The sequence below is a fragment of the Podarcis vaucheri genome, assembly GCF_965113315.1.
Source record: "Podarcis vaucheri genome assembly, chromosome: 1".
In the NCBI taxonomy this organism is placed as follows: domain Eukaryota; kingdom Metazoa; phylum Chordata; class Lepidosauria; order Squamata; family Lacertidae; genus Podarcis; species Podarcis vaucheri.
In genome coordinates this window covers 216,049-353,543 of record NC_138759.1, presented here as the reverse complement: position 1 = coordinate 353,543, position 137,495 = coordinate 216,049, and the positions used below count along the sequence as shown (strand labels likewise).

At 52.8% G+C, this 137,495-nt stretch overlaps 7 protein-coding genes across 14 annotated transcripts in view; 4 read left to right on the top strand and 3 right to left on the bottom strand.

The window, feature by feature from the left end:
- Positions 1-61,688: 61,688 nt before the first annotated feature.
- CYB561 (cytochrome b561) lies at positions 61,689-69,146 on the bottom strand. Of its 3 annotated transcripts, XM_082230248.1 has the most exons (7): positions 68,656-68,841; positions 67,550-67,612; positions 64,801-65,031; positions 64,204-64,302; positions 63,638-63,741; positions 62,499-62,656; positions 61,689-62,074 (listed from the first exon to the last, which is right to left on the bottom strand). In XM_082230248.1, exons 1-7 carry the CDS (start codon positions 68,777-68,779, stop codon positions 61,879-61,881), a joined length of 975 nt encoding a protein of 324 aa, XP_082086374.1. In that variant the 5' UTR covers positions 68,780-68,841; the 3' UTR covers positions 61,689-61,878. The 3 variants fall into 3 exon arrangements, with proteins under 3 accessions (XP_082086374.1, XP_082086376.1, XP_082086375.1); XM_082230250.1 differs by lacking the exons at positions 67,550-67,612; positions 68,656-68,841 and adding an exon at positions 69,095-69,146; XM_082230249.1 differs by lacking the exon at positions 67,550-67,612 and having other exon boundaries at positions 68,656-68,837.
- Positions 69,147-70,272: 1,126 nt separating this feature from the next.
- Positions 70,273-73,064, bottom strand: ZNF511 (zinc finger protein 511). The gene is made up of 6 exons (XM_082230300.1): positions 72,906-73,064; positions 72,722-72,792; positions 72,394-72,610; positions 72,009-72,133; positions 71,340-71,537; positions 70,273-70,627 (listed from the first exon to the last, which is right to left on the bottom strand). The coding sequence occupies exons 1-6, from the start codon at positions 73,005-73,007 to the stop codon at positions 70,558-70,560; spliced, it is 783 nt and encodes a 260-aa protein (XP_082086426.1). The 5' UTR covers positions 73,008-73,064; the 3' UTR covers positions 70,273-70,557.
- A 5-nt stretch (positions 73,065-73,069) lies between these two features.
- TUBGCP2 (tubulin gamma complex component 2) lies at positions 73,070-85,660 on the top strand. Its single transcript, XM_082229890.1, has 17 exons — positions 73,070-73,283; positions 74,232-74,360; positions 74,783-74,974; positions 75,370-75,529; positions 76,160-76,367; positions 76,706-76,905; positions 78,291-78,480; positions 78,936-79,081; positions 79,671-79,851; positions 80,291-80,471; positions 82,604-82,776; positions 83,045-83,173; positions 83,692-83,812; positions 84,299-84,442; positions 84,546-84,674; positions 84,929-85,092; positions 85,335-85,660. The coding sequence occupies exons 1-17, from the start codon at positions 73,107-73,109 to the stop codon at positions 85,444-85,446; spliced, it is 2,736 nt and encodes a 911-aa protein (XP_082086016.1). The 5' UTR covers positions 73,070-73,106; the 3' UTR covers positions 85,447-85,660.
- A 520-nt stretch (positions 85,661-86,180) lies between these two features.
- On the bottom strand, positions 86,181-95,459 carry LOC309527701 (erlin-1-like; the record flags this gene model as incomplete). The annotated part of the gene is made up of 11 exons (XM_082214592.1): positions 86,181-87,293; positions 87,476-87,555; positions 88,202-88,291; positions 89,207-89,298; positions 90,362-90,420; positions 90,781-90,854; positions 92,651-92,776; positions 93,942-94,003; positions 94,901-94,947; positions 95,072-95,153; positions 95,251-95,459. 11 exons carry the CDS (start codon positions 95,457-95,459, stop codon positions 87,063-87,065), a joined length of 1,152 nt encoding a protein of 383 aa, XP_082070718.1. The 3' UTR covers positions 86,181-87,062.
- A 103-nt stretch (positions 95,460-95,562) lies between these two features.
- Positions 95,563-112,757, top strand: CWF19L1 (CWF19 like cell cycle control factor 1). Of its 3 annotated transcripts, none has more exons than XM_082230006.1 (14): positions 95,563-95,616; positions 95,754-95,838; positions 95,927-96,005; positions 97,179-97,280; positions 105,143-105,360; positions 106,193-106,311; positions 106,804-106,888; positions 107,018-107,158; positions 108,009-108,120; positions 109,304-109,365; positions 109,711-109,920; positions 110,404-110,523; positions 111,527-111,624; positions 111,981-112,757. In XM_082230006.1, exons 1-14 carry the CDS (start codon positions 95,591-95,593, stop codon positions 112,123-112,125), a joined length of 1,602 nt encoding a protein of 533 aa, XP_082086132.1. In that variant the 5' UTR covers positions 95,563-95,590; the 3' UTR covers positions 112,126-112,757. The 3 variants fall into 3 exon arrangements, with proteins under 3 accessions (XP_082086132.1, XP_082086131.1, XP_082086130.1); XM_082230005.1 differs by having other exon boundaries at positions 109,304-109,383; XM_082230004.1 differs by having other exon boundaries at positions 106,804-107,158; positions 109,304-109,383.
- Positions 112,758-118,016: 5,259 nt separating this feature from the next.
- On the top strand, positions 118,017-125,972 carry LOC309536175 (cytochrome P450 2H1-like). The gene is made up of 9 exons (XM_082230129.1): positions 118,017-119,140; positions 120,111-120,273; positions 120,886-121,029; positions 121,680-121,840; positions 123,039-123,215; positions 123,870-124,011; positions 124,183-124,370; positions 124,890-125,031; positions 125,317-125,972. The coding sequence occupies exons 1-9, from the start codon at positions 118,961-118,963 to the stop codon at positions 125,496-125,498; spliced, it is 1,479 nt and encodes a 492-aa protein (XP_082086255.1). The 5' UTR covers positions 118,017-118,960; the 3' UTR covers positions 125,499-125,972.
- An 8,106-nt stretch (positions 125,973-134,078) lies between these two features.
- LOC309536096 (uncharacterized protein) overlaps positions 134,079-137,495 on the top strand; it is an 11,578-nt gene continuing 8,161 nt past the window's right edge. For 2 of the 4 annotated variants that reach the window (XM_082229951.1, XM_082229949.1), the window contains exon 1: positions 136,595-137,122. The gene's annotated coding sequence lies outside the window, so the exon portion shown is untranslated. Of the gene's footprint in view, positions 134,102-136,594; positions 137,123-137,148 lie in introns of those variants that run through there. The other 2 variants (XM_082229950.1, XR_014221491.1) reach the window with 2 other exon arrangements.

Here is a 137,495-nt window from a genome sequence, read left to right as displayed (position 1 = left end):
AGGAAACAAATATCTGCAAAACTTCAAGCCTTTCAAAACAAAATTTTTAACTGCCCCATTCACATCAAGTGACTTGAAAAACAAAAACATCCCCTATTGACTGTTACAAATTGATTTCTTTTCTTTTCTTGTCCTTCCAAACATCCAATCGATACCAGAGACTAGAAAACAAGAAGATATTTACACACACAAAAGTACCTGGGAAGGTAGAATGGAGGACATTCAGACCCAGAACTTCTGCAAAATCAGAATAGGGCACAGTGTGATCTCCTTTCATTATACAGTGATTGTAGCTCACCCAACGCTGCGTTTTGGTCAAAACGCATTCAGGAAGCCTCCACTGCCTCTGTTTATAGTCTTTCTTTCCTCCTTTCCTTTCTCTTGCATATCCCACCCTTTCAGTTGCACCAGTGGGGAGGCCACTATCAGTCACCAGAAATCAGGCCACCAACCTAATTCCAGAAGAAATCACCTCCTCTAGTCACAGAGCCTAGCACAAAATCATATCAAGGCCTGGAAAGGGGAAGACTCCGTGCTCTGGCCCTGAGCCTGGCACACGAGGGAGGGAAGGGGGGTCTCTCCAGAAAGCAAACCTCTCCCAAGCTCATTCTCCAAAGAGGCCCTGGAGGGAGGTGGATGACAGTGATTATCAAAGGTCCTTTGGGTGGTGAAATCCTCAGAGCAGCAGGAGAATCCAGAGGTTCGAAATCCCATTGCTTCTGGCTTTATCTATGAAGGGAAAGGGGCCCAACCTATTTGCCACCTCATCTTTGCTCTATTGTTCTCCTGGTGGCTCAATGCCCCAGGCAATCACCTCAGAGGAAGCGAGCCTTGTTTTGCTCAAGTAGCTTTCAACACTTGCTGATTCCAAGGGATTGGCATTGTCTAGCACACAGTCTAATACACAGGGTCTCTTACTTCCGGGGTGGTGCCTCCGGTGATGGCGGACTCCCTCTGAACTGGAGGGACAAGCTCCGCAAGAAACGGGTCTTTTCCGCTGCGGCGTAGCGGGGACCCTTTTGAAAATCACAGGCGGATGAAGCCTGTGACCGTGGGACTCGGCGGGCAACTTTAGCGCCCCCCAACCCACTAAGGAACCCAGAAACGGGCTCCGAAGTGAAGAGGGGGAAGTGGCGCTGTGCTGTGAGTCAACTGCTTTTTCTGCGGAGCGAAGCCGCACAGCCATTGCCAGAGAGCACTGCCTTTTTCCTGGGACAATTTGGCATTGAAAATAACTAACCGTGAGTACTGGAACGCTAAATACCTGGATTTTAAACAAGCATTGGCAAAATAAAAGGAACTTGGACCCTAAAATTTACCCTAATTTGGTACTGAAATGGAAAGGGTTAAACAGGAAGTCACCCTTCCTTTTTCTTGTAGTAACAACAAAGCAAAGACAACGTAAACTAGAGCCTTAAAAATCACTTTTAAAGGATCGTCTTTCACCATTCACAATTGCGGAACCCCTCTTCGGAAGCAGGAGAAGAAGGGGGATTTTTATTGAGTTGTTTAAACCTGCGGAATTAAAGTTAAAGTAAAGTAACTTTCCACTGTCCTGACCCTGGAGCGGGGTGTCAGATTTGACGTTTGAAGCTCATTGACCAGAAATACAGTGGTGCCTCGCAAGACAAAATTAATTCGTTCCGCAAGTCTCTTCGTCTTGCGAGTTTTTCGTCTTGCGATGCACGGTTTCCCATAGGAATGCATTGAAAATCAATTAATGCGTTGCTAGGGAAACCGCCTTCAGACCAGGTCCGGGGACAATCTGTCCCCGGACCTCTTCTGAAGGCTGAGGGGGGGGACAAGGGCTTTTCTTCCCACCCCCAGCATTTTAAAAAACCCCGGGACAGCGGAGGACTTCTCCGCTGTCCGGGGCGATCTTAAAATGCTGGCGGGCGGCATTTTAAAATCGCCCCGGGACAGCGGAGGACTTCTCCGCTGTCCGGGGCGATTTAAAAGCCCCTGGGAAGGCAGGCAGGGGGGACAAAGACTTTCGCCCTCCGCCTGCCTTCAGAGGGTGTTCCCGCCCCGCCGCCCGGCTTCGGAGCAGCGTTCCAAAGCCCGGCGGCGGCGGGAGGAGGCGTTCCCGCCCCACCGCCCGGCTTCGGAGGAGGTCCGAGGACAGTGGGGAAGACGCGCTGCGCTTCCCCGCTGTCCCGGATATTTCCCTATGGGCTGTTGTCTTGCGAAGCAAGCCCATAGGGAAATTCGTCTTGCGAAGCGCCTCCAAAACGGAAAACCCTTTCGTCTAGCGGGTTTTCCGTCTTGCGAGGCGTTCGTCTTGCGAGGTACCACTGTAAATGCTTTGACAGATAGTTAAAAGGAGGGAAACATTGTGATTCCATTGTTTCCGTTCGCTTTTTAAAAAAGAACAAATACGGACAAAATATCTTAAAGAAGAAACACTGTTGCTATTGTTTTCAAGGAAAAGAACAATCAGAAGTTTCTCCCCCTAGAGGGGAGCTATGAAATTGTAACTAAATCCTGGGAACTTGCTGCTGTTTACTGATTACAACTGTGAGAAAGAGTTTTGTGACCTTGCAGGACAATGCCTTCAGAAGCACTGTTGGGTGCTTTCTGTAATATAAATGCCCTATTGGATCAGTTAAGTCAGAAGATGGACTTTATGACAAAAGCTGCCAGTGCCTTTGATCAGGTAGTGGAAAATTATATGGAGCCCACTCAGGAACTAAAACAGGAGTGTGTCACGACAGAACAACAGAAATCCCTGCTGAATTTGGGATGCCAAAAGGGATGGAGGGACTCTTGGCCCAGCAGGAAAGTGAGCTTTTGGATTTGATAAATGAACTTGGAAAAAACCAGACTTGGAAAGATAAAGTTTGGATTGAACTGGAAATGGGGGGTTGGATTGACCCCCCTATGCAGGGAGGTTTGGACTTTCCGAGTCTGGAAACGGGCCGCCAGAGGTTTGGAGCTGTTGGGACTCCCAATTTTGGAGTGAATCTGAAATATGTTTTAAAACACCACATGGAGCTTAGTCTAGACGATGAGAAAGCGGCTGATTTGCTGAAAAGGGTCAAAAACACTACAAAGCTGGAGTTCCCGCAAGTAAAAGGAAAATATGAAGAAGAGCTGTGAAAGGGACATGGAAGAGACTTGAAGGCCTCGGATATAAGGGCACCAGGTTAATGTGCCAGATTAAAAAGAAAAGAAAAGACTGACAACCCCGGGACCGGGGGGAGGGGACGCTGAAAGAAGATTGGATTGTTTTTATTTTATTGTACTTTTTTGTATTATTATTAATAGAAATGTTTTATGAATGTTGGGAAAATGTTGAAATGAAATTACTTGGCTCTTGTTAAAATGTTTAAAGAACTAGGCAAAAAGGTAATGGTTATGAGAAGTTGGTAAAAAAGATTTAAGCTTTAAGCTCTAAGGTTGTTTTTATAAGATAAAATGAGAATAGAGTAAGGTAACGTAATGATAAAATATTATGAGTTATGGAAAGGATTTGCTGCGATAATTATTAATCAAGATACAAGAGATGGGAGGAGGAGGAGGTCATGGAAAGAAGGTAATGGAATTTGGAGAATTTGATAAGGATGGTTTTATCTTTTCTTCTTTTTTTCTTATGATTGTGGTTTTTTTTTCTTTTTTGTAATTTTGTCTTTTTTGTGTGTGTATTTTTAAAAAAATTCTTTTGTTTCAATAAATATCATTTAAAAAAAATAATACACAGGGTCTTGCTTAATACACATTAGTCTGAGGCCCAGATTTAACACCTAGCCTTAATTAAATTCTAACTCCTACTAGACCCAGGAATTCAGGCTTTCTAGCATCCACAAACTCATAACACTATAGAAGAACTGTGGCTTTTGCCCACCTGGCTCAGAGCACGAGCACATTCTGGTTCAGAGAAGCAACCCAGGGCCGTCTTGGCTACTGGGGTGAGAGAACTTATCCAGGAGAAACACATGTGGTGGTGGCAGCGACTGAATGGCGCTTGCAGAGGGATGTAATTTATTAAAGCAATTACCAGAGGCCAGTCCCAGGCACTGCTGCCCAGGGAGGCCAGACCCATTTGTCTTGCTTTCTTCTCAGCAGGAGGGAGCTTAGAGTCTCTTTGTCCTCTTCTCTCCTGGAAGCTGCCTTGGACCCCAAGGGATAATGGTGGTCCATCAGGAAAGGCCACTCAGGGGGCTGCTGGGCCGCTGGGCCAGCTCAGACGACACTGCAGAAGCGGTGATGGCCGCTGCTCTGATTCCTGTGTGAAGCCGCCTGTAAATTCCAGCATTTCCTCTGTGGTCCAAAAGGGAAGAAGGAACGAGGGTCTCACTTTCTGCTGAGGGAAAAGGGCAGCTCCGCTCTCTTGCAGCTGCAGATTTAACTTTGCACTTGCTACCTGACGGTTCACTCCTTGCAGAGCAAAAGGCCCATTTTTAATAAACAACAGAAAAACACCACTTTTTGCACCCACTTTATCATGGGGTGGTGGTTTCTCTGCTACAGAGTAAGTGTCACCATGGAGAAGGGCCACCTCCCTCACTGAGAGTGGCAGTGTGGTGTAGTGGTTGGAGTACTGGACTGTGACCTGGGAGCCCAGGGTTCAAATCCCCCTCTAGGCCATGAAGTTCTCTGGGTGACCTTGTGGCCAGTTCCTGTCTCTCAGTCTAGCCAACCTCACAGAGTTGTTTGGGGGATTAAGTGAGGAGGGGGAGAAGAACCACGGATCTGGGAGCTCCCTGGAGAAAAAGGCAGGATATCAACGCAATAAACAAACAAACAAACAAACAAACCACAAATCTTCCTGCAAGGTCACAGCAGGGCAGGAGGAGACACCCAGCAAGTGTCTTTGAGGATAGGTATTATTTCAGGCAATCAATTATATATTTGAGCACAAAGCAGGTCATTTCATTCCTCCCCCTGCTTGGCTAAACTACATTTTCTTCAAGGTAAAAAGATATGTAATTAAGTTCTGAGCGTTTGCTCCCTGCTCTCAAAGTGATTGAAACCCGTTTCCTCCCATTAACACTGGCCTCTAATTAGCTAGGCGGTGCCAGGGAGTTGCTGCTCTATTGAAAAGAGGATTTCTTCCGAAAGGGGGGCAAAGCCGACTTTGATTCACGCTGGTCCTGTATGATGTAGGATCCTTCCTCAGCCATCCCAGGTGACCTGGGGAGCAAGGAGCTTACGCTGAAGCGACAGATACCAAGGCGGCTGTAAAATGACATGGCAAAAGAGCATGGTCAAAGAATGCACTGGGAAATTTAAACATGTCCCTTTCAATGAATGTTTTGGGTGGTGGGCAAGACTTTGTCCCATGCCGGGTGGGAAGGAGCTTGTGGAGCTTCTGCTCAGGTCCCTGGTTGGGGGAGGGGGGCGGCAGGGGCTTCTGGAGTCTGCAGGTGCAAGAGGCTTTCCCCTCCATTAAGTGTGCCGAGGACTCTACCCTTAAGAACTTCTTCTTTGTCAATCTTTCGTAGCGGAGTAAGATTGTCCTCCATGAACACAGTTTTAAAAGTGAGTCCGTAAGTGACTGTGGAGGCCAAGTCTGAATCCACACGTCCTTCCACAGTGCAGACATTGGTTTCCGGGCAGGAGTTGATCACGGTGTGGATTTGCCAAGCATGCCTTCTTCTTAGCACGTTTCTCCCTTGCGTCCTGAGTTTGGGTGTCTTCAAAGCCCATGACGCTTTTGGTAAAGGTTGTTCTCCAATTGTAATGCTTGCAGGCCAGTGTTTCCCAGTTGTCAGTGTTTATACTACATTTTTTAAGATTTGCCTTGAAAGCGTCTTTAAACCTCTTTTGTTGACCACCAGCATTACACTTTCCATTTTTAAGTTCAGAAAAGAGTAGTTGCTTTGGAAGACAACAATCAGGCATCCACACAACATGACCAGTCCAACAAAGTTGATGCTGAAGAATCATTGCTTCAACACTGTTGATCTTTGCGTCTTCCAGTACACTGATATTAGTTTGCCTGCCTTCCCAAGTGATGTGTAAAAATTTTCAGAGACACCGTTGATGGAATCTTTTGAGGAGTTGGTGATGGCGTTTATACCAGTAAATAGTCCATGTTTCACAAGCAGACAGTAAGGTTGGTAGTACAATAGCTTTGTAAACAATCATTTTGGTTTCCCTGCAAATGTCCCTCCAACACTCTGCACTTCAATTGTGAGGAAGCTGCCCTCGCAGAGCTCAGGCGATGCTGGATTTTTACATCAATGTCAGCCCTTGTGGAAAGATAACTGCCCAGGTAGGAGAAGTGATCGACATTTTCCAACGTTACACCATTAAGTTCAATTTGTGGCCCTATAGAGGGGTTGTTTTGTGCTTGTTGGTGCAGCACTTTGGTTTTCTGGATGTTGAGTGACAGGCCAAGCTTTTCGTAAGCTTCTGTGAAGATATTTAGGATGGTTTGGAGGTCATCCTCTGAGCGTGCGCACACTACGTTGTCCTCAGCATACTGAAGCTCTATGAGGGAAGTCATGGTCACCTTACTCTTTGCTTTCAGCCTGCTCAGATTAAAGAGCTTTCCATCTGTTTGATATATGATTTCTACTCTGGTGGGGAGTTTCCTTTCAACAAAGTGTAGGATCATGGCAATGAAAATAATAAATAGAGCTGGGGCAATAACACAACCCTGTTTAGCACCTGATCCCACTGTGAATGGTCCACTTTGAGAGCCATTTTTATCTGCAATTGTTGCTGTCATATTATCATGGAGGAGCCAAAGGATGTTCACAAATTTATCTGGGCAGCCGATTTTCAGAAGGACAGTCCTCGGGGCATTATGATTTACAATAAGGACATCAGAAGAGCCAGCTGGATCGGCCAGAAGCATCCTCTTTTCAGTGGCTGACCAGATGCCCCTTATGGGAAACTGCAACCCCACACACACACCAACACAATGCGCATGTCTAAGTAAGGACTCAATAGGGCTTAGCTCTGACTAGACCATGTAGAATTGGCCCGTTAATTGTCCCCTAATTTTCCCAGGTTCTCCCCAGCTTGTGTCCAGGGAAGCTTGTTCAGCGAAACAAAGAAAGATCTGAGGACCCTGTTAAGAAAGTCTAACCATTATCAAGAAACAAACTCTTTGAGTTAAACTGGTGTCACGACCTCCTGTTTGTGAAACGCCAGCAAAGTGCCATCATCTTTTCAAGCTGATACTAACAATGGACAGTTTACAGGAGGGACATAAAAGCAGAGGCCAGTTCAGAGGGAAGAAAGTGGAGTTCAAAAGCCTCTGTTAGCCTCATTCCCCGGCCAGATGAGCTGTGATTCCTACATTGCAGGGGGTTGGACTAGATGACCCTTGGGACCCCTTCCAAATCTAGGCGTCTATGCACTGAAGGGCAGCCAACCAGCTTAGAGGGAGCAGCACAGGGCATGTAGTACACAGAGCGCTCCTCCAACTGAGGGGAACTCTGCCCAAGGGTCACGCTGGCAAGTATTCCTACGCCCTGTGGCTCCTTTTCTCGCCAGCGCATCTCCAAGGCAGATCTTCCTATCCCAGAACTATGGGAAGAAAGGCGGGTTGCTCTGGAGCTGCCTGGTCCATTTGCCTTGAAGAGCAACCGCAGGGGCAACGGAGGTGAGCTGCTGGCGTGAGTCGCTTGGCAGAAGCCCACCCCAGTGCCCCTCCGCACCCCACGGAGTCTCCTGGCACACGCTGAGAAAACACATGTAGGACTTAACATTTAGCAGACAAGACACTGGTGACAAGACACATTAGTCTCAAACTTCCCCAAAATGCCGTTTCCGAGGCTGCGCATCACCTGGGTGGTCCCCCCCCCCAGTGACGCTCCTTCCATTCCTATTAGCTCTGCTGCCTCCTCAGCCCCACAAATATTGGCCAAGCTCATTTATGAAAATTGCTCAGAAGATTGTTAAAGTCAACAAGGAGCCAGTTGGTGGGTTTCTGCACGGATGGCTGATGGTCTGAGATGGTTCAGTAAAGGGAGGCAGAAATTGCTCAGGAACTGTGGAGATGGAACGGACCCCAAGGGTCATCCAGTCCAACCCCACACACTGCTGTGTCACCCCCCCAACTACTGGAAGAGGCCCCCTCAGTCCATCCCCACCCTTCAGTGTTTCCAGGGCCTGAGACTTGAGGCTTCCTGATGCCAGGAGCACCTAGGAAGGTCACACTGTGAACAAGAAGACTCACACTGCCTGGCATTTGGGCAAGCAGGAGACCCGGAGGTTCTGTTCTGTATGGATCCCACTGACCCCAAAGGATGTCAGCAACTGTGCAGAGAAAAAAAGAGACCCCTTTCCTCTGACTGACCCCACCACCACCATGCAGGGCACAAGTTAATATGCAGGATGAGACCCCCTTAAGATATTGGAAGACGGCTCTCCTCTCAGTCTCCTCTTCTCCAAGCTAAACCCACCAAACTCCCTCAACCTTTCCTCATCAGACTTGGTTTCCAGACCCCTCATTTGAGATGAAATGTTGCTTGTGGCTTATTTTGATATTGTTGGAATAAGTTATAAAGATCAGAAACTTATGGTTTGAGTACTTCCTCCTTCTTCCTCCTAGCTTGTCATCTCTGGACTGCAATTCCCTTTCTCCAAAGTTATCTCCACGGAAGGTAGCAAGTACATTATCATCAGCATATCCATCCACGGTCAGTAGCCTTGGATCTGATGGGGTTAGATCAAGACACTTTTGTGTCTTCTGAGGTCCTAGCTCCTCTGGCCCAGAATCAGTGTCCAAGGCGAGAGCATGAAGCGATTTTGCAACTCTGATGGCAAAGTGTGGTTTGTGACTGTCCTCCTTTTGTGCCTCACATTCCTTCAGAGGTTAGACTCTTGCAATGGGCAATCTTTCTCCACCCTGGGGGCACCCCATCTCTCTTGGTGCTCAGTCTCAGCCAACTTGGCTCTATCAAGTAACTCTGCACGTGGTCCTGTTACTTGAGGTGTGGCTAGGCAGGCCTCAAGTTGCTGCCCCTTCTCTTCCAGCAAGACAACCAGCAGGTCACTGCCTCAGCTCCCTTGCCCTCATGTCTCTGCTCCTATGCCCACCAAGAGACAGAACTCTGAGCCTCCCCCTTGAACTCCCCCACTAAACGCCCTCAAAAATGGATCTGCTCCCAGGATCTGCACTGAAAAGCTCCTTTTTGTTCTCAGTGGGGCCCAAGCAGATTGCGGGGCATGTCGTAAGTTCTATCTGTTCCAGAGCCATTAACATTAATTCTCGCCTAGTCTACCATGTCATATAAAAGGGAATTTGACAAATTCAGACACATTAATGTTGAAAATTGAATCTGTGAGATGAATCACAATGCCTCATCTTGCAAGGAGGACAGAGGCACCGCTTCATGGCAAACGTCTCTCACCTCGCAACTCTCAGGGTGATTAGTGCAAGCCTGGTTCATTAACCGGCTCTTTTCATCGCAGAAGGCCCCCATCCAGTGCTCTTAAAGTCTGCACTGAAAAGTCAGACAAGCTGGAAGTTACGGGTGTCAATGAATCGTTGTTGAAGGTGCAGGAGGAGGAGGAGGAGGAGGAGGAGGAGGAGTTCCTCAGTCCTTGGGAGGTCCAGGAGCAGAAGCACCAGGAGAAAGCAAGGGAAAGGGGCATCAGCCCAAGGAGGAGAGGGCAGGAGGGGAGGAAGGGGATTAGGAGAGGCAGGTGGAAAGGGCCCCATCCCCAAATATCTCTGGGAGTAAAGCAGAGGAAGCAGAAAGCAAAGAGCTCCTCTTTGAACAGAGGCAACCTGGAGTTTGGGTTCTTTGTCTTGGATATTTTTGTTCTTGGCTGCTCTTTCCTGGGGTATCTTCAAGTGGTTTCTCATCCCCAGTCTGACCCCCCCTCAAAGAAAAACCTTGCTCTGTGTGTGAGGGGTGGGTGGGGGTGGGCAAGGTCAGTCCAGAGCCATTCCCACCTTTCAGGTGACCATGGGAGGAGTCACCAGCAACACATAACTAAAGGTGCAAGGCCTGATCCTGGCCCCATCCCTGCTGCTGAGCAAAGGAAGGGTCCATGGCCTTAAAATGGACTGTAGGTGAGGGTGCTTAGGGCTGCAAATTAATCTTTATCACCCCAGCCATCTTTTTGGTTCAGGGTCTAGTTGCTAATACGGTTCAGAAACTTCAGCTGGTGCAGAGCTCAGCGGCCAGGCTGCTCACCAGAGCAAGACGGTTTGAGCATCTTACACTGATCCTGGACCGCCTGCACTGGCTGCCAATTAGTTTCCTGGGCCCATTCAAAGTGCTGGTTATGACCTACAAAGCCTTCAAGGGCTCCGGACTGCAATACCTCAAGGATCGCCTCTTTGCATGTGAACCTACCCAAGTTCATCTTCTTTGTGTGCCCCCTCCTCAAGAGGTCCAGAGGGTGGGAACATGAGAATGAGCCTTGAAAGAGCATCTCCACCCAAAGGAGCAAAAGGATCTTAGCAAACCCAGAAATCATGTTCCCAAAGCGAGTGCCGTCTCCTCTTACAGCCTGCAGATCTTCCTGCAAACAAGGAGTGTTCATCTCCATCCTAAGCTGCTCTCTTTGGGTTTAAAAAAGAATATTTTCCCAAGATATTTCTTGTTTAAGATGCTGCTTCCTTAGAATCTCTGGTTAAAAGTTCTGATGTACATTCTTTGTGTGAGAGAGAGAGAGGTTTCAGCAATAAAAAAAAGACTTAAAGTGCTCTCTCTCTCTCTCTCTCTCTCTCTCTCTCTCTCTTTAAAATAATTTCCCACACGTATTTCATTCAGCAGGACTGTCTTGAGATGTTCGGAGGTTGACCTCGGAGGGCTGAATCTGCGGCCAGATCCTGGCAAGCGATCCCAGGGAGGTCGATGAAGGAAGGCACCTGCCGCGTCTCCTTGGGGGGCTTCTCCATTCGCAGCTCTCCTGCTTCTGCCACCTTGCAAGGCTCTCCAGGCTTACCAGGATTTGCACTGGAAGGAGGAAGAGTTGGAAGGGACCACGTGGGTCATCTAGTCCAACCGCTTGCCATAGAGGCACCACAGCTCAAGCATCCATGACAGATGGCCATCCAACCTCTGCTTAAAAACCTCCAAGGAAGGTGAGTCCACCACCTGTTCCACAGTGGAAGACTCTCCCTTGGGAGATTGTGGACTCTCCTTAACTTGAGCTTGAGCTTGAGCTGAGATTCCTGCATTGAGGGGTTGGGATAGATGACGCTTGGGGTCCCTTCCAACTCTATGATTCTATGACCTTCCAAGGAGTCTGTTCCACTGACAAAGTGCTCTTACCCTCATAAAGTGATTCCTAAAGCTGGATTAGAACCTCCTCTATTGTATGAATCCACTGGTCTGTGATGACTATGTTGCTGGCTCCACAGCCGTTCCTTTGCCCCCACCTCCCTGGAACCACAGACGGTTCTATGAAACAGAGCTGGCCCAGACCCGAAGAACAAGGCAGCGGATCCAGCTATTTGCCCGCAGCACAGGGAAAATAAGAACAGGCCCCCGGCCCAGCCCTCCAAGCCCTCCTGCCTCCATCCTTGGAAGCAGAGGCCAGACAACCTCCATCGGAGATGCTGCAGCCGTTGGTTCCCTGTGCCAGCAGCGCAGGGGGGACACCTGGGTGACCCTCCTAACTTCACAACTCCAGCAGCCGTGGGCTTGTGATGCTGGGAGCCTGGTTGCCTCAGGGTCTCTGTGGTCCTTGCCAGCCGTCTTCTCTGGCTGCTGCCTCCGTCCTTGCAGGGGCAACGTGGGCAACCCGGAAGCTCAGGCACCAGCCCTGGGCCTGGCCGCCCTTGAGGGAGAGGCAGGGAGCAGCCCTGACAATGCGATTATGTGGCTGGCGCTCAGCTGAAGCTCTGGAGATGAGCAGCCGTGGCGAAGATGGAGGTTTGAGACAGGCCTCCGGAGCAGCTAGACAGGCAGATCTCACCTGGACGGCACCACGTCAGTGTGAGGAATGTCAGTCCCAATCAGTCCCATGTCCTCAGACTAATCGTGGGGAAATGATGGGCTCTTAGTCAACAGCTGGCCCCACTTGAGCTTTGGGTGTTTAAAAGATCTTTTCATATACCCATATTTTTCGCTCTATAAGACGCACCAGACCATAAGACGCACCTAGTTTTTGGAGGAGGAAAACAAGAAAAAAAATATTCTGAATCTCAGAAGCCAGAACAGCAAGAGAGATCGCTGTGCAGCGAAAGCAGCGATCCCTCTTGCTGTTCTGGCTTCTGAGATAGCTGCGCAGCCTGCATTCGCTCCATAAGACGCACACACATTTCCCCTTACTTTTTAGGAGGGAAAAAGTGAGTCTTATAAAGCAAAAAATACGGTATATGTATATATATGTATATATATATGTACCTCAGTTTATTCGGGGGGAGGCTACCCTCCCCAATGCCATCCCCCACCAAGCATCTCCTGCAAAAACATTCCAATGAAGCTGAATGTTGGGAGATTCAGGACAGATAATAGAAAGTCCTTCACGCATTGCAGTTAACCTGCGGAACTCGCTCTCGCAGGAGGCAGAGTTGGCCACCCACTTGGATGGCTTAAAAAGAACTTTAGATGAATCCATGCAGGAGGAGAGGGCTCTCGGTGGCTCCTGCCCAGGATGGCTCTGCTCTTCCTCCACTGCTGGAAGCAGCGATGCTCCTGAAGACCACTTGCTGGAAGCCACAAGAGGGGAGAGTTTCCTATTGAGCTACCTGGTTGGCCCTGTGAGAACAGGATGCTGGACTAGATGGGCTCCTGTGGCCTGATCCAGCAGACTCATCTTAAGTTCTCATGTTACTATTTTGTTGATTGCCATGGCAACAAGAAATCCAACCCTAACTTCTTCCATCATTTATTATTATTATTATTATTATTATTATTATTAGGGGTGGGCAACAGGTCTGAGACTATTTAGAGGTTTATATACCAACAATAACATCTCAAACTTGGCCCAGTAACAAATTGACAACCAGTCTCTGAGGAGAGGTGTCCTGTCAGCAACTGTGCTGCAGCGTTCTGCACCAACCACAGTTTCTGAGGAAGCCCCACAAAGAGCACCTTGCATTGATCCAGCTGTGAAGTCACCCGGGCCTGAACTGCTCTGGTCCAGCTCTTCCAGTCCAGGAACATGCATAGCTTCACACCAGGAGCAACTTGTAAAAGGCACATCTTCCACCAACAATGGCAATGGGGCTTGGCTCCCTCTTCTTCCCTCCCCTTTCCTTTCTCCTTTTGTGCTGTGTCTGTTGCAGTCTAAATCTGCAGGAAGGGACTGGCTTTGTTCTTTGAACAGCGTTTAGTAAAATTTAGGTGCTTTAGAAGGAAATCATCATCATATGTTCAACTTATGTTGATTCTTGCAAGATATTTTCCCAGTCGCTGCAATGTGCCAAAGAGAGATTTAGATAAAGAGGAGATCTGAAATTGTTTGACATTTCAACCTATATTACTGAGAGAAAGATCAGAACACATTTGATTTTGATTTTTTTTGCACTTCAATTTTATTCAAGTGTTGCCTCAGCTCATTTCTTCCGAGTTAATTTAATTTTGCTCAGTGTACACATCTCTCACTGCAATGGCTGCTCCCTTCATGTCCCACGGAGTCTGTTTCCCATCTGGGCTTTGTAGAAAAGGCCTTTCCTCCCGCTCCACTTGCGGGTAAAGGGTAAAGGTAGGTAACGCGGGAAGAACAAGACCCTCATCCCTTGGAGGAGCCCAAAGGAGGGGGCCAAATGCCAGCAGGCAGCTGTCACCCCAGGAAGACTCCCGCCCTGAGGGGCCGTCCCGGGGAAGATGAAGTCAGCTGAGGCCAGGACCCACACTGACAGATTCTACTCAGATTAAAACAAAGCTCGTTGGGGGAGATTTTCTGCCGTTGCTCTCAGGTGCTGCTTGTGGGGCTCCCCGTTGGGGCATCTGGCTGGCCCCTGTGAGAAGAGGGTGCTGCCCCCCCCCTTGGGCCTGATCCACCCTGTGCCAGTCTCTTCTGGTGCTGGCCTCAGAGGGCTCACCCGTCTCTGCCTCTTTTCATTCCCCTCCAGTTTCAAGCAACCCAGGAAGCTGCCTTATCCTGAGCCTGACCATTGGTCTGCCTAGCTCAGAACTGCCTACACTGACTGGCAGCCCTGACTCTCCACGGTCTCAGATTCCCAGCCTTCCCTGGGGCCTTCTGCTCACAGGGCAGACTCCTTCCCGCGGGGATGAGGCCCGTTCCCTCTGGGGACGTCAGCACACAACTCAAACACCCCGTCCCCGTTTCACAGTTCCAGATCCAGCTTTGGTTTGAATGGAGTAAGTTTTTCTTCTTCTGATTATTAGTCACGGAGGGTCAATTATTTATCATGCTGGCGTCTTGGCGCTCCGTGGCAGGGAAGCTTCCACGTCTTAATTAGTTTTCCCCCCGAGTAGCTTTGTTCAACTGCACCCCCTTCCTTCGCCAAGTTATTAAGCTCTTTAAATGCCATGTGAAATAATTTTATGACACGAGGAGTCTTCCTAACAAGAGGATTCAATTAGCTTTCTTAAACTGATAATATAAGCCGAGAGAGGCAGACGAGAAGTATCAATATGATACACATGAAGAAAAAAGCAGAATATCTGGAACAAAGGACATTGCAGAGAGCGAAGGGCTTCTTGGGTGCCTCTGTCTGGGCTGCTTAGCTGGAGTGAGAGAGGGATCAATGCTGCCAGGCTGAGACCCAGAGAAGGAGCTTTGCATGAACTATAGAGCATCAAATGCAGATCAGTTGCCTTGTAAATATTCCAAAGAGCAAAAAGGGACCATTCTTCTCTTCCTCTGATCTATTTTGCTTTAATTCTGCCACCAGAACATGATTGTCTCCAGTCTGAATCAGCGCCAGCCACAATTCCTAATAAATCTGGTATATATCAGTTTGAATTTTCCACACAGCAGTCTGGAAATCTGATAATTGGGAAGATTATGACTATAACAAAGCAAACAGCAAATTAATCTGCATAACTGTAATGTGAACGAGGAATGTTTTGAAAGGAATGGCAAATCGCTCTCTCTGTTTGTTTGCTTTGCTTTGGCAAGGCTAAAGCAGTGTCATTATAAATACCAATTATATGAAACGTGGTGCACAAGAAAGGTTGCCCTACAGGTTGGATAGTGATTAAGTTGTGAGCAACAGACATCATTATGGCGGCAATTAATGCATTTTTGTGAAGCCCAGGAGAGGCTGAGGCCGCTTTTGTCAAACGGTGTACAGGACGAGCACTTCTTTCCAAGAAAGAAAAGCTGGCAGTGAAAGGATTGCGCTGGGCAGGACTTCAGATCAAGGGGAGCAAAATCTCCAGGGACTTTGCTCTGTGGAAGATGCGGCATATGGGAGCCAGCTAAAGCCAGGGGCAGGAATATTTATTTTTTGCCTGGATATTTTGATAGCCATATACATTTTGAAGTCATGGTGGAAGAGGAGCAAAAGAGAAAAGACATGACGGGGGATAAAGAGGAAAAAAGCATTTTTAAAACAACTGTGGAGGTTTGATGAAAGCAGTGATGGAGCAACACTGAGAGGGGGGAAATGACAGTTTTAAATAATGGCTGGGGTTTGAGTAGAGTGAGCTGGAGTTGTGGGATGTGAAACACAAGAGCAGTCAAGTACAACATCCCTAGAGTGGACATAAAAGGGGATGTCTGGACCAGCCAGTCAAAACTTCCTGTTTCTCCTACGCTGGAACAGACTTCCTCTGCATGTGACTAGAGGTGGGTGTGACCTCACCTGTGCAGGTAACAAAAGCATAGGACTGGCCACCATGTCTCTCTCTCTGATTACTTTCGTCGAAGAAGCAACATCTGCTTAGCCTAAGATGCCCTCTTGGCTTGTAGCCAAGAGAGGACAATGGGACTGTCTCCTTATGGGATAGTTTCCAGGTGTATATGACTTTTGTAACTTAAGTCTGCCTTCTGGGATCCAATTGTGAACAGAATGTGTGAGTAAACTCTTTTAATACTTTTACAGAAGACTGTGTCATGTCTTCTCTTTATTATGAGGGACTAAAGGGGAAATTACAAATGAAACTTATTCTAGAGGCTTTAGCGAGCCTGAGCAAATGCATCCACTGTGAGTTTAAAAAGGGGAATGTTACTCTGCTAAATTGTGGAACTTGTTAACACAAGTTAGAAAGGATATAATCAAACAATATATCCTCTCCTGCATCCTGAACATTCCCACAGGGGTGACATGAGAGGGGGAAGAGGCTGTTTAAAATAAGGTTTGAGCACAGTGAGAAGAGAGTTTGGAAAGGTTCTGTTGTGTTAGATTTTTGGTGTGGACTTCTGTGTTGTACCCACCCCTCTATTTCTTCTTGTTAAAATAGATTTTCTTTAAGAAAAACAATTCCTCAGTGTCCCTCCATCCCTGCTTTACTCACACTTTTGCTGCTCTTTGACAGCAGTGAGAAGGGGAAAGCACTGAAAGGAACAAACTGGTTGCTTTCAACTCTCCACTCTTCCCTTCTTCAGCTGCCTCATGGGAGAGAGACGAAGGATGTGGAGCCCTCAACTCTTCCACACTGCTTTCCTACAATGTACTTCACTCCTGATACCATGTGTTGTCTTCAACCTGAAAATCCAGATTCAATGTAGTAATTGAGAAGATAAATTTTATTAATAAGCAACCCAACACTGATCAACCAAACTTAATATGCTCAATCTAACCGGATAGGTTAACTGACAGGCTTGATCTTCAGAGTCTGCTCATCTTAACAGAGAAAGTGGACAGAGAAAAGTTTTTCTCTTTCTCTCATTGCACCAGAACTCATGGGCATCCAATGAAGTAGAAGGCTAGAAGATTCAGAGCAGATAAAAGGAAGTTCTTCTTCATGCAAAACATAGTTAAACTGTGGAACTCCCTTCCTCAGCAGCGTCCCCATCAGAGAGAGAGAGAGAGAGAGCATTGAGTCTGTTCTGCCCTCTCCTTCAGCATTTTCATGTGGAGAAAGACAGATAGATGGACAGAATTCATTTGTCTCTAGAGAAGTCAGCTAATGGGCTGAGCCATTGTTCTCTTATCCAGGTGCAAATCTCTTCCCATCCATTCTGGAGGGATGCAGGTTGGTGAAAGGCAAAAGCTCAGGATCAGTCCTGGCACCCAGATTCACCAGCCCATCAGTTCCTTTCCACAATCCGTTATTCCCTTCTGCAAATGTGATTAGTCCCTGGGCTGAATGACTTTCTCCATAACAGCATCTGCATGGAAGTGTCACAAGGAATTTCCCACAAGGTGAAGCAGAGGCAGCGGAATCGAAGGTGAGTGGAGGGAAATTGCCTCTGGGCTCCCACCAGCCAAGGAGGCAGAGGCGTCACTGCCTCTTTCCAGAGGTGAACGCCTGGGAGACGCGAGGACAACCCTGTGCTGCCCATAAAAGGGTTGTGACTGTGGCAGACGTGGGCCTTCAGACTGAAGTGGCACCTTGAGCGAGGCCAGATTTCAGGGCCGCCTGTCTCTCACATTCTGTTCTAAGTCACTGTTGCAGCGACAGACATGGCAGCAGCCAGTGCTGGTGAAACAACCACACTCCCCTAAATCCACCTCTGGGTCGTGAGATGATTCTTGTCTGCTGAAGGCAGTAGCAAAAGGAGGCTGCTCAAATAGAAAATAAAGTGGCAGCAGGTGCCAGAGGAACTCTGAGAGCTGCTTTATGCAGAGAGTAGTGCTTCTTCAAACATCGCAGAGTTAACCCATGGAACTCACTCCTGCAGGAGGCAGGAATGGCCAACAACCTGGATGGCTTTAGAAGGGCTTCTGCACCTCACACCCACCTGCCATATGCTCTGCCCTTCCAGGTGTCCAGAAGGGAAGTCTTGTCCCCATCCAAATACGCATTTCATTCCTGTCCTTCCCAAGCCTCACGTGGAGGGTGAGCAGCCACACAAACGCACACCCTTCGCAGGAAGGGTTGCTCCCCCCCCCCCGCATCATGTCCCCATTTGGCCTCTGTATCTGCTGCCTCCTGCCAGAGTTACTTCACAAGGACTCGAAGGAGTTTGGGGAATTAATCTCGCCCTTCATTTTAAGGCTTCATTAGCACCGTCACTGCTAAGAGGCTTCCAGTGTCCTCCTTGTTGTAGCTGCTTCTTTTTTATTGTTGTCAGATAAATTAGTCTGGACCTCGTTAAGGGATGAATGGATTGCACTAGCGACAGAGTCATTTCGGGAAGCAGAGCCAGCCGGGAGAAAAACTCTGGGAGGGAGGCAAAGCAGGGCAGGAGGGAGACACACACACACACACACACACACACACACACACACACACCCCCGCTGGGCAGCTGGATCCCCTGTTCCAGGAACTCTTCCCTTCCAGGAGGAGAAGAGGGCTCTTGGTGGCTCCAAACCAGGATGGCTCGACTCTGCAGTTGGAGGCAGGAGAGGCTTCCTGTGCCAGTTACTGGAGAGGAGAACACTCCTGGGGTTGAATCCTGCCTGTGGGTTTCCCATAAAGGGTATACAGCCGGCAGGTGAGAACTGGATGCTGCAGCAGTCGAGCCACTGGCCTGACCCAGCAGGATCTTCATATTGTTGTGGGTTGGGGGGGCAGGGATCCCCTGGATCTCTGGGTGCCAGATTTAGCCCTCTTGCTCCTCGGAGGCTTTGAGAATTAAAGTGAGCTGGCAGGATGAGCTTGCAGTTCTGCTGGGCAGAGGGAGAGGAGGGACCTGCCATTAACCCAACACCAAAGCCATCCACAAGACAAAAGGCCCTGCCAGTAACCAAGGGGGCTGTTGCCAGGCAACGTGGACGTGATATCACACAGAAAAAAGTGGTCCTTTTACGCAGAGGTTTTTGGCAAGGTGTTCAGGGAACAAGAAGGAGAAAGTGGGGAGAACTCCATGGGGCGCAAGACTGGCTTCTTCCTGAAGTTATGAGAGGGGCAATGAGAGACATTCTAGGGGCAAACTATTCTGCACCCTCTCCGTTGAAGGCTGCAGGTGTAAATATGTGTAAAATAAACCATACTTCAGAAAGGCATTGGTTTGTGCTGGTGAGCATCTGGAACCCCTGGACTCTTGCTACGGCTCCCCGGGGATTGGGTGTGGCCTGTAGCACTTTGTCCTTATGAATGTTGCTCCCTTTCCCATGTGACAGCCCTTCAGATATTTGAAGATGGCTCTCCTATCTGGGGAAGATGGAGAAATGCTATTGGGTGAGAGAGAAAAGGCGGAACTGTTCAACATCTACTTTGCCTCTGTCTTCACCCAAAAGGAAAGGGATGCCCAACATGGTGATAACTGACGTTAGGAGGGAGCTGCAGCCCAGACAGGAAAAGAGGTAGTAAGGGAACACCTGGATACTTTAAATGAATTCAGATCTCCAGAGCCTGATGAGCTGCATCCAGGGGTACTAAACGATGTAATTTCAGAGTCTTTGTCTATGATCTTTGAGAATTCTTGGAAAACAGGGGAGGTCCCTACAGACGGCAGGTGGGCAAATGCTGTCCCCATCTTCAAAAGGGGGGGGAGGAAGACCCAGGTAACTACCAACCGGTGAGCTTGACACTGACACCAGGGAAGGTCCTAGAACAGATAATTCAACAGTCAGTCTGTGAGCATTTAGAAAAGGATGCTGTGATTACTAAGACCCAGCATGGGTCTCTCAAAAATAAGTCATGCCAGACCAATCTGATTTCCTTTTTTGATGGAACTGCAAACTTGGTGGATCGGGGAAATACTGTGGACATAGTGTCTCTTGATTTCATTTAGGCTTTTGACAAAGTCCCCCATGATATTCTTGTGAGGAAGCTGGTAAAATGTGGGTTGAAGGAGGTACCGGTAACTGTTAGGTGGATTTGTAGCTGGTTGACTGACCGAACCCAAAGAGGACTCATTAATGGTTCCTCAACATCCTGGGGAAAAGTGGCAAGTGGGGTGCCACAGGGTTCTGTCCTGGGTCCGTTGTTGTTCAACATCTTTATAAATTGTTCAACATCTTTATAAATGACTTGGATGAAGGAATTGAGGGGATGCTCATCAAATTTGCAGATGACACCAAACCAGGACGGGTAGCTAATATCACAGAAGACAGAGCCAGAATTCAAAATAATGTGTATTCAAAATAATTGGTGTATCTGAAGAAGTGTGCATGCACACGAAAGCTCATACCAAGAACTAACTTAGTTGGTCTTTAAGGTGCTACTGGAAGGAATTTTTTTTATTTTGACTATGGCAGACCAACACGGCTACCTATCTGTAACCAGAATTCAAAGTTACCTTAACAGACTGGAGAATTGGGCACAAGCTAACAAAATGAATTCCCATAGTGACAAATGTCAGGTTCTGAACTTGGGCAGGAAGAACCAGAAGCACAAATATAGGATGAGGGGCACCTGGCTTCCTAGCGGTACAGGTGAAAGGGATCTAGGGGTCTTGGTGGATCACAAGCTGAACATGAGTTAACAATATGATGCAGCGGCAGCAAAAAAAGCTAATGCTATTCTAGGTTGCAACAACAGAAGTCTAGTGTCCATATCAAGGGAAGCTGAAGTCCCACACTATTCTGCCTCGGTCAGACCACATCTGGAATACTGTGTCCATTTCTGGGCACCACAATTTAAGACAAGCTGGAATGTGTGCACAGGAGGGCAACCAAGATGATCCAGGGTCGGAAACTAAGCCTTAGGAGGAGTGCTTGAAGGAGACTGGTATGTTTAGCCTGGAAAAGAGGAGATATGAGAGCCCTCTTCCAATATCTCAAGGGCTGTCACAGGAAAGAGGGAGCGTGCTTGTTTTCTCCTGCTCTTGTGGGTAGGACTCGATCCAGTGGCTTCAAGTTACAAAAAATGAGATCTGACTAAACATTCGGAAAAACTTTCGGACAGTAAGAGCTGTTTGGCAGTGGAACAGACTCCCACGAGAGGTGGTGGACTCTCCTTCTTTGAAGGTTTTTAAGCAGAGGTTGGTGACCTGTCAGGGATGCTTGAGTTGAGATTCCTGCATTGCAGGGGGTTGGACTAGATGACCCTTGGGGGTTCCTTCCAACTCTAAGATTCTATTATAGGGCTTTTTTCAGCTGGAACGCACAGGAACTGAGTACCAGCACCTTCTTGTTGCGTTTTGGCACCTCAGTAGAGTTGCTACTGTACTCCCTCATCCTGGGCAAGGAGCCACCAGTAGCAAGTCCCTCCCATCCCTGCAGAGACACAACTCATAAGGAGGGAGGGTCAAGAGTCTCTGTGAACCTTTGCCACAACTGCTGCCCCCGCCATTGTAGCATCTTGATGACCCGACCCCCCTGCTTGTCCAGATTCACTTGGTATCTCCTGCTGCTGCTGCTGCTGCTGCTGCTGTTGCTGCTGCTGCCTGAATGGTGAAAGGAAGGCCTGACACAAGCAGACCCTGCCATTGGCTGCAAGAGGAGCTCCAAAATACTGAAGTTCCTCCTCCTCCTTCTGTTGCTTGGCAACCGCTTTCTGCATCTCCCTGGTACCCTGGGCTTTGGGTGGGCTGCCCTGTGGCTGCTGGCTTGTGGGGAGAATGATAATACAAGGAGAAGCCTTGCCACAGGGGCAGGTGGGGGTCCCCCCACCACAAGAACCGGCTCTCTTCTGGAGCCAATTTAACACCCTCCCCAGCCCCACAGAAGAAAGGCAGAGGAGAATCTCTCTCCCTCTCTCTCTCTCTCTCTCTCTCTCTCTCTCTCTCTCATCAGCCACAGTCAGCAATTTAAAAATCACAAAACTGCTCTCAGGATTTCCAGGCTCAGCCCCCACTCCCACGTTGGGCCATCAGTGCAAACCTCTCCTTTGGCTGCTGTCTGGATTTCCACACACCAGCAGGTTTTTTCAGCTCAGCAATTGACTACTGCCAGGAGCGACCCACACAGCTCAGAGAGGGATGGAGAGGAGGGCCTGCCCCAGAAGGGATGTCTGTGGGTCACCAGTGCCCAGCTCTTGGGGAGGAAGAACCACGGGCGGAAGGATGCCTGCCTCATACCTCTTGGAAAAGGACAGAAGATCCTCCCTCCTCCTCCTCCTCCTCCTCCTCCTCCTCCTTCCCTTCCAGATTTTTCCTCAGGCCAAATCTCTCTTTCTCCAAATCTGTCCTCCTAGGGCTTGTCTTTCTGGGGCTCCTGCTAGAGACCAAACAAATGTTCACTCTGGAAAGAAAGTTAAAAATTAACGAACCCCTTTTTCAAACTGTCAGAGCTTGGAAACTTCTGAAATTTAGACATACTAAAATCTGGTTTTCAGACATAATGCATATTCCGCAGATCTGGAATTGTACGTCTGTTTCCATCCAGCTTCCACAGAGGAGTTTCGCTTCCCATTCCAAAGTGTTGCCTGGAAAGTGGGGCACAGAATGAGAGACTTGCATACAGGAGAGGAAAGACGGCTGTGCTGGCCGAACCTCTGAGAGACTTCCGGGGTGCCTGCGCTCTGTGACTTGCCAAGAGGGTGAGGGGTTTCTGGGCCCACAAATGAGGGCCTTGTGGCACTGGGACTCGGAGTGGCTGCTTCTTCGCATCCAGGAGACCCTCGGAGCATAAGGGCTCTCAGATATACTCTTAAGCAGCTTGAAATGTCAACCTATTAAAATGAAGAGATGTTTGTATATATTTATGGCAAAGTGAGAGTCAACGGGAGAACATAAATTGGTCTATGAGAAGATAATTCCCAGCCCAGTAGAAGTTAATAAACTGTAGATCATTGCTGAGGGTGAAGAAAGCACTTCATATTTAATCTGTCTGGGGGCATTAACCTCACCAGCAGAGGAAAAACCCAAATACAAAATGTTGGCTCCTTCTGATCATTGAGTATTGATCCCTGCCTCTCCTGGTCATAACACAGAACTGAACTTTATAAAGTTAATCTGTCCAAACTGAGCAGGTATTTGAGGCCTTTTCCTGCCTCCTCTGTCTGGGCAAAATATTCCTTATTTAAGGGGGGGGAGAGGATTGGCCAGGCTGGGGGAGGGGGGATCCTCATCACAAAATTGCAGAGGAGGGACAGCAGGGAAGAAACATTCAAAGGCTGGAGTGGACAGCTGCATTCACAGATCAAGGGAGGCCACAGGGCTTTGCCACACATCCCTTTCTCCCCTGATTTCTAGGGTCCAAGAGGCTTTTCTTTTGTCCGGCCTTTTCCACAGGAAAACACACTGTTTACTGCTTAATCAGAACAAACGTCAATCCACAGAAAACCTGGTTGACGCTTGATCTGATTCAGGGCTCATACACACTTGCGCTGTACCTAGAAAGCAGGAGCCAAGCACTTTTCTTTTGCCTCACCACTTTCCCCTGGAAAACCCACTCTTAAGCAAGAAATCAGAGCAATAAGTCAGTCCAGAGAAAACCCAGTTGACACTTGCTCCAATTCAGCAGTAAAGCGCAGGGCAAACAGAGGTGTGGCTAAACCCATCTAGTCCAGCACCACTTTCTCTCAGTGGCCAAGGAGACACTTGTGGGGAACCAGAAGGCAGGATCTGAGCCCAAGAGCAGCTCTTCCCTTGGGGGGTTTCCAGCCACTGGTGCTCAGAAGCATGACTGCCTCCCCCTGGGGAGAAGAGCGCCAAATGAGCAGCAGCTCCCACCTCCTCGGGGGTCTCAGGCCCCCTCTCTGGAAATCTCCAAAGATCTCCGTAGTTCCAGAGGAAGGAGCCACTTCCTTCACTGGCCACTCAGCATCTGGAATATTACCGCATTTACTCGAATCTCAGGCGCCGTCGAATCTAATGTGCACCTCAATTTTCAGAACCTTGAAGCCCAAAAAAGGATTTGCTGGCGAATGTAAATGTGCCATCAAATCTAATGTGCACCTTAATTTTTGCAACATAATCTGGCCAAAAACAGTGAGCATTAGATTTGAGTAAATACTTCTAAGCTGAGCTTCCATTGCCAATCAATAAATCAGCAAACCCTCGGGAAATAAATTACACCCCCCCAACTCCCACAGACGGCAGCGAAGATCCATTCCCTTTACCTTGAGCACCTGATCCACCTCCACAGACACAATCATTTCGGGAAGATTACCATTCCAAACATTTTTCATAATCTATTTTTATTAAACATTAATGAAATTGCAAAGGAAATGAAGCAAAACAAATCTTTCACACAGAAGAAGTTTTCTTTAAGGTTGGAAGATGCATTTTGATGGGATGCTATTAAGCCAGAGGGGAATGGGATCGTCTGTCATGTCGATGTGCTTCGATGCTGAGGTTGGGGGGGGTCAGAGGGTCCCCAAGGGGGGCTGCCACCAAGGGCCTCATGGCGGAAGGGGGGCTCTGGGCTGCCCCACACAGCGTGGGTGCCTAGCCCAGCCACATCTCCACCCTCGCTCCTGCCCCCAACAGCCTTGGCACTCCTGGCGCCAGTCTGGCCCCTTCTTTCTCCATGCCACTGGCTGGCCCTGGTGCCCACATCTGCTCCCTCCTCAGCATCCTGCCCTGGCTCTACTACAGGATGGGCAACCGCTACCCCAGAGCCAGGCCTTGCCACGTGGCACATCCTACTGCTCTGTTGTAGCCCAGGGCAGGAGTGGGGTCAGCTGTGATCTGTCAGAGGCACCAGGAGAGGCAGTGGCTTCCCTCAAAAGGCCTGTTCATTTCTTGCTCCATGTGGACTTTCTCCTGGTCCCATCCTGCTTGGCTAGCTGCCCCCTCCCACCTCCAGCTGAGCCACCCGCCTGCACTTGCCAAGTGAAAAATGCAGAAGGGGAAGTTTCTCAGTAACGGGGCCGGCCCAGCCATTAGACAGGGTGATGCTGCCGCCTCAGGCAACAGAAGTCCCCAAGGCAGAAACCCCTGTGGGTGCCCCACAACATCCGCCACTGGCAGAGAAGCGGCGCCAGAGTCAGCACCAATTTCAGGTGCGGTCTTGGCAATTTTGCTGACCGCCCAAGTTCTCACCCGAAGTGGGTCCCGACGCTGGAACCGCTTCTCCAGCAGTGGCTGCAGCAGCAATGGCAGGGCAGGGCAGGGCAGCACGTCCCATTGCGCCCCTGCTCAACAGCCGCTCTTGGCCTTGATGTGAGGGGGTTTGGATTAGAAATGAAATGGCAGATCACCTTCAGGAGGCTTATAATGACAGCACACTGCACACGGTAATATACGAAATCCATCATATGGCAGCAGGGAAATTAATGCATTGGCGGCAAAGCAGGATAGCGGCGTCGATGTTCTTGAGGAGAGTGGAAAGTGTTGTGCTAATGGCTTGACGCCTCCTAGTCATAATGCAAACATCTGGCAGTCGATCCCTCTTTGGAAGGAACAAGGGGGGGCATTAGCACCCACCACCCCCATGCGCTAGGTCCAGACTCAGCCTTTGCGCTGGGGGGTTTGGGGGGCAGTCTTAGCCCACCTGGCCTTCCCATCATCCAACATCTAAGTGCAGAAGTCTTCAAAGAGCTGTGGGGTGTGGGGGGGGGCTCATCTAGGCACACCTGAGCATTGTTTTCCTTTCCGGGGAATACAGAGGCAAAGTTGGTGTTGAACAGTTCCACCTTCCCTCTGTCTCCCAACAGCATCTTCTTAAAGTCCAGAGTGCATGTCCAACCATTCTCAGCTTTCTCATGCCTCTCCATCATGAAACCCAAGAGGACATGATCACTTCCTCCCAAGATTCCCAGTGTTGTTGTTTAGTCGTTTAGTCGTGTCCAACTCTTCGTGACCCCCTGGACCACAGCACGCCAGGCACTCCTGTCTTCCACTGCTTCCCGCAGTTTGGTCAGACTCAAGTTTGTAGCTCCGAGAACACTGTCCAACCATCTCGTCCTCTGTCGTCCCCTTCTTCTTGTGCCCTCAATCAGGGTCTTTTCCAGGGAGTCTTCTCTTCTCATGAGATGTCCAAAGTATTGGAGCCTCAGCTTCATGATCTCTCCTTCCAGTGAGCACTCAGGGCTGATTTCCTTCAGAATGGATACGTTTGATCTTCTTGCAGTCCTTGGGACTCTCCAGAGTCTCCTCCAGCACCATAATTCAAAAGCATCCATTCTTCGGCGATCAGCCTTCTTTAGGGTCCAGCTCTCACTTCCATACATCACTACTGGGAAAACCATAGCTTTAACTATAAGGACCTTTGTTGGCAAGGTGATGTCTCTGCTTTTTAAGATGCTGTCTAGGTTTGTCATTGCTTTTCTCCCAAGGAGCAGGCGTCTTTTAATTTCGTGACTGCTGTCACCATCTGCAGTGATCATGGAGCCCAAGAAAGTAAAATCTCTCACTGCCTCCATTTCTTCCCCTTCTATTTGCCAGGAGGTGATGAGCCCAGATTCCCAGTACTTCCACCAATAACAAACTTGGTCTCTAAGGTGCTACATGGAAGGATTTTTTTTTATTTTGTTTCGACTACGGCAGACCAACATGGCTACCTACCTGTAACTTCCACTCTGTCGGTTAGTTCTTTCCTATTGGTGAGGACAAAGTCCAAAATAGATGATCCCCTTGTTGCTTCTTCTACCTTCTGGGAAAAGAAATGGTCAATGAGGCAATGGAGGAATTTGTTGGACCTTAGTAAGCATTCTTGGCAGAGTTTGACTTCCAAAAGATATCAGAGAAGTTGAAGTCTCCCATGACTGCTATATTTCTCCTTTTTGAATCTTCCGTAACCTGTTCTATGAAGTCATTAGTCTGGCTTGGAGGTCTATGGCAGACACACACAGTAAGGTCACCTACAGTTTTTACACATACAGTATGCTCTCAATCTGCATTCCATGCTCCAGGTCATGGATCTCTTCACAAGTGTACACAACTGTCAGGGTTACTTCCAGATCCTAGCTCACAGAGGATCACGCTAGCCAGCGGTTGTTGATTAAAAGTCTTTATTGAGTTACAGTCTCCATTCTTGAGCTGCTGCGTGCAACCCTACGCCTTATGCTTAGGTCGGCGAAGCTCCTTCTGAGTCTCCGCCCCTTGCGCACCAACTTAATATCCTAGCCCTGCTCCACCTTTTCCGCCTGACAGTTCTCCTCTGGGTCCCTCTGCCCCCCTGGGTCTCTCCCTTCCGGGATTCTTCTGACGCTGACCCCCCTGACTCCCCTGTCTCCTTGCGCCGGGCTTTAGGACCTGGCTCTCTTTCCGGGCTGCCTACTGCGCCACCTTCCTGTGCATTTGAACTTGGCGCGCGCGCCCAACCTTCCACTTTCCGTCTAACCGTCACTTCGCTCCCCGATGAAGGTGTGGCCACTCCTGACTCGTGCCCTCCCTCCTGTTGTGAGCTGCCAGCGCTAGTTCCCAGGCGCTCTTCCTCTTCCCTACTCTCTGGCGGTGACGTAGGTCCCGATCTCCAACTGCTCCCCTCTGAGTCCCCTCTGGCTCTTTCTTCCTGGGGTGTCCCCCTAGTCTCCCCCCTTGCCCTTGCCACTGGTGCTCCTCTTTGTGAATCTTCTGATTCACTGGACAGACTCGGAGATCTCGGGTCGTCGTCGTCACTCATCCTTTCTTCTGCCTCCTCCCCCTCGCTCTCTGTTTCCTCCCTTGCCCTCGCCTCTGCTCCTGAACCCCTGACATCCATCCCCCCCTCAAAGCCCCCCCTTCCCCCCTCCCCTCCCTCCGGTGCGGGAACTGGGTGCTGCAGTGTCAAAGGGACGAATGTCGGGTACAGTTCGCTTCCCGTGGCCGGCCTCCATCCGCAGACTCCCGGTTCTTCCTCCCTGCTCTCGTCAACGACGGTCACCTCTGCTTCCATCTCCGTGCCGCCGTGCTCGAGACCCTGGTTGTCCCCGAAAAAGTCCATGTCGGTCTCTCCCTCGCTTCCTTCTGTAGGCGTAGCTCGTCCTGGACCCTCCAGCCACTTCCTGCGCCACTGCTCCTCTGGTCGATCATCCCACCAATACGAGGGTTCTGAGGCAGATCCCGAGGGTGACCCCTCCGGGGAACGGGCGTCTCGTGTCGGTTCCTCATCCGAGTCGAACCCCCGGAACGTGCTGGCTGAAAGCGTGGGCGTGAAAAGCCAGTCGTCGAAAAAGTCCGCCGGCATTGGCCTATGGGGAAAGAGGGCATGAAACTCTTCCTTGAGCAGAGGTTCATCTAGAGCGTAGCCCGGCACCCAGCTGTTGGCATTGGCCGGGGTGCCCTCCTTAGCGAGAAGGTATTCTACCCCCTCTTCCCCCCATCTGGAGTCCAAAATCTCCGTGCCTTCGTTGAGGCGCACCTCCTGTGCCACTCCCCGTTGCCTGGTTCCCTCTCGGAGCGGACTCGGCGCCGTGCCGGGTTCCTGAAACCTGTGCGGTGCCTTGTAGGGAGTGAGCACCGATCTGTGGAACACCGGATGCATTCTGGAACCCTCCGGAAGCGCCAGCCTGAAAGCCACCGGGTTGACCTGCTCTTCGACTTGGTAGGGCCCCAGTTGCTTATGCCCTAGTTTCTTCTTGGCCAACGACCTGGCCGGCACTGCGTGGGCTGCTAACCAGACCCAGTCTCCCACCTGGATCTCTTCGCCAACCCTTCTGTGTTTGTCTGCCTGCACCTTGTATGCGTGTTTGGCCAGCTCCAGGTGCCGCCGCAGCTGATCGTGAACCTCTTGCAACTCCGACGCGAACGCATCTGCTGTCTGCGGCTCCCCCTCCACCAGTCTTTCCAGTCCCGGGAAGGTTCTGGGGTGCCTCCCGTTGTTGGCGAAGAACGGCGTGACCCCCGTGGACACGTGCTTCGTGTTGTTGTAGGCGAACTCGGCGAGCGGCAGGTAATCCACCCACGTCGCAGGCTGTTGATTCGCATAGCATCTCAGGTACTGCTGCATGATGGCATTGACCCGCTCCGCTTGCCCGTTGGTCTGCGGGTGTCTCGCCGACGCCAGGTTGATCTTGACGTTTAGGAAGCCCATCAGCTTCTGCCAGAAGTTCGAGATGAACTGCCGCCCGCGGTCGGACAGAATAGACCGTGGCAGACCGTGAACCTTGAACACGTGGTCTATGAACAGTTTGGCGGTTTGTTCCGCCGTGGCCACCTTCGCACACGGGATGAAATGCGCCATCTTGGAGAACAAGTCCACCACCACCAGCACGGCCGTCTTGCCCCTCGAGCTGGGCAGATCCGTGACGAAGTCCAGGGCGACTCTCTCCCATGGCTCGACCGGAGTTTGCAGCGGTTCCAACAGTCCGGCCGGCGGTCTGTGCACTGGTTTGGCCCTCTGGCAGGTGTCGCACCTCGCCACGTAGTCCGCGACCTCCCCTCTCATTCCGGGCCACCAGAAATCCCTGGCGACTAATTCCACCGTCTTCTCCTTGCCAAAGTGCCCGGCAGTGGGCGCGTCGTGCAGCTGATGCAGTACCTTGGCGCGAAGTTCGTCTCCCGGCACGTAGATGGCCCCTTTGCGGATGAGCAATCCATCTCTCAGCTGGAACCCGTTGGTCGCTGCCGTGCCCCTTCGCATCTCAGCCATCTTTGCTTGCGCGAAAGAGTCATTCTGCAACGCTCATCGCACCGCCTCCAGGTCCACTGTCGCCGCAGCGCACGCCCACACTGTTGGCGCGAAGATGTGCATGGCGGCCGCTGGCGTGGCGTCCTCCAGATACTGTGGCTTACGGGATAGCGCGTCCGCCATGATGTTGGTGTCCCCCGGGACATACTCTATTCGGAAGTCGAAATTCGCAAAGAACTCAGCCCAACGTATCTGCCTCTGGTTCAGGAACTGTGCCGTGCGCCAGTGCTCCAGATTCTTGTGGTCCGTGCAGACCTGCACCGTGTGCTTGGCTCCAATCAGGAAGTGCCTCCATGCTTTGAACGCTGCATGAATAGCCAGCAACTCCCTGTCCCAGATGGTGTAATTCTGTTCGGACTTGCTGAGCTTCCTGGAGTAAAACGCTCCGGGCCTCCAAACCCCCTGCGGGTCCTTCTGCAGCAGGACTGCTCCGACGGCCCTGTCCGAGGCGTCTGTTTCAACTCTCATCGGCCTGCTAGGATCGACATGAAGCAGCTGTTCCTCCGAGGCGAAAAGACGCTTGAGTGCCTGAAAGGACTGCTCCGCCTGCGCTGTCCAGATGAACTTCTTTTTCTTGGAACTGAGCGTGTCTGTAATGGCTGCAGTCTGCATAGCGAAGCCTTTGATGAACTTGCGATAGAAGTTCGCGAAGCCGACAAATCGTTGGACCTCCTTCCGGTTGCGTGGGCTTTTCCAATCCAACACCGCTCGAACCTTGGCGCTGTCCATGGCGAGCCCCTTGTCAGACAACCTGTATCCCAGGAAATCCACCTCCGTCACGTCGAATTGGCACTTCTCCAGCTTGGCGTAAAGCCTATGTTGCTGGAGCCTGCTCAGCACTTCCCTGACGTGTCTGTCATGCTCCTGCTGCGATTCCGAAAAGATCAGGATGTCATCCAAGAAACAGACGCACGTCTTGTAGAGGAGCCCCGCCAACACGTGATGCATGAAAGCTTGAAAAACGTGGGAGCCATTTTGCAATCCAAAAGGCATAACTCTATATTCGTAGGTGCCCAGGGGTGTGAACATGGCTGTCTTCCACTCATCTCCTTCCCGCATGCGAATCAGGTTGTACGCCCCTCGCAGGTCCAACTTGGTGAACACGCTGCCCTTGCGTACTTTCGCGAGGAGGTCGTCGATTCGGGGCATGGGGAAGTCCGACGGCTTGGTGACACTGTTCAAAATGCGGTAGTCCACCACGAGCCTTTTCTGGGGCGTGTCTCGCTTCTTCACAAAGAATACAGGACTGCCCCCCGCTGCCTGGGACTCTCGGATGAAACCGCGTTTCAAATTATGATCAATGAACTCCTTGAGTTCCTGCAGTTCGTCTTCAGACATGGAATACAGCTTCCCTTTGGGCAGCGCCGCCCCCGGCAGCAGGTCAATCTTGCAGTCATATGGTCTGTGGGGGGGTAGCTTGTCTGCCTCCTTCTCGCAGAAAACCTCCAAAAATTCTGCGTACTTGTGGGGAATCGCTTGCAGCGTGCCGAGCAGCAGCTGTGACTCCTCTTGCTCCCCTTCCTGCCGGGGCATGATGCAGTGTTCAGCACAAAAGGAAGAACCGAAGGTCAGCTGCCTCTGGTACCAAGCCAGCGCCGGGCTGTGCTTGTCCAGCCAACTCATGCCCAATACAATAGGCGTGTCTGAGAGTTGAGTGACGTTGAAGCTGATAATCTCCTTGTGATTTCCAAGCCGCAGCACCATAGGTGGCGTCTGCTTCACCACTTGCCCCCCTAACAGCTCCCTGCCATCCACCGTGACAACCTGCAGTGGCAGCGCGGCAGGCAGCAACTGTATAGCGTGCCGGTCGACAAAGTCCTGCCCTATGAAGTCTGCATTGCTTCCCGAGTCGACGGTGATTGGCACGTCCATGGTGATTCCATTGGGTAGCTGGAGCGATGCGGTGAGCCTCACTACTGGCTTGGGCGGGAGGGGGTCCATGGGCGGTAAAATCTCTGGGGACTGCTTCACTGACACGTCTGGCTGGGCCCCAGTGCCTCCTCTTCCAGCCAGACATCGTCGTTTCCCTGCTGTGGTTCTCCTTGCTGCGTTGCTGCAGTCACCATTGCTGAGGCTGCAGTGTGCTTGTGGAGCCTCCGGGGACACTCTTTCGCCAAATGGCCTGGATCCTCGCAGATGTAACACTTCCTGTTCCCTCTAGGAGGCTTCGCTTTCACTGCTGCCGGTGCTAGGGCTCTGGCTGCTGACTGAGCCCTTGCACTCCCAACCTCCATCGGTTCCACCCCTCCCCCTGTTGGGGGCGTGGATTGCGCACGCGCTGCTTCTCTGGGAAGGAAGGAGGAGCCCCTGGCTGGTTCGCGCCCGCTGCGCCCTTCGTCCCTGCACCACGGACGTTCTTCCAGCCGCACTCCCACCGCCAGCGCCCTCTGAACGATCTCCTGCGTGGTCCGGGGTCTCTCCCCCCTCGCAATCTCATCTTTCACCGAGCTGTTCAAGCCCTCCCAAAAAAGGTCTCTGACGGGAGCCGAATCTCTGTCCCATTCCAGGGCACTGACCAAAGCGAAAAAGCGGGCATGATATTGCCGTACGCTGGCCCTCCCTTGTCTTAGTCCGTGCACCTCCCTTCGGGCAAGATCCACGTCAATGCTTGATAAAAAACAGCCATCCATCGCTTTAATAAAGGCGTCCGCATTTTGGAGCGCAGGATCCTTATCCCTCCACAAATTGCGCAGCCATGCTTTAGCGTCTCCATGCAAATGGGACATGATGAACCCCACTTTCTCTTGTTCATCTCTAAAGTCTTTGTGCAGTAGTTGTAGTGCACACATTACGTCTGCTCTAAAATTGGGGTACTGTTGCAAATTCCCATCGAAGTGCGAGACCAGACTGCTTGTGCGTCTCCCCAACCCAATCCCCTCTGATTTGGGTGTCTGTTGCCCCTGCTTCGTAAGCACGTCCAACCTGACCTGGAGATCCCTGTAGGCGGCCGCTGCGTCCTCCTCTCTCTTCCTGGACGCCACCGCCTCGGCAGTCAGTCGTGAAACCGCGTCTCTGAGTTCCGTTATTTGCTGTTCGGCTGTCATATTGTCTACCGTTCGTGAGCTTTCTTGTAGGCACCCGCTTTCCCTCCTCTCCGCGAGGTCGTGGATGTCCACAATTTGAAGTGAAGGAGCTTACTGTCAGGGTTACTTCCAGATCCTAGCTCACAGAGGATCACGCTAGCCAGCGGTTGTTGATTAAAAGTCTTTATTGAGTTACAGTCTCCATTCTTGAGCTGCTGCGTGCAACCCTACGCCTTATGCTTAGGTCGGCGAAGCTCCTTCTGAGTCTCCGCCCCTTGCGCACCAACTTAATATCCTAGCCCTGCTCCACCTTTTCCGCCTGACAGTTCTCCTCTGGGTCCCTCTGCCCCCCTGGGTCTCTCCCTTCCGGGATTCTTCTGACGCTGACCCCCCTGACTCCCCTGTCTCCTTGCGCCGGGCTTTAGGACCTGGCTCTCTTTCCGGGCTGCCTACTGCGCCACCTTCCTGTGCATTTGAACTTGGCGCGCGCGCCCAACCTTCCACTTTCCGTCTAACCGTCACTTCGCTCCCCGATGAAGGTGTGGCCACTCCTGACTCGTGCCCTCCCTCCTGTTGTGAGCTGCCAGCGCTAGTTCCCAGGCGCTCTTCCTCTTCCCTACTCTCTGGCGGTGACGTAGGTCCCGATCTCCAACTGCTCCCCTCTGAGTCCCCTCTGGCTCTTTCTTCCTGGGGTGTCCCCCTAGTCTCCCCCCTTGCCCTTGCCACTGGTGCTCCTCTTTGTGAATCTTCTGATTCACTGGACAGACTCGGAGATCTCGGGTCGTCGTCGTCACTCATCCTTTCTTCTGCCTCCTCCCCCTCGCTCTCTGTTTCCTCCCTTGCCCTCGCCTCTGCTCCTGAACCCCTGACAACAACCATTACATATAATCTTCCCTGTTTAGTCTATTCCCTTTGAACAGATTATACCCCTCAATTTCTACATTCCAGACACAAGTCTCATACCACCAGGTTTCCGTAATGCCTATTAGGTCATATTTGCCACTCTGTATTAAGAGCTCCAATTTGTCTTGCTTGTTTCCCATAGTCTGTGCATTTGTGTAGAGACAACTGAAACCATGAGTCATGCCCTTCAGCTGATTCCTACTTGTAGTTTCCAGCCCTTTAGCAGGTTTCTGGAGCATTACTTGTTTCCTGTGCATCCATGAAGCTATTCTCCCCAGTATCAAGTGTTCCGCCTGTCATCTGTAATATTGTCTCCCTCCACCTCAGGATTTAGTTTAAAGCTCCCCTAATCAGGCTCTTAGCAAACAGATGCTGGGTAGCACAAGAGTGCAGAGAAGAGGGCTGTGGCACTTGGGTCCTGCTTTGGGGTTTCCTGCTTGGCTATGTGGGAACAAGGTGGAGATGGGGCTTTGGCCTGATTGGGCAGCTGTGGTCTTCTGATAGCCTTGTGTCAGGAGAAAGTGTCCAATGGTATTCAAAGTGTTGGAAAAGTCAAGGTGGGTGAGGACTGGAGGGAAGCCTTCAGACCTTATAGTTAAGAGACCCTCAGTTATTTGCCTGAGGGCAATTTCAGTGGAGCACAGGGGATAGAAACCAATCAGGGGAGGGAGGGAGGAGGTGCAGGAGCAAGTGACACCTCCCAGGAAGGTGAAGGCGAAGAGCAGGAGCAGAAAGAAGAGTCTGGCAGCTTTGTAGGGGGGCATAATGTTGTGCAGCAAAACACACCAATGATGAGGCACAACCTCCTTGCATTGACTGCAGGTAATTAACCGCCTCCCATAATTTTCCAGGCTATTGGGCACCTGACAAGGGACTCCTACAGGCTTCAGAAGCCTCTGGGTCATCTGCTTAGATCTGCAGGAGGCAAAGCGATCCCGCTCTCTCCTGGGGGCTCCAGCTTTGCAGTCAGAAGAGACCCAGAGACCACCAAGAGCAACTGGATGAAGGCAGGGAGGGAGACTCCCCACTCATTTGCCTCTCGGGAGAAAACAGAAATGGTTTTCTCCAGAGCTAAGAATGCAAGAGGGGCCTCCAGCTGGATCAGGCCAGTGGACCCCCTGGTCCAGCATCCTGTTCCCACAGTGCTCAGCCAGAGGCCCCCATGGGAAACCCACAAGCAGGATTAGAGTGCCCTAGAGGACCTTCAGGGCCCCTTCCAACTCTACAAATCGACTAAGCTTCAGCCTCTCCCCAGAGGAAGAGAAGGCATCAGAAAGTGTTTTCTAAAGAATTGATTTTATGTTTTGCTTGCTTTACGTCAGCTGCCCTGGAAGAGGCTGGGTGCAAATATTGGAATGAATGGATTCTGCATTTCCCCAAAATTCTCTACATGACTGAATTCAGCAGTTCTTGAGAGAGAGCATCACCAGGCACTGACCCAGCTGCTGATGGAGGCAACTGGCAAATCCAGAGACAGGCTGGTCACCCTTCGGAAGCAGCATCCCCAGCACAGGCAGCTCTTTGGCATCAGGAAAGCCACTTGCCCCAGAAAAGCAAGAAGCAACAACCCAAATCATGCTTTTGTACAGATTGCAAACGGATGGGGAAACTGGGATTTTTTCCCCTGGTCATTTTTGAGTGCCTGTTTACATGAAATTGACTTGTTCTAACTCCAGCTGAGTCAGCCTACCTAGGACACACCAATTGTTTTGAAGTGGACATTTCAAGTCAGCCCATTACTATTTTCTGTTCTTTTTAACACATTGAGCGCCATGGGATGGCGCAGAGGATGTTGGCAGGAGGGTGTCCTGCCCCCTATGCCCCCTAAAATAAATCCTGGCTAAGCCCATGGAGAGAGAGAGAGAGAGAGAGAGAGAGAGAGAGAGAGAGATGTGAACTTGCAGGAGATCCTTTGGCCTCCCCCTGAGTCCTGCAAGGGGCGCCTTCGTGGCCGAGGGGGTTGGTGGGCAGAGCAGCTGCCTTGGCCCTGAGTTGCCTCTCTCCCGGGGCTTTGGACTAGATGACCCTTGGGGTTCCTTCTGACTCCTCAGTTCTGTGATTCTATTAAATATATTTGGATGTCAATGCCACCTCCTGCCCTCATCTTCTGTTTTGCTATAAACCTGTTTTGTTGAGATTTGCTGCTCTGCTCAGAGATCTCTGAGCAGGGCACCTCCTCTTCCTCCTCCTTCCCTCTTTACTTGCCAGGGGTGGCAGCTGGTTAGTTGTGGGGAGAAAGAGAGAGGCTGGTGCCCCTTCTACTGGCTGCTGCCCTCACAATGCCAGGCTGGCTCAGAGGATTAATCCATTCCCCTCATGTGTGGGAAGGAGCAGCTGGGCTGGAGAGCCAGGAGCCGGGAGAGGGAGAGGAGGAGGTCTCCGTGGCTACTGATAGAGGGGCTGCCAGGACTCCCCCTCTTGTGATGGTCCAAGTACCAAGTACGTTTTCATCACTGCCGGCCGTGGCCACAGCGGGAGCGGAAGGCACCTCTCAGTGCAAGGGGTGGAGGAGAGACGACAGGAACTCTCTCGCATGCGAGCTGGACTCTGGGGCAGCCTTCTTCGCCTTCTGCCAAGCCGCCTCAGCCTGCCCCACATTGGAAGGGCAGGAAGGCCACCTCAGCCAAAACAGGTGGGGACCACACTGGGTGGCAGCTCTCTTCATGGAGGAGAGGGCTGTCAGGGGCTACTGGCCACAGTGGCTATGCTCTGCCTCCACTGGTCGGAGGCAGCAATGGGCCTAGAAATTGCAGGGGGGGGAGAGGCCTTTTGTGCTCAGATCCTGCTTGCAGGTTTCCCACAATGGGCATCTGGTTGGCCACTATGAGAACTGGATGGTGTGATGCATGGGCCATGGGTCTGATCCAGCAGGCTTTGCTTATGTTCTTTTGCCACGAGGAAGGGTCTCTCTCTCTCTCTCTCTCCCCCTCCCCCCGGGTGCTACTTTCTCTGTGTGAGTGACCTCCTCCTTGCAATACTTTTCACATATTCATAGAATCATAGAATTGCGGAGGTGGAATGCTCTGACAGGTTTATAAACCTCCAGTGAAGGAGAGTCCACCACCTTCCCAGAGATTTGCAGAGAGGGATTGTTTGTGAAGCAGGCATTATTGTGCCTTTGGCACCAGGAAGATTTTCTCTGCTTTGCCTCTTCCAGCAAACTACGAGGCCTTTGGTGAGGAGCAAGTGGACAGGGATGAGACAGATTCATGGGAATGGAGGGTTTGCACAGTGGCTGGTGCTGAGATGGCTAAATAGAGCTTCCACAGTCAGAGAGAGTCTACCTTGGATCATCAAATGTTGGGGTTGAAGTGAAGAAGCCATCCCCTCACAGCTCCACTTGGCGTCTTCCCACTGGGCCATTTTGCCTTCCCACAGGCTAGGTGCTCTGGGGTGTCCAGGGCCTAAGGAGGAGCTCTGAGCAACTTAGAGGGGGGAAGAGGAGCTAAAAATGCCAGGCCTGAAGCCCCCCACCCCACTCTGTCAGCAGCCCCGGCAAAACATGGCAGGGCCTCTCTTCTTTCGAGGCAGCAGTTGCCATGGGAACCAGACGTTGGGTAAAGCAGCTCCGAAGAGACCCTGCCTGCTCTCTGTGGCACCCCAAAGACAGCGGGAAACACGGGGGGGGGCTTTCTCCTAAGTGGGGCAAGGGAAGCTCCAGGGTGTTCCTCTCTCTTGTGGAGGGGAGTCCCTGGGGCTCAGGCTAAAGACGGCTGAGTCTCCTTGCTCACCCTCCCCAGGAAGCGCTGCACAAGCAAGCGGCAGACAGGTCCTTGCAAAGCAAAAGGCTTCACAGACCTAGGAGCCCCTGCAAGGAGGAACAACACCTTCTCTCCTGCCAGAGGAAAAGTCCTTCTAGCCCCTACGGAGGGGTCAGGAAACCTCTGAGTTGAGGGGTTAGGCTTCTTCTTTACATGTACTTACTGCACAAAATCCTTCTTTATGCAGCGCACAGTTAAACTATGGAACTCACTTCCACAAGAGGCAGTGATGGCCACCAACCTGGTCAGCTTTAAAAGAGGACTGGACACATTCACAGAGGAGAGGGCTCTCCATGGCTCCTAGCCAGCAGGGCTCTCCTCTGCCTTGGCCGCCGTGCTTCAGAGTCCAGTTGCTGGAATCTGCAGGAGGGAAGAGGGCCGCTCTTGTGAGTTCCCCAAATGGGCATCTGGCTGGCCAGGGCGAGAAGACGATGCCGGACAAGACGGGTCCCTGGCCTGATCCAGCAGGGCTTGTCTCACATTCTGAGCCACAAGGGGAATAGGGAAGGCTGAGGAGCCACCTGCCCACCAGGCCAAGATGGCCAGTGCCTGCTGGATCCCAGCCCCTGTCGTGGCCCCAAGCCCACCTTGGAGCAAGTCACGGGGCCTCTGCTCCAAAGGAAGCTTCAGTGGGAGGCAGACAGTGAGAGAATTGCCACAAGGGAGGCTGCTCAGTGCCCCACTGTGGTTCATAACGGGGTGTCGATGGAAAGCCTCTTCCGCTCATCTCCCTCCTTCCAATGACTTATTTGGCTTCCTAGAAAGAACTGAGATCCTAGAAGACCTCTGCAGGTGGAATAATAGAACTGTAGAGTTGGAAGGGTTCCTGACAGCCATCTAGTCCAACCTCTGCAATGCAGGAATCACAGGTGAGGAATCCCTCACAGACGGCCACCCAAGCTCTGTTTAAAAACCTCCAAGGAAGGAGAGTCCACAGCCTCCCGAGGGAGACGGTTCCACAGCTCTTACTGTCAGAAAGTTTTTCCTAATGTTTAGTTGGAATCTCCTTTCTTATAACATGAAGCCATTGATTCGAGTCCTGCCCTCCACAGCAGGAGAAAACAATTTATTTTTTAATTGAATTTATACCTTTCCCTTCCTACCTAAGCATCGCAAGAGACAAGGATCAAAGCAGGGAGAGGTTGGGGTGGCAGAGAGAGAGAATGAGGCTGTGCTGCTATCTGCATGAGGGTTAGGTCACTGGTGAACCAGGGAACTCCTTGCCACTGTGAGATTTGCTGCCATGACCTAGTGAGCACCACACTTCTGCCAGCCAGGCACATGGAGCAAGGCATTGTGGGGGAGCAGCCCCATCCACCCAGAGGGAACAAGGGCTGGGCACTGAACTAAGAGCCAGCCACACACCGTTGTTAGCCTTAATCGCTCTGTGCTCTTTATCCTAAGGTTACCAGATGTCCCCGTTTCCCAGGGACAGTCCCCAGATTTACAAATCAGTCCCCATACAAAATCCATTGAAGTTGAAAAGTGTCCCCGGATTCATTGAAAAAAATCTGGTAACTTTACTTTTATCCCATCATCTTAAAATCGTTTACATCTTTAAAATATATTTTTCCACTCTTATAAAAATCTCAGGTGCTTTTGGGGCATTATGAGCCTTTCTCAAGAGCAATTAGAAGCTCACTCATCGTATAATGGCAAATCTTATGGAGATTCAGGGAGAAGGAACAACCATTTCAGAGAGGAAACCAAACCTTAGTACAGTATAGCAGAGATTTATGACCTCCCATCCCCCTGTGCAAATGCTCAGCTCCTGCTCCTTGGCAGAATGATCAACCCTTTTGCAGTCAAAAGGCTTCCTCCATTGGCCTCTGTAGCTTTTGCACACTGCAGTCCTGTGCACACTTCATCTTACTTCCAAGTAGACATGCTGAGGATCGCACTGCACGTGCCCCCAACTCCCCACGGAGCAGGAGATTTCAGGGCTGCAGCGCCTGAGCAGGGTCCACGCCCCTTTGGAAAGAGGCTGAAGGCAAAAGCAAACACACTCTCTTCCTCCTCCTGAAGCCCATTGCTCCCATTTCCTCTCTGCTGTAAACATTTACGGGGCTCTCCCCAAATAGACAGAAAGTGGCCCAGTCCACAGAAGAGCACTTTCACACCAAAGAGATGGTCAAATGGCTGCCAGGCCATTTATAGTCCGGTCAGTTCAAGGTCAGGGAAAGGTCTCCAAAGGCCTTGTGACTGTTGGCTCAACTCCCAAATCTAATAATAATAATAATAAATGCCATCCATCTGACTAGGTTGCCCCAGGCATTCTGGTCAGCTTCCAGCAAAATATAAAAACACAATAAAACTTCCAACATTAAAAACTTTCCTAAATTAATGGCAGCAGGGAAGGGAGGGGGGAGGCAGCAGGAGAAGGAGACTTGGGGAGCCTGTGCAGCCAAGAGGCATCCTCAAGCCTCCTGAGGAATCACCTGCAACCAAAAGGTTATCCAGACCAGGCTCCCCCCATCCAAGCTTGCCACTTTCCTCAGGGCAAATGCCAAGCCTCCAGGGTCACCTGACTCCCGCCTGGCTGGGAGGGAGGCGCAGTCTTTGGGGAAAGGAAACCACTCTTGGAGGTCCAGGTAATTTTACCTACCATATTTTTCACTCTATAAGAGGCACCAGACCACAAGACGCACCTAATTTTTGGAGCAGGAAAACAAGAAAAAAAATATTCTGAATCTCAGAAGCCAGAACAGCAAGAGGGATCAATCCCTCTTGCTGTTCTGGCTTCTGGGATAGCTGCGCAGGTGGGTAGCTGCACCCGTCCGTCCCCCCAAGCAAACCAGGAGGGAGGCTTCTTGGCTCATCCATTGCTCTACAAACAAATCAGAGTCACTCCTGAATAAGGCCTAGAGACAGCCCAACCTCCACATAACCGTTATTCAAGCAGATCCAGGCTTTCCTTCACGGAAGGTTTTTAAGCAGAGGTTGGATGGCAACTTGTCAGCAGGGACGCGGACTTATAAAAAATATTGGGGGGGCCCGGAAAGCTCGTGAAATGTAAATAAGCTCATGAATATGCAAATAAGCTCATGAATATGCAAATAAAGTGGCGCCGCCCCCTCGTGAGCGAATAGGGGAGAGCGTGCTGCTGCCTATTAATCAGCTCCGGAACAGCTGATATGCGGGAAACCTGGGGCTAGAGGCAGAAGCCCCCGCCCCCGGGGATTCCCCTGTTCTCGCGGGGGACGGCTGGGGCTCTCCAGCTAGGGCGCGCGGCTGGCTGGCTGGCTGGGGAGGGAGCAGGTGGGGAGGAGGCGGGGGACGGCGGCAAGGGCGCCCGAGATTATTGGGGGGGCTGAGCCCCCCCAAAAATTTTTTTGAGGGGGCTCAAGCCCCCTCAAGCCCCATGGAGTCGGCGCCTATGCTTGTCAGGGATGCTTTAGCTGGGATTCCTGCAAATGTGACATGAAGGCTGGTAACATCAACCCCGCCATGTGGAAATCCCTTGCAGACGACCGCAGCGCCTGGAGACAGACAGGTAGTCAGTACATTCACAGCAGTGACCAGAGGAGGAATGACCACTGGGAGGAGTGCAAAGAAAAGCCATTGTGCATCGGAAGCAGCAACACGGGACGCCTTCATTTGCCCCAGAGGCAACAAAACATGACCTTCCCAAGTCAGAGACACAGCAGACACAGAAACTCTCCAGCGGTTTAATTTCACCCCCAAAGGCTCACTCTCCCATTGTCTCCTGAGACAGATGGATGAGCTCAACTGTGGGGGGATGAGGGGACCTTTCAGGGGGGCCACAGGAGGGGCTAGTGAGCACCCCGCCAACCACAGGCAACGCACACGCTGCCAGGGAGGGAAACAAGATGTTTAAAAGGCATAAAGACTGCAGGGGGGCAGGAGAGCATCGCAGTCAGGCAGCTTCTCTCATTTCTGTCTCTTCTCAACCTGAGAAAGGTACAAAATTATTAACTCGGTGCAGCTCAGCAGTCATTTGAAGCCAGGCAAAGAGCTCACACTGATTATGGCAGCGTGTCCCCAAACCACCGCCATGTCCTCAGTATCCGTGGTGCAGCAGCGCCCTCTGCTGGCTGGCCTTTGTCTCCTTCAGCAGCAAAAGGGGAAGGGAAAGAGTTCGGCCATCAGCACCCAGCACTAAAAACCAGCCTAGCCTGGAGGGTGCTGGGTGTCTTCCAAGGAGGCAGGCGACCTGAGCGTGGCTCCCGGCCTGTGCTCCATATGATTCTATGATTCCCCTGCAAGGACTCAGGCAAGCTCAGGACTGAAGGCAGGTGCCCCTGGAAGGGGGGTTTGCAAGCCACCCATGGCTGCTCCTCCCCAGCAACTGGGGATGTGCAGGATGTGACCCCAACTGGCTGTGCACCCCGGGATGCTGGGTGCAGGGGATACATATAGGAGAAAGAACCCAGCGGACTTGCCTCGCCGATCTGCTATGAGGAATCAAGACACAGCATACAACGTAAGAACATAAGACCTGGATCAGGCCTTATGATGGGGGTGGTGGGCTGGAAAGGCCCCTTGCTTGGGGGCAAAGAGAGGGCAGGGCCCCTGCACAGCACTTAGGCCCCATCCTAAGGGCTACCATAGGCTGACCCCCTGCTGGTCCTAGCCAGGATGTGGAGAAAAGGGCTTTACCCTGAATCCACTCACAGCAGACAGGCTCTGTTTTGAATCCTGCTGGGCAAATTCAGGTCTTGGCTGCTACTGTTTCCTTGCTTGTTGCTGTGGTAGATGTGTCCCAGTTCTCAGGGTGATGGGGAATTTCAGGGGCAGGTCAGAGACCCCAGTTGTAGACCCCAAAGGGTCATCCAGTCCAATCCCCTGCAATGCAGGAATCACAGCTAAATGATCCAAGACAGATGCCCGTACGATCTCTACTTCAAAACCTCCAAGGAAGGAGAATCCACCACCTTCCAAGGGAGTTTCACTGCTGAACAATTCTTGCCATCGAAAAATTCTCCCTGATGTTGAGGCAGAACCTCCTTTCTTGTCATTTGAATCCATAGGTTCCGGTCCCTCCCCTTTGGAGCAGCAGAACACAAGCTGGCTCCATCTTCCATGGGACGGCCCTTCAGATATTTGAAGATCTGGGTCTGGTTCCCTTGTGACCTTTTACACATAGGTTGAACATCTGTGGAAGTGCAGTTTAAACACTCCAACAGATAGTCCCAAATCCATGCAAACAGGCCAAAGAGGCCCCATCTAGGTCAGCAACTTGGCCTCCTAGGGACCAACAAGCCCCCACTTATTTCTAGGAAAGCAGTTAGCTGTTGTTCCCAAGTTAGCTTGTATACAAGATCTCAAAGTAGCTGTTTTACTACAAAGGAATTTCAGAAATAGACTGCAAAGAGAAGCTGCTGAATTGCAACTCATTACCAAACTTAAAACCATGGAGAGACCTGGTTTGAACAAGGACATTGGATTCTTATCTCATTATACATGACTAAGCCATTCTTCACCTTCGCACCCCTTGCCTTTTCCTGTAAGACCTATTGCAGTCATTAAGAGTCGTCAACAGGCTCATCTCAGCTATCTGCCAATCTCTCATTCCCACCACCCTTCTGAGTAATACCCCTCCCCACCTTCTCACTATATAGAAGGATCTGGCAACTTCTGTTTCAGTGTATCTGAAGAAGTGTGCATGCACGCGAAAGCTCATACCAAGAACTAACTTAGTTGGTCTTTAAGGTGCTACTGGAAGGAATTTTGTTATTTTTGTGAATGTTTTTAATCAACCGTGACCGGCTAATGGGTTTACGACCCAACTTAGCTTTTAACAACAGCCCGGCACGCTTCCTTCAGCTGCGCGTTCTTGCTTCCTCTGGTCACGGCTAGCAGAGTGAACACAGCGGTCAAAGCTGTCACGTTGCTTCCCACAGACACACAGAGCCTTCTTTCGTGTCTATTTACAGTTCTTTATTGCGACATTTCTCAGAAATCTCCAGGACTCCTTGCAGCCATGGCAAAACTTCGTCCTTTCCTCTCAACAACCGAGAGAGAGCAGAAAACTCCTCCCAGCTTCTAAAGCTGACGTCAGAATGTTGAGGCATCATGGGACAAACTTAACCTGTTAAGTTCCGACTCCAACACCCCCTCTTGCGTCACATTCTGACAAAACCTGTGGACTTACCACATAACTCTCAGGTTCACACTGTGCGAAACTAACCCACGCACCAGTGGCCTGATATCTTTCAGGTGGAACACCCTTCGTTGTGCGACTAGACCGTCTGGGCACAAACTCAGATGTTTCCCTTGACACAACATCACCAGCAGGTGTGTCCTCTGCATCCCGGGATTCCCCCTCTGACTTATAACGACTTCGAATCTTCTCCCTTACACTCACCGGAGGACTAGGCTCACTCTTGACCTCCCTTTTAACAACTTGTGGAGATGCCCCACCCTGCTCCAGACCTTGGTCTGTGACCTGGTCGTCATCAGCAGACTCAGCCTCTTCTTCTTCCTCCCCAGCATCTTCCTGCTCTGAATCAAAAAGACATTCTGAGAGAACATCCCGCCCAACAGGAGTCTTTGACTTTACATCCTGTTCATAGAACTCAGCGTGTTTGCTGATCAGCAACTTACTCTGATCACCTGAAGGGAAAGCAAACCTCCATGCACGTGCTGCTGGCTCATACCCACAGAAGATCATTTTCCGGAACTTGGATCCATCTGGCCCTTGCAAAGCCTCAGGCACCGGCACAGATGATTGAGACCCAAACTTGCGCAAAAAATGAATCTGGGGTTTCCTGCCATGCAACAAACCAAATGGTGTGTCACCTACCATTGAATTGTAGGTGCGATTCCAGGTGAAGCTTACATACTTGATTGCCTCCAGCCAAAACTTTGGTGGCAACCCAGAATCTGTCAGCAACACCTTTGCAGTCTTAACCAGAGCTTCACATCTTAGCTCAGCCCACCCCCTCTGATTGGGTGAAGTCACTGTGTGATGTATCCCTTTCTTGTGAAAGAACCTCTGCAAAGCAGATCCTGTAAACTCAGCTCCTCTGTCACTTGTGACAGCTTGCACTTTGGTGGAAAACCTTAGTTCCACTTCCTCTACCCAACTTTTGATCAGTTGTGCTGCCTCTTCCTTAGATTTGAGGCCGTGATTCCAGGTGTTCTGCGTAAAGTTATCCTGCATCGTCAGCAGAAACCTTGACCCTCCCAGACTTGGTTCCTTTATGGGACCCAACAGATCTATGTGAACCATTTCAAAGGGTTTGGTGTGTACCCTCTCCACCTTTGGGTAACTGCACCCTTTCACCTTTGCTTGTCTACATGCTTCACAATCTATGACACATCCACATTCGACAATGTGACAACCTTTGGCGACCTCAGGTAGCGTCTGTAGTTCTTCTAAAGAACTATGAGCTGTCCTTGCATGCCAAACATGAGCACATGACACATGTGTGGGAACTGTAGCACGTAAGGCTTGTGCTTTTCCAACTTTCCCCTCACCCTCCAGAGGCGTCTTAAGAATGAAGAGATCATTCTGCCCCTTTTTAACCTTGGCAAGTATCCTCCCTCCTTTGGAGATTGTGCAGGCATTATCCTCGAAGCAAACCTTAAACCCCTTCTTTAACAAATAAGGCACAGACAAAAGACAGTGCTGTATCCCTGGGACAGTACAACACTCCAACGTTTCCTGCAAAACAGAAAAGAACACATTTACAACGTTAGTGACATTATTTCTCTGTCCATTTGCAAACTGAACTGTTTTTCCGAGCGTAACTGCTCTGCAATTCCACATCTCGACAGCAGGGGTCTCTGGAATCAAGTTGCAATTAGCTGCTGAGTCTATCACAAAACAAAACATTGAGCCTTTCTCACAGCTGTTCTCAAACAATGCCATACTAGCAGTTATTTGATAAATCTTCCCCTGGTCTCCGTCACGTCCACCAGACTCAGTTGCACGCCTGGCTCCTTTCCCAGGCTGGTTTCCATGGTAACCCGACTGGTTCCCATGTGAGTTGACCTTGACAACATCCTGCCTTGCCTCCTTGCTCCGGTGGGGGCAATTTCTTCGCAGATGTTCTGGAGAATTACACACGTAGCACCTCCGAGTGGAAAAGTACTGGGGTGAGCTCTCAGCTAGCACAGCTTCCGGGACATCAGCTCCGCCCCCGCTGAAACAGCACTTTCTCTCAGCATACGCAGTGGAAACTTTTCCAAACTGGCTTTTGGGCTTCTCTGCCCCCCCAACACTTCCAACAGCACTCCGTGAGGCTGTAGATTCAGGGCTTCTGGCTGAGCCCTCGGCATCCTCCTGCTCCTGGCCACCTGCTGAGCTTTGACACAAACTCCTCAGCACCTTCCAGGCTTCACAGGCTGACTCAATGCCTTCCAAACACGGCAACAGCTTAGCGTGTACGCTAGCTCGCAACATGCAGATCTCAGCTCTGTCAGCTTTCTCTCTCTGCATTTTCTCCTCCAGAGAAGCAGACTGCAGCTTTCCTGCATCTCTGTCCACCAGTTGCACTGGTTCCCTCTGGGAAATGTCCCAAACCTCCGTGGCTATAAACCACGCTCTCACCCATCTTGCCCATGTATTCCACGCTTGGGCGGTGAGTTCCTCAAGCTGTTCAAACGGAGCTTGAATCACCTCCTGGCCATCTGCCATCTTCCCCCGGGGCCCAGCGTACTCACGTAAACAAACAGCCGCTCTCCAGCTCCCGGTCTAGCAGGTCAGCTCCCAGCTGAGATCGACTGCCTCACCACTTCAGGCAGGACTCAAAGCTGTCTCAGGCATCGACATCAGCTTGCCTTCAAACGCTAGGCACAGCTCTCAGCTCTAAGCAGCCTTTTTTTTCAACAGGCTTTCTGTCCATAGTCTCCCGTTCTTCCCAGGTGCCCACAAGCTTTACTCACAAGCTCTTCTGGCTCCTGTCCGTGGAGAAACGATTCCCTGCTGCTTTTAGCACTGCAGCATTCAGCACAGCGTCTTTCAGGTTGCTTGCTTGCCTCAGACACAGGCCCCGCTTCCGTCAGCGCCACTGCTTCCGAACGCAGAACTTCAAAGCATTCCAGCAGCCCCAGCGACAGCTTTACAAGCGGTGATTTATGTCCATAACCTGTGAATGTTTTTAATCAACCGTGACCGGCTAATGGGTTTACGACCCAACTTAGCTTTTAACAACAGCCCGGCACGCTTCCTTCAGCTGCGCGTTCTTGCTTCCTCTGGTCACGGCTAGCAGAGTGAACACAGCGGTCAAAGCTGTCACGTTGCTTCCCACAGACACACAGAGCCTTCTTTCGTGTCTATTTACAGTTCTTTATTGCGACATTTCTCAGAAATCTCCAGGACTCCTTGCAGCCATGGCAAAACTTCGTCCTTTCCTCTCAACAACCGAGAGAGAGCAGAAAACTCCTCCCAGCTTCTAAAGCTGACGTCAGAATGTTGAGGCATCATGGGACAAACTTAACCTGTTAAGTTCCGACTCCAACAATTTTGACTATGGCAGACCAACACGGCTACCTATCTGTACCTCAACCCAATGACTTCAAGTTACAAGAAAGGAGATTCTGACTCAGCGTCAGGAAGAACTTTCTGATGGCAAGAGCTGTCCAAGTGGACAGGTCTCCCTTGGGAGGTTATGAACCGTCCTTCCTTGGAGGTTTTTAAGAGCTTTAGCTGTGATTCCAGCATTGCAGGGGGCAGGACTAGATGACCCTCTGGGTCCCTTCCAACTCTATAGTTCTATGATTCTATGATTTTCCTGGTTCATGGTGTTGCTAGATCAGAGGTGGGGAATGCCTGGCCTGCAGGTCTCATGAGGTGCAACATGGGTCCTGTGTTGACCCACAAGGCCATTCCCCACAACCATGCCCACCCAGCATGGGGCAAGTCCAGATGGGGCTCCAATGGGAGGCTAAAGTGAGCTCCTGATCCCCTCTTTGCCAGTGGGGTCCCTGTCAGTGCCTATTGACTTATGATGTGGAACGTGGGGCCAAGGTCAGGCCATTTCCCGTTCCTGTCTGTGCAGGACTGTCCATCTGGGTGGCCAAAGGCACAGGAGAGCTCTGAGGGGCCCCGCCTTTAACTCCTGGTGATGGGCTGTCAGCCAGTTCTGAAGCGTTCACACAACCGCAGACCCAACTCTAGTCATTTCCACAGAATTTCTGAAAAACCACCAGCTGCAGCTGGATAGTTAACAGACAACAAGCTCTTTGTTGAAATCTGGGGAATATATGTATGATGATGAATAGAGGCTGTTTGTGAGGTGAATGATAGAAGAAAGAAAAGCCAGCCAGCCTATTTGGCAACACCTCAAAATCCATCACCCTTTTTGGTCAAATGTGCTCCTTCTGCTTAGCAAAGCCTCAGGTGCAATTTCTCCCTGCCAAAAACAGGAAGTGTGGAGCTCACTCCCAAATCATTCCAGATTAAGCATGACACCATGATGGTAGGGAAGCTGATTTCACATCACTTGCTTTTCCCCTCTATATATATAGATTTGCATAATGCAGTATAAACTTGCTAATTGCATTAGGAAGCTATTAGAATAACAAGACTTTAACATGCAAACAAAGTAATTATCCCATTCAAAAGAAGGGAAACATTGTCAGGGCACCTTTGATGGGGCTGCTGCTCTGATCCACTCTGCCTTGGGCTGCTGAATTGGCGGCTTTGCTGCAGACTTTTTTATTTTTATTTTTAAGAAAAGGCAAGGAAGAGGCAACATGACAGAAGTTTATAAAATGATGGCTGGCATGGAGAAAATGGATGCAGAAAAGTTCTCTTCCCTCTCTCCTAACTCCAGAACCTGTGGACATCCAATGAAGCCGAACGCTGGAAGATTCAGGGCAGTCGAAGGAAAGTCCCTCTTCATCCAGCAGAGATGGGACTTGCTCACCCAGGAGGCAGTGATGCCACCAACCTGGATGGCTTTAAAAGAGGATCAGGTGAATCCACGGAGGCAGAGAGGGCTGTCGGGGGCTGGACTCTGTCTCCACAGGGAGAGGAAGCCGTGCCTCTGAATGCCAGTTGCTGGAAACCACAGGAGGGGAGAGGACTATGGCACTCAGGCCCTGCTTGGGGGTTTGCCATAATGGAACAGGATGCTGCGCCAGATGGGCCACCGGCCTGATCCAGCAGACTCCTCTTACGTTGGTTTTCCTTTTAGCATTATATTTTACTGAAATTTATGGGAACTGCCTTGAGCTGAAGAAAGGTAGTCTATCAATATTTTCTGTAAATAAGATCCCACCAACATGATTTTGGACTTCCCTGTTGAGGAAACAGCATTCATTAGTAAATGTGGTCAAATGTGGGGTGCCGTTTCCTTTTTCTGCAGTGCATGAAAGCGCAAGAGGACTCTGGGGGCAAAAGCATCCCCTCAGAAGTGCTGTAAGCCACGGAGACCTCTGCCCCCAAGTCAGTGCAAGAGAGGGGGCCTTAGAGTGCTAGAAAGCCACTCTCCTGTCTGCTGACTCTTTGGTGCTACACAGGTGTTGCTAGGAAGGTTGAGGGGCACTGGAAGCCCACTGCTAGCATCTCAGCATCATCCCTCAGGGACCCTGAGGACCATCCACTCCAATCACCTCCATGCTTGCTGAGTCCCCTATTCAATTCCAGTGAAATTTTATCATATATATTTTTTTTGAGGAAGAGAGATCCTCACAAATCAGGAAACCTTTTAATCCCACCTTGACTAAAATCCCATAGCATCACTGGGGGCTGAATCCAGCCCAGTTGGACAGCCATGGATTAACTCAATTGGGGATCCTCTAAATGGCTCTGTTCTGGCTTCCTGTTCCTCCCTGAGCCCGATTTAAAGGTGAGCGTCACCTTTTTGATCCAGGATGTCTAAAAAACAGCTTGCTCTTGCTATGCCTGTGCCTGCCCACAGAGTCTCTGCTCCACATCCATGACCTTGTAAAATAAGGCAGGTGAGTATGCAGAGAGTATTGGGTGGGGTATGTGATGCCTTCTTGGTTGTTCCCCGGACTCCGGACCTGCATCTGTCAGAAATCCCGCCGATCCCCTTCTCTTCTCATTCTTAGGAAAATGGCAAAAACAGACTTGCTCAGACCGACTTTCAGTCTTGAGTGATTTGCGGCCCTTGAGAAGCTGGTTTTCTTGCTTATTGTTTCCTGACGCTTATTTTTATTGATGCTCATCTCGTTATTGTTGCCTGCTGCTTCAAGGGTCTTTCTGGCTGCAAAACAACACATAACTGTAATAATACTAATAAGGTGTCCTGACCGTTGTCATGAGCACTGCCTGGTCTTTGCCTGAACAGGGTACCACTGCTACTCCCAGCCCCCAAAGCATGATGTAGCCCTCTGGTCAAAGCGGAGGAGAAGAGCAGGAGGGCATGCCCTACTCAACATTACAGCGCATCTGGATAACTGATAGGTGGCAAAGAAAAGCCAGCCAGCGATGACTCTCACGAGACGGCAGAGCCAATGAAGAAGGCAAGCCCAGCAGCACTCCTGGTGCAGAGTGCTGAAAGCAATATGGCAATGCATAAATCATGTGAAAGGCACCCCTGGGTGCCGATGGTCAAGAAGCAGAGCAAGACCTTGCAGGAAATGCTTTCTAGGGGAGGGGGCAGGAATCTCTGCCAGGCAGTTTGGAAAAGATTCATAGTCCTGTGGTTTGAATGAATCTGGAGCTATTCAAAACTGGTATCATTTAGGAGTTAAGTCCTTCTGCAAGTCAGCAGGATTCTCTGCTGAATGGCCTCACCCTGTGCACTATGGGAACCAAATTACTGTTATTTAACCTCTAGGTTAGAGTACTGCAATGCATTATATGTGGGGCTGCCTCTGGAGACGGTCCAGAGGTCCAGAGGGCAGCAACACAAAAATGAGCCTTTTCTCCCTCCCCCCCCCCAGGGAGGCTCACCTGGCACCTTCATTGCATATCTTTAAGTGCCAGGCGAGAACATTTCTTTATACCCAGGCCTGTAGCCAATTAGCATCATATCTAGCCTGAGTCCAGCTCAAATACGAGAACTCGAAGGAGGAAGAGCAGTCGGGGCCATGAAGTTGCCTGTCAACCATGAGCAGCGTCTGGGCTACAGACTGAGCAGGCACTCACAAAGCTCACCTGGGCTGGATCTAGACACATTCCAAAAACTTTTCAGGAAAACGCATTGTAAAGCTCATAATGGGAAATCACGTTGCTGAAGGACTGAACTCTACAGCACCATTACAGTGTGATGTCATACCCTTTCCCACCAGAGAGTTTCTACAAAGCATAATAAATATTTCTAAATCTGTATCTATGCCTTGAAGTCAGCATAGGCAAATTTTATGCAGGTCCCCATCCTCTTAGTGCTTCTTTTTCAGGAGGAAGGGGATACACACGTGGCTGTCCCAACAGGGACCCTGGCCAACTCTCACCAGCTGACTCTGATGTCCTTTCACTCAGAAGCATCACTCCTTGCAAGACTACTTACTTGAAAACATGGCAACTTGGCTTTGGCCAGACATCCTGTGCAACTGCAGCCACCACCTTTCCCAGGAACGTCTGTCTTCCAGAAGAGAAAGTGCATAACTGAGAAGGCCTTTGTGTGTCCTCATTAACATGCATCATAAACCATCCAAAGAACTGTACTTTTATTGCAGTGCTTCCATTGAAAAATCTAATGGGCATTAAGAGGCTGACAAGAATAATAAATGCCAGTAATTAATAACTGCAGCCCTGAAGCAAAGCCCTCCCCCCCACCCCGCCAAGGGCTGAGACGTGGCTCTGTTTGCTCCACTGTTCCTGTAACCAGGACCTCCTGGGGCTGAGGAGGGAATTCTGCCCTGACTTCTTGACTCATCTTCTCCCTCCAGGCAAGTCTGGGCCCCCATTGTCTCCCATCCGTCAGTCCATCCAGATTTACAAGGCACCCTAGTTCAAAGGGAAAGGGCCTCTCTTTTTAGAGAGCAATTATGGAACTCTCTGCCTCAGGAGGCCGTGATGGCCATCAACTTGGGTGGCTTTAAAAGTGGATTGGACAAATTCACAGAGGCGAGGAGGGCTATCAAAGGCCAATGGCCATGGGGAGACAGCAATGCTGCCAAAGACCAGCTGCTAGGATCCACAGGAGGAGGAGGAGGTGCTCTTGGGCTCACGTTCTTCTTGCTGCCTAGGAGGCATCTGGCTGGCCACTGAGGAAAGGATGCTGGACTCCAGCAGGCTCTTCCAAAGTTTTTATGTGGTGCTTTTGTTCACTTTGTGTGTGAGATTGGGGGTGTCTCAATAAGCAAACCAAAAGTTTTGTTTCCTGCCCCTCCAGTAACAGCGACACGAGTGCCTGTGCAAGTAGGGAATGTCTTTTGGGGGTGGTCGGATCTTGGGGCCCAGCCTGGAGCTCCCATGGAATGGCTCACTGCTCCCAGCAAAAGTGGTGCTGATTCACCATGGGCAGCAGGCAGGCCTGTGGAGCAGTCAGACATTCCCACAGAGCAGCGCCAGCAGGGGAGGAGGATTGGGACTCCGCACATTTGTACAGGACAGAAGCTGTGCTATGATGGTTCTGGACAATGCCACAGCCAGTGACGGAAGGGAGCATTTGAAGGGGTCTGTCGGCACACCAGCAGAGGTTACTTCTGAGTGAACCTTTCCTTCGGTGTTGCTGGCAAGTGAACCCAAAAGACATGATGTGCAGATGACAGTTTAATGACTCAGAAAGGATTCAATAAGTCCGCTAACGTGTGGCTAATTCTTTACATCCTGGAGGAAGGGCTTGGCCACAACGGCCATTGACTAACGGCAACCTTGGCAGACACGTTTCAGAGAGGCTTGCAGTTGACAATGTGTAATCAAAAGGGCCCTCCTTGTCACGAGGGGCACAAGTAGACCATTCTTCATCCTTATAAAACACGTCCAAGTGTCCCAGAGGCATGCTCCCTTCATGCGGCAGCACTTGTCTCAGTTGGGAGCACTTTCTGGTAGGCTCTGCTGCCACCAGCTGGCACCTAGAGGGGAGGATGGGGCTTTGGGACTATGTTTAGAGGAAGAGGAGAACCAAGGAAGAGGTAGGTCCACCAAGGGCAGCCTGTGGTTGGGAAGGAAAACTCCTAGGCATTCGGAATGAAAACCAATCTTTCTCTGGGCCTGATGAATTGCATCTGGAGTGCCACAATCCCAGAGTCCATCAGTGACCAGGACACTAAGTTGGGGGGCTCACCAGCTCAGGAATCCAGCTGGCCTTCTCACCTGCCCCACTGAGGGGTCTGCCAAGTGCTCTTCACCAGCCACAATTCACCTGCCTTATACCAATAACATTGCTGAGGACTGGTGCGATGGGGTGGCTGGAGTATTGGTCATGGGCCACGTCACAGGCTCATGTTGTGATGGGGTTGCCCAGCCCTGCCTTCATCCCCCACCCCACCCCCTTTGGCTTCCAGTGTGGTGTAGTGGTTAAGAGCGGTAGTCACGTAATCTGGGTAACCGGGTTCGCGTCTCCGCTCCTCCACATGCAGCTGCTGGGTGACCTTGGGCCAGTCACACTTCTGTGAAGTCTCTCAGCCCCACTCACCCCACAGAGTGTTTGTTGTGGGGGAGGAAGGGAAAGGAGATTGTTAGCCGCTTTGAGACTCCTGAAGGGGAGTGAAAGGCGGGATATCAAATCCAAACTCTTCTTCTTCTTCTTCCAAGGCACAGGCCTGAAGTCATTTGAGTGGCTGAAATAAGAATGTGATCAATATGTGATGCATGACCAGATAGGAGAAAATGGGAGGGTTGATTAATGTGTCCATGTACAGCATCAGCAGCTCATGTGCACGATACATTTAATCTCGAGTGTTTTACTCAGCAACAGAATGATTCAAATGTAATTTATGTATGGAATTAATGAAGCAAAATAATTCATGAGAACGAATTGTTAGAACAAAGAATGTTTCAAAATTCAGGAGCTGCATTTTAAAAAAATGGTTCTATTATCATTGAATTAGGGAAATCAAGGTGCCCAATTTATCAGTGCTGAGATGTTCAAGGTGTTTTGAGGTAATCAAGACTGAGGACAATGGCATGCTGGGAGTTTCATTCCTGGAACTCACAATTGCTATTAAAACCTCTCTTTAGTATGGCCAAAGCAGGAGCAGAAGTTGCAAGATTTATTATGGCATAAAGGGAGGCACTCATAGTGCGCATAAATCTGGGCCAGGGGGCCATGATTAACGTGCAGGCCAAGAAGCATCACACTGACACTTTCCGAAACATGAAATGGCTCCTTCTCAGTAACCAGGCCTACACTTCATCACGAGGGGCTGTTGGACACAGAGCCTTTGCCAAGCAACTGAGACCATGTGCCATTTGCTACCTGGGACTCACTGGGCAAAGTGCCTCTAATAATTTCAGTCGCAAGTGCCAAGCACGGGCAGTTGAGTGCTGTGTAGACCAAGTGCTTTGGCAGCAGTCTGGGATCTTGGGAGTTCGAGCTTCATTAGGATGGTCACCTCCAGTCCATTCATGGACTCAAGTCTCTTGGCTTTGGTCAATCAGAGCAACTTCAAGGGGGGCATGGATGGATCACACTGTCATGGACCATGTAATGATCAGCCATTGATGTACACAGGTGAAGAGTCAAGGGGATCTCCCCCTCCTGCTGCAACAAGCTCTCCTCCCATCTCCCAGAACCAAAAAAGGGTTGAAATGGGAGAAGGAAGGGCAGGCTGCATGCAGACACAGTCTCAGATTGCTTGGGGGAAGCACCGGAGAGGAGAGGACTGTGATGGCTGTGGGAAAGCTATGAGTTTCAGTCTCTGCAATTAGATCTGACACTCAGCAAAATCTGTGAAGATTGTGTCTTTACAATAAAGAGTTAACTCCAACTTTAAGCAGTGTGCTTTTCTGACAGCTCACTCTGTGACACCCTAGATCATTTTCACATGTACTACTGGCAACTAGGTGTCTCTCATCTTATATTTGTGCACCTGGTTCTTCCTGTCTAAGTGTAGAAGCTTCCATTTGACCCCCTAGGAGCTGGGGGCACTGTTATACAGTGGTTCCGCTCCTTCCTCCTGGGCCATGTTCAGAGAGTGGGGGGGAGTGAGTGTTCAGACCCCTGGGCTCTCACTTGTGGGGTGCCTCAAGGTTCTGTCCTCTCCCCCCCCCATGCTTTTCAACATCTACATGCAGCCACTGGGAGAGATCATCAGGGGGCTTGAGCTGGGTGTTCATCAATATCCGGATGATATCCAGCTCTAACTCTCTTTCAAATCAGAACCAGTGAAGGCGGTGAAGGTCCTGAGTGAGTATCTGGAGGTGTTTGGAGGATGGATGGCAGCTAACATATTGAAGTTGAATCCTGACAAGACAGAAGTACTGTTTTCAGGAGACAGGAGGTGGGCAGGTGTGGAGGACTCCCTGGTCCTGAATGGGGTAACTGTGACCCTGAAGGACCAGCTGCACGGCTTGGAAGTCATTTTGTGTCCATTTTGAAGTCAATTATGTGTCCAGGGCAGCTGTTTATCAGCTCCATCTGGTACACAGGCTGAGACCCTACCTGCCCGCAGACTGTCTCGCCAGAGTGGTGCATGCTCTAGTTATCTCTCGCTTGGACTACTGCTATGTGCTCTATGTGGGGCTACCTTTGAAGGTGACCCAGAAACTACAACTAATCCAGAATGCAGCAGCTAGACTGATGACTGGGAGTGGCCGCCAAGACCACATAACAGTGGTCTTGAAAGACCTACTGTACATTTCTGTGCACAATTCAAAGTGTTGGTGCTGACCTTTAAAGCCTTAAACAGCCTCGGTCCAGTATACCTGAAGGAACATCTCCACCTCCATCGTTCTGCTCAGACACTGAGGTCCAGCGCCGAGGGTCTTCTGGCGGTTCCCTCACTGCATGAAGCCAAGTTATAGGGAACCAGGCAGAGGGCCTTCTCGGTAGCAGCACTGCCCTGTAGAACACCCTCCCACCAGATGTCAAAGAGAAAAACAACTACCAGAATTTTAGAAGACATCTGACGGCAGCCCTGTTTAGGGAAGCTATCATATTTTAATATTTTGTTGGAAGCCGTCCAGAGTGGCTAGGGAAACCCAACCAGATGGGCATGGTATAAATTAGTAGTAGTAGTAGTAGTATTGAAATGCATTTTGTTAGTTTTGGCCCAGTCTTCTCCAATCTGTTAAAGTCATCTTGAATCCCAATTCTGTCTTCTGTAGCATTAGCTATCCTTCCTGGTCTGGTGTCTCTGGGTGAGCATCCCCTCAATTCCTTCATCCAAGTCATTTATAAAGACGATGGGCCCAGGACAGAACCCTGAAGCACCCCACTTTTCACTTTTTTCCAGCATGACGAGGAACCATTAACGAGTATTCTTTGGGTTCAGTAAGTCAACCAGCTACAAATCCACTTAACAGTTATCTCATCCAGCCCACATTTTACCAGCTTCCTCTGAAGGACATCATGAGGGACTTCATCAAAAGCCTTACTGAAATCAAGATACACTATGACCACAGCATTGCCCTGATCCAGCAAGCCTGTAAGTCCATCAAAAAAAGAATTGAGATTGGTCTGGCGTGACATATTTTTGAGAAACCCATGCTGGAGCTTAGTAATCACAGCATCCTTTTCTAAGTGCTCATAGATTGACTGTTGAATTATCTGTACTAGGACCTTTCCTAGTATTGATTTTATGCTCACCAGTCAGTAGTTACCTGGGTCTTCTTTTTCTCTTTTTGAAAATGGGGACATTTGACCACCTCCTCACCTAATCGCCAAGAATTCTCAAAGATCACAAAGGCTGAGATTACACCCGCAAGCTCCTTTAGTACCCTTGGATGCAGCTCATTAGGCCCTGGAAATCTGAATTCATTTAAAGTAGCTAAATGTCCCCTTACTACCTCCTTTCCTTTCATGAGCTACAACTCCTTTTTTGCATCATTTCTTTTGTCACTAGGTTGATCATTGCGTTCCTTTTGTGTGAAGACAGAGAAAAAGTATATGTTAAGCAGTTCTGCCTTCTCTCTGTCACCCAAGAGCATTGCTCTGTCTTCTCCATGCAAATGACCTACCACTTGCTTGTTCTTCCTCCTCCTTCGAGCATAGCTGAATAAACCTTTATTATTATTATTAACCTCTCTTGCAAGCCTGAGTTCATACTGAGCTTTAGCCCACCTGACATTCACCCTACATCTATTGGCTACTTGTGTATACTCCTCCTTTGTGATTTCTCCATTCTTCTATTTCTTATACATTCCCTTCTTAACTCTCAGTTCATCTGTAAGCTCCTTGTGCAGCAACACCGGTTTCCTTAGATGCCTCCCGCTTTTCTTTCTTGTTGGAAATGTCTGCATTTGGACCTTCAAAATTTCATCTTAAGGAAACTCCCATCAGTCTTGGACTCTCTCTGAGTATTTCTGACCATGGGATCTTACCCAGGAGTTGTTCCTGATGTTTCAATGGAGTATTGTATGAAATTTGCAGCAGGTGGGTCACTTCAAGAGTAAGCACTATATGCCTGGATGCCCCTTGCAGGACTCCTGACTTCACAAATATTTTGTCACAAAACCTTGGTATCACACTGCTTGAAACTTTGGGATCTTTTCCCCCTGTAATCCTTGTTCTTTCTTAATTCAGGTTATCCAGAGTTGCATGCTGCATTCATTGAGAAACGGAAGGCGAGAGATGTCCCCTTTGTTCTGGGCTCCATGATTACAGGGTGGAGAACAAAGAAGCCCCCAAACATTCTTCCTAAGAGGATTTCACCAAAGCCTAAAGTTGTCACAACCTATGAAGGCTGGCATTTCACACAAGGCAGAGACGCTTTAATTTGATGGCGAGAGATAGAATTCCTCATCTCCATGGTTTCTATTTCAGCCTAATCCGACTCAAACGACAGAAGCACTTTCATACTGGTGATTATTTCCAAATCTCTGCTCTTGACGGGGGAAACATGACATTATCTCCCCGCAGAGGAGCTACGAAAGGGAGTCCGGCGGGGCCAGGCGGGAGAGGCCGCCCAGAGCCGGCGCTTTCTGGGTCCCGGAGCGGGCCCGACCCCCAGGGCAGCTCTCCAAAGGGCACCATCTTGGCTGGAGAGGCCGCGCGAGGAGTCCCGGGGCGCCCAAAGCTCCTGCAGGCTTCTCTCCCGTTCTCTCCCGGGGAGCGCGGCCTCCTCTCCTCGCCTCCCCGCGCTTGCCTAGGCGAGCTCCTCGGCGGGGCGCGGGCGGGGGCCGCAGCCTTGCTTGCTCGGGGCCCGGGCCCGCCTCGACTCGGAGGAGGGGGCCGCCCAGGGCGCAGCACCCGCCAGCTCCGCTCCGGCGAGGGGGGGGCCAGGGACCCCCTGGCGCGCCTCGCCGCCGCCTCCTTCCCGCCCCCTCCGGCGCCTCAGGCGAAACGAAGCAAAGGGCGAGAGCCGCTTCTGGGCTTCCCTCCCCTCCGCGCTCGCCTTTTCGGTCTCGGCGTTGGCTGCTCCGCCTGCCTGTCCCCATGGGGCCCCGCCTCGCGCCCGCTGCCGGCCCAGTCAGACGCCTCTGAAGAGCGCCCGCCTCCCGGGGAGCCAAGGGCCCGGAAGTGCCTCCTTGGCCGGGGATTGGCCCCTGGGGCCCTCCGCTCGCTTGCCCTTCGGCGCCCTTTGCATTTCTCCATGAGAAGTTTGCAGGGATGCTCAGGGAAATCCTTCTTGGTTTCATTGCTTTGTAATGGCTTTGGCTACACAAATAAGCAATATCTAGGCAGAAACAGTAAATCCTTTCTTCTGGAGGTTGATTCCTATCTCACGGGAAGGGCTTGTAAGGCCTTTGCAGTGGCTCCGTCCCCCCGTGTGTCGGGGAGGCGAGGCTTCCTTGGCTCACAGCAACCAACGTGGCCTGGGGAATTGGGCCCTTCACCAGCTGCCTGCCCTGCTTGTGCCCTTCTGGCAATTCCAGTCCTTCTGAGGAAGCAAAGGTCCTGCCTGGATTGGGGCCAGAGATCCTTCTGGGTGCCGTGGCTCTGGCTTTCAGTGCACACCAGAGGAGCGCTCCATGAAGAGTCCTCCAATAATGGCAATAATGGCATTCAGGGGGAATCCATACGTTTAAAAAAATCACTGGATGAGATTTCTTTTAACTACCCTGCTTCTGTGATAGGGACACACAGAATTCAAGCTGAGAATACAAATTCCGTGCCTAATTAATTTTTATAATGAATGATTTTAGAATGTTGTTTATGTTGTACCTTTGTACTGTTTTATTGTTGTTAGCCGCCCTGAGCCCGGCTTCGGCTGGGGAGGGCGGGATATAAATAAAATTTATTATTATTATTATTATTAATAATATAGGCATGTTGCATCTGAGTTTATCAAAGAAATGTAAGCAAGAACAGACACTGCACTTACAGTACCATCTCGTGCATCTCTACTAGCAGCCAGTCTCACTGAGTTCAGTGGGACTTTCTCCCAGGTGAAGTGTGTAGCATTTCTGCCTCAAGCCTGGCGGTAAACAAACTGCATATTCTTCTCAAAGTCCCCAAGGGGATTCCTAAGACTACTGCATTCAGGCCTTCTAGGCGTTGCGCTACAAAATCCCACTTCACATAAGCATAACAATGCTGGTGGAATGAATAGTGCCATCTGAGAATGCATTCATTTTTGGTACACAAAATCAAAGTTTAGTACAATGTAGTAAAACTCAGGATATCTGAGCTTTTATCTATGTGAACCAAAGCTTGTTACCTCACCCTGCCCCCAATTTCAGTGCATTGAAATATGTGTAAGTTTAAGCTCAGAATTTATGAACTCAAGGGGGAAAAAATTGAAAATCTGTACAATTATATCTGAGCCCCATGAATCAGACTTGTAAGAGCAACCGTGTTCTTTTAAAGCATAAGGACTTTATTAACACTCTAAAAAAAGAAAGCTAAGATTTTCTGGTTTCTTGCTTAAGAAGCTAAATTGATGTCGTAGATCATACAGTGATGTATTCCCAACTGCTTAAGCCTCTGGACTGATGTCATGGATCACACTATGATATATTCACACAACTCAGCAGGTTTTAAAGCATTGACAATTTAACTGTACTCATTATCTTTTTCCTGTCAGTAGGAGATGCAGCTTGGGGTGGATTTGTAGCAGAAAAAATGGAAGCAAAATTGTTAAGAAACTTCCCCCTCCACCATTGCCCACTGCTCAACTTCTGCTAGAAGTTTCAGCCAAGAAAGGAAGGAAGAAAAATAAAGAGAAAGAATAAGAGAATTGATGAAGGGAGGTAGTGGGAGAGGAATGGAACACCTGTTTGACTCCGATAGTCCAGTGGCTCTTCTGCCTCCTGCTTACCTTCTTGTATCCTTGCAGGTTCCTCTAGAGCACTTGCCTTCAGCAAGGTAGAGGGCCACCTGAAACAGGTGGGGAAAGTCTACAGCAGCAGCTCCAGAGCAAATACGTATATGGAGCTGGCTTCCACAAAGAGTGAGGTCTCCTTCCTAAAGAAAGTACTAGAGGAGTGGGGGACAAACTCGTGGGGCACCGTCCACAGCACCAGAAAGAGCCGGCATGACAGCTGACGCTTAGGTCACATGGCTGTGAGCAGCCAGCAGGCAGGACAAGAGGCTCCTTTGTTTTATTTATTTTGCTTTACTTTACATTGTTTTGTTTTCAAATTTGTTTTCTGCCCTTCACCCAAAGATCACAAAGCAGTTCACAATATAGGGTGTCCTAGCCTGCTGTCTTTGGTTTTCCTTTGGGTAAGGACAGTGGCCCATCAGTTTGGTAGTCAGCATGTTCTAGCATATTCAGTGCAATTAACTTCAGCCACAAAGGGCAATGAGAGACATGGGAATGATGGGGAAGCCCTATGCGCATTGGGAAAATGTGGCTTTACCCAAAGCACTTGTTACATTATACATCCCTTACTAACTCCATTCTTCCATGTCTCCTAACAAAGCAAAATAACACCTGTTTATCTGACTTTTGTGTTCAAATCTCAATTATCACACCACATTGAATATGCCCTAATTACCATATTTACTCGAATCTAATGCACACCTTTTTTGGCCAAATCACGTTATGAATATTTAGGTGTGCATTAGACTCGATGACACATTTACATTTGCCAGCAAATACTTTTTTTGGTTTCAAGGTTCTGAAAATTGAGGTGTGCATTAAATTCGATGGCACATTAGACTCAAGTAAATACGGTACCTCGTGCTTTGCAGTGTAACTAACATTCCCCTTTCCTGACAGTGCGACACTGTGTGGGCAGGAGTCAGGGAGCCAGATGGAAGGGAAAGACTTCAACTCAGCTCAGACTCCGCAAATCAGCAGCAAAGCAAGGCCCAGGGCTGCTGGAGATGCTGCAGGCTGACTACAAGGGGCCACGTCCATTGCTGTCCAAGGTTCTGAACTACTAAAGCGCCGTAAGCAGTAAGGTCTTGCCTGGAAGCCGGATACTTCGCTATTAAGTGTACTGTTTCATGCCGTAATATAGAAGCCCAATCTAGGAACCGGGCTTCTTGCTTTGCCTGGCATCCTATAAGTTGGGGCTGGACACACTGATGGCACTAGGGCACTCCAACTGTGGTGCTGAGCATTACCCTGTTAGTCTTTGTGCTTTAACATGCGGTATGCAGGCTAGAACTGTGCATTACACATAATACATTCTGCAGGTTGGCTACGCAGCTATGTTGTGCTTCATTCTTGCTGGGTATGAGTAACGTGTGGTCGTCACCCCAAGCATTTTTATTGCCTTCAAATCCAGAAAGAGCAGCTGCCCTTGGCAGAACACAACAAAGATGCTGAAATGGCTGGGCCTCTGGTTTGTGGAAGAGTTTTGGGCTTGATTTGGGACCGACTCTTGAAAGAGCTAAGCAGGACTAAGTAGCTTCATGAGTGTAGCTTGACCAGCAGCCGAGATCCAGTCCTAAAGGGCCCTGCTGAGATTTCACTGAGAATTCAACTTCAAACAATTCAAGAACTTGCTGCAAATATTTATTGAAGTTCATCTCAACCACCAAACACAATATATACTGGTCAGTACACAAGAGAGTGTATTTGTATTAAGGCAAGGAGTCCCCAGGAAAATAAATAATTTCACACTTAAGATCAGTATTATCATAGTGCCTATTGAGTGCTCATAGTGGTCCTCATCCTTAGCTAAGCAATTCTTATACAACCCCACTATTACACCTGATGCATTCAATTCAAACACTTCCATAGGGTCATGTCCCACCTTTTTCTTACAAAGATTTTGCAAACCACAGTATTGTATAATCTTTTTTATATAGTTGAGCCATTAGGAGAGATTAAACATCCAGGTCCCCCAGAGATCTCCCAGAGCAGTTTGCGTCAGAGGAAATGCCTGCATCCAAACCCCAGAAAACAGGATAAGTGAGAGACTGTCAACTTTAGGGCTTTCTGGAGTTGGAAAAAACAAACATTTCAATCAAATATCTGCTGGCAGAGAAAGAGGAGACAGAATTGCACAAGCAACATTCTTGCCTCAGCCTCCCAGTTCTTATGCCTGATAATCACTGTGTAAACAGGAGAAACTCTACAAATATTCAGGCTTAAATCTTTTGGACAATCTTTTGGAAGGAAGGTGTGTATGTCTAAAGCCTTCAGAATTTTGTTTTTTACTGATGCAGCTCTGCAAGAAGTCACAGCCTCCAGCTGCACAGAATCTGCAGCTGCCCTCCCAACACCCCTGAACCCTTTTTGTGAGTGCTGTCAGCCCCCCTTCTGGGAATGGCCCCAGGGGACTCCTTGTCCTGCTGCCATTAATGAACACTGAGCAGGAAGAGAGGAGCCGCTTCCAGAGCAGAAACTGGAAGTCCCTGTTAAATCCCCTCTTCACAGGGAATGTGGCACAACACCCCAAGGCACCGACCCCCTGTGAGACCCCTGCTCAGAACGAGACCCTTGCAATGGCCACTGAAGGAAAAGGGATGGCAAAGAGTCCTCTGGAGAGGGCTTGCTGACACATGGCCCAGCAGGAAAGGTGGCAACCACCATGTTGCACGACAAGCAAGAGACACCACATGGAGACACAGGCAGGCGGCGATGGCGGCCGTCACTGGGGGCTTGTTGGGCTGCCCTCTTCTGTGAGGGTCTTGAAATCCATGGACAGGGCCATCTCCTCAGCCAAGGGGGGCCTTTGCCACTCCTCCCGTGTCAAGATGTAGCCCACAATGGCCCCAAAAGCCACCAGGAGGAGGCCCAAGGTGTTGGCAAGGACTCCTTCTGGGGCAAAGGAGCTGTAAGTCTCCCTGAGCAAGAACAGAAAGGTTGACATTAGCACAAGCACTTTATCTCCACCCCCCCCACCCCCCCAAATTTCTAATTCATTCATTCATTTAAGAAAAAGGCAGCTCAGGGCTTTGGGCAACTCGTCTGCTGACCAGACATGTTCAGAATCTCATTCTGCCTTCCAGGCCAGAGGAGGCAATGGAGGCGGCACTCAGTTCCAAGCCCAGCACTGCTGCCATTTTGCAGGATGTTGATTTGAGAATATATTAGCCAAGTAAACTGCAAAAAGCTGTTTATGAACACCCCTCCCAGGCAGTCATTTCTGCTCCATCCCTCACTTTGCAGCCCAGAATTCTGGATTTATCAGAAGGAAGCTGAGCAGAGACAGAGCCATCAGGTTGTAAGTTAAAACAGAAACACTTCCACAAAGTGGGGGCCACTCACTTGATGTTGAAGAGCAGCACCTCCAGGATCCCCAGCAGGGCAGTGGCGACGGAAAGGATGAGGAGGGCAGCCCCAAAGAAGACATGCTGCGGTTTGTATCTGCTGCGGAGCGAAAAGGAGGCTCCGGGGAAGAGGAAGAAGCTCCAGCCCAGCAGCCACTAAGGAAGAAGGGGAGGCAGTGCCCCAAAGTCAGGAGACAGCAGCCCACCTCCCATCCCACCCCCAGAATTGACTCAACAATCAGGAGGCAAAGAGGAGCCAGCCCTCAAACACTGTAAACTCCCTTGACGCCACCACCTTTAAGTTCTGGCGAGAGGCGGGCGGTGCCCCAGGATGAGGGGCGAAAGGTCTCCCTTCCAATAATCCACCCCCATGGCCTCCTTCTGATCCCATGAAGCCATGACTGGGGGGGGGCACAAGGACTGGCTCAAAGGCAATTCAGAGCAGCAGCCTCCTTCCTTGGAGGTTTTTAAGCAGAGGTTGGATGGCCCTCTGTCATGGATACTTGAGCTGAGATTCCTGCATTGCAGGGGGTTGGACTGGATGACCCTGGAGGGTGCCTTCCAACTCTTAAGATTTTATGAGGTGCCACTGCAAGTGACCCCCCCCAGGAGGAAGGGGGCGCAGGAAGGGCTCCCAGCAATGCAGATCAGCTGTGCTTTGGGGAAAGATGAGGCTCCTGGGAGCCAAGACCCAGCTCCCCAGGCAGACAGTGTCAAGAGCCCCGTGTTGTTTCTGCAGTGCAGATGGAGCCCTCCCAGAGATCCCCCTTCCAGCGCCTGGAATCAAAGGCCCCCCTGAGAAGGATGTGGGTGGCTGCTGGAAGCTCTGAAGCTGTCAGGCTGCAGCGTCCAGCAAGGATGTGGCTCAAGGGTGTCCTTCCTCTAATCGCTTGTGTCCAGACAGACCCCTGGACAGCTCAAGCCCAACTCCAAGGTTGCTGAGGAATCTAGGGAGCCCCAGCACCAGATGCCGTTTCAGCAGGGGAATGAGAAGCCAGAGTTTCTTCCTTTCTCTTCCTCTGATTTCCTGCCCCTCATGCATTTCTCCCTTGCTGCTCTCTGGGGCACGACCTGCTTTGGAAGGAGGCCAGGCAGACACCAGCCCCCTTTCTTCCCCCCACTCTGCTTTTGCCTCACCTGCACAAAGTAGAAGCCGAAGGCCAGGATGCCGCACCAGCTGTGCAGGCTGTACATGTCCGGGATGCTCTGCTTCTTGTGGAATTGGAACACGGCTATCAGACCTGGAGGGAGGGAGAGGCCTCAGGTGACCCCCTGCCTTTCCCCACCAGAGTGGGACCCCACTTAACATGAGGGATGGGGAGATGGGCAGGTCCAGCTTGCCTGGGAAGAAGCATATGGGTGGAAATGGCAGGTGGTGGAGACTGTCTGTCTGTCTGTCTGTCTGTCTGGGGGAGCCCTGCTAGCTGTAGTCCAATCCATATGTGAGGAACACAGTCAGCCACTCACGGCCTCGTCCACCCCAGCCTTATGTTTTTATGGGAGAGGAGGCCCAAAACATGCCCGCTTCCTCCAGCTTATTGGAGAACTCAGAGGAGCTGTGGGTTGACCCTGAGACTCAGGGAAGCCTCTGACCACCCCCTTGAGCCTGGTGCCCCTCAGAGGGGCTTCTGAGAAGGCAGGCAGGAGGTTGACGCTCAAGCAAACAGGGCAGATTATTCCAGCTGCCCCCCCCCCGGACTCACCAACCAGTGCAATGCCCAGCGCCAGGGCGTGGAGCAGCCCGTGCAGAATTTTGGTGGAGCGCTTGCTCTCGTGCCGGAAGACCCGATATACCAGGAGGGCTGCAAGAGGAGAAGAGGGAGGGGGGAGAGGGGCAATGAGGTGTGGGGCTGGCTGAGAGGGGGCTTGGCTCTTGCTCCCCTGGCCAGGAACTGCTCCGCTCAGACCCCACAAGTAGCATTCTTCAGTTCTGTATTTTGTACACTTATAAATTCATAAATATATTTAAAAAAAACAAACAAATAATTGAAAAGGTTTGAGGGTCTCTCAAAAGTCTGGGATTTGAGTAACAGACTGGAAGATAATCTAGTGGAGCATCTGCCTTAATCATGTGGCTAAATGACCATGCGCAGACACAGTTTGTGGACCCTTGGCTGGGCAGTGCAAGATGTGCTTCTGCCTCCTTTGGGATGGGGGGTGGGGGTGGCACATCCTGCTCTGCCCCCTCTCCTAAATTGTGAATGCAGTTACAGCAGGGGGAGAGGTTTGAAATAAGCAGCTCCCAGTTGTCTCCGTTGGAAGAGAGTTCTCAAAAGGCCCCCCTCCCCCCACTTCCTTACCGTCTCCTTGGAGGAAGACCATCCCAATGACCATGCACAGCGGGTGGGCATTGAACTGCAGCTTGGATCCATCCCAGGCAATGCCGCCCCGGTATTGGCCCATCCAGGCCCCCGTCAGGGTAATCACAGCCAGGCCCACCACCTGTGAAGCGGCCACGGCATACGTGAGGCCAGATGGACTGGCGCTCCTGGCCGGAGAATCCTCCATGCTGTGCTCAGCAGAGCCCGGGGCTGCCAAACAAGAGGAGCACAGCTGTCAGCAGGTAGACCCAGGGAGGGCAGGGGCTGCCTCTGGAAATCTCGGGGGAACTGGAATTTGGGGGAGACCTGCACCCCTCCTTGTCCCACTTGGCGGCAGCAGCTTGGAGAAGCTGCACCCGTCACCAGATCTTCTGTTGATTCCAGTGGCCAAAGAAGGCCCAGAGGGTGGACCAGTTACGAGCCAAAGGTGGCGCTCAAGATCTCACTGGACTTCCAGTGGAGCCCGTTGCGATTCTTAATTCTCTGTCTGCATTGTTTTAAAGTGATATTTTATCTCTTTTGTAAAGCTTGCTGCACACCGCTCTGGAATTTTGCACGAAAGGTGCTCTATGAATACTTTTCATACACAACTAAGACGCTGGGCCAGGCTGCCTGGGGTTTCTCCTTCACCATTTCGTGGCTCTATAAGGATCAGGGAGAAAAGGAAGCTGGAATGGCCCCACTTGGCCCTGGGGCAGAAAGCCCAAGCAGAAACTGTGGGGCAAGAGTCTGAGGCTTCTCCACCTTCTGCAACTGGGAACTACAACTCCCATCCTCCTCGGCATCATACAGCAATGCTTTAGGGTACCTGATGGGACCTGGAGAGTTCAGAACATCTGAGCAGGCATGAAGCACCATGCTGGGGAAGGCCACTCTGGCCAAACTCCCCCCAGGAGTCCCTCACCCAAAATGCTTGTTCCCCACCTGCATCTTCAGGCCCTTCTCTGCACTTTGACCCAGCACAGCAGAAAGGTCTGCAAACATCCTCCCCTTTAAAACAAACACAAGCCCCAGGAAAACACAAAAATGCCTTCATTGGGCCACAACCAACAATGATGATGTCCTCTCTGCGCTGGGAGTTCCCAATCCAAGCAAGAGCCTCTGCTCTTGGGAAAGGGAAATGCAAAGTCTGACCGCCCCCCACCGCCTGCAGGCTGCCTTCCAGCTTCTCTCTTCTACTGAGCCTCCACCCAAAGATAGGGCAGGATGGAGCCTCGATGTGCTTATGGGCAGAACCAGGACTAAACCACTGAGCCTCTTGGGCTTGCTGATGAGAAGGTCGGCAGTTCAAATCCCCACAAGAATGAGTTCCTGTGGCCCTTCCCCAGCTCCTGCCAACCTAGCAGTTCGAAAGCATGCCAGTGCAAGTAGATAAATAGGTACCGCTGTGACGGGAAGCTAAATGGCGTTTCTGTGTGCTCTGGCTTCTGTCATGGTGTCCAATTGCACCAGAAGTGGTTTAGTCCTGCTAGCCACATGATCCGAAAAGCTGTCTATGGACAAAAAGCGGCTCCCTCAGCCTGAAAGCGAGATGAGCGCCACACCCCCGTAGTCGCCTTTGACTGGACTTAATAGTCCAGGGGTCCTTTACCTTTATGGGCAAAACCTCAGCACCACCATTTGCTGGTGGAGAAGCAGAGCCTGCAATGCCTCTGAGGAGCCTGGTGAGTTGTCCCCTAGCTGCGTTGCTGGGCTCTGGATTTCCCTGCCCCTCTGCCAGGGACATGGGTACCCTAGGGGCCTGTTCTGTTGCACAGCACACAGCTGGCCTTTGCAGCAGGGAGGAGGACGGGGCTAAGCCAATTGACTTAATCCACTTAACTGCGCTGATCTAATAAGGCCTGCAGCTCTGGCCAAGAATCGATGCAAATGTGATAAAGACACCCACTCCCACCTCAGCTTGCAGGATCCAGGCTTCTGTTGGGAACATCCTGCTCCCCAACCAGACCCCCCTCTGGCCCCCTGAGCACTTTGGAGTCTGCTGCTCCACAACAGCAAAGAGCAGGGGCTACCATTAAAACAGGTGGAAACATCTGGCTGCAGAACAGGCCTCCCATGGGAGAGGCGCAAGGCAGGGGATTCCTTAGGCTGTGCTGACTTGCCAGGGGAGGGGCTGCACTTTCCTCCCTCCTCCCCATAACTGGGTCTGTGGTAGAACAGCTGCTTGGCATGCAGAAGGTCATTGGCATCTCCAGGCAGGGCTGGGGAGAGACTCCTTGCCTGAAATCCTGGAGAGCCACTGCTGCCAGTCAGTGCAGACGGTACTGAGCAAGATGCAGCAATGGGTCCCACTCAGTATAAGGCAGCAGTGCACCCCCCCCCCACCTCCATGCCAGGCCCACACTGGCTGTCTCGTGAAGCCTGCCATGTAAGGGGTGTGCCAGGGCAGGAGGGGAGAAGGTGACTGGCAGCACCAGCCTCTAATCAGGGAGCACCTTTGCCAGGCTCTCCTTCCGTCTCCCAATCACAGTGCCGGGGGGTGGGTAGTAGAATGAAGTTACCAGTTGCTGCCAAGGGACAAAAAAGCAAAACCTCAAACCAACTTTCATACATCCCAAGTCCCAAGTTCCCCCTGTGCCATTGCAGAGCTGAAAGGGACCCTGGGCATCATCTTCTGGTCCAAGAGTGTAAGGTCTGACAAATTCCTCCCTTGCCTTGCTGACCATGTCATTTCCCAGAAGGTGGAAGAACCAACAAGGGGATCGTCTATCTTGGATCTGGTCCTCACTAATAGGGAGGAGCTGGAAGCACTTGGAAACTCTGAAACTTGGGAGGAAGTGATCCTCTTCTCCTGGGTGTCAGGATACAGAGGAAAGGGGAAACGAAAGGGGAGTCGGACACAGACTCTGGACTTCAAAAAGGCCAACTTCATATAGCTTAAGGAGCTACTGGGTGTGATCCCACGGTCAAAGAGAAGGGAGTCCAAGAAGGATGGGAGTTTCTAAAAGGAGAAATATTGAAGGCCCAAATGCAGACAATACCAACCAGAAAGAAAAGTGGGGGGCTCGGCAAAAATGAATGTAAGCTATTTTCATACAAGTTGCCCCCCAAGTCACAGCAGAGAGATACCCCCCCACACACACTTTCTAGACTTCTCTTGCACAAAACCCCCAGCACTGACTTGAAAATTTCTACAAATTCTGCAAATAAATAAATATTATAGGTTCTACGTTATATAAAAAAAGAACCACGAAAGGCATCTTGCCCAGAGGCCCCTCCACCTGTTTGGCTGAACTCTGGCAAGTAGGATCCACTCCGAAGTGGCTGGCAGACCTGCCCTTGCCACCCAGTTCTGCAAAAGAGCCATCTGCTTCCTTGGGCGCCCCTTGCAGTCAGCAGAGCCAAAGAAATCCTCCCTCCACCTGGCGGAAGCCCAAGCGACCCAGGTTGTGAGGGGCCTGACTCTTCCCTCCTGGGTGCCCCCTGCGCTGCCTCCTTCGCCGCGCAGTCCAGCCCCGGCAGGCAGCGCCCAGCCCGGCCAAGACCCACCTGCTGCTCCGCGTCCTGAGCCCCCAAGGCGCGTCTGCCGGCCGCTCCGGAGCTCCTGGCGCAGCGGAGAGACCAGGCTCCCGTTTCCTCCTCCTCCTCCTCCTCCTCCGGGCACAGCCTGGACCTCCCTCCCGCCCCCCCCCCGGTGCCCAGCACCACCTCCGCCCCTGGCGCGCCCAGAGCGGCGGGGAGGCGCTGCTGCTCCGGACCGGGGGCCCTCACCTGCCCGCCGCCTCCTGCTCTCGGCCGGGGGGGGGGGCGGGATGGTCCGATTCCTGGGAGAAGGGCCGCGGGGGGGGGCGGACCGGGGACTGGACGGAGCCGCCTTCAGCTAACATGACTCACCTTTCCTGTTCTCGCCCAGGCAGGAAGCCAGAGAAGGACGAAGGCAGAGCAGCCCCGCCGGAGGGGACGGGCGGATGCCTCCAGGACCCAAGACTGGCCGGGTCTGGGGGGGACCCCGGGGCATCTAGCCCACCCCCCCCCCGCAGTGCAGTCCCCCTTGCTTCCAAAGAGGGGCAAGCCGGGGGGGGAGGCAGCCTTGGAGGGGCCCCTGCTCCTTCTGCCGAGGGCGCCTCCTTGCAGAAGCCTCCGTCTCGAGAGGGATGGGGGGGGGACACAGAAGGGCCGCGAGGGGGGTCCTGTGGGGGCAGACGGAAGCCCATCCCGGCCGGGGGGGGGGAGAACTCTGGGTCGCCTCCGGGGGAGGGCGAGGTTGCCCATCCCACTCCCCCCCCCGCCCAGACCGGGTCCAGGGAGGCGCCCCCTCCTCCCCCCCCCTCACCTGGCGGCGCCTCCGTCCCAGTCGCTGCTGCTGCTGCGCGGCGTCCGCCTCCTCCTCCTCCCGGCCGGGCTCCCTCCCCACCCCCACCCCGTCGCCATGGAAACGGGGGGGGGCGAAGGAGGAAGAGGGGCTGCAGCCAAGGGACCCCTCCCTGCCCGTCCAGGCTGAGCAGGTGCAGGGGCGCAGGCTGGGGGGGGGCTGCCCTGAGCCCCAACAAAAGAAGCACCGGCTCCAGCGGGGGGGGCGAGATAAGCCCCCCCCCATGAGAGGGTCTCCGGACTGCACCTGGCTGCGCTGGGGGGGGGGGATTCCCTGGTCGAGAAACTCAACAAGGTGCTGTCGGCCCCACAGGAAGGAGAAGGATGCCCGTGAAACTCCCTGCACCTTTTTAGGTGTCTCTTGGAAACAGTCCTTTTAAGACAGGCCACCTCAATACATTTTTGTATAGAACCACCAGCACATACTGATGATTCAAATGTTTCATAGGTACCTTAGGGGTCTCCCTCCACCCCAATTTTTAACTGGTTTTATCCAGTTCCATTTTATACAGTGTTGCTTTGAGATTTTCTTTGTATAAAGCCACTAAGAAACGTAATAATGTCTTAGCTTCCATAGCAAATGTGTTGTTAGATTATAAACTACATCTCGGGCAACAAAAGATAATATTTAGAATTGGACTGGTACTTTTGTACAGAAAGGGACCATTCACAACACGTTGCAGAAGATGTAATTAGGAAAATGCTTCTTTGAAACATAAGTTTAAGCAATGTCTGACATATATGAATTTTTGGATTAAAGTCTTAGGATGTATAAATACTATATCTGGGGGGAAATAAAATTGTCAGATGATAACATTATCCTAAATGTCATGTCAATTATATGGGGCTTGGCAGCTAGTTGATCTAGATCTAGGCAGGGGGTTGGACTCAATGGCCCTTGTGGTCTCTTCCAACTATGATTCTATGACTCTTTGTGCCCTTACTTCTGCCAAAAGACTGATATTGACTGGAAAGATAATACTTTGGCCCTTTTGATTAATGGAGAGACGACAGGACATCTCTTGCAACATAGGAACAGATTACTTTTAGATGCAGATTGTGTATTTTGTTCAGAGAGAGATGACCCTCCATTTGCCTCTTGTGGCTTAATCCACCAGCTGCTCTTTTCAACATCCAGGATTCTGTAAACACCAAGCATTTTATTTTCAAAAATACAGAAACGATTTTCACCCTCCGCACGCAACCCTGGTTCTGGGGACTCCTGGCCTGCAGGAGCAGCTCCCAGTTGGAGAAGGACCCAGTTCACTGTCTCTGCCAGGTAGGTCAGGCGCACCTCCCTGCACCAGAGCCCACTTTGCCTCTGCTGAAGGGTCAAAACCAGCTCCTCCGCCCGAGGAAAGGCCGCCTGGGCTTTGCAAAAGCCTTTCTTCACTCCGCCACTTCCTGAAGTTCCTCTTTGGTCCCTCAGGCCTTCTTTTTTCTGCCTTGGAAGCTGCGCTTTGCCCCTTGTCCAAAGCAAACAGTGTGTGGGACACTGGAAGAGAAGGAACAGCAAGAGAGCTTTCAGTGCCCTCATGGCCAGCAGTAAAAAGGGCTCCGGGTGGATCAGAGGCTTGGCTGAGGCCTCTCAGGTTTTCAAATGCCATATGTGAGCGCGGCCGTTTAAGATAACTTGTGTGACTACAGAAGGCCCAGAAATCTATTGAAACTTGTTACACTCAGGCTCAACAACAGGTGTAGTTCCTTATTTTAACTCATTTCTGGTACCTCCAGATTGAGCTCATGTTACCACAAGTGCATGCAGCGTTGTCATTTGATTAGTAGAAAATTACTCAGTCACCAGTTCAGTAACTAAGCTATGCAAACATATATACATGCAAACAACATTCCAAAAGCAGAACAGCTCTTCCTGACTTATTCCAGAGGCCAGACTTACACATTTCAAGACGTTACTACCCTGTGCTTCTTCAGGAGGAAAGGGGATATAATTTTAATATAAACAGCAATATTAGTTAGTAGTGCCAAATCGCCCCGAGTTTCACTCACACAATGCCATTCATGCAGCTTCCAGCCATTCAAAAAGATTTGGGGCAGGATTTTAAGATGAGATACCTATTTTCTCTTGGAGGTTTTGTGACCCTTTTTAGTTTGTGGCTGACAGAAGAAGCAAGCGTTGACATGGTTCTCTACACACAAAGAACAAGCGGATGCTAAGACGAGGACAGCGCTCCAGGAGAGGCACCGACCTGGAGCTGTAGAGCCGCCTCTCAGGTGGCGGAAAGGCTGGCGTGTCCTCTGCCCCGGGCTGGGGCGGCTTCTCCTCTGTGCTCTCGCTGGGGCCAACTTCCATGGCATCGTCCGCTGCCGGCTCCCTGCAGTCTTCTCCCTCCCACACATCCATCGGGAAGGCGCTCTCTCTGGAGGGAGATCTCGCTGCCTTTGTGCTGGCGCAAAAACACAGCCCAGAGCAAAACCCTTGCAAACTTTTTATGAAAAGGCATGAGGACCTTGCTGCTGCCACCACCCCAGTTTCTCTCACCACATGGAGGCTGTCTGTGAGTCCAGGCCCTTCTCCCCTGTCAGCTTCTTCTCCCCCCAGCCTTGCTTTTCTTCCTGCAACATGCAGGCAGGAGCCTGGGTGGTGCAGCAGTCACAGTGGCAGGCAAAGACTTTTTAGAAGAGGATCTAAATCCCTCCCCACCCCTGAGGCTCACCAAGTGGCTTTGGGGTCAGGCACCTACCTTGGCTCCTGGGCGAAACAGGCAGGATTCCAAAGAAAGCCAAACAGCACTAGATTTGTCTAGAAGATTTGTCTGCTCTCTCTCCCCCCCCGCCACTCCATGTCCGAAGCCAGTCTGCTGAACAGTGAGCATGTCTGCCTCCCCCCCCCCCGTTACCCACACCTGAGTACTTACCTCTTTGCCTTCACGGGTTTATCAAAGCGGAAGTCCGACGGGTAGCAGTGAACTTGGACCAAGTGCTCCTTGCGCTCTTTGCTGTTCTTGAACTTCTCTGGACAGCTCTCAACCAGGCATTGGTACTAGGAAAGGGGGCAAGAGGGGGCTGGTCAGCATTTGGGGTTCCAACCACTCAAGCAGAGATGGGTTTCTTAAAAAAAAACTCTGATGTCTTATTGCGTTTTTATATTTTGTTGGAAGCCGCCCAGAGTGGCTGGGGCAATACAGTCAGGCGGACAAGATACAAATAATCAAATTCTGATCATGAAGAAGCAGCTGGCTCCTGGTGCCATGCTCTTCATGGAGCAGCCGCCGGGGCTGCCTTGCCTTCCCGGGGCCTCACCAGGCTGCGCGTCTCCGCCAGGACCGCGAAGAGGGCGTCGTGCCACTCCAGCAGGTGCAGGTGCAGCAGGTGCGCCGAGGGGAAGGCGCGCTGGCAGGCCGAGCAGGCGCTGCGGTGCAGGAGGCCGTAGTGGTGCTCGCAGCCGGCCAGGGAGTCGAAGACCTGCGCGCAGCCCGCGGCCGGGCACGGGAAGGCGGCGGCGGCGGCGGCGGGGGGCCTGCGGGAGACACAGCGGAGGGGGGGGTCGCAAGGGGCACCCAAAGGCCAGCCAGACCCGCCCGCCCCGCCGGGAGGGAGGGAGGGAGGGGAGAAGGGGCGCCGGGCTCACCGGGAGGCCCCTCCGGGCGGGGCGCGGGGCTGCGCATCCGGGAGGCGGAGATGCCGCTGGACGTCGCCGTCCTAAGAGGAAGGAAGGAAGGAAGAAAGACCCGGATGACGCCACTTCCGGGAGGGCCCCCCCGAGCTCCCCTCTCCCCCCCCCAGCCCGCCCGCCCGCCCGCCCGCCCGCCTGCCTCGAAGAAGGGGTGCTGCGCGGGGAAGCGGAGCCTGGCCGGGCGGAAGCGGAAGGGCCCTCCGCCTCCCCCGCCGCCGCGCTCGCCTTCCTCGTCCCGCATCCTCCCGCTTTCCTCGCCCGCGGCCGGAAGAGGCGGGTCTCTCTCTCTCTCCCGCTTCCGCTTCCGGTGGCCCGTTGCCGGGGAGACGCCTCCCGGTCCATGGCGGCCATGAGCGAGTTCCGGCTCCACCACGACGTGAACGAGCTGCTCCGGCTCCTCCGCGCGAGGGGCTCCTGCGGGGAAGGCGGCGCCGAGGGCTACGTGGAGCTGCTGCAGAGGAGCCAGGGCGGGCCCTTCCTCGCCGCCGCCACCTCCGCCGCCGCCCTCGGAGCCAAGGCGAGCGAGGCCCCGGGGGGGGGGAGGGAGGGAAGGACCCCCGCCGGACCCCCTCCCTCCCTCCCTGGGTGGCCCTCCCCGGGACTCCTCCCGCCGGGCGCTGACCCCCCCCCCGCCCCGGGGGGGAGGGAGGGAGGGAGAGGGAGGGAAGGACCCCCCCGGGACCCCTCCCTCCCTCCCTGGGTGGCCCCCCCCGGGACTCCTCCCGCCGGGCGCTGACCCCCCCCCGCCCCGGGGGGGAGGGAGGGAGGGGGAGGGAGAGAGGGAAGGACCCCCCCGGGACCCCTCCCTCCCTCCCTGGGTGGCCCCCCCCGGGACTCCTCCCGCCGGGCGCTGACCCCCCCCCGCCCCGGGGGGGAGGGAGGGAGGGAGAGGGAGGGAAGGACCCCCCCCGGGACCCCTCCCTCCCTCCCTGGGTGGCCCCCCCCGGGACTCCTCCCGCCGGGCGCTGACCCCCCCCCCGCCCCGGGGGGGAGGGAGGGAGGGGGAGGGAGAGAGGGAAGGACCCCCCCGGGACCCCTCCCTCCCTCCCTGGGTGGCCCTCCCCGGGACTCCTCCCGCCGGGCGCTGACCCCCCCCCCGCCCCGGGGGGGAGGGAGGGAGGGAGAGGGAGGGAAGGACCCCCCCCGGGACCCCTCCCTCCCTCCCTGGGTGGCCCCCCCCGGGACTCCTCCCGCCGGGCGCTGACCCCCCCCCCCGCCCCGGGGGGGAGGGAGGGAGGGGGAGGGAGAGAGGGAAGGACCCCCCCGGGACCCCTCCCTCCCTCCCTGGGTGGCCCCCCCCGGGACTCCTCCCGCCGGGCGCTGACCCCCCCCCCGCCCCGGGGGGGAGGGAGGGAGGGAGAGGGAGGGAAGGACCCCCCCCGGGACCCCTCCCTCCCTGGGTGGCCCCCCCCCGGGACTCCTCCCGCCGGGCGCTGACCCCCCGCCCCGCCCCGTCTCCCCGCAGGTGAAGATCGCGGAGTTTTCTCGGACGCCGGAAGACTTTCTGACCAAGTACGACGAGCTGAAGTCGAAGAACACGCGGCACCTGGACTCGCTGGTGCAGCTGCTGGCCAAGCTGACCGAGGACAAGGAGGTGAGGAGAGGCGGGCGGCGCGGGCGGGGACAGAGAGACGGGGCAGACCTCGGCGGGGTCCCCCCCCCCCCAGGAGCAGCCCCAGCCAGCCATTCCTCGGCCCGGCCCAGCGCTGGCTCACCAGTTCCCCATCAAGAGAGGAAGCAGAGGGTGGGCGGGACCTGCAGCCCGTGGTCGGAGGGTCCAGAGCCCCCCCCCGCCCCCCTCTCCCTTCCCACCCGGCAGACTGACCAGAGACAGACAGGTTGCTCTGGCCTGAGGCCTGAATTTGAATTCGGGCCCCTGAGGGCTGCCGGTTGCCCACCTCGGCTGTCCTATATCAAGACTGGGGAGGCGCTGGGAGATCCACTCTCCTCGTGGGCCGTGGCTCTTGGGCTCTTTGGTGTCCTTCCTGAGTTCTGCTTTTTGTGGGGCTTTTGCAGACCCTCCAGTACTTGCAGCAAAATGCCAAGGAAAGGGCAGAGCTAGCAGCCAATGCAGCGGCCAACAGTGGCGGAGCCAGCAGCAGCGTCACTTTCTCCATCCCCTCAACAACAGCCAAAATGACCGTCCAGGAGCTGGAGGAGCTACGGAAGCAGCTGGGCACCGTCACAACCAGCTCCAGCGCCCCACAGGTCCCTCTCTTCTCTTGGGTCCCCTGATTTGTTATTTGGGAAGGGAAGGGTCTGCTGCAGCCAAAGCCTTTGGGATCTCTCTCTCACACACAGCAAGCCTGGGATGGGAAGCCAGTGACCTCAGTGGGCACCTGCCGGAGGCCCTTAGCTGGGCTCCCTGTAGTGCCTACACCAGAGGAAGTTCTGCCTTGTCCAACGCTCCGGGCAGGTGGGCTGCTCTCCGGTTTGCCAAGGGGACTAGGGGTGGGTCCGGAGAGGCCTCCCTGGGTGCAAATACTGTGCCAGCCTCTTTTGCCCCCTGAGCAAAGGGGGCAGAAACTGGCAGTGAGTGGGAGCCCAGCTGCCACACCCCCTGCTGCCATGGCTGGCCTGTCACTCGCTCTCTTCCTTGGCAGTCTCTTGAGCTGGTGCGGAAGTCGCTCAGGGACAAGCAGAACAGGAAGAACTCTGGGCAGCCCATCCCGTCCTTTCCCGCCTGGGTGTATGAGAGGCCGGCCCTCATCGGGGACTTCCTCACGAGCTCCAGCCTGAGCCTGGACACCACGGTGCCTATCGGTGAGTCTTGCACGAGAGGAGGAGCAGAGGGTCTCCCAGCTTGGGGCTGTTTCTGCCTCCCCTGCCTGCTGGATGCTTCTCTGGGACCCTGAATGGGCAGCTGGTGATGCTCTGCCAACGTGGGTCTGGGCAGTGCAGCGCGGAAGGTCCAGAACACAAGAAGAGTGGGGCGGCTGGATCAGGCCAAAGGGGCCTATCCATTCCAGCATCCTGTCCTCACAGGGGCCCCCCAGATGCCCCCAGTGGGAAATCCGTTGGCAGGATCCAAGCCCAAAAGCCCTCTCCTCTCCCATAGCTGCCAACAACTGCCAGCTTACCATAGATTGAAAACACACGAATGTGAGTAGAGTTTTATTTGTGAGCCCAGCAGGCACAGTAAAAACAGTGTCAAACAGCTTGACGTAAAAAAATAAGCACACAAAACCGTGTCCAGGTGCACAAATTATCAATAGGGATAAAGTCAAAGAGCATTTCAAGGCAGCCACCTGTCAAATGCCCTCTCCTCTCCCGGTGGTGGGAGACCCTGCTCTTTTTAAGAATGGCCAGCTGCCCTTTTGGCCCTCAGGCGGGTTCCCCAGATGCATTTGTTTGAGTGGCGCCGGTGCATGACGTGCCGCTTTCCTCTGCCAGGGACTTTGCCCCTGGCAGCCCAGGAATCTGCTGTGGTGGAGGACTTGCTCTACGTCCTGATTGGGGTGGATGGCCGGTACATCACTGCGCAGCCACTGGTGGGCAGAGAGAGCCGCACTTTCTTGGTGGATCCCAACCTGGATATGTCCGTCAAGGAGCTGGTCACCAGGATCCTCCCCGTGGCAGCGAGCTACTCCATCGTCACCAGGTAGCAGCCTGGGGTTCCTCATCAGGGACGGAGCTGGGGGAGGCGAAGAGGACGCAGCGACAGCCTGTGTCCCATCCCTCCGGCTGAGGGCTGGGGGGGGGCCTCTGGGGTTCCTCCCCCCCGGGGGCTGCAGCAGCTCAGAGCCCCCAAAGGCCCCTGGAGCTCAGGGACCCCAGGGAGCTTCCTGCTTCCTCTCATGGCTGAGCTGCACAAGAACGAGGCTTCCTTGCATCTCGGGCGGGGGGGGGCGGGGGGGCATTGGTGGGCCACGTTTCTGGTGGGGCCGAGAGGTGATGGGCTGGCTTCCAGCAGCAGCTCTCCGTCCTGCGCCCTGACAGGTTTGTGGAAGAGAAGTCTTCCTTTGAGTACGGGCAGGTGAACCACGCGCTGGCGGCCGCCATGAGGGCCCTGGTCAAGGAATACATGACCCTGGTGACGCAGCTGGAGCACCTGCAGCGCCAAGGCCTCCTCTCCCTGCAAAAGCTCTGGTTCTACATCCAGCCCACCATGAGGACCATGGAGATCCTGGCTTCCCTGGGTGAGTGCAGGGCAAGGGGGGAGGCAGTGAGCAGGGTGTCTCTGTCTGCTTGCCTCCTGCTCCCCTGGAGGGGGCAAGGGAGGGAGGGAGGGAGGGAGGCTTGGACCTTGGAGCCCCAGCGCCAGGAGAGGCCGAGGCGGCTCTCCTTCATCAAGGGGGGCGGTGGAAGGAGCTGGGTCCGTGTGTCCAGGCGGGCCTCTGGCTCTGCCCACTGCTGGGGTGTTGCTGCAGGGAGGGTCCTTCCAAGGGGGTCCAGCAGCCCAGCGCCGAAAGGGGTTCCCTCGTGCCACAGTCAGTCTCAGGTGAGGCCAGTGACTGGGTCATTCCTTTTCCTGGGGGCAGCAAGGTCAAAGGGGCTCCCTCTGGGCCTCCCCGCCCCCCTGGAGGGAGGACCAGGGCCCCCTGGGAATGCCACTCCTCCTCCTTCCCACAAGGAGCCCCATCCCTCAGCCCTAGAAAGAGGAGCTGCAGGGGAGCTTCCTTTGTACCCCCCCCCAAATGCTGTGGAAGCCTCCAAGTCCCCCCCCCACCCTGGTGAGCAGAAGGGGGCATCCTCTGGCCCCTCCTTATTTTGGTAATAATTTTTATAAAGTTGCCACAGAGGGATGTCGGGATGTCTTCGTTTTGATTACTGTATATATATATTACAGTTTTTAAGGTTGATCTCTTCTGTGAACCGCCCTGAGACCTCTGGGTATTGGGTGGTATATAAATTCAATTAAGAAGAAGAAGAAGTTTGCAATTACAATCTGATAATAGCCTCATTATAACAATTCCAACTTATAATGCAGTTATTAAAGCCAATCCCCTGGCCCCTCCTGCTGACTGCAGGAATAATGCTGGCGTGCTCGCTCTCTGTTTCTGTGTGTCTGCAGTCTGTGAGCTGTACACTATTTGTGGATTTTGCAGAAGCTTCTATCAGCTGAATAGGGTGGGGTGGGGGGACATTCTTTGAATAAACAGTTCTACATGATTCAGATTCAACACAGCGGATTGGCTGGAGCACCTCAATCGTCATAAGTGCACTTGAGGACAACCAGGGAGTGGCAGAGGTTCTGTTCCTGAAGTGGTTGCCAGTAGCCTCTTTTCAGAGTTGTTCTTGGGCACCTTTGGGGGCCACAAGTGACCCCTGAGAGGCAGGTTTCGCTTCACCAACCCCAAGGGCCCATTGAGCCTTGCGGAAACCCTGCCTCCGCTCTGGGTGCTCACCTCGTAAGCCGGTGTCCCAGGCCACGGTCCAGAGCAGCCATCTCCTGCTGACCCCTTTTCAGATGGGGGAGCTCCTGCAACATCCAGGTGTGTCTGCCATTGATGGGCACCTGTGCCCTGACCAACCCTGGCTTCAGCAGGACATGACTCTTCTTGGCCTTTGCTTCTTGTTCCAGCCACTTCTGTGGACAAAGGGGAGTGTGTTGGAGGGTCAACACTCAGCCTGCTGCACGATAAGACGTTCAACTACACGGGAGACAGCCAAGCCCAGGAGCTCTGCCTCTACTTGACCAAGGCTGCCAGCGTCCCCTACTTCGAAATCCTGGAGAAATGGATCTACCGAGGCATCATCAATGATCCCTACAGGTGGGTGGAGGATCCTAGAATCATAGAATCATAGAGTTGGAAGAGACCACAAGGGCCATCGAGTCCAACCCCCTGCCAAGCAGGAAACACCATCAGAGCACTTCTGACATATGGTTGTCAAGCCTCTGCCTAAAGACCTCCAAAGAAGGAGACTCCACCACACTCCTTGGCAGCAAATTCCACTGTCAAACAGCTCTTACTGTCAGGAAGTTCTTCCTAATGTTTAGGTGGAATCTTCTTTCTTGTAGTTTGGCTCCATTGCTCCGTGTCCGCTTCTCTGGAGCAGCAGAAAACCTGTGGTCCTTCTCTTGGCCTGTGAGCTGGAGAAACCTCTGTGGTCTGTTGGGGAGTCCAAGCAGGGCACTGTGTCCTGGGACTGCCTGGATGAAGAGCCCTGGGGAGCCTCCTGCTCTGCGCCTCCCTGCCATGGGCCTAACCGCTTTTTAATTCCACAGTGAATTCATGGTGGAAGAGCATGAGCTCCAGAAGGAGAAGATCCAAGAAGACTATAATGACAAGTACTGGGACCAGAGGTACACGATCGTCCAGCAGCAGATCCCCTCCTTCCTCCAGAAGATTGCAGACAAAATTCTCAGCACAGGTGAGGAGCCAAATTCCTGCTTGACAGGAAAGCGGGAGGGGAGGAGGGAGGGCCATGCAGTGGATGGAGAAGCCCCCAGGCGGGGGGGGCGGGGGGGGGGAAAGAGCGCTTGTGGAGTGCCTGGGAGGTCTGGTTCCCTTTGCAGCTCTTCCCTTCTGCCTCTGGGCGAGTCGTATGGAGGATATCCTGTGAGATTTTTTCTCAAGCTCCAAAAGCCGATCGTTGTATTTATCTGGCTTCTTTCCATTGCCCTTCCGTCAAGGAGGGAGGTGACAGATGATGCAATTGAGGGGATCCTCATCAAATTTGCAGAGGATACCAAACTGGGAGGGGTAGCTAATGCTGCAGAAGACAGAATCAGGATGCAAAAATACCTTAACGGATTGGAGAAGTCAGCCCAAACTAACAAAATGAGTTTCAGCAGAGACTAATGTCAGGTTCTGTGCTTAAGTTTCACGCATTGGGAGGATGAGAGGGACAGCAGGGAAGGGAGAGTTAATGTGCTCATTTGTTTGTGCACAAGGTCTGAACAGCGTTTAGTGAAGAGCTGAGCCCGTCCTCATGTCCCTTTGTCCCTCCCGTCCTGCAGGGAAGTATTTGAATGTCGTTCGGGAGTGTGGCCGTGATGTCACTTGCCCCCTGGCCAAAGAGGTCATCTACACACTGAAGGAGCGGGAATATGTGGAGCAGATCGAGAAAGCCTACAACTACGCCAGCAAAGTGCTGCTCGATTTCCTCATGGAGGAAAAAGAACTTGTGGCCCACTTAAGGTTTGCTTCCTTCCAAGTGGCGTCTCTGGCAGGCTGCTTTCCTTCTCCATGCCAACGGGGACAGTTTTAGGGGCTGCTGATTTGGGAAATGAAGGGGCAAAAGTGTGGAGGAGCTTGTGCTTTCCCCGCAGGGGGCGGGAAGCAGGCACTTTCATAGACTTGCCCTGAGGCTGCAGGAGGAGCTGGGTGGAGGGGCAGGGGCCATGGGACCCCCACTCCAAGAGAGAGTCCTCCCATTTCCTGCCTCCCAGCTGAATTGCAAGGGGCTGCTTTATTGCAGATGGCATAAAGATACTTGCAGCACTTCTTATTCCAAAAGCCAGGTCCGCTTCTTCCTGTTTCTACTGGGCGGGAGGAGGCAGGCGGTGGGTGAGGGGTCCCTCCTGCCTCCTCTGTTCCTGCCGCAGTGAGTTGACTGGTGGCCCCTTTCTGTGAGCAGGTCCATCAAGCACTACTTCCTCATGGACCAGGGGGACTTCTACGTCCATTTCATGGACCTCACCGAAGAGGAGCTGAAGAAGCCGGTGGACGACATTGTCCCCACCCGGCTGGAGGCTTTGCTGGAGCTGGCCCTGCGGATGAGCACAGCAAACACGGACCCCTTCAAGGATGACTTGAAGGTAAAGGATGCCCAGCACAAAGGCAAGGCCTCAGAGCCCCAGAGCTGCTGCCGGTGTCTCCCCATTGAGCCTGGGCAACCCCGCGAGTGGCTTTGGCTTGTCTAGCAGGGCTCTGGGGGACGTTTGGTGTGGAGCCCTTGCCCACCCAACCAAAGAAAAGACTTTTTGCAGATAAAGTTGCTCAGATTCGGGAAGAGGTAGACTCCACCGTGGGAGCAGGGTCAGGCCAGGAGAGTGCTAGAATCCTGTCTAGTCAAGTTGCATGGAATCAATTCCAATCTGTCACCTCTGAGGATGTGGACAGGCTGCTTGGACAAGTGAAACCAACCACCTGTCTCCTTGATCCTTGCCCATCCTGGCTTATAAAAGCTAGCCGGGAAGGGCTGAGCGATGGGCTCTGCGGGGTGGTGAATGCTTCCCTCTGTGAGGGAGCCTTCCCAGACCCGCTGAAAGATGCAGTCATTAAACCGCTTCTTAAAAAAACATCTTTAGATGCGGCAACGATGGCCAACTACTGCCCAGTCTCAAATCTACCATTCTTAGGCAAGGTGATTGAGCGGGTGGTTGCTGAACAACTCCAAGCACTCCTGGAGGATGTGAACCATTTGGATCCCTTCGAATCGGGATTCAGGCCTCACCATGGGACTGAAACTGCCTTGGTCGCACTGGTTGATGATCTCCGGCGGGCTAGGGACAAAGGTGAGAGCTGTTTCCTAGTTCTGCTGGATCTCTCAGCGGCGTTTGATACCATCGACCATAACATCCTTCTGGACCGTCTTGAGGGGCTGGGAGCTGGGGGCACTGTCATACAGTGGTTCCGCTCCTTCCTCCTGGGCCATGATCAGAAAGTGTGGGGGGATGAGTGTTCAGACCCCTGGGCTCTCACTTGTGGGGTGCCTCAGGGTTCCGTCCTCTCCCCCATGCTTTTCAACATCTACATGCAGCCGCTGGGAGAGATCATCAGGGGGTTTGGGCTGAGTGTTCATCAGTATGCAGATGACACCCAGCTCTACCTCTCCTTTAAATCAGAACCAGTGAAGGCGGTGAAGGTCCTGTGTGAGTGCCTGGAGGCGGTTGGAGGATGGATGGCGGCTAACAGATTGAGGTTGAATCCTGACAAGACAGAAGTACTGTTTTGGGGGGACAGGGGGCGGGCAGGTGCGGAGGACTATGCGGTCCTGAACAGGGTAACTGTGCCCCTGAAGGACCAGGTGCGCGGTCTGGGAGTCATTTTGGACTCACAGCTGTCCATGGAGGCGCAGGCCAATTCTGTGTCCAGGGCGGCTGTCTACCAGCTCCGTCTGGTACGCAGACTGGAATCCTATCTGCTTGCGGAATGTCTCCCCAGAGTGCTGCATGCTCTGGTTATCTCTCGCTTGGACTACTGCAATGCGCTCTACGTGGGGCTACCTTTGAAGGTGACCCGGAAACTACAACTAATCCAGAATGTGGCAGCTAGACTGGTGACTGGGAGTGGCCACCGAGACCACATAACACCGGTCTTGAAAGACCTACATTGGCTCCCAGGACGTTTCTGAGCACAATTCAAAGTGTTGGTGCTGACCTTTAAACCCCTAAATGGCCTCGGTCCTGTATACCTGAAGGAGCGTCTCCACCCCCATCGTTCTGCCCAGACACTGAGGTCCAGCGCTGTGGGCCTTCTGGTGGTTCCCTCACTGTGAGAAGCCAAGTTACAGGGAACCAGGCAGAGGGTCTTCTCGATAGTGGCACCCACCCTCCCACCAGATGTCAAAGAGAAAAACATCTACCCCATTTAGAAGACATATGAAGGCAGCCCTGTTTAGGGAAGCTTTTAATGTTTGACGGACCAATGTGTTTTAATACTTTGTTGAAAGCTGCCCAGAATGGCTGCGAAAACCCAGCCAGATGGATGGGGTATAAATAAATTATTATTATTATTATTATTACTATTACTATTCCAGGTTTTTTAAGACTACTATGGAGCGTTTCTGCTGGTTCAGGGTTTGACTTTGGCCTCACGGACTGTCAGTGAATGAAAATTCAAATATTTGCTATCATTTGTTTGTTGACAGTCTGGTCACATGCTCTGTTTGGCAGTTTGAGTGTCTGACTGGCCTCCTTCCTCTCGCGGCCCTTTCCCCTCTTTCTAGGTTGACTTGATGCCCCACGATCTCATCACGCAGCTCCTGAGAGTCCTGGCCATCGAAACCAAGCAGGAGAAGGCCATCATCCACGCAGACCCCACGGAGCTCTCGCTCAGCGGCCTGGAAGCCTTTTCCTTCGATTACATCGTGAAGTGGCCTCTCTCGCTGATCATCAACAGGTAAGGCAGAGCAGCTCAGCTGATGGGGGCTCATCCTTTCCATCCAGAGGGGGCAGAGCACAGCCAGCCATTGGCCTGATCCTGATCCTCCTCCCTCCGTGCATGTGCCTCAGTCAATGCATCATAACTCTGGAGGGGAAGGAGGTGCTGGGAAGGCCTCCTCTGGAGGAAAGAGGGCTGGCTGGCCCCTGGCCCTGAGGGAACCTGCCTTAGCCCCTCCGGGCCCTGGCCAAGCAGCGGCTCCTCCACGCCTCTCCCCGTCTCCTAGGAAGGCCTTGACGCGCTACCAGATGCTCTTCCGGCACATGTTTTATTGCAAACATGTGGAGCGCCAGCTGTGCAACGTCTGGATCAGCAGCAAGACGGCCAAGCAGTGCTCCCTGCACTCCTCCAAATGGTGAGCTTTCCCAGAGCCAAGCAGGCCCAGTCGCCAGCAGAGTCTCTGAAGGCAGAGGCCTAGAGCGGAGCCTGGCCCCTCCACATGTGCCGTGGGTGCTCAGCCCACTGAGCTGTGGCCGCTTCCTGGGCCTTCCTGCTTTCTGCAGAATGAACACCCTCTTGGATGGATGAGGCCAATGGGAGGGCATTGGGCTGCTGGGTCCCCTGGCAGCAAGAGGGTCTCTCCCTGCAAGTCCTCTGACCCTGGGAGCTCCCCCTTCAGATTCTGGAAGGGGGCACTGAGGCTTCAGAAGCCACTCAAGGGGCAAAGACCTTGGTAGTCAGAACTGGCTGCGGGGGGGGGTGTCTCTTCTCCTTGCTGCCTTCCTCTCCTCTCCCCCCCCCCCCCCAATTGCAGGGCTCCTCCTGCCTGGCACTGGTTTGGGCTCCTTCCTGGGCTTCTGGGCAGCATCCTGCAGCCCCACAGGGGCTCCCCTCCCATCTACCCCTCCAGACTCCTCCCTCTCTCGTTCCCAGGTTTGCTGGCGCCTTCACTCTCCGCCAACGGATGCTCAACTTTGTGCAGAATATCCAGTACTACATGATGTTCGAAGTGATGGAGCCAACTTGGCACATCCTGGAGAAGAACCTGAAGTCGGTCAGTTTTGGGCCAGTGGCTCTCAGAGCCTCTGTGGGCCACACAAGGCCCCCCGAGTCCTCCTTTCGCCCCCCAGTGGTGGGGCTGGGTGGGGCCTCTGTTCCCAAGGGGCTTTCTTCTTTTTCCGCTGAAACAGGGGCTTCATTTGTGAGTTGGAAGGGTGTCAGGCTCTTTTGGGAAAGCAAGGTTCTGGCTGGTAAGGAGCTTTCTGCTGTGCCAGAGAGCCTGAAGCAGCTGCTCACAGGAGGCCTCTGGCCCAGAAACCCCCTTGGCCACGTTTTGGCTTCTAGTGCTCCCTTTCCTCCAATGTGACAGTGAGGTGGAGCTCCCTTTGCCACCTGCCTCAGCCCCTGAAAATAAGGCTTTGTCATCGCTAGCTCTGCATGTTGACTGTAGCAAAAGAACAGAGCACTATTTCTGGCCATGGCTGTTTCCGATTCCCTCGTTGCTGGGCGTTTCTGATGGGCTGCTGTCTCCTCTGGGCAGGCTTCCAATATTGATGATGTCTTGAGCCACCACACCAGCTTCCTGGACAACTGCTTGAAGGACTGCATGCTCACCAACCCAGAGCTGCTGAAGATCTTCTCCAAGATGATGTCTGTCTGCGTCATGTTCACCAACTGCATGCAGGTGGGCTTCCTCTTGCGTCCCTCTGTGCCACGGGGAGCAAGGGGCACCCCCTGGGTGCGCCAGCGTGCTCTGGGCTTATGCCTGCCTTTGTCCCACCCACCAGAGATTATCCAACAGTATAAAGCTGGACAATGAGCCGGGACGCCCGACGGTGGAGCACGGGACCATGAGGGGGCCCCCCACCGAGCAGGAGCGCACAGAGGAATCCACCCGGAAGCAGCTGGCGAACAAGGTAGGGGTTCAGGGGAGGGTGGAGGTGCCTCTTCATTTGCAGATCCCAGCCCTTCGCTCAGGAAAGCACCTCAGGTGTGGGCAGAGCCCTTCTCTCGTGGTGCTGAGCACTATCTGGCTCCTTCCCAAGTCCTTGTGCTCTCCAGGAAATCCTGCCCCAGGATGAACCATGGCAGCAAGGCCAGGGGCGCTTCCTTGCCTGCCCTCCCTTCTCCCTTGTGAGCCTTAACTCTCTCCCCCCCCCCACCTCCGCAGCTGTCAGCAGAGCAGGCCGATACCATGCAGGCCACCTCTGGCTTCGAGGCCACAATCAACAAGTTTGACAGCAATTTCTCAGCCCACCTGCTGGACCTGCTGGACAAGCTGAGCATCTACAGCACCAACGACTGTGAGCACAGCATGATCAACATCATTTACAGGTGAGCAGGGAGCAGCATCTCTTGGGCAGCTGGAGGGAGCCTGGGGCTCGTGTGGCGGCTCTGTCCTCCTCCCAGCATCAGGGCGGCTGTGCAGGGAATGGCGCCTGCTTGGTCATGGCAGGAAGGAGGAGGCTGGACTCTGCAGACCCTGCTCTTCTGCTCTGGCAGAGGGACTTCCTGGTCACGCTCCTGTGCTGCTCCCACCCTCCTCTCCCTCTCTCTCTCTCTCTCTCCGCCCCCAGGTTGGACTTCAACGGCTTCTACACGGAGCGGCTGGAGCACATGTCTGCCGAGCGGAGCCAGAAGGCCGTGCTGCAGGCGGGGCCCCCCAGGCCTCTGGTGGCCACCCAGTGACCCCCTTCCCTCTCCCCGGGGGCTGCACCCAGAACTCCCCACGTAAATTTAGCACTTTTATTGCGTAGGTAGCCTAGAGCTGCAGCAACACACTCCCGCTGCTGCCGCCGTTGCTTGTCCATAAAGAATTGTGGCGTTTCTGGATGCTTCTACTTTTACAACGCAGCTGAACAATTTGGTGTATTTTACTTGACATAAAAAGTTCCTGTAAGCAGTTCCTGAAGTCCTGTCATGTGACACAGGTGGCGGGAGGGAGGCGTTGAGGCCTATGAGATGGTGATGGAGCCGAAGGGGGCACAGCAAGGCCCCACCCCATAACCTTGGGGCAGTGGGTGGGTGGATGTTCACCCACACTGCATCCTACATGCTCTGTTGGGAAAGAGGCTCCTTTCCATTAGACTGTCTTAGTTGTGGGCTTGCCAAAGAGGACACACACACCATATATTGAAAGCTCCCTTGTAACACCCCAACACACACACAACCGCAAGGAGGGAAGCTTCTTGCTTGTTCATACGGCATTGGCAATGTTGCTGCAACCTGCCTTTTTTGGAGCTGAGAAACTGGCACTTCAGACTCACTCTTCAAACCCCCCCCCCATTAGTTTTCTGCGGGGGAGCGGAGTGAGAAACTAATCTGCTCTGGCGAAATGCAGTGTGTGTGAGATGAAGAGCAGCTTGTTAAAGGCTAGAAGGCAACCATCAAGGAGATGCAGCACAGATACAGACTCCACAGGAAAAGATTATGAAAATAACTTTATTTTCCCTTAATCCAAAGTTCAACATTTTGCATATATCTCTCTCGCTCATTTGAAATAAAAGCCATACAAAAAAAGCCAGGAAACACTTCCAGTCAGCAGGTTTACCTTCCACAAATGCATTTTTAAGTTCTGAAGCAAAGTCTGCCCACCAGTTTAATCCAGTTTACAGTTACAACCCAACAAATGTGCCCCCACGTCTGCGCACGCCCTGGCATCGCGGTTCATTCAACCTGGCCATTGGCCCCCAGAATGACGACACTCTGAGCCTTTGGGCATCTCTGCAAGGAGCATCCAGTACCATGCTGTGGGGTGGGCTCCGCGGAGGGGCAATGCCCCCACCCAGGGGACACAGAGAAATAAGCAATGATAAAGCAGCACAACACACCCACACCCAAGGGAGCTTGCACCCTAAGCCCATCTGCTTGAAAGTACTACCTGGAGGAAGGTTTTGAGTGAGGAACACTCTCCAAAAGGACAACAGATGCTCCTTCATCACAAGCAAACCCTGCAAGGAGGCTAAAGAGCAGCTTTCCAACAAAGCCCATGACCATGCAAGCACCAGTGGTAAAATCAGATCCCCCCCCTTTTGCTGTGTCCAAGTTGTCCTCACAGGAGGTCTGCGGTAGAGTCTACCCTCCACGGACTTAACGGCTCCTCCAGAGCATTCCCCCCCCCACCCCTCCTCTGTGGGGCAGATGCAGCAGCCATAAAACTCCCATGAAAGCTGGCCCTTGGGCTGTGCAGGACCACGCAACTTCAAGGACGGTTTGTGCTGCCCTGAATAAGGCAGATCTGAGGCAGCCAGTGAGTTGCAGTTTCAGACCACGGAGCAGACACGACGGCTGGTGCAGCAGAGGCATCAAGTGGCGGCTGCCGTGGCAGAGCTGGCCCCGCCTCCCCCGTGCTGGAGGCGCAGCTTCCCTGCTTTGGAGAGGAGACGGCTGTCTCTAGCAGTCCTCGCCTCTGCCGGCTCAAAGGCGTAAGAGCCCAGAAAGAGGTTGGGGGGGAGGCTGCTGCCAAAGTAGAGCTTGCTGTTGGAGGCCACGGCCTGGTCCCTCATCAGCTCCAGGAAGGCAGGTGTCAGTTTCAGCTGCACAGGGCAGGGGGAGAGAGGAGGAGAACGAATGAGGCAAGGATTTCTGTGCCACGAGCATCCGCGGGATACTCACAGTGCACCCATCCTTCCAAATGAGCAGGAGTTCTGCGTTTCTGAGGCAAAATCCTTTTCCTTCTCCCCAGCACACACACGGGCAGCCAAGAGTCAACACCCACCTTGTTCGAGGCAGCTGCTTTCTGGGCCATGTAGAAGTTGGCGTCCGCCTTGGCCTTCTCTCGCGCCAAGAAAGCCGTGTCTGGGAAGGGACCAAGGAAGGCAGCTCAGGAGAAAGGAGGGTCACCAGGGTGTCCCATGGGGATACGGCCCTGGAAACCCACAGCAAAGCAACATCCCACTCAAGCACAGGCTGGTTTCTCACTGGTTCCACCCATGATGAAGATAATAAACAGCCCCAACCCCACGGTCCAGAGGATTCACCAGAGCAGAAAGCAGCCCCTTTTCTGCCTGCCTCCTCCCTGCCCACCTTGGCTTTGGGGACCTGGATTATGCTTTGCACACAAGGCTTTGGGGACAAGACACAAACACACACACACCCCTTCTCACTCTCCATGAGGCACATGGCTTGTGCAGGCTCTGCAGATCTGTTTTTCAGGCTCAAGCAATCTGAGCCAGTGAACACAAGTGAATCTGGAGCAAAGGAGCCCCTGCCTTGGGCCACCCCCAGTGGCATCCACAAGGCATCAATGCTCAACTATGGCCAGACACCCAGGCTGCACCCGGACTTGGCTTCTCAGTCCCCAGAAGACAGGCAAAGTCCCAGTGCTCTGCTTGGCTGCAGGCAAAATGCTTGTGGGTAGCACAGCCAGAGACGCGGGGTTATTTGGCTCACAGCTTCTGCTTTGCAGGCAGGGAGGAGGTAGAGGTAAGGGCTGCATAGCTACCTTCAAGCTCAGAAATTTGCTTCTCCATCAAAGTCTCCATGACCCTCTGCTGGCAATGAATCTTTGCCACCTGAGCCGCCTTCTCTGCTTCTGTGAGGAGAGAGCAGTCAGTCAAACACCAGCAGCGCCAGCAGCCAAGGGCGCCAATGCTCCAGAGCCCCACAGCCAGCGCTCCAGGACTCCCGAGAGGAAATCCGTGGCAACAGCGCTCTAGCAGCAGGCAACCAAGAGCCCCAAAGGGCCCGCAGCCTGGCTTGCGACACACCGTCACTGGGAGCTCATAGGCCACGTCCGCTTCTCAGAAAGGCCCTGCCAGGCCTGGGGAAAGAAGACCCTCTGGCCTCTGCCAGAAGTGAAGTTGTGGTCGCCACAGGCCTCTCTCCAGAGTCTCTTGCTCCAGGCTGTCTTTGCAACCAGGCCCTAGCAACTCTTTGCCATGTCAAGCAATGAGCTACACAGCTGCCACAGGATTCTCGTTCCGCATTTGCCAGAAATTGATCTTTTACTGCAGCAGCCTCCACACTTCAGAACTCCCTGTTTATTGACACCAGGCAGGTGCCTTCATCACGGTGGCCTTTTTGGCGCCTGCTAAGAATATTTTGTTTAAGACAAGCCTGCCCAAAAATGTAAGATGTTTTATCCATCTTTAGCTTGCTGCTTGTTTCAATTCTTATCTAATTGTTTTAAATAGCTGTTTTTAACTGCTTTAACTGCTTTATTCATTTCATGCATTTCATAAACCACTTTAGAGTTTTTTAACAATCACATGGTATATAAATTGTATGAAACAAGTATGTCACTGTGGAGTTCCGTTTTTCATGAGGTTTGCAATGCATTTTCCTGAAATGCTTTTGGGATGTGTCTAGATCCAGCCAGAAGCCTAGAATCTAAGGTCTTTGTGCCACACATGCCTCCCACCCCCCCCCCCCATTTTCTGTCCAAAGGGAAGATAAGGGACTGGGGGTGGGGGGAGGAGAGAGACTCTCCCATAGGGAGTCTGGTTACCTATGACGGCCCTTTTCCTCTCCGTCTCGGCCTCCTTCTCCACCACTCTCTGCTTCTGGGTCGCTATCAGGAGCTTCGTCTTCTCTGCTTCCCTGAATGGCAAAACAGGAAAGGTCCTTCCCTGCTCCTCCTTGGTGTGGGGCCCCAGCTGCCCCCCCCGCCCCGCCCTGGGAAGGAAGGGGCCCTGGGAGGGGGTGGCTGACCCCCCCCCTGCTGTTTGCATCCCAAGGTGCTGCGCAAAGCAGGAGCTTGGCCTTTAAATCCCCTCCAGCTTTTGCCCTGCTCTGGACTCACGTGTTTCCTTTTCCAGCACTGGATCTTGCCCTTCCCTTCACTAGACAGAATGTTTTCTCATTCAGATACATGGTGTGTTTGGGGGGGGGGACCCAAAAGATAAACATTTGCACTTCAGATTGTCACCGGCCCTGAAGAGTTAATGAGCTGCCCGAGATGTTTTTCCTTCAGCCTTCCAGCCACGTCTCTCGGCCTGCTCTGCCCAGTACCTCCAGGCACCACCGGTGGCCTCCAACTCCTGCCATCTTCTGCTAGTTTACAGCAGTCCAACTGACGGCCAGCTACTTCTCCATATGCCAGAATCGAAGCCCCAAACCCCCCGAATAACCATCTCTCTCTTCACATGCCCGCCCCTCCGCCATAGAAGGGCCAGACCTGAGCAATCTCAGGCATGGCCCAGAGCAATCCAGCAACAGCCTTGGTTGCTCCTTTCCTCTTTGCAGGGGCCTGGCAAGCAGAGACACTCCGCTCTGATTCTCCTGGCAACTGGAGGGCAGCCCTGGCCTGAAAGCCCTGAGAAGGAGATGTCAAGCAAAGCCACCTGAGAGGCGCTTCTCCCACCCTGGCCTTTGCATCAGCTGCACAGAATGGGGAGAGACCTCTGAGAAAATGGTGGGCACAAATCCACGGAGGAGGAGGCTGTCCTTCATTGCCGGACGGAGGAGGTGCCTCAGGAGAGCAGGGGCTGAGGAGCCCAAGGGGAGGTGGACTGGTGGAGTTCAGGTCCAGCTTGCCTGCCAGGGCTTCCCAGAAGAGACGTTTGGCTGGCCCCCGTGGGAATCCTGAAACACCAGCCTAGAGCCCCTCCCTGGCCCTGTGCTTTGGCCTGACCTTTCTCTGATGCTCTCAGCAAATACTCACACAAGTTCAAAATCTCTTCGGATGGCTTCTGGGATCTTGGGCTTCGTCACACGCACTGCCTGCACACACACAAAAGCCAGCAGACCTCATAAGACTGCAGCTGCCCCCCAAGTGCAAGCTCCTCTGCTGCAGAGAAAGGAAGCGGCCCCTGCATCTGGGCCCGTCCTGCTGGACTGGACCCCCCAGCCAGCAGGTGTTTCCTGCTTGGCAGGGGGTTGGACTCGATGGCCCTTGTGGTCTCTTCCAACTCTATGATTCTATGATTCTATGATTCAATATGGCAAGTTTCCACTTTCGACAGAGGGAAGCTCTCCCTCCTCAACCTGCATCCCCACGCAGAGAAGTGGGCTAGTCCTAAATCCACCAAGATCCAGGAAAGGGAAAAAACCAAAGCTAAAAAGGGAAGGGGGGGGCATTACCTGGATGGTGAGACCTGGAGCCATGGCATTCAGATCCTGCTGCAGGGCCAACTTCAGATTTTCATCTATTTGATCTAGGATTAGGGGGAGAAAAGATGAGAGGCAGCATCAGCCAAAGAGAGTCCGCTACCCAAGAGTCCCAGCATTTCTCCAGCTGGCTCTGTGCTGCCCTGCACTGACCAGCCACAATGGCTTCAGGTCAGTCTCACCTGGGAACACTGCCAGGACTTGACCCACAGGAATTCTGCATGCACCGCAGATGCTGCGCCACTGAACCACATGCACCCCCTGTGCCAACCACAGGCAAGAGTCAACAAAGACACCAGACTGCCCTGCCAACTGCCCAGCTGTGGACGGGGCCCTCAGGCAACCCAGTCAAAGATTCCCAAAAGCAGAGAAACGGATCTGCCAGACAAGCCCAAGAACAGCTGGCAAAATATCAGGATGCCATAATAAATATTGTTCTCACTACCAAGAGTAATTCTGTGGTGCTTAATGTGAAGCAGAATACTTGAAACTCTGTGGGGGTCTCTACACAATGCCCAGCTGCCAGCTGCATCTCTCTCCTAAAAATATTCTTCCTCCTTCAGAAATCCCAAATTCCCCAAGCACTCCATCCCAGTCTGGTCAGGCAGCCTCTCACCCTGCCTGCCAGACATCTAAGGAAACAGGAGGGCAGATTCTGAAATGGGAGCAGGTCCAACAACATAAAAGGCCCCTGCATTCCTCCTGTTCCAGCACCTCAGGAGGACCAGGAAGACCCAGCTCTACCTCTCCTTCAAATCAGAAACAGGGCGGTGAAGGTCCTGTGTGAGTGTCTGGAGGCAGCTGGCGGATGGTTGAACCGCGACAAGACAGAAGTACTGTTCTTGGAGGACAGGGGGTGGGCGGGGGTGGGGGACTCCCTGGTCTTGAATGGGGTAACTGTGCCCCTGAAGGACCAGGTGCGCAGCCTGGGAATCATTTTGGACTCACAGCTGTCCATGGAGGCGCAGGTCAATTCTGTATCCAGGGCAGATGTCTACCAGCTCCATCTGGTATGCAGGCTGAGACCCTCCCTGCCCGCAGACTGTCTCACCAGTGGTGCATGCTCTGGTTATCTCCTGCTTGGACTACTACAATGCGCTCTACGTGGGGCTACCTTTGAAGGTGACCCGGAAATTACAATTAATCCAGAATGTGGCAGCTAGACTGGGGACTAGGAGTGGCTGCCGAGACCACATAACACTGGTCCTGAAAGACTTTCATTGGCTCCCAAGACGTTTCCAAGCACAATTCAAAGTGTTGGTGCTGACCTTTAAAGCCCTAAACGGCCTCGGTCCAGTATACCCAAAGGAGCGCCTCCACCCCCATTGCTCAGCACGGACACTAAGGTCCTCCTCCAAGGATCTTCTGCTTGTTCCCTCACTGCAAGAAGCGAAGTTACAGGGAATCAGGCAGAGGACCTTCTCGGTAGTGGTGCCCTCCCTGTGGAACACCTTCCCTCCAGAAGTCAATGAAATAAACAACTATCTGATTTTTAGAAGACATCTGAAGGCAGCACTGTTAAGTGAAGTTTTTAAGGAATGATCTTTTTATTATTTTTAGGTATGTTGTAAGCTGCCCAGAGTGACTGGGGAAATCCAACCAGATGGGTGGTGTATATATGAGAAAATATCATCATCATCATCATCAGGTGAGAGCTGGAGGACGAAGTCCTGACCGAGCAAGAGGCACAAGATATCTATGGGCTTCCTCTTCCATGCCGTCCCAGAAGAGGAGGGATGGAACTGTGTAAACATCCTTGCTCCATTTCCAATTCACTGGATGTGCTTTGGGGAAATGGTACCAGCAAAAGCTAGCCGCCCCCCCCCCCCCGTCACCTGCTTACCAAAGAGCTCAATGTAGACCTCCTGGAGGGTGTGGGCACTGCAGAACTGGTTGAGCTCATGATGGACTTTGTTGAAAATGAGGGTCTTGTCATAATCTGCAGTGTAGTTCTTCACAACATCGTATACTAAGAAAAGGAACAGCAGAAGTGTCACCGGAAAGGCACTCTGATGCCATTGGTGCTCTCGCACCTGTCAGGCAAATTCAAGATGCTGGTGCTCAGAGTTTCTTGAACACATAGGAGCTATTTCTCTGAATTAATCACAATTTCTATCTAACAACTGAATATGACTTGTAAGTATAAAAGATTGTCCACACATCGGAAGCCGGATCCTAGCTATATTTACTCAGAAGGAAGTCCAACTGGTTTTAGTGTGATTTACTTGCAAGAAAGTGTGCTTAAGGCTGCCGCCCCAAAAAGATGGCAGTGGCCTAATGAGCAAACGTCCTAATTTTTACTCAGCAGTTCCAAAGTGAGCAGCTCTAATGAAAACATTACAATGTGATGTTACGGGAGACTGATAATATTTTTCTTCCTATGTCAACTGCAACTGAAGGCTTCTATAAAGAAGTCCACCTTTACAAGTCCAGTGAGCAGCAGTTCCCAACATCCTCCAAAGCCTCGCAGGGACTGTGGTGAGAGCCAGGCCACAGCGGGAGTCAGTCTCTGCTTTTTCCTAGAAGCCCAGCTGCGAAGCTTCTTCTCAGAGCTCACCCTCTGCCAACCCCAAGAAGCCCTGTCCTGCGCTCCTTTTCCAGCTGGTGCCCTTCCGGACCCCACTTCCCTTCTCTTCCCCCTCCTCCTGCCGCCCCAGCCACTCCCCCCACCAGAACAGCTCTGCCCACTGCCGCCCCTGCAGGTGCCCAAGGAGAGTCTGCCTGCCTGCCCCACACAGACAAACACGCCTTTGACTCTGACAGATTCAGAAGCAATTTAGCCTTTTCGGCTGGACCAAAATCAGTTCCTTCAGAGGGTGTAAGTCTCGCTCATGCCAGTCACCAATAACAACACTGAAGAGCATCAGAATCCGGACCCACCCCTGGCTGTTTTCCACCAACCTAGCAATCCTTACTGAGCCAACATCAAAAGTCAGGAACAGTCAACAGGAAACCCTCCTTTTCAGCAACATGAGCTCCTCCAACTTCCCTCCTCAAGCCCCTTTCCCTGCCCACCAACCCTCCCCCTCCCTCCGCTCTTGCTGCTGGTGAGCCCACCCGCCCCTGTCTCCGAGGGGCTCTGCTTCTCTCCTTCCTCCAGGATTCGCTTTCAGGCACAGGGAAAGGAGCCATACCTGCATGTGGAGCCAACATGTTCACCACCTCTATCCGATCAATGTAGATCATGACGCCTCCACTGCAAGGAAAAAAGGAGGAAGATGAGCTATTGCCACCCCTTGGGGCAAACTCAGTTTCCTGCAGCCTTTCTCTGCACCAAGAGGGAGAGAGGCAGAGACAGCGTGCACAGAGGTTAAGTGCAAGAGAGCCGGGGGTGGGCAGGGGGCTGGTCTGAGGCAGCTTCCTGCTCTCATCTCAGGGTTAGAACCAGGAGACCCCAGATAACCTTTGGCCCTCAACAATGGGCCCAGGAGCAAGTGGCACAGACCGCCCAGCTGGGCTGCTGCACCAGCAGCACTTCCCTCCACAACACAAACTCCCGCCAGAGCCAATGACGACAACAGCCTTTGCGGTTCCTCACAGCCTGTGTCACGGAGCGGGTGGCAATGAAGCCGCCGGCCAAGTGACTTGGAACAGACGCAGGTCCCACGGTTATTGCACTGCTATTGGCCCAGACTGAAAGTTAAGCTACACCTCTACTGAGCAACATGCAAGAGAAAATGAAGAGGAAGCAACACAGGACTCTAGAGGCAGCCCCAGCTCCCTGCTTTGCCTTCCCACTGCTACAACTGAAAGAGAACCAGGTAGCCTGGCTGCGTCCAGCAGCTGCCAAGAGCCAGCTGGGGCGCCTCCCATACACCTGCCTAGCCCCCCCCCCCCGCAAGAGAAAGGCCAGCAGCCCCACAAGAGAGCAGCTTGCCCAAGGGGAGCCTGTGGGCTGCTTGCGGCTTCCATTAAGCAAACTGCCTTGGAGCCCTGGCAGCATCCTGCGCCACACATCTCACTGAGCAGCCAAGCAGCAGAGCCCCTGGCGGGGGGCTGGGTGCTTCCAGCCCAGAAACTGCCGCCCTGGCCCCCCCGCACCCAGCCCAAGGCGCTCCTCCCGGCGCAGCCCGCCCGCCCCCCGGCCACCCACCTGGTCCCGCAAGGCACGTTCTTCACCTCGTCCGTTTGCAGCGTGGTCTGAAAGAGAAGCGAGACTGAGCAGCCCGGGGGGGGGGCGGGGGCGGAGGGGGTCCCGGCCAAGCCCAGAAGCAGAGCCCGCCCCTTTCCCCGCCCGGCCCGGCTTCCCCGGGGAGATACCGACCTGGACGGCTCTGGGCGTGGTGACGAAGGGCAGCATGAGGTGGAAGCCCGGGCCGCTGAGGGTGGCCAGCAGCGCCCCGCCCCTGGGGGGGAGAGAGAGAGAGGGGGGGCTGAGCGGAGAGGCCGGAGGGGGGTCCGGGTCGGGTCGGGGGGGGGGTCCCTGCTGGGGTCTCCCCTCACCTGTAATAGACGGCCAGGTGGCCCTCCTGCACCTTGTGGACGGAGGCGCCCAGCAGGAGGAGGAGGAGCAGCGCCGCCGCCGCCGCCCCGGCCAGACTGGCCCCGGCCCAGCGGGGCGGGCGGGCGGGGGGGAGGGAGCGCGGAGGAGCCGGGCCGGGCCCGCCACGGGACTCCCCCTCCCCGGCCAGGCCGCCGCCGGAGGAGGACATGGCGCTGCCTCCTTCCTGCTCTCGCTCGCTCTGGGGAGGCGCCTGCGCAGAAGCGCCTCCCGCCCCGGAGGACTTTGGGCGCCCCCGCCGGAAGGGCCCTTCCGCCGGAAGAGGAAGCGCGCGGGAGAGCGATGGCGGCCGGAGGCGCCCTGAGAGTGTGAGTCCCGGGCGGGCCCCCCCCCTCCCCGCCGGCCTCCCCCCCTCCTCTTCCTCGGGGCTCCCGGCCCAGGCCGCCTCCCTCCGCCCGCCTGACGCGCCTCCTCTCTCTCTCTCTCTCTCTCCCCCTCTCTGCAGGCTGGTCTGCGGGGACGTGGAGGGTCGCCTGGGCTCCCTGTACAGCCGCGTCCAGGCGGCGCAGAGCAAGAGCGGCGCCTTCGACGTAAGGGCGCCCCTTCCCCTCGCCGCCTCCGCCGCGTCTCCCCCGGGGCCGCCTCCTCCTGACCGTCTCCCCCGGTCTTCTCTTGCAGCTCCTCCTGTGCGCGGGGAACTTCTTTGGCTCGGCCCACGACCCAGAATGGGAGGCGTACCGGACAGGAGCCAAGAAAGGTAGGGCGAGGCGGCTGCAGGAGACAGGAGAACGGGGGGCTGATGCAAAGCTGAAAATGAATGAACAAAAACAACGCCATGCTTCCCCTGCCCGCCCCCCTAAGATTCTTATGAGGGTCCCTTCTCCAGGCTTCAGAGGGTGGCTGGAAGTGGGGCCAGAAAAGGGTCCTCCTATCCTTCCACTCTGTAGTTTTAATCTGAAATCGCAGGCACACTCCTGCACCCAGAGCTCAGAAGCTGCTCGTGCTAATGAAATTGCCTTTCACAAAATGCGCCCAGAACAATGGGCGTTTCAAACCCTGACTCCAAGCCCCTCTCCCTCACCTCAGGCTGTTTTCCATCTGTGTCTGGGCTGCAGCCCTTCAGACTTTCACTGTGGGGTCACACATCTGCATCGTTCTCCCTGTGAAGGACCCCTTTCTACGTAGGAAGCTCACTCTCTTTCTAACCTACACCACAGTGCCCAGTCATATCTTTTTCAAAAGCCAGCACTTTCTCTGAAATGAATTGTCTGTGGAGAAAGAAATAATAATAATAATTAATTAATTTATACCCCATCCATCTGGCTGCATTTCCCTGTTGAATGGTTTCTTTAAATGTAAAGGTTCATCATTGTTCCACTCCACGTGTATGTCTTTAAGGGGCCAGAGCACAATAACGAGACCCAGCTTTACAGCAGTGAAACATAGCAGGTGCTGCTGAGTTGTGTTGATTAGGCTGTGTCAGCAATTGGGTATAGTATATAAGGAGCAGCACCTAGCTCTCCCATTACCCTGGGGGATGGGTTGGTGGTTGGGTCTGGTTTGTTGATGTATTTAGTGTAAATGGAGTTTTTGTTTTTCTTATTAAAACCTTCTTTAAGTTATTTTTGAGTCCCTTTTTAATGCATGGTCTCCCCAGCAAGCTCTCTGTAGCGTTACCATACTGCAAAAAGCCAACATTCCCCAGCCACTCTGGGCAGCTTCTAACAAAAGATTAAAAATACATTAAAACATCAGTCATTAAAAACTTCCCTAAGCAGGGCTGCCTTCAGATGTCTTCTAAACGTCAGATGGTTGCTTATTTCTTTGACATCTGATGGGAGGGCGTTCCACAGGGCAGGTGCCACCACTGAGAAATAACAGCTCTGCAAAGTTCATCTCATTTGGGCCATGGTGGCTTTGTCTCCCTCAGCTCCTATACAGACATACGTCTTGGGTGCCAACAACAGTGAAACAGCACAATGTTTTCCAGATGCCAGCGGATGCGAACTAGCGGAGAACATCACTTACCTGGGTAACTTTATGCTTATTGTTTACTACATTTAATTAAAAGGAAAGAGGAAAATGTCTGAGAGTAGCTTCTTAAAAAAATAAAGGTAAAGTTACCCTTGACCGTTAGGTCCAGTCGCGGATGACTCTGGGGTTCCACGCTCATCTCGCTCTATAGGCCGAGGGAGCCGGCGTTTGTCCGCAGACAGCTTCAGGGTCATGTGGCTAAGCCACTTCTGGCAAACCAGAGCAGCACATGGAAACACCGTTTACCTTCCTGCCAGAGCAGTACCTATTTATCTACTTGCACTTGACGTGCTTTCAAACTGCTAGGGGAGCAGGAGCTGGGACCGAACAACGGGAGCTCACCCTGTCACGGGGATTCGAACTGCCGACCTTCTGATTGGCAAGCTCTAGGCTCTGCGGTTTAGACCACAGAGAGATACAGAGAGATAAATCAGTTAAAAGCCAAATTTAAAATGATGTACCATACAGAATCCTAAAACTGTTCGTCCAACAATCCAATAAAAAGGACGATCCCTCCCCATGCCCACTAAAAGATGAGCACCACAATAGAGGTGAAGAACCACCAAAGCCCCGGCAAATAGAAAGGTTTCAGGCTTGCACCTAAAAGCTGACGAGGGGAGGAGGAGCTGACTGCTCTTGGGACTCAGGCATGGTTTGAGGCCCCAATTTAGGGCTCTGTGGGAACCATATTTTGTATTTCCTTCAAACTAGCAGGGTGTGGATTTTATCTGATCCCCACCAGAAATTGTTTCTTTTTCCAAATGGGAAGTTACTGTGCCAAATGAGATTTCTCACTTGGGTCCTTCCTTGCTGGGGTCTGGGCTTGGGAGCACGGCTGCCACCTGCCCCTTCTTTGGTGGAGAACAAAGATTTTTGATCTTCAGCCTTCTTGTTTGGAGGAGAGGGATGGTGCTCCTCTGGCCTCTCTCAATGCTCCCAAGAAGGTGATGGTGTGGGGCTCCCCAAGGTTTCTCCCCCTGTTCACTCAGCCCCCACCCCACTCCATGCCAAGCTACCTGACCCATGAATTGAATGGGTCATAATGCAGGTGTCAGGGTTACTTCCAGATCCTAGCTCACAGAGGATCACGCTAGCCAGCGATCGTTAAAGTCTTTATTGAGTTACAGTCTCCATTCTCGAGCTGCTGCGTGCAACCCTACGTCTTATGCTTAAATCGGCGAAGCTCCGTCTGAGTCTCCGCCCCTTGCGCACCAACTTAATATCCTAGCCCTGCTCCACCTTTTCCGCCTGACAGTTCTCCTCTGGGTCCCTCTGCCCCCCTGGGTCTCTTCCTTCCGGGATTCTTCTGACGCTGACCCTCCTGACTCTCCTGTCTCCTTGCGCCGGGCTTTAGGACCTGGCTCCCTTTCCGGGCTGCCTACTGCGCCACCTTCCTGTGCATTTGAACTTGGCGCGCGCGCCCAACCTTCCACTTTCCGTCTAACCGTCACTTCGCTCCCCGATGAAGGTGTGGCCACTCCTGACTCGTGCCCTCCCTCCTGTTGCGAGCTGCCAGCGCTTGATCCCTGGCGCTCTTCCTCTTTCCTACTCTCTGGCGGTGACGCTGGTCCCGATCTCCAACTGCTCCCCTCTGAGTCCCCTCTGGCTCTATCTTCCTGGGGTGTCCCCCTAGTCTCCCCCCTTGCCCTGGCCACTGGTGCTCCTTTTTGTGAATCTTCTGATTCACTGGAAAGACTCGGAGATCTCGGGTCGTCGTCATCACTCATCCTTTCTTTTGCCTCCTCCCCCTCGCTCTCTGTTTCCTCCCTTGCCCTCGCCTCTGCTCCTGAACCCCTGACATCCATCCCCCCCTCGAAGCCCCCTCTTCCCCCCTCCCCTCCTTCCGGTGCGGGAACTGGGTGCTGCAGTGTCAAGGGGACGAATGTCGGGTACAGTTCGCTTCCCGTGGCGGGCCTCCATCCGAAGTCTTCCGATTCTTCCTCCCTGCTCTCGTCGACGACGGTCACCTCTGCTTCCATCTCTGTGCCGCCGTGCTCGAAACCCTGGTCGTCCCCGAAAACGTCCATGTCCATCTCTCCCTCGCTTCCTTCTGGAGGCGTTGCTCGTCCTGGACCCTCCAGCCACTTTCTGCGCCACTGCTCCTCTGGTCGATCATCCCACCAATACGAGGGTTCTGAAGCAGATCCCAAGGGTGACCCCTCCGGGGAACGGGCGTCTCGTGTCGGTTCCTCATCCGAGTCGAACCCCCGGAACGTGCTGGTTGAAAGCGTGGGCGTGAAAAGCCAGTCGTCGAAAAAGTCCGCTGGCATTGGCCTATGGGGGAAGAGGGCATGAAACTCTTCCTTGAGCAGAGGTTCATCTAAAGCGTAGCCCGGCACCCAGCTGTTGGCACTGGCCAGGGTGCCCTCCTTAGCGAGAAGGTATTCTACCCCCTCTTCCCCCCATCTGGAGTCCAAAATCTCCGTGACTTCGTTGAGGCGCACCTCCTGTGCCACTCCCCGTTGCCTGGTTCCCTCTCGGAGCGGACTCGGCGCCGTTCCGGGTTCCTGAAACCTGTGCGGTGCCTTGTAGGGAGTGAGCACCGATCTGTGGAACACCGGATGCATTCTGGAACCCTCCGGAAGCGCCAGCCTGAAAGCCACCGGGTTGACCTGCTCTTCGACTTGGTAGGGCCCCAGTTGCTTATGCCCTAGTTTCTTCTTGGCCAACGACCTGGCCGGCACTGCGTGGGCTGCTAACCAGACCCAGTCTCCCACATGGATCTCTTCGCCAACCCTTCTGTGTTTGTCTGCCTGCACCTTGTATGCGTGTTTGGCCAGCTCCAGGTGCCGCCGCAGCTGATCGTGGACCTCCTGCAACTCCGACGCGAACGCATCTGCTGTCTGCGGCTCCCCCTCCCCCATTCTTTCCAGTCACGGGAAGGTTCTGGGGTGCCTCCCGTTGTTGGCGAAGAACGGCGTGACCCCCGTGGACACGTGCTTCGTGTTGTTGTAGGCGAACTCGGCGAGCGGCAGGTAATCCACCCACGTCGCCGGCTGTTGATTCGCATAGCATCTCAGGTACTGCTGCATGATGGCATTGACCCGCTCCGCTTGCCCGTTGGTCTGCGGGTGTCTCGCCGACGCCAGGTTGATCTTGACGTTTAGGAAGCCCATCAGCTTCTGCCAGAAATTCGAGATGAACTGCCGCCCGCGGTCGGACAGAATAGACCGTGGCAGCCCGTGAACCTTGAACACGTGGTCTATGAGCAGTTTGGCGGTTTGTTCCGCCGTGGCCACCTTCGCACACGGGATGAAATGTGCCATCTTGGAGAACAAGTCCACCACCACCAGCACGGCCGTCTTGCCCCTCGAGCTGGGCAGATCCGTGACGAAGTCCAGGGCGACTCTCTCCCATGGCTCGACCGGAGTTTGCAGCGGTTCCAACAGTCCGGCCGGCGGTCTGTGCACTGGTTTGGCCCTCTGGCAGGTGTCGCACCTCGCCACGTAGTCCGCGACCTCCCCTCTCATTCCGGGCCACCAGAAATCCCTGGCGACTAATTCCACCGTCTTCTCCTTGCCAAAGTGCCCGGCAGTGGGCGCGTCGTGCAGCTGATGCAGTACCTTGGCGCGAAGTTCGTCTCCCGGCACGTAGATGGCCCCTTTGCGGATGAGCAATCCATCTCTCAGCTGGAACCCGTCGGTTGCTGCCGTGCCCCTTTGCATCTCTGCCATCTTTGCTTGCGTGAAGGAGTCATTCTGCAACGCTCGTCGCACCGCCTCCAGGTCCACTGTCGCCGCAGCGCACGCCCACACTGTTGGTGCGAAGATGTGCATGGCGGCCGCTGGCGTGGCGTCCTCCAGATACTGTGGCTTACGGGAGAGCGCGTCCGCCATGATGTTGGTGTCCCCCGGGACATACTCTATTCGGAAATCGAAGTTCGCAAAGAACTCAGCCCAACGTATCTGCCTCTGGTTCAGGAACTGTGCCGTGCGCCAGTGCTCCAGATTCTTGTGGTCCGTGCAGACCTGCACCGTGTGCTTGGCTCCAATCAGGAAGTGCCTCCATGCTTTGAACGCTGCATGAATAGCCAGCAACTCCCTGTCCCAGATGGTGTAGTTCTGTTCGGACTTGCTGAGCTTCCTGGAGTAAAACGCTCTGGGCCTCCAAACCCCCTGCGGGTCCTTCTGCAGCAGGACTGCTCCGACGGCCCTGTCCGAGGCGTCTGTTTCAACTCTCATCGGCCTGCTGGGGTCGACATGAAGCAGCTGTTCCTCCGACGCGAAAAGACGCTTGAGTGCCTGAAAGGACTGCTCCGCCTGTGCTGTCCAGATGAACTTCTTTTTCTTGGAACTGAGCGTGTCCGTGATGGCCGCTGTCTGCATAGCGAAGCCTTTGATGAACTTGCGATAGAAGTTCGCGAAGCCGACAAACCGTTGGACCTCCTTCCGGTTGCGTGGGCTTTTCCAATCCAACACCGCTCGAACCTTGGCGCTGTCCATGGCGAGCCCCTTGTCAGACAACTTGTAGCCCAGGAAATCCACCTCCGTCACGTCGAATTGGCACTTCTCCAGCTTGGCGTAAAGCCTATGTTGCTGTAGCCTGCTCAGCACTTCCCTCACGTGTCTGTCATGCTCCTGCTGCGATTCCGAAAAGATCAGGATGTCATCCAAGAAACAGACGCACGTTTTGTAGAGGAGCCCCGCCAACACGTGATGCATGAAAGCTTGAAAAACGTGGGAGCCATTTTGCAATCCAAAAGGCATAACCCTATATTCGTAGGTGCCCAGGGGCGTGAACATGGCTGTCTTCCACTCATCTCCTTCCCGCATGCGAATGAGGTTGTACGCCCCTCGCAGGTCCAACTTGGTGAACACGCTGCCTTTGCGTACTTTTGCGAGGAGGTCGTCGATTCGGGGCATGGGGAAGTCCGATGGCTTGGTCACACTGTTCAAAATGCGGTAGTCCACTACGAGTCTTTTTTGGGGCGTGTCTCGCTTCTTCACAAAGAATACAGGACTGCCCCCCGCTGCCTGGGACTCTCGGATGAAACCGCGCTCCAAATTATGATCTATGAACTCTTTGAGTTCCTGCAGTTCGTCCTCAGACATGGAATACAGCTTCCCTTTGGGCAGCGGCGCCCCCGGCAGCAGGTCAATTTTGCAGTCATATGGTCTGTGGGGGGGTAGCTTGTCTGCCTCCTTCTCGCAGAAAACCTCCAAAAATTCTGCGTACTTGTGGGGAATCGCTTGTAGCGTGCCTAGCAGCAGCTGTGACTCCTCTTGCTCCCCTTCCTGCCGGGGCATGATGCAGTGTTCAGCACAAAAGGAAGAGCCGAAGGTCAGCTGCCTCTGGTACCAAGCCAGCGCCGGGCTGTGCTTGTCCAGCCAACTCATGCCCAATACAATAGGCGTGTCCGAGAGTTGAGTGACGTTGAAGCTGATGATTTCCCTGTGATTTCCAAGCCGCAGCACCATAGGTGGCGTCTGCTTCACCACTTGCCCCCCTAACAGCTCCCTGCCATCCACCGTGACAACCTGCAGGGGCAGCGTGGCAGGCAGCAACTGTATAGCGTGCCAGTCGACAAAGTCCTGCCCTATGAAGTCTGCATTGCTTCCCGAGTCGACGGTGATTGGCACGTCCATGGTGATTCCATTGGGTAGCTGGAGCGATGCGGTGAGCCTCACTACTGGCTTGGGCGGAAGGGGGTCCATGGGCGGTAAAATCTCTGGGGACTGCTTCACTGACACGTCTGGCTGGGCCCCAGTGCCTCTTCCTCCAGCCAGACATCGTCGTTTCCCTGCTGTGGTTCTCCGTGCTGCGGTGCTGCAGTCACCATTGCTGAGGCTGCAGTGTGCTTGTGGAGCCTCCGGGGACACTCTTTCGCCATATGCCCTGGATCCTCGCAGATATAACACTTCCTGTTCCCTCTAGGAGGCTTCGCTTTCACTGCTGCCGGTGCTAGGGCTCTGGCTGCTGACTGAGCCCTTGCACTCCCAACCTCCATCGGTTCCACCCCTCCCCCTGTTGGAGGCGTGGATTGCGCACGCGCTGCTTCTCTGGGAAGGAAGGAGGAGCCCCTGGGTGGTTCGCGCCCGCTGCGCCCTTCGTCCCTGCTCCACGGACGTTCTTCCAGCCGCACCCCCACCGCCAGCGCCCTCTGAACGATCTCCTGCGTGGTCCGGGGTCTCTCCCCCCTCGCAATCTCATCTTTAACCGAGTTGTGCAAGCCCTCCCAAAAAAGGTCTCTGACAGGAGCCGAATCTCTGTCCCATTCCAGGGCACTGACCAAAGCGAAAAAGCGGGCATGATACTGCCTTACGCTGGCCCTCCCTTGCCTTAGTCCATGCACCTCCTTTCGGGCAAGATCCACGTCAATGCTTGATAAAAAACAGCCATCCATCGCTTTAATAAAGGCGTCCGCATTTTGGAGCGCAGGATCCTTATCTCTCCACAAATTGCGCAGCCATGCTTTTGCGTCTCCATGCAAATGGGACATGATGAACCCCACCTTCTCTTGTTCATCTCTAAAGTCTTTGTGCAGTAGTTGCAGTGCACACATTACGTCTGCTCTAAAGTTGGGGTACTGTTGCAAATTCCCATCAAAGTGCGAGACCAGACCGCCTGTGCGTCTCCCCAACCCAATCCCCTCTGATTTGGGTGTCTGTTGCCCTTGCTTCGTAAGCACGTCCAACCTGACCTGGAGATCCCTGTAGGCGGCAGCTGCTTCCTCCTCTCTCTTCCTGGACGCCACCGCCTCGGCATTCAGTCGTGAAACTGCTTCTCTGAGTTCCGTTATTTGCTGTTCGGCCGTCATATTGTCTGCCGTTCGTGAGCTCTCTTGTAGGCACCCGCTTTCTCTCCTCTCCGCGAGGCCGTGGATGCCCACAATTTGAAGAGACGGAGCTTACTGTCAGGGTTACTTCCAGATCCTAGCTCACAGAGGATCACGCTAGCCAGCGATCGTTAAATAAAAGTCTTTATTGAGTTACAGTCTCCATTCTCGAGCTGCTGCGTGCAACCCTACGTCTTATGCTTAAATCGGCGAAGCTCCGTCTGAGTCTCCGCCCCTTGCGCACCAACTTAATATCCTAGCCCTGCTCCACCTTTTCCGCCTGACTGTTCTCCTCTGGGTCCCTCTGCCCCCCGGGGTCTCCTCCCTCCGGGACTCCTCCGACGCTGACCCCCCGGACCCTCCTGTCTCCTTGCGCCGGGCTTTAGGACCTGGCTCCCTTTCTGGGCTGCTTACTGCGCCACCTTCCTGTGCATTTGAACTTGGCGCGCGCGCCCAACCTCCCACTCTCCGCCTGACCGTTTCTTCGCTCCCCGATGGAGGTGTGGCCACTCCTGACTCGTGCCCTCCCTCCTGTTGTGAGCTGCCAGCGCTTGATCCCTGGCCCCCTTCCTCTCCCCTGCTCTCTGTTGGTGACGCTGGTCCCGATCTCCAACTGCTCCCCTCTGAGTCCCCTCTGGCTCTATCTTCCTGGGGTGTCCCCCTAGGCTCCCCCCTTGCCCTGGCCACTGGTGCTCCTTTCTGTGAATCTTCTGATTCACTGGAAAGACTCGGAGATCTCGGGTCGTCGTCATCACTCATCCTTTCTTCTGCCTCCTCCCCCTCGCTCTCTGTTTCCTCCCTTGCCCTCGCCTCTGCTCCTGAACCCCTGACAGCAGGCATCTGCCAGGCTCTACCAGGGGCTGGGAAAAGACTGGGGATTTTTACTGGCCAGGGAAAAGTTCTTTCCAGCACAAGGCAGAGAGGCTCCTTCCCTGTCTCTTGAACAAATCAGAATTCCAGCATATACACCCAACTAGGATCTCTCTGGTTCTCCCTGTAGAATTAATTGTGTTCAGTCTTCAGGCACGTTGCTGGTGTGTCAGAGGGTTCCATCCTGACCGTTGTCTTCTGTGCTGTGCATGTAGGACGTAAAGGGGTCTTCAGCGGAGCCTCTGGGCTGCAGATTGCCTACCTCAGTGGGACTGAGTCCACAGGGGGGGAACCAACGCCAGCCCACTGCTTCAGCACCAAGGATGTGACTGATCTCAAAACCTCCCTGCTGTCTGCCTCTAAGTTCAAAGGCGTAGACATCTTGCTGACATCGTCTTGGCCAAAAGGAGTAGAAATCTTTGGAAATAGCCCTGTAAGTATCCAGTTTTGGGTGGGAGGGCCTTGTGTGTTCTGTTCCCTAGAAATCCACATTCTGGATTGGTGGTGGTGGTGATTGTAAATCTGTGCTTGAAATTGTACACCACTTTGGAAAAGCAGGAACAGTAAGGAATACCACAAAGTCAACTGAAATAAAAATATGTGGTGATGCAATACTGAACCCAGAGGATGGCAATAGATAAATGTGGCTCAGCGTTGGAAGAAAATAAATGCTGACTACAGGAGTGGGATGCAGGCATAATAAATACATTTTGCAGTGACAATAAAGTAACAGGAAATAGCCCAACCCTTTCTAAAATGGACAAAGGAAATGCATAACAGTATATCCAAAACTGTGGTAAACAGCTATCATCTCCAAAAAGTTTATAATGGGGAGTGGGAACCAAATGCTGTCATTGTTTCAAAAGTCTGAGAGAAGAAGAAAGTCTCCATTAAACTGAGAGCCAGAAGGCCAGATGCGCTTGTGGCTGGAGACCCTTCTCAGGCTTGGGGCCACCATGGGGAAGCCACCAGGCACCCGCCTGAGGTCAGACGAAGGGGGATGCAACACGAGGCCCCCTTCAGAGAGCTCCACAGGTGAGCCGTTCGCCATGGCAGCCAGACGGCCTGTCAGCAGCCTGGCCCAGGTGTGGAGGGGGCTGTGCTGGAGGGAGAGGCTTTCTAGGAAGCAGGCTTACTTTCCCCAAGAAAACAGTCCTTTCCTTCTGCAGTTCACAGACATGGGCAGAGGGGGACTTTCTTTCTTTGGGCTGCTAACAAATCCACAGAAATGTGAAACAAAATATGTGTGTTTGTGTTTTAAACAGGGTGACATAGACACTAAGAAATGTGGCTCCGGCCTGGTGTCTTTACTAGCTGCGAGTCTGAAACCACGGTACCATTTTTCTGCCCTGCAAAAGGTCTATTACGAAAGGCTTCCCTACAGGTACGCAGAGCCTGGGATCGCAGTTTGCTGACTGGCTGGTGTCTCTGTGTTGATGAGTCCCACGCATTAGGCCAGGGAGGAATATTGTTTATTATTATTATTTATATGATAACTATTGCTGTGCATAAGTGGCCTCTTGAAATTCTCCAAGCAATTTCTTTGCCTTGAGTCCTCTTGGAGAGGCAGAGGGGGAATCTGCTTGCTACCCTGATATTTTGGGATTTTATAGAATTCCAAATTTGTTCTGCATTGATGGTTCCACCTGTAGCCCGTCTCGTGCCCCTCCCATAACTGGAAAGTGGTGCTGTGAAGCCGGACACCTTTCAGCGTGGGACTTTTGGAATCTCCTTCTCTGGAGGCTTTCAATGTGTGACTTGCTGAGCTGCTCTGGAAGAAGCTTAACTCTGTCCAGATTCCATGTTGACCTGTGCATGGCACTTCTTTGGCTTCTCTGATTCCTGCTGGAAGTGGCCTCACTCTTCTCTTCTGCAGGAACCACACAGTTCTCCAGGAGGCAGCCCAGCATGTCAGCAGGTTCATCGCCTTGGCCGGGGTCGGCAATTCCGACAAGAGGAAGGTACAGAGAGTTCCAGGGACCCTCCTGTCTCCTCTGATGAGAATTGTCAAAGTAATCACCGTTTCATTGATGGAAACAAGTCAGTTGTTTGTGTTTCTCCTGACTCTCTTTGCTGTTCGCTTTCTCCAGTATCTCTACGCCTTCAGCATCCTCCCAATGAGCTCCATGGAGCCTGCGGAGCTGGTCAAGCAGCCGCAAGATGTGACGGAGAACCCCTATCGAAGGCCTGGGGGCGGCAAGAGCTGTGCCCACCTGCTGCCGGATGAAAAGGTACTGGGGGCGGGGGCTGCAGACGTGCATTTCCAGCAGAGCCCCCCCCCCCATTTGCCTCTGCATTGGAATTGTCTTCACAAACTTTAATTGGCTTATCACTAGTGTGTTTCCTGCCCTGAGAGGAAGGTGGGATATAAATCTGGCATGTTTAAGAACATGTAAGGAGAGCCCAGCAGCAGGATCAGGCCAAAGGAGACCCATTCAGTCCCACATCCTCTTCCTCTCTTATGGCCAGCCAAGTGTCCACTATGGGGAGCCCCCAAGCGGCACGCCAGCCACTTGCGATGCTCAGCATTTGGGATCGGGAGGGCTGGCCGTTTCTGGCTGGGTGATAGGCACGTGGGGGAGGGAGGTTGCGGAGCTGGTGGCTTCAGCAGCCAGGGAATGGTCAGTAGAAGGAGCCATTCCCTTTTCTGCACCCAGAAGATCCTGGCCAGAATTCACTTCATGCGCAGCAGGACTGCCACTCCTCCCCCCCCCGGCACCCCCAAAAACAGCGCATGGGGGGAGGTTGTTCCACCTGGGGAGCTGAGATGCTTGCTCAGACACAGCCTTCATCCTGGCACAACACTGAGTTCCACTGATCCCCCCTCTGCATTGCGCAAGAGTTGAATTTGGATCATCTCCCAAGTTTCCTCCAAAAGAAACTTCCAGCAGGCTGTGCCCTGTCTGCTCGTCCTGCTGCTCACTATTTTGGGTCTCCCCAGTCCCGCTTTGCAGCTCCTTCAGAAAAGAGTTTTGTTCCTAGGGTTCCGATTGCCAGGCCTCAAGGTACATGGAAGCCGCCCTTCCCCAGTCTGCTCTCCAGATGGTGGCTTGATAGCAGCCCTTCTCCTTTCCTCTGCAGGAGGAGCCGGCTCCCCAGTTCTTCTTTGACTTAAGCAGCAAGCCAAAAGGAAGGAAGCGCCGCCCAGAAGGTGGGGAGGGGCAGCAGCCCAAGCGTGCCCCCGGCAAGCCCCGTGAGTACCAGGCCCACACCTCTCTCCATGGGCTGGCAGAGGGTGGACTGCTCCCTTCAGGCCAGGAATTGGATTTGCCTTTTGTGGGGTTGTTTCCGCACTTCTTCCATGGAGACTCTGATTGGGCGGCAGGCAGAGAACAGAGCCACTTAAGGGGGAGGCTCTAGACTTGCTACTCACTTGTTACAACACAGTACAAAACATAAAGGTAATTGCACTACACCATTAAAGAGCACACACACACAGTGGAGACAGCAGCAGGCGACCTTGCTGGGGAAAGGACTCTGCAGGTGTGGAGCCACAGCAAAAAAGGCCCTTCTCTTGCACCACCCTCCCAGTCTCCCTCAGGGGGTCTGGCAGGTCTCTTTTGTGGGAGAGGGGCTCCAGAAGATAACAGGGTCCTAATAATAATAATAATTTCTTATTTATACCTTTCCCATTTCCTGGGATTGTCCAGCCACTCTGTGCGGCTACCAACAGGATGATAATAAGAATAATACATGATAAAACGTTAGGGCTAATCCCTAATTCGCAAAGAGCTTCCTGGGTCAAAACCAGCCCTTTGAATGAGGCTTGGAAGTGCCCAATCACTTCCAAGCGGAACTGCAACAGGATTCATGTTATAGGATCTGCTTGCCTCCAACCTGTCAACTGTCAAGCTGCTGCACAAATTCAGCCTTCCAAGCCACTTCCTAGGGCAGCCCCCCAATGAAGCACATTGCAGTAGTCCAGCCTTAGGTTGCCATGTTCCCCCTTCCCAGAGGGTTCCCATTAGGCTACTGTCCTATGCTGAGAGAAGGGAGTTGTCTGTGGCTGGCTGGTGAAAGAGTCTTCCCACCTTGGATGGGCTTTTGATCCTCAAGGGAGAGGGCTCCCTTGCCTGAGTCAACTTGAGCCCCCTCGTAGCACATGCCTGTTCTCTGCCTGTGGGGCTCCCCCTGAGATCCCCATTGTGCTTGGGAAGAAGCAGTGGCCCTGCCTTGGGGGCTCAGGGGCAAGAAGCGAGGGAATGTCAGCTTCCCCCCATGAGTCCAGCACAGCCTTGGCCTGCAGGAGGGTCTTTCTGGAGGCCCAGCCCACCAAGTTGCCCGGAGCAAACAGTGCTCTTGCTGCCTCCTGCTGGCCATCCTGCGACACATGTGTGAGTGTTTGTGTCTCTCCCCCCTCCACCTGCCTGTTTAAGCCCTGCCAACGGCCGCCTGCTGGTTTTGCCTTGCTAGCCCAGAAGTCGAGAAGCATTTGGTGGTGAGCATCGGCACACACGTGAGTCCCTCTTTCTTTCTGCCTTGGTCCCTGTCGGAGCTTGCCGGGCATTGTGTGGGTCTGAGATGGACTCACAGCTGAGGACAGGAGTTGCTGCAGCATGACTGAGATGCAGCGAGGCTGGCCATGACTTGGCCTCCTGGAGGGGAGGCTGCTGGGAAGTCTGGCAGGGAGGCTTGGTTCCCTCTTAAAGGACTTCCCGTGGTTTTCTGTCCCGTCCCTTGGGGCTCTGGGCTGCTTCAGCTTTGACCCGGCTGGTGTCGCTGCCGGAGCTGGCGGGGTGGGGTGCTCACCCTTTGTCTTCCTCTGCGCCTGGTTCTGCTGCAGTGCTACCTGGCCCTGGCCAAAGGGGGCTTGACTCCAGACCACGTCCTCATCTTGCCCATTGGGCACTGTCAGTCGATGGTGGACCTGGCATCAGAGGTGGTGGAAGAAGTAGAGCAGTACAAGTCCGCCCTGAAAAGGTTCTTCGGGGCCAGAGGGAAGAGATTCGTGGCCTTTGAGAGGAACTACCGCAGTCAGCACCTCCAGCTCCAGGTGAGAGGCCTCTGGGTTAGTCCCTCAGGAACCGGCGAGGGTGGCCATGGGCGTAAGAGCAGTGGGGTGTTCCTCCTTCCTTCCTTCTGGGGAGCACATTGCAGTTGCTGCTGGGCTCTCAGAGCCTGGGCAGCTCTTGTGGCAGTTCTGCGTAGCCGGCCAGAGACAGTGTCTGAGCGGCGTCTGCCTGTCACAGAGAGTGTGGAGGAGGCCAGAGAGCGGAGGGCTCCTGGAGGGTGCAGAGTCCCCGGCTGCTGCTGCTCACCTCCTACAGCTACAGGAAAGCTTTCCTTTCCTTCTTTCCTCAAATTTCATAAGTTTAAGCCTGCAGGAGAGGCTCTCTGCCTTTCCCCATGATGACAAGCTGTACTGAGGGACGCCCTGTGGGCCCCTGTGATGGTACTCTCAGCTTGCTTTGCAGTTCTGCTCTTAGGCTGCGATGCACCCTGCCAACTCCTCTGTGCTGTGATTCCCATCCCCCAGGTGGTTCCTGTTCCCCTGAACTGCTGCACTACGGAAGACATCAAGGAGGCCTTCATCGTCCAGGCAGAAGAGCAGCGGATCGAGTTGCTGGAGATCCCAGAGCACTCGGCTCTCAAGCAGGTAGAAGGAGCACACCAGGGTCTCCTGGGGCCACGAGGTCCATTTCATCCGTAGCGAGGCTGGAGCTCCCCCTTCTTGGAGCAACCCCTTTGGGTGGGCCATGCTCAGAGACGGCTGGTGGCTGCATGGAGCCACCTTTTTATGCAAAATTCATCTGGATGTCCAGGAATCAGAATTGCAGGATTGGAATGGACTTCAAGGGTCATCTGGTCCAAGAATCACAGCTAATCCAGGGGACCTCAGTCACTAGTCCTTCCTTTGCCGCCTGCTCCATGGTCACTGACTGCAAAGTGGATCACCTAACCTGGAGCCATTTCTGCTTCTCTCCCCATCAGCCGAGGGGGGCACTCAGAGGGAAGTAGGCCTATAGCAGGGCCCTGGGGGGGGGCAGGTGTAATCAGAGGAAGGCCTGAGAGTCATGCAGCCACACATCTGCTGCTGACAGATCCTGAACGGGAGTCCTTTTGGCTTCCCCTTCCTGGGTTGTGTGAAGACTCCTCTTCAGTAGCCATTAGGGCAGCTGCCCAGACCATCTGTGTCCTGGGCCAGCCCACAGAGCCACCCGTGGGGGGGGGGTGAGGGAGTATTGGCCTCTCCATCACTCTGTGGTTGCTTTAAGGGTCTCCAGATTTCCTGGGTCCTGCTGTAGCCATGAATAATAATAATAATACAGTGGTACCTCAGTTTTTGAATGTAATCCGTTCCGGAAGACCATTTGACTTCCAAAATGTTTGAGAACCGAAGCTGCAAGTTGGCTGCAAGTGGGCAGGGTCCTACCTTACCCCTGGCATATTTGCTGCCTTTGGGTCAACGGGCAGGATAAACTTAGCAAATAACTTGCTGAAAGCTCTTCCAAGGCTGGGCCCAGCACCTCCAGCTCAGCCTGGGCTGGCAAGGCGAGGAGGAGGCTGCTCTGGTGTTCTGTCCACTCTGAGCCCCGGGGTCCCAGCAGCGGAAATGCTGCCCCAGCGTCTCATTCTGAGGCTTTGGTTTTGTCTTTCAGATAGTCCAGCCAGGGACGCCTTATTTCTATGTGGAGCTCGATAATGGGGAGAAGCTCTTCCACCGTATTAGGAAGAGCTTTCCCCTCCAGTTTGGAAGGTTTGTCATTTGTCCCCACCCCCAATAACAGGGGCTCTGCACATGCTGGGTGGTTGCTGAGCCCCAGGATTCTCTTGGTCAGAGAATCCTAGAATTGTAGAGTTGCAAGAGATCCCAGTTGTCATCCAGCCCAGCCCCCTGCAACGTGGGAATCTCAACTGAAACCATCCAGCCTCTGCTTGGAAACCTCCAGTATCTCTGCCCCTTCAACCTCCCCCAGCAGAAGATGCCCCAATCAGGAGTGGTTTGGGGAGGGGGCAGGGAGCCAACTGCTCTGTGGGCCTGGTGGGGTTGGGGGCGCTTGGAGAGAGCAGGCCGGGCTGACGCTTTCCTGGGTGTCCTCTCTCTCCCCTCAGGGAGGTCCTCGCCAGCGAAGCCATCCTGGCCATGCCTGGGCGGGCGGACTGGAGGAGCTGCCAGGCGGGGCAGGAGGAAGAAGCCACGGCAGCCCAAGACTTCCGCCAGGCCTTTGAGCCCTTTGACCTCACCCAGGAAGATTAAGGGCCAGGGCGGGAGTGAGCAGGCGGCAGCACAGACCGGCTGGATCCTGCCCTCTCTCTTCCTGTGAGGAGCCTCCTTTCCCTCCCTGCGAGGGCTCTTCTTCCACGGCCACAGAGACTTCCTCCACACAGGCCAGCCACATCCACCTGACCCTCACCCCCCACCCCGGATCAGCTACCATTGGCCTGTCTGGCTTCCAGAGCAGAGGTGGCTGCTGGGTCTAAGTGGGGGTCCTGCGCACAACTCCAGATTGTTCTGTGGAGGAAAGGAAGGCAGCTGTTCCCTCTGAAACGGAGGCAGACTCGCCCCACACCGAGCATCTCCTATGAGGTTCAGGGAGAGAGGGGTCTCTCTCTGCTACAGGGTCCTCCAGGGCACCCAGGCAGGATGGGCATCAGAGGCCATGGCAGGACAGACTCCCCTTCCCCTCTTCATGGCTTTGCTTCAGCTCAGAAGATGCTGCTCCTTGCTTCTGCTGGGAAATATTAACTGCCGGCCAAAGGCGGATTCCTAAGGATTGCTCTGAGGAGGGTGTATATAATTTCAACGTATGTTGGATTGTTGTACTGTAAAAAAAAAGAGTTTTGTCATAAGAAAATCCTCAAATAAAAGGGTGTTTTTATATATTTAAATACATGAGCTGAGCCCATCTGCTCCTGGCTAGTCGGTTGGGGCTATGGCTGTCAGAGAGGGAGGGATGTGGAGGGGAAGGGGTGGCTAATGGCTGCTCCAAAGGACCGTCATTTCATACCAGCCGTAATGTGACAGTCGGAGGGTGTTGCCTTGTGGCTCCCTCTGGGCCCACTGACCTTCCCACCCATGGAGACACCAGCTGGAATGAGAGGAGCATTTTGGCTCTTATCAGATCATAGAATCGTAGAGTTGGAAGGGACCTTGAGGCTCCTCTAGTCCAGCCCCCTGCAGTGCAAGCATAGGCAGCTGTCCCATACAGGGTTTGAACCTGCAACCTTGGCGTTATCAGCACCAGGCTCTAACCAGCGGAACTCGGGGGAAGTGTCAGCTTCGCCTTTGAGCCAGTGCCAACGACTGGGCTCAACCTCTTCAGCCCCGACTGGGCCAAGCGAGCTGGACCTTCCACTGTAGGGAGCAGGTCTGAGTGCTGTGGACTCACAACTTAGAGCTGTGAGCACCAAACTCAGTTCCAAAAGTCAGCAGAGTATGAACCACATGAACGGCAGCTCTGAAATATAACTTCTTTTATTCTCTACAGCTACTGCATAAACTAACTAAAGACTAATCGGAGATGCTGGGCTGCATGAGTGTTACAGCTGCTTGAGCAGTCGCCTTATATATGTTATACAGATAACACTCAGACTCCCTTTGAAGTCAGGCTGGAGCGGAAGAAGCAATGAGCAAAATCCGCCCCTCCTTTCTGAAACATTTGTCAGCAGATTCTTGCAATGGGAGGGGTGAAACATCCTCAGGAAGATGGTCTCTTTTGAGAAAATTCTTCAAGGAAGGTCTGCTAACCTTTGCCTTCCACAGCACCCTCTTAAGGTGGAGGGTAGAATCCTTTTAAACTGCCATAAGAGCAAAATGCTGCTTTGGGGTGTTGTGCCGCTCTCCTAACACCCCATTCACAGTTTATATTCACGATTCAGGAGGGCAACTTACTTGTAGGGCAAAGACTCTGTTGAGGAGTCAAAGGCCTGGAAACGATGCCTTATGAGGAACGGCTAAGGGAGCTGGGCATGTTTAGCCTGGAGATGAGGAGGTTAAGGGGTGATATGATAGCCATGTTCAAATATATAAAAGGATGTCACATAGAGGAGGGAGAAAGGTTGTTTTCTGCTGCTCCAGAGAAGCGGACACGGAGCAATGGATCCAAACTACAAGAAAGAAGATTCCACCTAAACATTAGGAAGAACTTCCTGACAGTAAGAGCTGTTCGACAGTGGGATTTGCTGCCAAGGAGTGTGGTGGAGTCTCCTACTTTGGAGGTCTTTAAGCAGAGGCTTGACAACCATATGTCAGGAGTGCTCTGATGGTGTTTCCTGCTTGGCAGGGGGTTGGACTCGATGGCCCTTGTGGTCTCTTCCAACGCTATGATTCTATGACCATTTTGGTTGCCTTCCTCTGGACACGTTCCAGTTTGTCAGTGTCCTTCTTGAATTGTGGTGCCCAGAACTGGACACAGTACTCCAGGTGAGGTCTGACCAGAGCAGAATACAGTGGCACTATTACTTCCCTCGACCTAGATGCTATACTCCTATTGATGCAGCCCAGAATTGCATTGGCTTTTTTAGCTGCCGCGTCACACTGTTGGCTCATGTCAAGTTTGTGGTCAACCAAGACTCCTAGATCCTTTTCACATGTACTGCTCTCAAGCCAGGTGTCCCCCATCTTGTATTTGTGCCTCTCATTTTTTTTGCCCAAGTGCAATACTTTACATTTCTCCCTGTTAAAATTCATCTTGTTTGTTTTTGCCCAGTTCTCTAATCTGTCAAGGTCGTTTTGAAGTGTGATCCTGTCCTCTGGGGTGTTAGCCACCCCTCCCAGTTTGGTGTCATCTGCAAATTTGATCAGGATGCCCTTGAGTCCATCATCCAAGTCGTTGATAAAGATACACTGAAACAGAAGTCACCAGGCCCTTATATATAGTGGGAGGGTGGGGTGGAGTTTTTCTGTCTCATTACATATGCTGATCCAGGGATAGGCAACCTCAGCCCACCAGATGTTTTGGGACTACAACTTCCATCATCCCTAGCTAACAGGACCAGTGGTCAGGGATGATGGCAGTTGTAGTCCCAAAACATCTGGAGGGCTGAGTTTGCCCATGCCTGTGCTAATCATCTGCATGCTATCCCTTGCTTTTTCTTGTAGGACTAATTGCAGTTGTTAACAGTTGTCAACAAGTTTACCATACCCATTGAGTCTATCACCCATCTCCTACTACCCTTCTGAGAAAAACCCCACCCCACCCTCCCACTATATAGAAGGGTCTGGTGACTTCTGTTTCAGTGTATCTGAAGAAGTGTGCATGCACACGAAAGCTTATACCCAGAACAGACTTAGTTGGTGCTACTGGACTTTTTATTTTTTTTATATTTCGACTCCCCTTAGGTTTGTTCAGATTAACTGCAGAATTCTGCCCCCCCCCCTTTAGATTCAAGCAAGGAGGCACGCTCCCTTTGACAACAGAGTTGTTAGGCTTCCGCCAGGCAGCAAAAGCTTACCAACACTACCCCCACCTTCTGTTGCTTTTTCAAATACCAGTATGCACTTTGCTCAACGGTCCTTGCTATTAATTCATTTTTCTCTCTCCTTGGCTACTCTGCTTCAGGAGTGGGTAGAAAAACCCACCGCAAAACATGGTGACAAATTATAATGCTAAATATTCTTTTCCTGTACCTCAGTGCCTTATTCTTTCAACTTCTTGTCCACTTGATTTGGCTCACAAATAGGTTTCAACCTGTAAACAAGTGATTTGCTCTACAATTAGACCATTCCTTTTTTCTTTTTCTGTCCACCCCTTCTTTGCCTGCCTGCTTGGGCTCATTGGTTCTTCTGTTATTTATTGCCTGTGATGTTTAAAAGCAATAAGCACACTGAGAGTTTATAAAAACTATAAGGTATCACTAAAAGCATGTAATGCCTCTATGCTCTAAAATAAATGTAAACCAAATGATGAGCCAAAATACTAAGAAAAATGGCAGGAAGGTTCATTAGCTGGTTAAAGGCAGTTGGGGAAACTAAACTTCCCTGTCCCTTTTTCTTTCTTTTTTTTACATTTTCCAATATTGCAGATTTGCTCCAAATTGCAGTAAAAAATAGTAAGATAGGGAAAACATGCACGTGTTCCTCCAACCTAGGAAACCTGGTGTCTGTTGTGGACATGTGCAGAGGTATTCATTCAACTGTCCAGCGCACCAGGAGGGCCAACGTGAATAAAATAATAAGGGGCACAGGTAAGCCCCGCCATGCAATGCCCTCAAATATTTTATGGGGGGGTGAAGGTACCTTGACCCTTAGGAGTTGGCTCTTATGCGACCCATACACCTGTGGATCGTTCCTATTTTTAAAAAATCTATCTGCACTTCTGGCACCAGAGCACAGTTTGTCTCCTTTGGGGGGCTTCTGAGGTGCCCTCCAGCCAAGCACTCGGCACACAAGGGGCTTTCCTGGGGGAAGCAGAGCCCTTTGCCGCAAGGCAACTTCGCTGTGTTTGTCCAAAGCAGCAGCTCCTGTGCTTGTCTTGCGTAAAAGAGCCTTTGAGAGCCACTCAGGTTGATAAAGCAGGAGGCCAGCATTCTAAACAGGGCCTGATCCACCAGAAGTCCTGCTCTCAGGCTCCAGGGCAACCGTGCAGGGCACACACCCTTGGCCAGGGTTTCATCCCCCCCGTCCCCCCCCCGGTGGGGTTGGGCTTCTAGGGCTCACCTGGACCTGGCCTGCCTTCATTGTGGGAAATGGCCCCTGCTGGGAAACAGGGCTCTGCCCCCCCCCCAGCTCTTGCCTTGCCTGTCTTAACAGGGACAGATCTTGCAGCTGCAGCTGGGGGCAGTTCTGGATTCCTCTCGTGATTGCAGCACTGATACCAGGCCAGAGAAACCAGAAGGGTGACATGGCAGGATCCAGCCGCTGCACGGAGGCCACAGAACCCTCTTCCCCATAAGCGCCTCAGAGCGGAGGCCGAAGAGGGCAGCTGAGGGGGGGCTATCGCCTCCATGAGGGGCTGCCATCACGAAAGGGGCTGCTAAGTGCAGTTCAGACTCCAGCAGGAGACGCCCGTTTTCAGTATGGCTGACCTATAAGTCTTTGACATATCTTAGAAACCTGAAAAATGTTCTCCACACCCCACCCCACCCCACCCCACCCCACCCCGGGTTTATACCTGTTGCAGACTTTGGCTTTGCAGCTTCTGCCATGGTGTCTTCAGATATTCTTTTGTTCCTGTTTTCAGTTTGTGACTTTCTGAATCTTTCACTTGTGTCTTCAAAAACAAAAGAGAAAAACAAGACTGGTATTGTTACAAGGGATCTTGACCTCTATTACTCCTCTGTCTCCTCCTAATTAAATTTGTATATCATCCTTCATCTGAAAACCACAAGGCAGTTAACAATGTAAAACCCTCAAAGTACAGAATAAAAACAAGAACAAAAACAAAACAGTAACGCTCCTGCTCCCGTCCAAAAAACACATTTAAAAGCACATTGACTGCTAATCAGCCAAAGGTCTGGTTGCACAGGAACATTTTTGCCTGGGTCTCTGGGCAGACACATTGATGCTAAGCTTGCAATTCAGAATCCTTGTACTGAAGTTTGTGCAGATTTTCAAAGGCTCTAAAAACAAGTTTAAAGTGAATCACACTGTCTCTCAGGGACCCACTGCCTGGGGGCCTGCAATGCAAAGCTCAGTGAGCCTGGTCAGAAGCAGCAATACTTCTGAATCCCATTTGCTGGAAACTACTGGAGTATAGTAAAAGCCATGGTTTTCCCAGTAGTGATGTATGGAAGTGAGAGCTGGACCATAAAGAAGGCTGATCGCCGAAGAATTGATGCTTTTGAATTATGGTGCTGGAGGAGACTCTTGAGAGTCCCATGGACTGCAAGAAGATCAAACCTCTCCATTCTGAAGGAAATCAGCCCTGAGCGCTCACTGGAAGGACAGATCGTGAAGCTGAGGCTCCAATACTTTGGCCACCTCATGAGAAGAGAGGACTCCCTGGAAAAGACCCTGATGTTGGGAAAGATGGAGGGCACAAGGAGAAGGGGACGACAGAGAATGAGATGGTTGGATGGTGTTCTTGAAGCTACCAGCATGAGTCTGATCAAACTGCGGGAGGCAGTGGAAGACAGAAGTGCCTGGCGTGCTCTGGTCCATGGGGTCACGAAGAGTCGGACACGACTAAACGACTAAACAACAACACTGGAGGGGAGAATTGCTCTTGTGCTCCAATCCTGCTTGACAGCTTCCCAAAGGCATCTGCTTGGCCACTAGACTAGAAAGGGTCATTTGCCTGGTCCAGCAAGCTCTTCTCAAGAACGTCATGTGGAATTATCTGCTTCAGTGTCCACACTTGGGTAGGAGGTGATTTTATGTTGATCTCCCCCACTATCAACCCGCATCAAATTATTCATGGACTGGGGAAACCCCAATTAATTGGGAGGAAAGTTCAGGTTGTCACTTGGATGAGGGTGACATCATGGGGACAATGCAAAAGCCCTGAACCCATGAAGTGCATTGAATCCCCTTGGACCTGCAAGCAGCTCCTTCCCTGCCACCAGCTCTGGTTGGTCAGTCGCTGTGGCTCCCTGGGCAAGCAGATGGCCAGCTGTTCTGGAAGGAAAAGCAGATTTGCTGTATGATGAAATATGCTGTGTCTCATTCCTGGCCGCCTTAAAACAACCCAAAATTCAGAGTGGGACAGACTGCAGGAGACAGAAAAGACGCTGCAGCAGTGTGAAAGAGAAGCAGGGACACCCCAAAGCAGCGAGCTGGGGCTGGGGCTTGTGGGTTCCAGGGAGGTGCCTGGTGGGCCTTTGGGGGGGGGTGCTGCATGCTGGGCCCACCTTGCTGTGAGCCAGTAGGAACCTTCTCATGGATCCGGACGTGCCAGGAGAGTCCTGCACTTTGGAGGCTCTGGGGGTGGCTGCGTGTGCCTGCATCTGCCTTGGCTTTCCTTCAAGGGCCTCCCACACACCTCCAGTGGTGACCTTTGGGCACAGAAGGTTGCAGTTGTTATCTTGAAGACCAGCAGAAGGCGATTGGCTAGCAATCCAGCCCCACCTTCATCTGAGCAGTTTTGCATATTTTGGACTGTAATAAACAGCTTCCCTTCGTCCTGCAATCTGGTGAAGTGCAGTTTTTGGTCATGGAGACTTGGGGGGCCCCTGGCATATTTCTCCTGCTATGTGCTGCTTGCCTCTTCTTCCTCTCAGTCCGGAGGAAGGCGCCTGGCCGCCAGAGGCTCCCTCCAGGCCCCCAGCCCCTGCCCTGGGTGGGGAACATCCTGCAGCTGGACACCACGGACTTCCCCGGATCTTTGGAGAAGGTAAGCCAGCATGCAGTACGGGCCGGTGGGGGCTGGCAGGCTAGCCTGGCATGGAGCCCCACGGCAAGATGGGGCCTGTGCCAGCCCAGGCCTTCCCAGCAAGAGGCCTGAGTAGTTCACCCTCTTGGTCTTCACAGTCAGGAGGCCCCAGATGTTTGCAGACTGAGATGCACTTTGCAATGTGAGGGTTCCCAGGAGGGCTGCTTTGGAGCAAGGGGGGGGGGACCGCATCCTGCAGCGTGCCTCTGCCACCCTGTCTCAAGGAGACACACGTGGTGGTGAGGCTGCCCTTCTCAGCTGCCCAGAGGCACCACCCAGGAGCTCCTCCTCACAGCAGCACCAAATGGCTGCAGAAGCCGCCAGCAAAGGAGACTCTGCCCAGGTAGGTGCGCCGAAGGCCCCTGGCTCAAAATAAGCAGCCCTCTTCTTTTTTTGATATATTTTTATTTGATTTTAAAATACATATAAACATACAACAACAAAAAATTCAAGATCCAACTATCAAGATTGCTCTGAATTTCCTGACTTCCCCACATCCCTCCCATGGGTCCTAATGATAATATTTACAACTGCATATCAATACTTATCCAAATTTTTATCCTTCCAAATTATCCATACTTTCCATTACTTTACAAATGTGTTTAAAATCCTCCTAATGTTTTAACCTGCTTACAATGGTCTCGTAAATAAATTATGAACTTTCCCCATTCTTTTGTGAAGTTCTTGTCTCCTTGATTTCTGAACTTCCCAGTTAGTTTTGCCATTTCAGCATAGTCCATCAGCTTGTTTTGCCACAATAAGCGGCCCTCTTCTACTGCTCCCAGGGGCGAGGAGCCCAGAAGGGCACGTCCCTCGGCGGTGGAGGCTGGGCCGGGGCTCTTGGGGTGCCGCCGGAGGGCCCCCGCCCCCCGAGAGGTCAGCCTGGACTTGCGCCAAGGAAGCCTGCCCCCCCTCCCTTCTCTTCTCACAGCTCAGCCAGAGGTACGGCCCCATCTTCACCATCCACCTGGGCTCTCAACGGGTCGTGGTGCTCTATGGGCACGAAGTGGCGCAGGAGGCCTTGCTCGCCCAGGGAGACTCCTTCGGGGCCAGAGGAAGCAACCCCATTCTGGCTAAAACAGCCGGTGGAACAGGTTGGTTTCTGGAAGAGCTGCGCGCCCGCACACGCACAGCCCCCAGCCCCTGAGGCAGAGCCCACAGGGGCTTTGCCAAAAGTATTTATGGGCTGCTTTCTAAGGTGTGGCTGATGCAAGGCAGTGAGCGCAACACAGGAATGCCCCCCCTCCCCACGCCACCCATTAGGTCTCTGCCGGGCATTTGACAGACTAAGGGGGAGAGTGTTGGTTAAGGTCCAGAGGCCAGGAACTGAGGAAAAGTAAGTAAGTGTTGGGGGAGCTCCTTGTTCCAAGCAGTTCTCTGTTTTGGGTGACCCTCCCCATCCCCACTCCTGCTCTCTTTCCCCGCAGAAATACAGATCCAAGTCTGTGGCATCAGAAAGGCAGGTTGTTTTCCCCTATGCAATGAGGCCGAATCCTGTACATGCCCCATTCGCCTTCTCTCTAATTGCCCTATTGAGCTTCCTTGGCTCCTGTGGTGTGTGAGAGACAGACAGACAAATTCCACCCTCTGCTGCTCAGCTTACGGCAGAGGGACAGCGCAGCCCTGCCGGGGGGGGGGGAGCGCATCCTGGCCCCACAAGGCCCCTTTGCCCCTCATGCATTGCCTTCCTCTCTGCGTGTCCTCAGGAATTGGCTTCAGCAACGGGGAGACGTGGAGGCAGCTGCGGCAGTTTGCTGTTGCCACCTTGGGCAGCTTGGGGGAAAGGAGCTTTGAGGAGAGGATCCAGGAGGAGGCGAGTTTCCTGGTGGAGAGACTCAGAAACACAAATGGTGAGGAGGCCCCTTTTCCACACAGGGCTACGGGCTCCTCAGGCAGACTTCTTTTATTCCAAGTAGCAAATGGCTGGTGGCTCATAGAATCATAGAACTGGGAAGTTGGGAGGGACCCGACCCCCTTCAAGATGCCAGACTGCTCTAACTTTTTGGCTCCACAGGATAGATCCTGATCTGGCCTTGTGGGCAGAAGAACCTAAGGGCTTGCTGGATCAGGCCAAGGGGCGCCCATCTAGGCCAGCCTCCTGTGCTCAGAGGGGCCAAGCAGATACCCATCAGAGGCAGTTTTAGGGTAGCGTGAGACACCCTGCAGGGGGCACCAAAACAAGGCTGTAGAACAGAGTGGGGGGCGGGGGGCTGGATTGTAGTGTTGCATAGTCGTGAAAGCCCAAAGTCCGCCACTGCCCCATGGGAAACCCCCAAGCAGGATCTGAGAGCAAAAACAGTCCCTCTTGTGGGTTTGAGAATCATTGCTAACTCTGGCTGTGGAAGCAGAGCAGAGTCAACATGGCCAGGAGCCATCCTTAGTCCTCCCTTGGGTCTGGAGATGGGCCCTGACCCTTCCTGGCCGTGGAGGGGAGCCTGACCGGATGCAGCCGGGATCTCCCCACGGCCTCGAAATGATGCCTCTGTTTGTGCCCTGGCAGGAAGGCCCTTCGACCCATCTCGCTTCCTCAGCCAGGCAACTGCCAACATCCTCTGCTCAGTTTCCTTTGGCAGTCGCTTTGACTATGAAGACGAGGAGTTCCTGGGATTCATCCGCCTGGTTCAAGAAAATGCCCTTCTCCAGTCCAGCCCAAAGACAAAGGTGAGCACACAGGCAGCAGGGGGGGGGGGGCGAGGGGCTTCTGTTCCAGCCATTCAGCCACTGGGGGGGGGGCGCGATGCTCTGTATAGGATGTGCAGGGAGGGCAGAAGATGGCCACGGTTCCTTTCTTCCTGTGGGGCAAGAAGTGACCCATCACGCAATCTATGCCTGAGGTAGCATGGGGGCCCTTCTGTGATGGTGCCCCCCCCCCCGCCAGCACTTCCTGACTCTGGTCTGGGTCTGCTCCTGCCGCTCCCATCTCCCTCTGCCAAGAGGCACAGAGAGAAGACACGCTCCCCTTCAGACTGCACCCAGGGCATCCCCACTGCCGACTGGGGAAGCCACAATCCATATCTATCCTGTATCTACCCTATGAAATGCTGCATTTTGATGTCTTTCTCCCCTAAATCAGCTTTGATCAGAATTGAGAAAAAATAGGTAATGTGCACACAGCCACACAGTTGGGGTCCTTTGTGGAAAACTCCCTAAAATGCCTGCACCGTCTCACCGAAAAGGCAGCCCCTGCTCCCATCAGCCGGGCCCTTCCAGTTCCCCTTGCCCACCAGGTGAGGGGAGCAGATGGGGCTGGCTAGGGCGGGTCCCCAGCAGTGGGTGTGGGGCTGGAGAGGTCAGCTTTCCCCCTTCACAGAGACGGGTCCCAAGTTTGTGAACCAAGGGCTGAAGAGGGGGGAGCAGCTCCGACCCGCTTGCTCCCCTTAAGCCGCTCAGACGCTGACCAAGGAGTGGGTCAGAGTGCCTGCCCCCCCCCTGCCAACTCACCCCTGGGCTGCAGCGTGCAAGGTAGCCTGCAAGAACAGAGAGCTGAGCTATGAACATCCAGAGGAGGAGGAAGAGATTGTGGGGGGGGGTGGGGGTGGGGGGGGCAGAGCAGCACCATCTCCTGTGTAAAGGCTATGGACTACCCTGGAGGGGGAGGGGGGAGGTTGGCTGGCTGGTTTCCAGTTTAAGATTTTGGAAAAGGCTGCCTGATGTGAGCAGTTACTGGGCTACTCAGGTCAACCTGGACATAGGGCAGGCAGACTGGAAATGCCATTTGAATGGTAAGAAATGCTCCTCTCTATGGCCAGGCAACTATAGAATCCCAGAACTGTAGGTTGGAAGGGACCCAAAGGGCATCTACTCCAACCCCCTGCAAGGCAGGAATCACAGGGTGAGTTTTACCTCCTGCTCTTCACAGCTGTACAATATTTTCCCGACAATCCTGGAATACTTCCCTGGATCTCACAAGAAGATATTTAAAAATACAGAGGAGTTAAAGCGTTTCATCTCAAGGCGGGTGAAAAGACACCAGGAGACAACGAAGCCCGGCCCGCCTCAGGACTTCATTGATGCCTTTCTCGTCAAGATGGAGCAGGTGGGGGCGTGTCACCTGCCTCCTTGGCTGTCCTGCCTGCAGTGATCCCTGGGCCACCCTGCTCAGAAGCTGAGCGCTGTCTCACTGGGTCTCACTATGGCGGCCATCCGAGGGCAGGTGCCATGTGGTGCCTGTGGTGCTGTGCCACCCCTGGCTGTGTGCTCAGCAGAGCCTCTCTGCCACGTTTCCAGGCTGGAGGTGGCAGGGAAACGTGTCTGTATGAAAGGGGGCAGCAGGGCACATTTTTTTGCTCTGGAAGCCCACATCTAGGGTCAAAGCACCCCCTGTTCCCACCTTATGCTGGGCCATGGCAGCAGGGGCAGAGGGAGGGGGCACAAAAGGCTTTGTTCTGCTTCTCATTGCACCCCCTTCCCCCCAGCTTTACGCAGGAGGGAGTGGGGGTGGGTTGGGTAGTGGGTGGGTGTGCTGAGGAGAGGGATCCTGGAAGGTGGCAGGTTGGGGAAGTCCTCTCCCCTCACACAGGATGAGAGGAAGAGTTTTCCAGGACTGGGACTTATCTCTGCATTGCAAACATGAGACAGGCCCAGCCCCCGATCCTTGGGAGGTGTTTGTGGTGGAATTCTGTAATGGCAGAATTACTTTGGGCAAATAATGTGCTTTGTGCATCTGTCGTCTCTTCCAACCTCCCTACAGGAGAAGCAGAACAGTGGGTCAGTGTTTGATCTTCAAGGTTTGGTGAGGAGCATCTTAGACCTTTTCATTGGAGGAGCAGAATCCACCAGCCTCACCCTGAGTTACGCCCTCCTGACTCTCATGAAGCACCCAGAGGTCAAAGGTAGGCCGCACCCTGACAGAAGTGGGGGGCTTCTAGTTGGGAGACTGAGGAGCTTGGAAAAGAAGGGGGCAGAGAAGAGGGGCAGGAACAAAAAACAAAGCAAAAAAATAATAATCAAATCACACTCACAAAAATCTCACTCTTACTACATCTCATCTATTTTTACCTTAGAGAAAGTTCATCAAGAAATTGATACTGTGATTGGCTCATCACGAAGTCCTTGCATGGCGGATCTGGGAAAGATGCCCTACACAGATGCTGTGATCCATGAGATCCATCGAACCCTGGTGCTTGTGCCACTGAATCTGCCACATGAAACCACAAAGGACACTCTCTTCAGGCAATACTTCATCCCCAAGGTCAGTTTCTGGCCTCTCAGGTGGCCTCTAAAATGGCCACAAAGAAACCTGTGTGCAGTTTCCTTTCATCCACAGCAGACACTGTGGAGCCTTCTGGGTATTGGTTATAGTGGAGGAGCAGATTTGAAATCTGGGCAGGACACACTCAAGGGCTTTCCAAACACACAGCACCAGAAATGTGCAGCCGGCACTTTGCACGTGAATCAAGGCCACCCTGCCAAGTAGTCCCCTCCATGCAGCTGCAACCAGGGCAAGCCTGAGACTCCTGAGGTGCACAGGAGCACCCAGAACGGAGGCCAGGGCTGGGGTGGGAGTACGGTAAGTCATTTCTCCATCAGTCACCTGGTCCCCAGAGGAGGTTACTGAGGGCTGCCCCACCTGAGCCAGGCAGGGGGTGACCCCAGACCTCAAGGGCCTTGTCTGCGATTGCACCTGCAGGGCAGAACTCTCTGCTTCCTTCTCTTTTGGAGAAGAACCTCTTGAGCCCAGGAGGGTCTCCTCTCTTTGTCCCCCCACCAGGGCACCACAGTCTTCCCTGCTCTGAAGCCTTCGCTGCACGACAGCAGAGAATTCCCCAACCCACTGCAGTTTGATCCTGGGCATTTCCTGGATGATAACGGAGGCCTGAAGGAGAGCAAATTCTTCATCCCACTTTCCGTAGGTAAATAGATGAATCCTCATTTTACAGCTGAAAGGAATCTTGCAGCCAAACAGGTTCTCCTAATTCCAATGCGTGGCTGGAGTCTCTGGCTGCTTGGAGGTGGGAGGGTCACAGACAGCCATAGATTTTGTGCCCACAGCGTGGAAGAGCTGCTCCACCCCCCCCCCCGGCAATTTAGCATCTCATTTGGTCCCCCTTCCTGCCATCCCAGCCGGTGTGGCTTTGCCGTTCCAAGGATGCAGCCAGGAAGGCACTTCCAGGGCTCACCTCCCTTTCTGCTTGCAGGCCAGCGGGCCTGTATTGGCAAGAAGCTGGTGGACGTGACCATCTTTGTGGCCTTGACATCCATCCTGCAACACTTTGACCTGGTCCCTCTTGTGGCTCCTGAGGACCTCGATGCCTCGCCAGCACCAGCATTCCTGACAATGGCCCCCAAAGCCTACCGGCTCCGCGTTGCCCCTCGCTGAAGGGTGGGAAGGTGGCCACCCACACGGCTGCCACAGCCATGGCTCAGTGGCATGTTCTGTTTTTATTGTAACCTGCCTCTTGGAAGGGTTCTCGAAAGCCGGGAGGGGGGTGAATTGTTGGAGATTGGTAAATATATTACAACAAAGGGCAAAGAGAAAAACGGGTGGTGGGTGGAAAGGATGAAGGAAATTTAAGGTTTATAACTCATGGCACAAAAAGCTGTTCTATGCACAGGTTTTACATTTGCCAAGACTGAGCTGAGACGTTGACGCTGCAATGTGGGGAAACTGCAGGAAGGCAACAAAAGCTCTGCTGGGCCACTGAGAGAAGAGGCGGGTGTGGGGCTGGGTGTTCCCCTTTGGCCTGGGCTGGCTGCAGGCGGCTGCTCTTCCAGGGAGCAGCTGGTGGCAGGTCACTTTGGGCTGAGCAAGTTAAAGCAACTAACAAATTCAATAAACCGTAGTAATTGTGTACCCCTTGGTTCTTCCACGTGTATGTTCCACCCTCCCCCAGAGACACCTGCCTGGCCGCCCCACATCACCTCTTTCCCCCCACTGGCCCCAGGGCCCCATCTGGTTGCAGCTGAGGCTGGGGCAGAGGGAGCCAGGCATGGGGGAAGGAGAGGAGCATCAGCCAACCCCACCCCTCAACCTCCTGCACAGAGGGGGGCAGTCTGCGGAAATGTCCATGAAGTAGCCACCAGCTCCCAGGGGCAGCCCCCTGCACCCACGGGGGGAAGGAGGAGGGATAGCTCCCCCCCTTCTGCTGATTCTTGGGGGTCTCAGCCCAGTTGTTACCGGAAAAATCTGAGGGCTCCCTTGGATAAAAGTAAAGACACCAACCAGAGTAACTTGGAGCAAATCAGCAGCCTGTAGGCCTGGTCTTTATTGAAGACTGTCGCGACAGGACTCCCACCACCCACAAGGTGAAGCAAAATGGAAGCCCCGAACAAAAGAAGACCCTAACTTTTATTAGCTTCTAATCCCCTAAGTTACACCCCTAGAAATACATCATAACTACATCATGACTACATTAAAAACAGGAGGGGTCAGGGGAGGGGTTGCACAGGTAACTTGAGTATCATGACACCTGGCCGGTGCCCCTTCTCCCCCTCCCCACGAGTCATTTTCAGAAGACAAAAGGGTAGGCGCAGTTTCCTGCCCCCTGAGGGGGAATCCGATCACTGTTCTTTTGTCATAGTCCATGTTGAATCCACTCGTGCGTGCATGCAGCCCGTTGTGTTCTTGATAGTCTTGTGTCTGAGCCCATCAAGATGACTATCAAGGTTGCCATGCCAACTGGGTAGGGGTGCAGAGTACGTGTCTTCTCGTTTAAGGGATTATGGCTGACCAGTGCCAAGCCACCCCCCTTTGATAGTCCTTGTTGTATAAAGTGAAATAAAAGTGGTCCGGTGTAAATCCAACGTCCGGCTGATTTTTAATGAATTTATAACGAAAGGTGTCAAAAGGAGTTCAAAAACAGGTTCACTTCCGGAAGAACTTGCTACATTTTGATTGGATTGTTTTGTTGTTTTAGTCGTTTAGTCATGTCCGACTCTTCGTGACCCCATGGACCAGAGCACGCCAGGCACTTCTGTCTTCCACTGCCTCCCCCAGTTTGGTCAAACTCATGCTGGTAGCTTCAAAAACACTGTCCCACCATCTCGTCCTCTGTCGTCCCCTTCTCCTTGTGCCCTCCATCTTTCCCAACATCAGGGTCTTTTCCAGGGAGTCTTCTCTTCTCATGAGGTGGCCAAAGTGTTGGAGCCTCAGCTTCACGATCTGTCCTTCCAGTGAGCACTTAGGGCTGATTTCCTTCAGAATGGAGAGGTTTGATCTTCTTGCAGTCCATGGGACTCTCAAGAGTCTCCTCCAGCACCAAAAGCATCAATTCTTTGGCGATCAGCCTTCTTTATGGTCCAGCTCTCACTTCCATACATCACTACTGGGAAAACCATAGCTTTAACTATACGGACCTTTGTTGGCAAGGGGATGTCTCTGCTTTTTAAGATGCTGTCTAGGTTTGCCATTGCCTTTCTCCCAAGGAGCAGGCGTCTTTTAATTTCGTGGCTGCTGTCACCATCTGCAGTGATCATGGAGCCCAAGAAAGTAAAATCTCTCACTGCCTCCATTTCTTCCCCTTCTATTTGCCAGGAGGTGATGGGCCCAGTGGCCATGATCTTCGTTTTTTTGATGTTGAGCTTCAGACCATATTTTGCGCTCTCCTCTCTCACCCTCATTAAAAGGTTCTTTAATTCCTCCTCACTTTCTGCCATCAAGCTTGTGTCATCTGCATATCTGAGGTTGTTGATATTTCTTCCGGCAATCTTAATTCCGGCTTGGGATTCATCCAGCCCAGCCTTTCGCATGATGAATTCTGCATATAAGTTAAATAAGCAGGGAGACAATATCCAGCCTTGCCGTTCTCCTTTTCCAATTTTGAACCAATCAGTTGTTCCATATCCAGTTCTAACTGTAGCTTCTTGTCCCACATAGAGATTTCTCAGGAGACAGATGAGGTGATCAGGCACTCCCATTTCTTTAAGAACTTGCCATAGTTTGCTGTGGTCGACACAGTCAAAGGCTTTTGTATAGTCAATGAAGCAGAAATAGATGTCTTTCTGGAACTCTCTAGCTTTCTCCATAATCCAGCGCATGTTTGCAGTTTGGTCTCTGGTTCCTCTGCCCCTTTGAAATTCAGCTTGCACTTCTGGGAGTTCTCGGTCCACATACTGCTTGAGCCTTCCTTGTAGAATTTTAAGCATAACCTTGCTAGCGTGTGAAATGAGTGCAGTTGTGCGGTAGTTGGAGCATTATTTGGCACTGCCTTTCTTTGGGATTGGGATGTAGACTGATCTTCTCCATTCCTCTGGCCACTGCTGAGTTTTCCAAATTTGCTGGCATATTGAGTGTAGCACCTTAACAGCATCATCTTTTAAAATTTTAAATAGTTCAGCTGGAATACCATCACTTCCACTGGCCTTGTTATTAGCAGTGCTTTCTAAGGCCCATTTGACTTCACTCTCCAGGATGTCTGGCTCAAGGTCAGCAACCACACTACCTGGGGTGTACGAGACATCCATATCTTTCTGGTATAATTCCTCTGTGTATTCTTGCCACCTCTTCTTGATGTCTTCTGCTTCTGTTAGGTCCTTACCACTTTTGTCCTTTATTATGGTAATCTTTGTACGAAATGTTCCTTTCATATATCCAATTTTCTTGAACAGATCTCTGGTTCTTCCCATTCTGTTGTTTTCCTCTATTTCTTTGCATTGCTCGTTTAAGAAGGCCTTCTTGTCTCTCCTTGCTATTTTTTGGAAATCTGCATTCAATTTCCTGTATCTTTCACTATCTCCCTCACATTTTGCTTGCCTTCTCTCCCCCGCTATTTGTAAGGCCTCGTTGGACAGCCACTTTGCTTTCTTGCGTTTCCTTTTCATTGGGATGGTTTTCGTTGCTGCCTCCTGTATAATGTTACGAGCCTCCATCCATAGTTCTTCAGGCACTCTGTCCACCAAATCTAAATCCTTAAACCTGTTCCTCACTTCCACTGTGTATTCATAAGGGATTTGACTTAGATTGTATCTTACCGGCCCAGTGGTTTTTCCTACTTTCTTCAGTTTAAGCTTGAATTTTGCTATAAGAACCTGATGATCTGAGCCACAGTCAGCTCCAGGTCTTGGTTTTGCTGACTGTATAGAGCTTCTCCATCTTTGGCCGCAGAGAATATAATCAATCTGATTTTGATGCTGCTCATCTGGTGATGTCCATGTGTAGAGTCGTCTCTTGTGTTGTTGGAAAAGCGTGTTTGTGATGACCAGCTTGTTCTCTTGACAGAACTCTATTAGCCTTTGCCCTGCTTCATTTTGATCTCCAAGGCCAAACTTGCCAGTTGTTCCTTTTATCTCTTGACTCCCTACTTTAGCATTCCAATCCCCTATAATGAGAAGAACATCCTTCTTTGGTGTCACTTCTATAAGGTGTTGTAAGTATTCATAGAATTGCTCTATTTCAGCTTCTTCAGCACCAGTAGTTGGTGCATAAACTTGGATTACTGTGATGTTAAAAGGTCTGCCTTGGATTCGTATCGAGATCATTCTATCATTTTTGAGATTGCATCCCAGTGCAGCTTTCACCACTCTTTTGTTGACTATGAGGGCCACTCCATTTCCTTTTTGGGATTCTTGCCCACAGTAGTAGATATGATGGTCATCCGAACGGAATTCGCCCATTCCCGTCCATTTTAGCTCACTGACGCCCAGGATGTCAATATTTATTCTTGCCATCTCATTTTTGACCACATCCAACTTACCCAGGTTCATGGTTCTTACATTCCAGGTTCCTATGCAATATTTTTCTTTACAGCATTGGACTTTCCTTTCGCTTCCAGGCATATTCGCAACTGAGCGTCCTTTCGGCTTTGGCCCAGCCGCTTCATCAGCTCTGGATCTACTTGTACTTGTCCTCCGCTCTTCCCCAGTAGCATGTTGGACACCTTCCGACCTGAGGGGCTCATCTTCCAGCGTCATAACTTTTATATGCCTGCTGTCTTTGTCCATGGAGTTTTCTTGGCAGGGATACTGGAGTGGCTTGCCGGTTCCTGCTCCAGGTGGATCACGTTTGGTCAAAACTCTCCACTATGACCTGTCCATCTTGGGTGCCCTGCTCAGCGTAGTTCATAGCTTCTCTGAGTTCTTCAAGCCCCTTCGCCACGGCAAGGCAGTGATCCATGAAGGTTTGATTGGATTAGTCATGGTCAATTAAACCCGGAATTGGTCTACCCATTCAAAGAATAGGGCGAAGAGGGTTTGATATACCAAAAAGGGTTCCAATACGGAGAGCTGTCAAAGTAGCGCTTCCTTATTTACGGAAGGCTTTTCTAAGGGATGCCCCTCTAAAGGGGCATCTCCGGAGTCGGGGAAGGTGGGAGGTGTGTGTGTGGTGCTTGTGCATTACATTGTAATGGGGGGGGGTCTCCTGCTACACAGTAAAAAAGGAGGGAAAGTCAAGTACAGTGCCCCCTGGAAGAAGCAGGCGGTGCTTCTGCCCATTGCCATGGGTGGCCCTGCTGAGCAGACTACACTTTCCAGTAGGCTCCACAGTGTAGATTTCAGAGCAGAATAAACTATGATGATTGGCTATGCTCTAGGGCAGTGTTTCCCAAACGTTTTTGGGCAACGGCACACCTGTTTACTGAAAAAAAATCTCGCGGCACACCACCATTAAAGCCCCGCCCCGTGACGTCAGCGCGCAGCGTCACGCCGGGAGGGACGCACAAAAGTGAAAGTTTTTCCCCTCGGCAGCTCCTCTCAGCTGCGCTCAATCCGCCTCGGAGCGCAGGAGCGATGCCTCTCTCTGGCTCTCCCTCCGCGCAGGCTGAGGGAGGGAGGGAGGGAGGGGCGCGTGTGACCCGTCTCTGCTGGGAGACCAAACCCAGCGAGGCAGAGTCGCGCGGAGGCGCCCAGGCAGCGCTGCCGGCTGCGAGGAGGAGCGCCAGGCAGCAGCAGGAGGCGCGGCCTCTCCTCGCCGCCGCCGCCCCGCCTCTCGCCGCCCGACTCGCCCGCCTCCCTCCAGGTATCTCGCGGCACACCAGCCGATGTCTCACGGCACACTCGTGTGCCGCGGAACACCGGTTGGGAAACACTGCTCTAGGGAACAAAGGATGAAGGGTGATGGACTTGAATACAAGGAAAGTCAGCACAAGACAAGTGGTTCATTTTGACAAACACAGGAAAGCTGACAAGAGAGGACCTGTGATACACTTATCTGATGATTCAGAGGGGGAAAATGCAAGCCCTGAATTGATGTATAGCATTCCAGATCTACCGCCTACTGTCAGACCTCCTAGCACAGATGCTGAGCAGGAAGGAGAACCAGAGGAGCAGATTACAAGAAGCGGTACAACCAGAGGGGAGGAGAGTGATGAGGAGGCACCCTGAGGTCTACAGGTATCGGGCAGCATACATTTAACCAATGATGATGATAATGTTACAAAAGTTGGGTGCCGTCCCCACTCTGCTGAGCTGCAGCAAGAGTCCAAGGGGTTCCAGGCCTCACTCAGGGTCTGTGGTCCTTTGGAGAACTGAAACACAGAGGAAAGCATTCACCACCCCGCGGAGCCCATCGCCCAGCCCTTCCCATAGTCATAAGCAATACATAAATAATTTAAAAATACACAACCAAAATATACAACCAAACTGAACAATTTCCTCATAAATCACAAGATCTGAAGAAGAAGAAAAACCCAGCAGGAACAGACCCGACTCACAAAAACAACCTCCTAAGCCGAAGATTCTGTTCAGCAGCTTCAGCTTTTGCAGCAGAAGTCAGGGCCCAAGGCTCCCAGGCTAGGTGGGAAAAGGCCTTTAAAGCAGGGAGCAGGTCTTCCAGGAATCTCAGCCAAGGTGGCCTCAGCAGCCTCTTGGGGGGGGGGCAGTTAAACAACTTCCCCCAAATTCCACGTCCCCACCATAGCCTCTAAGGCCAGGACAATGACCTTTGACACAGGGCACCATACATACACAACCATTTCCTTGGTTGTAGTGACTAATGACTCCTCTGGAAGAAGGGAATCCAGGCTTCCCCTGCCTCCATAATCCCTGAGGCATGCAGTCCCATACACAGCAAAACAATGGAGATCCGCTGATGGGTTTGCTGAGGCAGGGTTTTCCCAAAGCCCAGTGGGGAAGGCTGGGGGACAAGGAGATGCATAGTACCCATTGTTCTTTGGGTGGTGGGTACTTAAGGTGTCTGGGACTAAATCTGATAAGCGGAGCAAGTTGATGAACTTGGGTAACCTCAAGATCCCTCTCCCTCTTGATGACATGTTGATGGTGTATCAGTGATGTATCAATGATGCTTCTGGAAAGGTATTATGGGAAGTGGGGGAAGGTCTTAAATGAGCGTGTAATCTATGTTGGGGTTCTCACTCCGTGTGGGAACCTGCTGTGCAGCAATAAAGATCGTGGTCTACTGATCACTGTTTTGCTCCAAATTACTTGGCTGGAACTTCTTTCTTTTACTTTTTACCACATAGAACCGCGGGGGACTTGCACCCTGGCAAGCTGGGCTGTTGAGTAGTCTCTCACCCTGGATTTTTTCCTTAACAGAGGGGAGAGAGCAGTGGCAGTTCTGAAGCAGGTTGGTTAGATTAGTACTATAGGAACAGCATTATACTCCCCATTGCTCCTGCTGTAATAAAGTAACAAAAATGAACATTTTTACACAGCTATCTTGAAACCCTTGTTTATTTTTCAATAAATCCTTTGTATTCCACCACACCCCTCCTCCTTTGCTACCTTAGGAGAGAAGTGTTCAAAGAGGAGCTCTCAGCAGGAAATAAGAGGGAGTTTGGGGCAGGACCCAGGCCAGACCCATCTCTCAGAGGGGGAGGGTGGCGGCGCAGGGGTGTTTGGGCGGCGCCAGAGCCACGCCAAGGAAAGATGGGGTGGCAGAAGATTGGGAGATAAGCCAGACCTCTGCATGGTATATTCCGAAATGCCTCCTGAAGAACAAGCCCCGTCCTTCTTGCAGCAGCCCTAGAAGGCCGACCGGGAGGTTCCCCCCGATATTGCAGGAAGCTGAAGAGCAGGGCGGGGGGCTGAGCCAGAGACTCTCTTCCTCGTCTGTGGGCAGCAGCACTGGCGGCGCAGCCCCAAAGAAAGGACGCCTTCCCTCCCGCTCTCTCCTCTCCCGCCATTCCAACTAGGCCAAAGACAAGAACCTTCCTTGTCCGCTACAGGGAGCCCCTGAGCTCCGCAGAGCCCTCGCGGAGATGTTCAGAAGGGTCCTAAACCAACAAGAGCCGCTCAGCCGCCCAGCCCGGGGAATCCCCCGAAGAGAAGAAGGCCGGGACTCCCTCCTGGGCCGGGGGGGGGGGCGGCGGAGCTGGGCGCGCTAGGCTGGCCAAGGGTTAAGAGGCACGGCGCCGGATTCCTAGAGCGGACAGGAAAAGAAGGCAGCCCGAGCCCGAGCGAAGGGTTAAGAGGCACGGCGCCGGATTCCTAGAGCGGACAGGAAAAGAAGGCATCCCGAGCCCGAGCGAAGGGTTAAGAGGCACGGCGCCGGATTCCTAGAGCGGACAGGAAAAGAAGGCATCCCGAGCCCGAGCGAAGGGTTAAGAGGCACGGCGCCGGATTCCTAGAGCGGACAGGAAAAGAAGGCATCCCGAGCCCGAGCGAAGGGTTAAGAGGCACGGCGCCGGATTCCTAGAGCGGACAGGAAAAGAAGGCATCCCGAGCCCGAGCGAAGGGTTAAGAGGCACGGCGCCGGATTCCTAGAGCGGACAGGAAAAGAAGGCATCCCGAGCCCGAGCGAAGGGTTAAGAGGCACGGCGCCGGATTCCTAGAGCGGACAGGAAAAGAAGGCATCCCGAGCCCGAGCGAAGGGTTAAGAGGCACGGCGCCGGATTCCTAGAGCGGACAGGAAAAGAAGGCATCCCGAGCCCGAGCGAAGGGTTAAGAGGCACGGCGCCGGATTCCTAGAGCGGACAGGAAAAGAAGGCATCCCGAGCCCGAGCGAAGGGTTAAGAGGCACGGCGCCGGATTCCTAGAGAGGAAGGTCTCTTCCGGCTCGGCTCTCTCTCCTCCCGGGAGCCTCGGAGGGTGAGTCTTTCTTCCCCCGGGGCCGCAGGCGGGGTGCGCGGGGGACCCCAGGGCAGGAGGGAGCTGAGCACCTCGGCTCTCCCTCGGGGTCCGGGGAAACGGGCGTGCAAAGAACGAGAGACAAAGCAGATGGATTATTCACAGGCGGGGCAGCCAAGCAGAAGCATTGGGACATAGATGTCTGTGCAAGAAATGAAAATGGACACCTGAGCCCTGCAATCCGTGGAGAAAGAGGGTCGGGAGACCGAAGGCGAGAAGAGAAAGCGCGTCTTCCTGCGGTGAAGTCTGGCTCTCCCTCCCGCAGGAGGCAGGCAGGCAGGGCCTCCGACCCGGCGGGAAGGACGGGTGGTTAACCCCCGGGGGTGGGGGTGGGACGGGGGAACCTCTCCGCCCTCACAAGACTCCCACAACCAGGGCCGGAATGTAAATGCAGGCATGTGATATAACAGTCCCGCACATCTGCAGCAGGAGGATGGACATTCCCAACATTCCGCACTAACCCCGTTCCCCGGGGTTCTTTGGAAGCCCTGGCTCTTTCACGGGGTCTGATTCAGCAGGTGTGGCCTGCAGAATGTGGCAACCGTTAGCGACCTCGGGTAGAATCTGTAGTTCTTCTACAGAACCATGAGCCGTCCTAGCATGCCAGATATGGGCACATTGCACATGAGCGGGAATTTCAGCACACAGGGCTTGTGCTTTCTCAACCTTCCCACCACCCTCCAGAGACGTTTTAAGAATGAAGAGATCATTCTGCCCCTTTTTAACCTTGGCAAGCATCCTCCCTCCTTTGGAGATTGTGCACACATCATCCTGAAAACAAACCTTAAATCCCTTTTTCAGTAAATAAGGCACAGATAAAAGACAGTGGTGCATCCCAGGAACAGTACAACACTTCAACGTCTCCTGTAAAATACAAAAATGCAGATTTACAACATTAGTCATATTTCTTTTCTGTCCATTTGCAAAGAGAACAGTTTTCCCAGCCGGGATTGCCTTGCAATCCCACCTCTCGACAGCAGGTGTCTCTGGAATCAAATTGCAGTTAGCTGCAGAGTCAATAACAAAACTTAGCTCTGGGCTTGCCCCACAGCTGTCTTCAGCCAACGCCAGACTGGCCGTGATTTGATAAGTCTCTTCCTGGCACCTGGCACGTCCACCAGCCTCAGTCCCACACCTGGTTGATTTTCCAGACCGGTTGCCATGGAAACCCGCCTGATTCCCATGAGAGGTGTCCTTGAAGCCTTCCTGTGCAGCTGCCCTCGCTCTCTGTGGGCAGTCTCTTTTGAAATGACTGTGAGATCCACACACGTAGCACCGACGAACTCCAGTGGAAAAACACTGCCTGGGGCTCCTCCCAGCTGGCCTCCTTCTCCTTCTTCCGGAAAAGCACTCCTTGCCAGATCCGCCCCCCCTGAACTGCCGCTCCATTCCAGCAGGTTCAGTGGAAAACTTTTCAAACTTGCCTTTGGAACTTTCCGCCCCCCCGACTTGCTCACTAGCACTCCTTGAGGCTAAATCATCAGGAACAGGGGCTCCAGCCATCTCTAGGCTTTCAGCTTCCATCTGCCCTAGGCCTCCTGCTGAGTCTTCACACAGACGTTTCAGCACACTCCAGGCCTCACATGCAGATTCAATGCCTTCCAGGTGATGTTGCAAATTTGCATGAACACCTGCTCTCAACATGCAGACCTCAGCTCTCATAGCTTTCTCCCTCTGCATTTTCTCCTCCAGAGAAACAGACTTCAGCTTTCCTGCATCTCTGTCCACTAGTTGCACTGGTTCCCTCTGGGAAATGTCCCAAACTTCCGTGGCTATGAACCACGCTCTCACCCATCTTGCCCAGGTATTCCACGCTTGGGCGGTGAGTTCCTCAAGCTGTTCAAACGGAGCTTGAATCACCTCCTGGCCATCTGCCATCTTCTCCCGTTCTCCCAAGACGCCCCAAGCTGTACTCACAAGATCACCAGCTCCCCTGGCGTGGAGAAACGATTCCCTGCTGCTCTCAGCTCACAGCTCTGCAGTAACACAGGCAAATCTCTGCGTCTTTCAGCTAGCTGCTTGCTTGCTTGCCTCCGTCTCCTGCCGTGCTTCTCTGCTCGACACCGCAGATTTCAAAGCTCCCGACAGCCTCCCGTGACAGGTTTACGATAGGTGATTAAGGTTACCCATAACCTCTGGCTGTTTGTTGTCAGCCGTGACTCCCGCTAATTGATTTGCGAACCTCAATTAGTGATTTATGGCCGCCCGGCACACTTCCGCTGCGCAGCTCTCCGTCACGGCTCAGCAGAGTGACTCACAGCGGTGTAAAACTGTCACGTAGTGTAGCTTTGCTTCCAGACAAACACACACAGCACCGGTTTGTCTATTTACAGCTGTTTATTCCAACATTTCCTCAGAAATCTCCAGGACTTCTCGCAGCCATTATGGGACTGCTCTTTTCCCCTCACAGCATAGAGTGAGAATGGCAAGACCCTTTTGAGTTCAACACTTTTTCCTTTCTTCTTTGAATAACTTTTTATTGAACTTTATAAACAAGGATAATAGAAGTAATGAATGATACCAATAATTAGACCGAGTCTTCTCATGTCATTTGTATATCACAAAAGTAGCAAAATACATCTGCAGGAATATCTGCAATATATGTTTCATTATGAGTGTTCAACGTAGGATTCCTTGGTTCGATTCCTTGGTTCCTGAATTGGTTTAAACAGAAGCAACATAGCATAGCCAAACTCCCAGAGAGGCAAGCTTGTGGTTGCTCTTAGGTTAACTCCCCCCCCCTTTCATGTTGCAAATGGAAGAATGCCAGATGCCCTCATGGTCCCTTCCAACTCTACAAATCTGTGATTCTTAATGGAAATGTTGGTCTACTGATGAGTTGTGGGAGGGAGGCTCAAAGTGAAGATGATGATTTATGTTTACATTTAAATTTAAATCAACCAGATTGAGCCAAATACTGATGATGTGTGTGTTTTCTTCTGTAACCCCAAGGGGCAACAAAACCTCTGCAAATTCCAGCAGGCAAGCTCCCCACTTTCTTGAGGATATATGTTACTGCTGTTCTTGTTATTGTTATCACTATTTTTACTACTACTCCATTTATTATCCAGGGCAGGATACAGCAATTTTTAAAATCAACATTAAACAGAGTTGAAGCAAAATACAGTCACAGGAATAGGGTGGTCCTGTAAACACATGTCTGCGGTGTCAGAGGCTTTGGTGAATAGCGGAAGGTGCCAGATGTGCCTCTGTGGGAAGGAATTCCCCAACCAAGGAATGCCTCTCTTGGGACATCCCCCTTCCAAAACTCTGAGCGTGGTGAGACTACCAAGACCTCTCCCAATCCAAAAACATCCAATGGGTATTTTAGAGAAGGAGGTGGTTCTTCAGATAA

What these genes read in the sequence shown, in the direction of transcription:
- ZNF511 (XM_082230300.1), bottom strand. Translation starts at nt 73,007, where the DNA reads ATGCGGGACGAGGAAGGCGAGCGCGGCGGCGGGGGAGGCGGAGGGCCC. An exon ending in CCGCCCGGAGGGGCCTCCCG is followed by an intron (nt 72,611 to 72,721) that starts GTGAGCCCGGCG and finishes TGTCTCCCGCAG; the next exon opens with GCCCCCCGCCGCCGCCGCCG. An exon ending in AGGCGGCTCTACAGCTCCAG is followed by an intron (nt 70,628 to 71,339) that starts GTCGGTGCCTCT and finishes CTTCTCTTCCAG; the next exon opens with TGTCCCACACACTGTTTGCT.
- CYB561 (XM_082230248.1), bottom strand. Translation starts at nt 68,779, where the DNA reads ATGCCCCGGGGTCCCCCCCAGACCCGGCCAGTCTTGGGTCCTGGAGGC. An exon ending in CCTGGGCGAGAACAGGAAAG is followed by an intron (nt 67,613 to 68,655) that starts GTGAGTCATGTT and finishes CCTGACACCCAG; the next exon opens with GAGAAGAGGATCACTTCCTC. An exon ending in CTTCCAGCTCCTCCCTATTA is followed by an intron (nt 65,032 to 67,549) that starts GTGAGGACCAGA and finishes CTTGTTTGGCAG; the next exon opens with CCCCGGGCTCTGCTGAGCAC.
- CWF19L1 (XM_082230004.1), top strand. Translation starts at nt 95,591, where the DNA reads ATGGCGGCCGGAGGCGCCCTGAGAGT. An exon ending in CCGGACAGGAGCCAAGAAAG is followed by an intron (nt 96,006 to 97,178) that starts GTAGGGCGAGGC and finishes TGTCTCCCTCAG; the next exon opens with CTCCTATACAGACATACGTC. An exon ending in GCGTGCCCCCGGCAAGCCCC is followed by an intron (nt 108,121 to 109,303) that starts GTGAGTACCAGG and finishes TGCCTGTTTAAG; the next exon opens with CCCTGCCAACGGCCGCCTGC.
- TUBGCP2 (XM_082229890.1), top strand. Translation starts at nt 73,107, where the DNA reads ATGGCGGCCATGAGCGAGTTCCGGCTCCACCACGACGTGAACGAGCTG. An exon ending in CCGCCGCCCTCGGAGCCAAG is followed by an intron (nt 73,284 to 74,231) that starts GCGAGCGAGGCC and finishes GTCTCCCCGCAG; the next exon opens with GTGAAGATCGCGGAGTTTTC. An exon ending in TGGAGAAGAACCTGAAGTCG is followed by an intron (nt 83,813 to 84,298) that starts GTCAGTTTTGGG and finishes TCCTCTGGGCAG; the next exon opens with GCTTCCAATATTGATGATGT.
- LOC309536175 (XM_082230129.1), top strand. Translation starts at nt 118,961, where the DNA reads ATGGAGACTTGGGGGGCCCCTGGCATATTTCTCCTGCTATGTGCTGCT. An exon ending in TCCCCGGATCTTTGGAGAAG is followed by an intron (nt 119,141 to 120,110) that starts GTAAGCCAGCAT and finishes CTCTTCTCACAG; the next exon opens with CTCAGCCAGAGGTACGGCCC. An exon ending in CTTCATCCCACTTTCCGTAG is followed by an intron (nt 125,032 to 125,316) that starts GTAAATAGATGA and finishes TTCTGCTTGCAG; the next exon opens with GCCAGCGGGCCTGTATTGGC.